General features: G+C 32.2%; 16 protein-coding genes and 1 non-coding gene across 40 annotated transcripts in view; 8 read left to right on the plus strand and 9 right to left on the minus strand.

Moving 5' to 3' along the window:
• The window catches only part of LOC103497906 (probable protein phosphatase 2C 35), a 3,919-nt gene extending 3,591 nt beyond the window's left edge, over positions 1–328 (plus strand). For all 4 annotated transcript variants that reach the window (XR_007824903.1, XR_007824902.1, XR_539503.3 and 1 more), the window contains one exon: positions 1–328. This exon is cut by the window's left edge and continues 163 nt beyond it. The gene's annotated coding sequence lies outside the window, so the exon portion shown is untranslated.
• LOC103497907 (uncharacterized) overlaps positions 1–4,288 on the minus strand; it is a 5,353-nt gene extending 1,065 nt beyond the window's left edge. For 3 of the 8 annotated variants that reach the window (XM_051091840.1, XM_051091839.1, XM_051091838.1), the window contains exons 1-5: positions 3,329–4,288; positions 3,112–3,236; positions 1,219–1,405; positions 1,068–1,113; positions 745–819 (exon numbers count right to left, since the gene is read on the minus strand). In XM_051091840.1, the coding sequence (XP_050947797.1) occupies positions 761–819; positions 1,068–1,113; positions 1,219–1,338 (225 nt within the window). In that variant the 5' untranslated portion in view covers positions 1,339–1,405; positions 3,112–3,236; positions 3,329–4,288 and the 3' untranslated portion in view covers positions 745–760. Of the gene's footprint in view, positions 1–559; positions 820–1,067; positions 1,114–1,218; positions 1,406–3,111; positions 3,237–3,328 lie in introns of those variants that run through there. The other 5 variants (XM_008460308.3, XM_051091842.1, XM_051091841.1 and 2 more) reach the window with 4 other exon arrangements.
• Positions 4,289–5,181: 893 nt separating this feature from the next.
• Positions 5,182–6,787, minus strand: LOC103497904 (uncharacterized). The gene has a single exon (XM_008460300.3). The coding sequence runs from the start codon at positions 6,322–6,324 to the stop codon at positions 5,731–5,733; it is 594 nt and encodes a 197-aa protein (XP_008458522.2). The 5' UTR covers positions 6,325–6,787; the 3' UTR covers positions 5,182–5,730.
• Positions 6,788–20,071: 13,284 nt separating this feature from the next.
• Positions 20,072–23,954, plus strand: LOC103497903 (uncharacterized protein At4g15545). 2 transcript variants are annotated; one of them, XM_008460299.2, is made up of 9 exons: positions 20,072–20,440; positions 20,513–20,581; positions 20,825–20,878; positions 21,273–21,348; positions 21,559–21,651; positions 21,843–22,097; positions 23,090–23,132; positions 23,567–23,645; positions 23,737–23,954. In XM_008460299.2, exons 1-9 carry the CDS (start codon positions 20,162–20,164, stop codon positions 23,827–23,829), a joined length of 1,041 nt encoding a protein of 346 aa, XP_008458521.1. In that variant the 5' UTR covers positions 20,072–20,161; the 3' UTR covers positions 23,830–23,954. The 2 variants fall into 2 exon arrangements, with proteins under 2 accessions (XP_008458521.1, XP_050947800.1); XM_051091843.1 differs by having other exon boundaries at positions 20,096–20,440; positions 21,559–21,666.
• A 3,339-nt stretch (positions 23,955–27,293) lies between these two features.
• Positions 27,294–32,020, plus strand: LOC103497902 (receptor-like cytosolic serine/threonine-protein kinase RBK2). Of its 2 annotated transcripts, none has more exons than XM_008460297.3 (10): positions 27,294–27,523; positions 28,272–28,400; positions 28,585–28,709; positions 28,785–29,183; positions 29,296–29,547; positions 29,621–29,775; positions 30,077–30,156; positions 30,247–30,382; positions 30,469–30,618; positions 31,550–32,020. In XM_008460297.3, exons 1-10 carry the CDS (start codon positions 27,486–27,488, stop codon positions 31,733–31,735), a joined length of 1,650 nt encoding a protein of 549 aa, XP_008458519.1. In that variant the 5' UTR covers positions 27,294–27,485; the 3' UTR covers positions 31,736–32,020. The 2 variants fall into 2 exon arrangements, with proteins under 2 accessions (XP_008458519.1, XP_050947801.1); XM_051091844.1 differs by having other exon boundaries at positions 28,275–28,400.
• Positions 32,021–35,807: 3,787 nt separating this feature from the next.
• On the plus strand, positions 35,808–39,854 carry LOC103497901 (probable prolyl 4-hydroxylase 4). 2 transcript variants are annotated; one of them, XM_008460295.3, is made up of 8 exons: positions 35,808–36,091; positions 36,309–36,366; positions 36,471–36,575; positions 37,094–37,151; positions 37,328–37,503; positions 38,201–38,270; positions 38,390–38,727; positions 39,515–39,854. In XM_008460295.3, the coding sequence occupies exons 1-7, from the start codon at positions 35,952–35,954 to the stop codon at positions 38,683–38,685; spliced, it is 903 nt and encodes a 300-aa protein (XP_008458517.1). In that variant the 5' UTR covers positions 35,808–35,951; the 3' UTR covers positions 38,686–38,727; positions 39,515–39,854. The 2 variants fall into 2 exon arrangements, with proteins under 2 accessions (XP_008458517.1, XP_008458518.1); XM_008460296.3 differs by having other exon boundaries at positions 35,846–36,091; positions 39,511–39,854.
• A 973-nt stretch (positions 39,855–40,827) lies between these two features.
• On the minus strand, positions 40,828–50,231 carry LOC103497900 (uncharacterized). 2 transcript variants are annotated; one of them, XM_008460294.3, is made up of 3 exons: positions 49,940–50,231; positions 49,719–49,849; positions 40,828–41,061 (listed from the first exon to the last, which is right to left on the minus strand). In XM_008460294.3, the coding sequence occupies exons 1-3, from the start codon at positions 50,085–50,087 to the stop codon at positions 41,053–41,055; spliced, it is 288 nt and encodes a 95-aa protein (XP_008458516.1). In that variant the 5' UTR covers positions 50,088–50,231; the 3' UTR covers positions 40,828–41,052. The 2 variants fall into 2 exon arrangements, with proteins under 2 accessions (XP_008458516.1, XP_050947802.1); XM_051091845.1 differs by lacking the exon at positions 40,828–41,061 and adding an exon at positions 42,725–43,293.
• On the plus strand, positions 44,874–47,404 carry LOC103497899 (histidine-containing phosphotransfer protein 1). Of its 3 annotated transcripts, XM_008460288.3 has the most exons (7): positions 44,877–45,274; positions 45,403–45,469; positions 45,785–45,915; positions 46,025–46,093; positions 46,448–46,519; positions 46,873–46,945; positions 47,028–47,404. In XM_008460288.3, the coding sequence occupies exons 2-7, from the start codon at positions 45,410–45,412 to the stop codon at positions 47,085–47,087; spliced, it is 465 nt and encodes a 154-aa protein (XP_008458510.1). In that variant the 5' UTR covers positions 44,877–45,274; positions 45,403–45,409; the 3' UTR covers positions 47,088–47,404. The 3 variants fall into 3 exon arrangements, with proteins under 3 accessions (XP_008458512.1, XP_008458511.1, XP_008458510.1); XM_008460290.3 differs by lacking the exon at positions 46,873–46,945 and having other exon boundaries at positions 44,874–45,274; XM_008460289.3 differs by lacking the exon at positions 46,448–46,519 and having other exon boundaries at positions 44,875–45,274.
• Positions 50,232–51,270: 1,039 nt separating the features above from the next.
• Positions 51,271–61,334, minus strand: LOC103497897 (sugar transporter ERD6-like 16). 2 transcript variants are annotated; one of them, XM_008460286.3, is made up of 20 exons: positions 61,189–61,334; positions 60,712–60,856; positions 57,032–57,249; positions 56,375–56,437; positions 56,201–56,290; positions 56,061–56,120; positions 55,888–55,953; positions 55,738–55,803; positions 55,541–55,616; positions 55,129–55,193; positions 54,910–55,002; positions 54,749–54,829; positions 54,394–54,478; positions 54,262–54,308; positions 53,569–53,631; positions 53,400–53,459; positions 53,245–53,298; positions 52,518–52,577; positions 52,000–52,114; positions 51,271–51,452 (listed from the first exon to the last, which is right to left on the minus strand). In XM_008460286.3, exons 3-20 carry the CDS (start codon positions 57,227–57,229, stop codon positions 51,310–51,312), a joined length of 1,485 nt encoding a protein of 494 aa, XP_008458508.2. In that variant the 5' UTR covers positions 57,230–57,249; positions 60,712–60,856; positions 61,189–61,334; the 3' UTR covers positions 51,271–51,309. The 2 variants fall into 2 exon arrangements, with proteins under 2 accessions (XP_008458508.2, XP_050947803.1); XM_051091846.1 differs by lacking the exons at positions 60,712–60,856; positions 61,189–61,334 and having other exon boundaries at positions 56,375–56,433; positions 57,032–57,170.
• Positions 61,335–65,449: 4,115 nt separating this feature from the next.
• Positions 65,450–69,721, plus strand: LOC103497896 (probable 1-deoxy-D-xylulose-5-phosphate synthase, chloroplastic). The gene is made up of 10 exons (XM_008460284.3): positions 65,450–65,954; positions 66,262–66,390; positions 66,691–66,855; positions 66,972–67,122; positions 67,504–67,775; positions 67,871–68,144; positions 68,249–68,556; positions 68,664–68,945; positions 69,028–69,312; positions 69,403–69,721. The coding sequence occupies exons 1-10, from the start codon at positions 65,814–65,816 to the stop codon at positions 69,550–69,552; spliced, it is 2,157 nt and encodes a 718-aa protein (XP_008458506.1). The 5' UTR covers positions 65,450–65,813; the 3' UTR covers positions 69,553–69,721.
• A 3,045-nt stretch (positions 69,722–72,766) lies between these two features.
• Positions 72,767–75,213, minus strand: LOC103497894 (peroxidase 24). Its single transcript, XM_008460281.3, has 4 exons — positions 74,939–75,213; positions 74,560–74,751; positions 74,241–74,409; positions 72,767–73,451 (listed from the first exon to the last, which is right to left on the minus strand). The coding sequence occupies exons 1-4, from the start codon at positions 75,152–75,154 to the stop codon at positions 73,045–73,047; spliced, it is 984 nt and encodes a 327-aa protein (XP_008458503.2). The 5' UTR covers positions 75,155–75,213; the 3' UTR covers positions 72,767–73,044.
• Positions 75,214–84,768: 9,555 nt separating this feature from the next.
• Positions 84,769–90,828, minus strand: LOC127151740 (uncharacterized). The gene is made up of 2 exons (XM_051091848.1): positions 90,690–90,828; positions 84,769–85,179 (listed from the first exon to the last, which is right to left on the minus strand). The coding sequence occupies exons 1-2, from the start codon at positions 90,732–90,734 to the stop codon at positions 84,889–84,891; spliced, it is 336 nt and encodes a 111-aa protein (XP_050947805.1). The 5' UTR covers positions 90,735–90,828; the 3' UTR covers positions 84,769–84,888.
• On the minus strand, positions 90,665–95,612 carry LOC127143977 (uncharacterized). Its single transcript, XM_051079291.1, has 5 exons — positions 95,568–95,612; positions 95,403–95,469; positions 95,168–95,263; positions 93,281–93,450; positions 90,665–90,839 (listed from the first exon to the last, which is right to left on the minus strand). The coding sequence occupies exons 1-4, from the start codon at positions 95,610–95,612 to the stop codon at positions 93,320–93,322; spliced, it is 339 nt and encodes a 112-aa protein (XP_050935248.1). The 3' UTR covers positions 90,665–90,839; positions 93,281–93,319.
• A 2,555-nt stretch (positions 95,613–98,167) lies between these two features.
• Positions 98,168–103,814, plus strand: LOC103497891 (uncharacterized). 4 transcript variants are annotated; one of them, XM_008460279.3, is made up of 9 exons: positions 98,168–98,197; positions 98,328–98,417; positions 99,734–100,144; positions 100,382–100,499; positions 101,339–101,651; positions 101,813–101,885; positions 102,058–102,148; positions 102,504–102,583; positions 103,265–103,814. In XM_008460279.3, exons 2-9 carry the CDS (start codon positions 98,367–98,369, stop codon positions 103,397–103,399), a joined length of 1,272 nt encoding a protein of 423 aa, XP_008458501.2. In that variant the 5' UTR covers positions 98,168–98,197; positions 98,328–98,366; the 3' UTR covers positions 103,400–103,814. The 4 variants fall into 4 exon arrangements, with proteins under 4 accessions (XP_008458501.2, XP_008458500.2, XP_008458502.2 ...); XM_008460280.3 differs by lacking the exon at positions 98,168–98,197 and adding an exon at positions 99,004–99,644 and having other exon boundaries at positions 98,251–98,417; XM_051091849.1 differs by lacking the exon at positions 98,168–98,197 and adding an exon at positions 99,004–99,152 and having other exon boundaries at positions 98,251–98,417.
• Positions 99,306–99,408, plus strand: LOC127144103 (U6 spliceosomal RNA). Its single transcript, XR_007815725.1, has one exon. It is a non-coding gene; the product is annotated as a U6 spliceosomal RNA (small nuclear RNA).
• Positions 103,815–104,019: 205 nt separating the features above from the next.
• Positions 104,020–111,468, minus strand: LOC103497890 (uncharacterized). Of its 2 annotated transcripts, XM_051091850.1 has the most exons (9): positions 111,219–111,448; positions 110,697–110,756; positions 110,025–110,558; positions 106,444–108,635; positions 106,083–106,352; positions 105,921–106,001; positions 105,518–105,629; positions 104,813–104,879; positions 104,020–104,433 (listed from the first exon to the last, which is right to left on the minus strand). In XM_051091850.1, exons 3-9 carry the CDS (start codon positions 110,269–110,271, stop codon positions 104,337–104,339), a joined length of 3,066 nt encoding a protein of 1,021 aa, XP_050947807.1. In that variant the 5' UTR covers positions 110,272–110,558; positions 110,697–110,756; positions 111,219–111,448; the 3' UTR covers positions 104,020–104,336. The 2 variants fall into 2 exon arrangements, with proteins under 2 accessions (XP_050947807.1, XP_008458498.2); XM_008460276.3 differs by lacking the exon at positions 110,697–110,756 and having other exon boundaries at positions 111,219–111,468.
• A 1,656-nt stretch (positions 111,469–113,124) lies between these two features.
• On the minus strand, positions 113,125–120,587 carry LOC103498020 (uncharacterized). Of its 3 annotated transcripts, none has more exons than XM_017046786.2 (3): positions 120,356–120,587; positions 119,947–120,059; positions 113,125–116,536 (listed from the first exon to the last, which is right to left on the minus strand). In XM_017046786.2, the coding sequence occupies exon 3, from the start codon at positions 116,359–116,361 to the stop codon at positions 113,536–113,538; it is 2,826 nt and encodes a 941-aa protein (XP_016902275.2). In that variant the 5' UTR covers positions 116,362–116,536; positions 119,947–120,059; positions 120,356–120,587; the 3' UTR covers positions 113,125–113,535. The 3 variants fall into 3 exon arrangements, with proteins under 3 accessions (XP_016902275.2, XP_016902274.2, XP_016902276.2); XM_017046785.2 differs by having other exon boundaries at positions 119,942–120,059; XM_017046787.2 differs by lacking the exon at positions 119,947–120,059.
• Between the last annotated feature and the right edge of the window lie 19,786 nt (positions 120,588–140,373).

Here is a 140,373-nt window from a genome sequence, read left to right on the forward strand (position 1 = left end):
ACAAAGAAAGGGAATTTAATGAGGTGGGTTAACTTCAAAGCTCAATGATAAACAAGTTTCAGACCCCACTTTGTTACCTTGTCTCTTCATTTCTTGCTGGCATGCTAAGGTAGAAGATGTTGTAAATAGCAAAAAAAAAAAAAAAAAAAAAAAAAAAACTAATATATCCTCTTTCTTTTTCTGTTTGCTTAAGATAGATCCCATTGCTTGGAAAGTGTCATGTCAATGGTTTAGCTTGTTGTGAAGTAAACTTGTGGATGATTGTCTCAAACTCCTGGTCAGATGGACCCTGAAATTTTTCTATAATTTCAATGTTTTATGAGTCAAATTCTCTGATCCAGTTCACCAACACGAATACCTCGCGGTTACTATAACCGATAGAGTTAGTTCAGTGGAAATTAACATACAATCTTTTTGTTAAGATGAGATTTTCAAATTTTCATATGCTAAATTTTAAGATGCAAGGTTTGTCAAATTTTTGGGATTTTCATAGGAGTGACCTGTTGATTGGTTTTAGTAAATTCACTGAGGTCAAAACATAATTTTAAAAACTTGGTAGTTAAGCGGTAATTGACATACTTTTTCATTCTTGAAGCAGCAGAAGGTTCGATCCACTCTTCCTACTATTAGAAAAATCTCTACATAATGGGAAGACTTCAAGAACAGTCAAGCTTCTAGAGGTCACAAAATACATCTAAACAAGATAAAACAAAATCTTAGATATTATTTGTTACATATGTGCACCTTTGCAGAATAATCTTCACTTGCGTTGGCCAGATTTCCTTCTCTCACTGCAAGACTTCAAAGCTTGAACTTCTGCTAGACATACCATTAGCGAGTACATGAATTAGAAGAACAGTCATTTTAGATGAAAAACTAAAGAATTGCACAATATAGCCATTAACATTTCAAATTGGTAAGAACCAGAAAGAGATCTTGGCAAATGGCCATAACCAATCCAGATTCAATCTAAGTGACAAATCTATACAATTCAAATATGAACCTATGAACAAGAAGAAATGATCGAATTGGTGAAAACGATGGTCAGTTAGAGATGGGCAGTATACCAGCCTGGCAAGATTTCCAGTTCCTGTTAGTTTTGATAAGACAATCCTGAAAATTATAGCGATCAAGTTAATAGACATCAATTTGCATTTTAGGGCTTAGGGTTTTAGCAGAAAGTAGAAGATGACGAACAGAACCGCCAAGAAGAGGAACCTGTAACGATAAGTAGAAGGATGAGCATTCATTGAGCTGCTTGACGTTCTCGTCTTCGTCGTCGGCATCGCTCCGGTGAAGAGGCGGCCGATTCTCCGGCGAAATCGGCGGTTTCCCCATTTTTCTTTGTTCAGGTTCGACGCAAATTTTATAGGAAATTCAAACTTCTTACCGTACTAGGTTTCAACTGCTCAAAGTTAGCGATTTATTATAGAATTTCTTCTCTCATTTTTCATATTAAAATTTGTGACACTTCAAGTACCAAAATAATAAAATTATTTTTAACATAAAGCAAAATTCATCAAATTCTCATGACCTCAGTAATTCACAGATTTGAATTTTCTTCCATCTATTTTGTTGAACCTTAAATTGCATTCATATTTCTTCACTGCTACAATTGTTGAACTTTGGAAAGAAAAAAAATTAAATGAGCAAGCATAAATATGAAGGAAAAAAAAAACAATTTTTAGGTTAAAAATAACTTTTGGTTCTTAAATTTCGATGGATTTTGAAGTTAGTAAAATTTAGTGGGGTGAACTTCTATTAGATTCTAGTATATTTTGCTTGTAACTTTTTTATATATATATTAATATTTTATAATGGAGTAATTATAATAGGCAGTAACTTTTAGAATTATTACTAAGTATGTAGCAATATTTTCAAAAAATTGCAAATATAACAAAGTCCAAGTTTCTATCATCGATAGACTCTTATGGTTTATAAGTGATAGAACCCTATTTTCGATAGATTTTGACATATTTTACCATATTTGTAATTGCCACGTATTTTGAGACACTGCCCAAACTGGCCTCTCAGCTAATGGATCCTAATATTATGTCCAGCCCATTTGCAATCCAGAGTTGAATTCTCTAAGGCCCAATGTTCCAAATTGTAAATGAAACTGGATGTGGTTGGAAGTATGAGGATTTTTTTTTAGTATTATCAAGCAAAAACTTCTTGGTCTTTGATACATAGAAGTTACAAGTTGTACTTTTACTCTCCTAATTATACCATGCATATGTATATTATTCATACTCGAAATATGTGTAAATCTTGATTAATAAATCTATTTTTTCAACTGTTCAAAAATTGTATATTTATATTTGGAATATTTCTTTATTTTTAAGATTGGGGTCGACCCAAGAATCGAGTCAATCAACGTCGAAAGTTTTGAAGAAAAATCAATCTCATCCAACTCAATTGCACTCATAATTCATTTCATTATATTTTCAATAAAAAAGATCATACGTTGAGTATTTTATATGGTCATAAAATTAAAAGAAAATTTAAACTGATCAATCTCCACTTGTAAACATCTTTGACAATATTTAATATTTAATGTGCACTTATAAAGCAGAAGCTCATAGTTGATTGTATAAAATGGTCTAAAGATTGAATTCTTTTTTTAAATAAATATTGACTTTTGACTTAGCCAACTTCCAATTTCTCCCAACTTAATGATTATGTTATTATTATGGTGAGGTAATACAAATGCAAACAACTAAAAAATTAATCTAACAATGTAATATCTTTTTAAGTTGAATTGGTTTGAGGCCACTCATTTTTAAACTTTTAAAAGAAACCATGAATTTTAAATTATTTCCCTAGAAAAATATCCGTTTGTGCTATTTTAAAAAACTAAGATGTTATATTATTCAAATCTACAAATCCCTAGAAACCATGTATAAGATTTCTTTTTTAACTCTACCGATAGTATTAGTAGTAGTGTCTTATTGATATCAGTAATCTTGTTTCTTCCCTATAGATCAAGAATCTTATTTTTATCAAGAAACTAGAAAAAAATCTATTATTTTCATCAAGTGAGACTAGCTTATGTTTAGTGCAACATCTTTTAGCTAATTAGGGAGGAAAGTGGAGAGTGGGTAATCGTACCACTATTGATATTTATATGTAGATCGATCAATGGGTTCCTCTAGAGCTTGTTCAAAATTCTCTTTTGTCCAGGATCTTGATTAAACCAAGTTGTCGACCATTATTTGATTGGAAATGGCTATACTCTGTTAAATAAAAATGGATACAAGTTAGTTTAAGATCTTACTTGCAAGGCTTCTAAGTCATAAGAGCATATCGTAGTAGAGAAATGGGTCACCTATATATTGTGAAATATAAGCATCTCCTCAAAGATGAAAAACTTATTGTAGCTCATGCTAGTGTTGGAGTCATTCGTACAAGCTGAGCAAATCTTTTATCACAGAAAAATTTGTGATTCATGTAATTCTCTTGAAACAGAGCTTCGTGTTATTTGGTACTGAAAACAAATGAGAAAGTTTTAGAGAAGATTGGTTCCCTCTATGTTATCGTTTATATGAACACGAACTATTCTACTTTGCTTTTCCTTTCGTAGATTCTCTAATGCTCTAAATTTGTTGTTGTCATTTAGAACCACTGTTACTCGATGATGTTTGATATTCCAAAGAAGATGCAATTTGACCTTATCCTTTGAGGTTGGGAGTTTGTTGAGGAGATGGCTATATCTGCCCCTTAGTGAAGATCGAGTTTGTCACTTCCCCTAAGTCCCTTCTCTTTCAACTATCAAATATGTAAATAGGACTTAAACATGAATTTATAGAATGTAATACTATTTTAAATCCCAATTAAACAAAAAGTTTAAACTGATGAATAAAGTTTAATTTAATCATATATCTAACAAAAAATTAAACAACGATCGACTTTCAAACTTTGTATCAATTAAATTTACTTCAATTTTAAAAATGAAGAAATGCGTCCATAACTAATTAAATAATAAACTTAATTTTATTTAAATAACGTTTTTTCATCTCAATAGAAGTTTAAAAACTCAAAAAACACAATTGGAAAGTTAGAAATCCATTTAAAACAATAACGCCTATGCCTTCTTTGAGTTAAAGACCATCTCAATGCTTATTCCTTCTTTTGATATCGAAAGTTCCACTAAAAAACATCTTCCTTTCATGTCAAAAGTTAGATAAAAGAATCGAATAAACCTTATTTTATAATTTAATCCATTTTCTAACAAGCAATTGCATTTCATAACACTTAATGATAATAATTTAATTTATTAAAAAATGAGTAATCCCAAATGACAAGGTCTAAAAATAATAATTAAATATATATAAAAGATTTCAAACCTAACAAAATTGATTATGATTATCTACGACAATAGATTCACCAATCGACTTAGTATAGATCCATAGACACGAACTCCTTCAACTTTATGCTCTACTATATAAAAAAAACTAGCCAAATATCAATATTATTAACTAGCTCAATGATAAATCATGATACGTTTTTAAATATAGTAAAATAAACTAAAATATTTACGATATATAATAAAATTTAAAATTCTCTACCGTTGCTTTACTATTATTTTTTATATTTATCTATATGTGGGCATGCCCTTACAATATGCATTCCTACCACAAAAATCATGTCAAACTTGCTTCACAAATTAGGTAAGAATTTGTAAGTTAAAACCAACCTGCTAGACTTTTTTCTTTACCAATACTTTAATACTAATTTAAAAATTAAATATAATCAATATGTACGAATTATTCTTACGATCGTGCAGCCAGCTCAGCTTTTTTAATTATTATTTTATAAAAGAGAAGAAAACAAAGAAATATCTTTCCCGATGACCCTCCACCTACCAATCTCACATTAAACAAAAGCCCTAACCTTCTCCTCCTTCATGTCTCCCATGTGCCGCTTTTTTCCTGTTTAGAAAGCAAAATCAATGGCGGAGGCTATAATTTCAACCACGATTTACAATCAAAATCATCTCTTTCTTTCATTTCTGTATTTTGATTGATTGAATATTTCTTTGAGTTTTGAGTTTAGGAACTGATATGGATGAAAGGTGTTCGTTAATGGCGGAAATGAAAGAAGAATTAAAGAGAAGGGGTAAGGGGTAAGGGGAAGAGCTGCAAGAACCATGGCTATGTCTATGGCTATGGCGACCAGATCTACAAAATCTTCATCAGATTCGTTTTCTTATTATTATATTAAGCTTCATAATATCATACAGAAAGAGAAAGAAAAAGAAAAAGAAAAAAACTAACAAAGCCCTTGACTCAAATGAAATTCACAACAGAGCAGAAATTTAATCATTCAAAGCGCAAACTAATTTTTTTTTCCTCCCAATATTTGCAGAAATCAAACCCATACCCACCCAAATAACTGTTCTTCCGGCCTAGATTTTTAGCTAAAAACTTACAATACACAGAATTTCTTCCCCGTTAAACAAACCTGGATCATCATAAATACACGATATTATATATATATATATATATATATATATATATGATATACTTCTTGATTTTAATCTGATTTACCTGTCTCGTTGGCTCGATTTTCCGATCTACCACCGTTTAAAAAAATCACGGCGGTTCAGATCTGGACGGATCGAGGGAGACGTTAGAAAAGATGAGAGATGAGAGAAATGGATGAGAGATTAATTTTTGTTTCGAATTTTTTGATGGATTTCAGATCCAAATTCAAGATCTGGTGAAGAACTCATGCGTCGAGCCGAAGCAAACGCCTCAGATCTCTGGTAGCCGAGTCGTCAACGATGGTGGATACGTGTTTCTTCTTCGAAAACGATGGTAATGGAAGAGAACTAGGAGACGGCGACATCGAAAACGCCGATCCGGCGTACACATCGGCTTTTCCGGCTATCGGACACCTCACGTCGACGATCCGGATTTGTTTCGCAACCGTTTCCGGCGCCGGTCCCAACCTATCGGTTCCACACACGACAATATTATCACCTTCCTTCTTCAGTGCTTCGCTCTTGATCTTCGAATCAAGAGATTCACCTCGCCTCAAGATCGTAACCTTTTCCATCACCAAACTATTTTTCATCGCCTTCAAATCGTCGGAACTCGATCTCTTTGAGACCGACGGCTCTGAATGATTCGGAAAAAATCTCTTCCGCTGCTCCGGCCGCTCCGAACGAGCCACCGACTTCCTGTTAGATCTAGGATTATAGTTGTTACAAATATTGGAATCATAGTTTCCATAAGAACTCCTCCGACGACAAAACGCTGCCGGTGGAACTCTGATCCTTTCGATCAAACAATCCTGAGGTCTTAAAATCTCAGTCCCCATGAATGAAAGAAGACAAAATCCCTAAGAAATCTTCCAAAAAATACAAACAAAAAAGAAAAAAAAATGGTTTCAAAAACCAAAAGATCAAACGCTACGGGGCTGATGAGTTCCTTTTCTCTGAAACTAAGAGCTTTAACCCTCGCTTCTTCTCCACACAGAGGAACAACAGCAACAACAAGACGTGAAAGATGAAGAAGAAGGGTATTAGCGTCTTTTCAACTTTTCCTTTTCTCTATTTTTTTTTTCCCCGGATTCCCTCTTTGTATTTCTGCTCTGCAAGGCTTTGTTTGGTCTTCAGATTGCATGAGGAGAGATATATAGCGAAGGAAAATAGAAATGAGGATAGACTATACGGTGTCGTTTCGCGGAAGGTGAAATATTAAACTAAAATTTATTTATTGGAGAAAAAAATAATAAAAAGAAAAGAAAAGAGCGTTGGTCTAATCTTAATCTCACCGACCCCTCGCAAAATGACGCGTGAAGACAGAAAGTGATTGGCCGCCTTGTTTGAGCGAGAAGAGAGAGTGTGTGTTGGATACGTGGCAGAATATGACTCGGTCTTGGAAGGTGGGGCCAACTCACACGTACCCTGTTTTAACGGGAACCGTCAAGTAGAAGTTACGGAGTTTAGAATTCACGTCGTCGCTGGCTTGAACTATTTCTTGGATGACGCCGTTGGTGGTGGGGGTTACGAAGAGTGTTAGTTGTCGTTTTGTGATGTCTTACGTGGAAATTATATACATGGGACCAACGTGGGTGTGGTTTTGCTGGCCAAGACGTTAACCCTCGTTTCGGTTCGTTTCATTATTGTTTCGGTTCGGATTGGGAGAGACTGTATGTATTGTATTACTTTCTATTTCTTTTCAATTACTCGGCCAATTCATCGTCCCCGATTTCAATCATTCCCCAACCTTTTTTTTTTTGTTTTTTATTAAGAAAATTAAGAAGAAACAAAGAAATACAATTTTTATTTAATTGATTATTGTGTAGATATGAACGTAATTGGCGTGGACATAACCAACTTGCCTTACTAAAAAAATAGATTAATTTTCATTTGATTTGACCTTCCAAGCAAGTTATTAAAAATAATTAAATGGATATATGGATATTTTAAAGTGAACGTCTTTAAATTATTGTAATGAACTCAAACATTTATAACATATACAAACTTTCAGATTCTATCGACGATACATTTTTATCGGTGCATTTAATAAAAATAGATAAACTTCTATAAGTTATGTTTTATAAATATTTTAGTAATTTTTTCGTTTTAATTTTATTAATTTTTCTATTTTAAACCTGACTATTAAAATATGATGTTTTTATTTATTGGTTTAAGTTTTTTGGTTTTTAATTTTTTGAAAATAATCTATTGACATCTGAATTTAGTTTCTACAAGACAGAGTATGATTTTTTTTCATATGGTCAGTTTGAGAGGTTGCATTACAAACGATGAAAAGAAAAAAAAAAAGACTTTGACCGTGTTTTGTTAAAATATATATTTATTTTTCAAGGTTGTTATATTGAATTTATCTTTTTAGGTTGTTTTCAAAAACTATTACCAAAGTATAATTAAGTTAGAATGTTGAATAAAAATTAGCAAAGAGGGAGTGGTTGTGCCATGTAAAATAGTGATATAGTCCTAGTTAATTATGTGTAAGATTAATGTTTTATGTGGAAGGTCTTGGTTTCTATTCAACATGCTCTCAAATTGCCAAATGAATGAAATCGAACAGTTTACAACAAGCTAGGTAAGTATAGAAAATACGTTTTAAGTTTATTATGAAAGTTTTTATCTCCAGGATTAAGATAAAAGATTGAAAGGTTCTAATATATTAAATAGAGTAAATTGTAAATCCAACTCAACGATTCTATTCATTTGGTAAAAAAAAGTTGGTGATTGGAATATTCACTGTTTTGTTGTTTAATTATGTCTTCGCCAACTTCTACTAAAAATCAAAATCTTGAATCTTATTTTTAAATTTCAGAGGAACTCGAAAAATAAATAAATATGTGTACAATTGTAAATTTAAAAAATTACTTTTGATTGTGGATAGATTCTCAAATCCTGTTTAAAGAAACCATAGAAGAGTAAGAAGAACATTGAATGAATTGATTGAGTAAGAGACTGATCGGTCTCGGTCGAAAGATGATTTGTCCAATATAAGATCTAAGACAAACAAGGAATGAGAATGGGCTTAATAAAAAAAAGTAATGAAACTCAAAATTATATTTTTAATCATTCAAAAGTTCACTTTAAATGGTACGAAAAAATGCATTTAAATGAAATACTAATTGAATTTTAAGTTATTAAAAATATAGGTGAAAATGATTATATTCATTTCAAAATCACTCAAACATGTACTAAAAAAAATTATTTTTTTATTTAAAAATTTACTTCAATTTTAAAACATTGGTAGAAAGTAGACGACCAACTTAAAATTTTTATGAGTCGGAAGCTCACATCTCAAAAATCAAATACTGTAGAATAGGATTTTGAGATCAACCATTAAATTTTCTATCAAAATTAGGTGTTTTTTTAAAATTATGTAACTTATTATCTATAGACACATACATACAAGAAAGTTCATTAAATCTTAGTAATACTTTTTTACTAAATAAATGTTCCGTTTTTTAAAAAGTTCATGAACACAAGAATGCCTAGAAATAATGAGTTAGCTATTGTAGTCGTGACTTGTAGTGGTATTATAATAATTTAAGTATAAATTATTTTAGTTTAAATCATGATAATATATATTCGAGTCGTAAATTATTTTAGTTTAAACAATAAATAATATAAAAATAATAAACGTAATAAAAAGATTTATATATATTATATTAATTTTATAACGACGAACATAACTAAACTGCCATGAAAATTAGGGCAGCGATTCTAGATATGATAGCAAGAATGAGGTATATGGTTGAAAAGGTATATCCTAATATTCTAATATCCAAAGAAAATGTATGGGTTCTTTTGACGTGACCCAACCCAATGCAATATTCAACTATTTGTCTCACATTCTCCTTCCACTATTAAACAATATATATCATTTAAGCTTCTTCTTTTCTCTCTCTCTTTTTTTACCATCCGACTTGGTTTAGGTGGTTTGAAATATTCCAACCTTCATTTTGGACCAAATTTGAAAAGGATTAGGTTTCCTACCAATACCATCTATGATGATTTAACATATACACCCTTTGTTGGGCAATGGATGAAACCACCTAAAGTTTTTTATTATACACTCTTTGATTTCGAGGTTTATGATATAGTTATTGTGTAGTTAGTACTATGTTCATTTTAATTTATATGTATTTTTTTTATTTGAGATATAAAATTTAATTATGATATCTACTAATTTACTATATATCAATGTTATTTTGTCTAAAATTATATTTGATTTATAACTAGTCAACTATGTTCTAATTGCTAATATGAAAAAAGTAATTTGAATAGTTTAATGTATATGACATCCTTTAAAAGGTTTGCATTTTAATCCATCACTTCCGAAATGAAAAATAAATACAAATCACAAAATTGCTCTTAAAATGTGTTATTTATTTAGAATATATATAATAAAAGTTACAATATTACTTTCGACTTTTCACAGACGTTTTATTATTTGAGTCGATTGATTGTTGTAATGACATGAAACAAAAACTAAATTTTAACATGTTCTGAATGGTTACAAATCACTTCACATTGTTGCAAATCTCAATTTTCATTCAACATTTATATGTACTTACGTTTATTATTTTTTTTTCGCATTTAAAAAATTGTTACGTGTATTGCAACTTTTAAAAATAATGTTTTTTTTTTTGTTTTGAAAAAGGGTCCAAGTTGAATAAAATTGTATATTTAGTTTGGAAAAGCTAAACTTCAAATAGACGCTATTAAATGAGAAAATCAAGTTGATGGGAAAACCAAGTTGATTGATGATATTTGTGTTTATATTTAAAGACTTGTGGATTTGCATAATCTCTCTTTAATAAATTATTGAGTGAGGAAAAAAGTGATTAACAAGGCAATTGAAAAGAAGAAAAGGAAAGAGAGAGGAAAAATAAATAAAGTTGGAGAAAAAAAAAAGCAAAAGTTGGGTGGACCTTGAGGTTTTGTGTTTCCACAAAAAGAAAAAGGAGGAATAAAATAAAATATTATTTTGGAAAGAGTATTGTGACCCCATATATTTTGAATTATCGAATTTTGGAATCGATATTTTCAATAAATCCTAAATTTTAATATTTTAAATTAAAATAATAATCAAGTATAAATAATATTAGTTAGTTAACAAGTAATAAAGTAAATTCAATATTCACCAAATACAATATTATCGAGAATTTCACATTCAAAAAATAAAAGAAATCCTTATAAGATTGATTATCTATTCATCTCTCTATCGTTAGATTTAGTATGGATAAGGAGGTTTGAGCCCCTTTTAACGGGCATAAAGTATATAGAAAAAAATCAATAAAATATAAATAACTATAGTTAACTCTAATGGTAAATATATGCAAGAGACTAATATTACTTTTAAATTTAGGTTAAAATCTTTTATCATTGTCAATTAGTTTTGAAACGAAACTCATACTATCAAATATAGTATTATAACTCATAAACGCGGATATTCGATCCAATAAAAATTTGAGATTCAATAAAAAATCGTGAATCCGAAAGACATACATCTTGAAAGGCACGTTGAGGATCATACAACGGAAAAACCAATAAATTTCTTATAACATAAATGAGCTTTTTTTTAGAAAAAGACAAATGAATTATTTCTTGCGTTATTAATTGATTATAAGACGAAAGCTTATATTATATAATTAATCTACATCTCTTTTAAAAAAAATTATCAAAATAGTAAAATACACCAAATATTTATATTTTATAAGAAAATGGTAAATTTTTTATTTTTAGTGGTTTTTTTTTTCAGGTAAGAGTAAAATTTTTTTTTTAAAAAAAAAAAACTTCTTTATTTTAATGAAAAAGAAAAATGGATTAGGGAGAGATGGATGATTATGAAAGAATAAAGAGGGAACAAATCTATGAAGCTTTTAAGGGCAGTGGGGACAAGTTCAGAAGTGAAATGCAAGCAAGCAATAATGCTCTCTTCTCTTGTCTCCTATGTACCTTTTTTTTATTTGTTTGTTTATTTTTCTTTTTCTCTCTCTCTCATATTTTATTGAAAGTACAAATAAAATAAAATAAATGGTCTCATTGGGAGTTGAGTCCAAAGGGAACATTTCCTCTTCACAAATTGGATTTGGAACAGAGACATTGAACTTATGAAGGAGAGAGAAAATTTAAAACGAAATTATTATAAATTACTTTATCCTCTTTTTTCTTTTTTTTCTTTTTTTCAAATATAATTTTATTAGTCTACATAAAGTTTTATTCTTTGAGTACTTTTAATGTAATTCTTTAAATTAGTCCTTAATTTTAGTTTTTTGTTGGTGAATTCTTTTCAACAAAATGATTGAAATTTTTGTCATTTTGTTATTATTATTATTATTTCTTTTTTACTTTTTATTAAGTTTGAAAATATTTTAAAATTTTATCATTTTAAACTATCTCTACTTTAACCTATCCTTTTAAAGAAAAATATAAAGTTGTATTTTTTAATTTAGTTTTTGTAGTAATTAAAAAATAAAATAATTAAAAATATTAATTTAAACTAGTTTATAATCTAGACTATCAAACAATCATTTGTACATCTCGTTTAAAATAACCATGTAAAAATACAAGAATAAAACAAATAAAAGTGTTCATATACATAAAAAAAATTCTTACCAAAGAATCGATTACAAAAACTTAATTCAAGTGATTAATATCGTTACTTAGAAGACATAAAGGTGTGAAAGGAATGCCGGAAAATATTTTAAAATACACATCCTCCAAAATGTATAAATTGATTTCATTTTAATATTTATGATTTTTTTTTTGTTGATGCAGTTATTAATTTGAATAGTTTAAAGTGATACAAATTCAATCTTCTTCCTGTAACTAATATTAACGAGTAATAAAAAATTTTGAATTAAATTTTGATTGATTAAAATACTTTAATATATTTTGTAGTAAATTGGATGAAATAAACCAGCATTTTGACTAAAAAATAAAACTATTTAAAGTTGATATTTTGTAAGAGAGCATGTAACAACATATCAAATGCTAGTTGAACTATATTATTTTTTACGATAACAATTGTATCGGATTTAAATATATTTTATATTTGATTTCATCTTAAACAAATAATGTAATTACCATGAATAATCAATCTTCGCTTTAAGACTTTGAAGTCAAGAGAAACGAGTATGTTTGAAGGTACTAAAAAATAAGAAGAATAAAGCTTCAATCAATGGGCAACGAACACAATAGGTCAACAAAAAAAAAAAATTGCACACTCAATTGGGAAAATGGATCAATATCCCAAAATTTTCTACGATCTTTCAAATTGGAAGAAACAAAAGTATAAAAAACATTAAAGAAACCAACGCCATAACGAGCTATCATATGAATCACTTGATTCCTTTAAGAGGGGTATAAAGAAGAGGAAAAAAAAAAGACATTAAACGCCTCACCATTATATTGATCCCCACCGACTACGTTTTTCACCTTGGTATACGTAAATTCGACGAGCAATTGTTTATCAGGTTCATGTCCTTCTCCGCATCAAATTCGACCGCAATAGAATGGAAAGAGGAATATATAGATAAGTAACATTTGAGGATACTTGTATTTAAAAAATAGTCACAATATTATTTTTCAAGAGTATTGTTTGATTCCTAAAACTCTTTGAAAACAATAATTTAGGATGCGTTTGACGACCGAAATTATTTTTTACATACTTAAAATCATTTTCTTTCTTCCTCAACTTATGATGTTTAGCAACAATGAGAAAGTGATTACATATTAATCACTCGAAATTGATTTCAAGCGATTTTATTAGGTAATTGTAAGTAGTTTTCTTTTTATAAAAACTACTATTTGACATTAAAGGAAAAAAAGAAAAAAAGAAAAAACACATTCTTCTACTGTTACATTGATATCCTAAACATGGAGTGAATTCTAAATATGGCTCATTTTATCTACTTTAAGTTGAGGTCTAAATTCTTCTAAATGTTTGAATACAAAATTTAGTTTGAACTATAACAATGTAAGTTTGAGATTCAAACTATTTAAATAAATGATAAACACTATAGAAAACAAGGGAGAAAAAAGAACGAGTTGGAAACATAAAACACTGAGAGACTTGAAATATAATTACTCGGGTTAATCGTAAGTTAAATAGTTTTAAAAAATAAGAATCACAACTTTATTTTCTTTTATTTTTAAAATTTAAGCCAACCAAAATTATATTTAAAATCAGCTATGAATGAAGTACTTTCACCTTACCATTGATTCCTAAGTTTTAATGATTTTCATTTAACATTCCTTACAAAGTGATCAAAACTACTACACACAACATGTGGAGTTCTTTCATTTATGACATGAGTTATATCATACAAATGAAACGTCAAGTGAAACTGATTATTTATTCTTCTATATATACACATTAGGGATGTTCAAATAACTTGACAATCCGGATTATCTAATACAAATTATAAGGGTTCAACTGTTAATATATTGGATTGAGTTGGATAGAACTATTTATGTTCTTTTAGGTCAGATTGGGTTTAGGTTACAATCTTAAAAATTCAGGATGACCCAATCCAACCATTTTGTACATATTATCATGAAGTTTTTTTAAAAAAAAATTTGTAATAAATAATATGCTTAAGAAAATAAAATAAAATAAATAACCTGACAACTTAACCCAAATTTTGAAGATAAGTTGAAAATTTTATTTGGATTGGCGATTGGACCAAAAAAATCTCGACCCAATATTTAGGATCTAATAATGAATATAAAACATGTAAGTCAACATTCCAAGTCAAGGTCAACGTCTATCTCTCTAGAGGTTCCATTCATGTGAGAGAAATCAAATGCTTTTATGATGCAATTTTAATTTAAAAAATAAATAAAAGAAAGAGAGAGAGAGAAAAAATCTCCTTCGATGAAGTTTCCATCCACAAATGGAAAAGGAGTGGAGATATGAAATGAATTTATTTAATTCAATTGTAGTAATTTTATAAAAAAAAAAAAAAAAAAACTTTTAATAATTGAGAAATAAAATACAAACATAGAAATAAAATAATAAAGGAGAGAGGAAGGTGAGTGTGATGTGTGGGAAAGATGCCTTAAAAAAGAAGTCGGATGAGAAAGTCACAAAGCATCCTCCTTTGTCCGGCAACCACGTGTCTTCCAATCAGAGGCCGCTGCGAAGCTTCTATTATTTAACCAAATTATTGCTATTATTGTTTTTCTAAAATAAGATTATTTATGATTATGGCCAACTACCCCGAGATATTCCAATTAATCAACGAAAATCAAATCCACTAGCTTATGTTTAATAATCATTTTATCTTTATTATTATTATTATTATTATTATTATTATTATTATTATTATTATTATTATAATTATTATTTTAGTACAACAATTGCATCATAAAAATGGAATCTTTTACTTTTAGAATAAAAGATTATGTTAATTAGAAGTGATTATCAATTGGTATGAGTCGAGTTTCTTACTAAATTGTCATTGATTCGACTATGGTTCGTTTGACTCTTTCGAATTTTTCAAACAGTCACCAATCGATTCCCTATCGCTTTCTAATCGATTGACTTTGGTTCAATCAGTTAGGTCGATTTTTTCAGTCTATTATGCTCATCCTAATGCCAATTAAATTGAACTAAGCTCACTTTTTTGCTTCTTTTTATTGTGTTGATGGTTGAAATTTGTGTTTTTTCTTAATTGTTTTTCTAACACTACATCAAGTTTAGATTGTTCGCTCATGTCAAATTTATTTAAGGGTATGTTTGGGAGTTATTATGTAAGGGTTAGATGCATTTTGTTGTTTTTAAAATCACTTCAAAATATGTTAATCATTCAAAACCAATTTTAATAATATTGAAATTGCAATTATAAGTGTAAAATTAATTATGAAGTTGATATTGAGTAGTTATAAAAGCATGTTTAATAATAATTTTGAGTATGATAAAAGTTATCTCAAACCTCTTCCAAACATGTACTTATAACTTATATTTTGGTCGGGTATATATTTTAGTAGATAAAGTACCAATTAACCTTATAAAAAGTTGAATATGATTGCAATCTCTCGTGGTTTTGCTGGACTGAAAAATGTAATATTTGACTTCTCACACACTACAAAAAATCGAGGTTCTCCCGACGCAGAAAAAGGCGTCAGAAGAACAAACGTCAAGAAAGACACATTATCCCGACACCACTTTTCACATGTCGGGCGAATAACCTTTTTCCAACGCCGTGATAAAGTCGTCGAGAAAGAGGACAACATTTTCGACGTCTGGGTGTAGGGCATTGGGAATAATAACTTATCCCGACGCGGCATGCAAGCGTCGAAAACTATCAGTCGAAAATTTTCAAACATTGATTATGTTAGATAGATATTCCCGACGCATCCTGCATGACGTCGGGGATGTCGTCGGGAGTAAGGGGAGCTCCCGATGCTATTTTGGTTCGTCGAAAATTGCGTCGGGAGTTCCCCTATAAAATAGATGTTTCAGTTATGTGAAACACATAATCGAAACGAAAGAGAAAAAAGAAAAGAGATCGATTCTACCAGCGAAGCGAAGAGAAAAGAAACGCCCAGCCCTCATCGTCGTTGCCCTCGCCGCCATGGCCTACCGTCGTCCCTCTCCCGCCGTTTGCCACCGCACATCCCTATTTGAGATAAGTTTAAAATCCTAAATCTTAAAAAATGTTAGTTTAGGATAGGTTTATTTAAATAGTTTAGGTTTTTGTTTTTAAAAAATAATTTTAGGTTTTTAATGATGAATTAGTTTTAGGATATTGTTTAGAAATAGATTTTGGTTTTTGAAATGGGAATTTTGAATGTGGGTTGAATGAGGTTTATTTGAAAATTTGATTTGGATAATTGAAAATTTGAATGCGTGGGTTGAATTTGATCAAGAGGGGGAGTGTGGTTAAATTGAATATTCGAAGAGGGTGAGTTGAAAATTAGATGGGAGATAGGAGGGTTGAATTGAAATTACGTATATATGTTTCCATTATTCTTAAGTTTTTGAAATGACAGTATACAGTGATGATATGCATATATATGTACTAAACTTATCCACTTTTGTATCATTGTAGGATTGCGGTGTAGAATGACGTACAGGGCTCGTTAAGAGACGTACGACTTTTTTTGCGCTTTTTTTTTAATAAGGAATATTTTTTATTTGTATTATGAATGCTGTTACATTTTTTTAACTTCTTTGTATTACGAACATTAATTTTTTTTTTGTTGAATTTGATTTGTATTTCGTAATTTACTAATTTATTGTAAATTTTCTTTAATTGAATTGAAAACGAATGTGAATATTTTAGGAAATAGAGACTCGATTGAAAAACATTACAGAAAAATATTTCAGAAAAAAATAAAAATTACATATTTAAAATGTAAAAATTACATATTAAAATATTTTCCAACGCAGTACGAACGTCGGGAATATGCTGCAAACGTCATGTTAGGGATAGTTATTCCCGACACATGGACAGCGTCGGATATAAACATATTGGGAGTAGTTATTCCCGACGCATAGATGACGTCGGAACTGTGGACGTTAGGGATTAATTATTGCCGACGCATTAAAGACGTCGGGAGAAGGTTGTTCTCGATGCCTTGTTGGTGACGCGTCGAGAATTTGTCTCCCAACGCGTTTTTTTCGACAGTCTTTCTGATGTTCCTTTCTGCATCGGGAATTCTTTTTCCGATGTCTTTACCACTTCTGCCAATATATTTTATGCATTGGGAGTCTCCCCCACTTCTTGTAGTACTGACGTTGTTTATAATACAAGTCATTCTATATATATATATGAGAAAAAAGTAATAATATCTCATTGACCAAATTTACTTTTCCTCTCACTCTCACAAATGTTTAGTTATTAGTAAACCAACAATTCAATAGAAATTGAGTTCAAGAGAATTATGGTGTACGTGTGTGGTGGATTGATCTTCCCTACATAGCCTCCAAATGCCATAGATTGGACTGGTGGCTTCCGATTGATGGGATCTCAGCCATACATTCAGAAACCAATCTCTTGCCTCGAATTTAGGTCACACCCTCTCTCCCTTTCACCCCATTTATCTTCTTTCTTTTTCACTGTATAATCTTTTAATGTACGTGTCAACAATTTAATCGAAGCAAATGTTGAGGTGGATATATGATCATATTTTATGATATTTTGAAACGTGCGTTACAGTATTTAAATTTAATTTAACCTTTGATTTATCATAAAGGTGTAAGTTCTTTTGGTTTGGATTATAATAACATATGTTTGGTGGACAAACTATTTTAATTTGATAATGAAATAGTAAACGTCGTAAAAAAACCTCCAAAGTAAAATAGTAAAAACGATAATAGATAAAGAATTTTAAAATAATATTTACCGTAATTAATTATAAATTTTAAAATATATTTATCGTAACAAGGTCCTAATTTGTCGCAGGGAGAAGATAGCACGTGAGTGGTTTTAAAGCCCATTAACTTGGGCCTGTCAATATCAAATATGAGGCCCACAAAGAAAGTAGGCGAAGCCCATTTAATACATAAATGGGCCTGAAAGTGGAAATGAGAGGGTCCCACGGCCCCATCCTTGGAAAACTCGTACGTTTGTGATAGACAATGAAAACTGAGGATGACCACAAGAAGAATTTTGTCCTCTTTAAAAGGCCCTATCCATTCACCTTCTTTTATCCAAAACCACACATATTTTGTTTTTAATATACCTAAAATTTCAACTAGATAAGAACTTTATGGTAACCAATAAAAATAAAAATAAAATCCTCAACTTAACTAAAATAAAAATTAAACTTCAAACTAATAATATATACTATTAAAAATTAATCTTAGTATATTAACTTAGTTTAGACGTTTTAAAACATAATAATTGTGATAAAAAGTAATAAATTCACGAGTGTTTGGTATTAATAAATTCTAAAATTTTATTATATTTTTGAATAGTTTTATCTTATCATTTGAAATATTTTTTTATTATTATATTTTAATATTGATGAAAAAAGTTCAAAGGAGTAAATTTAATATCTATTGAAAATATAACTACTAAAATTGAATAAATTATAAAGTATATGACTAAAATGGTGTTTTAACCTAACTAAGATTAAAATGTTTTTTCATTGAGATTGAGTTTGGTTCTCATTTAGTTGTATGTTTCAAAATGTTATAATTTTATATTTAAAATTTGTTTTGTTTGATTTTTAGGTTTCAAGGTTTAGACTATAACCTTTTATCGATACTAACTTTCTATTGCTAATATTTAGATTTATTAATGTTTTTTTTAAATAATAAAAAAATACAAACTATTTATATTTTATAACAAAAAAAAAAGAAAAACAATAATTTACTCATTATACTTAATTTTAGCCGAAAGTATAAACATTTTGTCAATTTTAACATTTTTTACAAATTTCTAAGCTTTCTTGATTTTATTTTATTGCTATATTTGAAATTATTCCCATCTTCTCGTTTAAGACAAAATCTCTAACAAAAAAAAATTATTTTAAAGTTTTATATCCCCATTAACATTAAAATCTAAAATTAAATTCTAGTATCTTAAATCAATTAATAGAGACTACCAAAATAACGGCATGTTTATTTTTTTTTTTAAAAAAAGAGGTCTAAAATATAAATATTGAAACGGACAATTAAATTAAAACAAAAACTCGGATTTAAAGAAAAAAAGATCAAACACTTCATTTCAAATTCTCAAGCTTATTAATATAATTGGTAGTTTATCGTAATGAGTTATAATAATCATTGCATCATAACAATTAATGCATAAGTATATATTATTTTAGTCTAAATTATAATCATTTATGGTATGAAGTTCTGGATAAAAAAATAGCAAGCATCGTAATAATGCACAGAAGGAAGGATGGAGAAAAAAAAAAAATGAATTTTATAGAAAAAATAGTAAAATACTATTTGATAAATATTGTAGCAAATAAGGTATTGAAATAACATTTACCATACTTAATGATACATTATAATTACATACATCAAATTATAGTTTGTATTCCAAACATGGAGTGTACTGTAGTATTAAAGCACCTTGTCAACTTATAATTGGTGCTCTAAACGATTTTGTCGAGACCAAATCAAAATGAAAGTCAAAATTTAAAAACAATCTTTTGAAACCTTCACAAAACATTGAAAATATTTGTTTTAAAATCAAGAGAAACTATTATAAATGACACAACAGTTGAGAATACTTATAAAATATAGTCATATATTTAAGAAATTCTTTTTTGGATTTTTAAAAAAATAATAAAAATTACAAACTATTTATGCTTAAAGACAAAAAAAAAAATCATTACATTCGTTTTTGTCATAAAATGTAAATAGTTTGTCCATTTCGACAATTATTCAAATATTTTTTTCATATATTTGAAAATGTTAATTAAGAACGTTTTCAAATATAATAAAAAAATTCTAATCCACCAAATCTCAGTTTTTTTTTGGGTTATATTTTTTGTTAACAGTTTCATTTTTTTTCTTCTAAATTCCTTCCTTACTATTATTTTTTTTATTGAAAACGAAAGCAAAGGTTATTAATGACAATAACCGCTGTTCACACAAAGCACCAATCAATAAAAAGAAAAGAAAAAAGAAAAAAAAAAAGAAAAAAGAAAAAGAAAAGAAGAGAGAGAGAGAGAGAAAAAGGAGGAGAGAGAGAAATGAGGGAGGAAGAATCCGGTGTTGCCAATTTCGGTCTGCCCGATGAAGTACTACAAGTTCTACCATCGGATCCATTCGATCAGCTCGATGTAGCTCGGAAAATCACTTCCATTGCTCTTTCTACTCGTGTTTCTGCTCTCGAATCCGAATCCTCCGCTCTCCTTGCCCAAATTTCCGAGAAGGATGCTCTCATTGCAGAGCTGCAATCCCATATCGAATCCCTCGATGCCGCCTTATCCGAGAAATCCGAAATTCTCACTCGCGCCGAGCAGGAAAAGGTCTGTCTGATTCAGTTTGCTTTTTGGTTGCTGTTTATAATTTGTTTTGATTTTGCTCATTGTAATTCGTAGGAGACGTTGTTGCAAGAGAACGCTTCGCTTTCTAACACCGTGAAGAAGCTCACTCGAGATGTCTCGAAGGTATAGTATAGCCGTAGTTTTCAACATATATGGTCATGGACTTCCAATTTTTATGTTAAGTAACTTGAAATAATTGAAGTCGGAATATAGAAATTCACCAGTTTATTTTCATATGATAGAAGGAAATTGGTGGAATGTTTGGAAGTTAACCAGCAAAAGTAGAGGGGATATTACTATTAATGTATGCAAAATTTGTTTATCTTATTTTTGAAATAAGAACATTGATTCTTGCATTGTTTGCAGTTGGAGGTCTTCAGAAAGACGCTTATGCAGTCCCTAAACGAGGAAGAGAACTCCGTAAGTTGTCTCTATCCAACACCAATGTTGGCCAAGTGATTCGATAACGTTTTTTAGCCCACAAAAAAAGAAGTTCAAATATTATTTCAACTTTGGTTCATCTCAGGCGCTTCTTATATTTTCAATTTTGGTTTTTAACTTTTCACTGTGTTCATTCGCTTCCCTTTTACTATCAAAATGTATATTTTGGTCGGTGTAGTTCTATAAAGTTACTTTCAATCCATTTTCTTTCATTCGTTTTTTTTATTTTGCATAATGCTAACATAAATTTAATACCAACAAAATATCCTTGAATCCGAAGTTATGGCTTCATCGTTTCAAAAAAATTATTGCCAGTAGTTTAAAACCCATCAACTTCGTGATTTTGATTTCAACCTTCTTTTTGCTACTATAGACAGTCACTGGAGGTTCAGAGGCTTCAGTTAAAATAGAGAGCCAGGAAAGTTTGCCCTCTGCCTCGGCCGTTGAAGGTAATACAAGTTTATCGAAATCAATTTCTGTGTTCGCACTATATCATTGTTCATAGATTAAGTTGTCATATTCTTCTTGTTGCTGTGATTGTGAAGCACATAAATGGTTCTTTGTGATAACCCAATTGATTGCTTTTGTACGGAGTTTTCTAACTTCCCTTAACGTCGGTATTCTGACTTGGACATTTTCTTTTTCATATGTGTTGGTAGATGATCTGGCATTGCCACCATCTAAATACTCATCAATCCAGAGTAACACTTCTGAAACAGTGAATTCTGTAAAAGAAGAGCATGAGGCAGATGGTAAGGACCCTACATGTAATGCACAAACTGATAACTGTAGCAAATTGCTAATGTATGAAATCCCAAATACCAACGGAACAGATTTAACGTTTAAAGTATACTCATTTCTAATTAACAAAAAATTTAAAACAAATTTATATCTGTCGCAGTGGATATATTGTTTTTCACTTTTCTTTATCCCTCTGGTGCAGTGGCGACTTCAAGGCCTCGTATATCAAACAGCCTTCTGTTAGCATCACAGACTAGCACTCCTCGGCTGACGCCTCCTGGTTCTCCTCCCATTTCTTCTGCATCCGTGTCTCCCACGAGAACATCTAAACCTGTTTCCCCTAAGCGTCATTCGATGTCATTCTCTGTCTCAAGGGGGATGTTTGATAGGACCTCAATGTATTCGTCCGCAGGAAATCACAGTTCAGTTTCAAGTCCTCATGGAGGAACTCATACTGGTTTGTTCCTAAAACTCTCTCCCTTGGAAGGGCCGTTTGGAATTCTATTGCTTGTACATTCCAAGATATCTCTAGGAGTTGGTGTGTGTATTTGGTTTGCCAAATGTGAATTTGGAAAAAGAAAAAGAAAAAAAAAACTCTGGTTTCTTATACCGCAATGCTCACTGCGGAATGTTTCAGTGTTTTCTTTTATTTTCTCATCTTTCTTATCTGAATGGTTTTCAGGTCTCTTTTCCATATTTGGTGTGGTATGGAAGGGGTTGATTCCCAGATAATCCCAATTCTAAAGGGAAATCTTTTTTTTAGAGAGACAAATTCATTCCATCCTTTCTTAACAAACAAGTTTGCATAAAATAGTCCATTGATTAACATTAATCTTCTTGGAGTAAAACACCTTGTTTCTGTTAAAATTCGAGACACTATCATTTTATAAAGTACATTCAATATAACAAAAAATCATGATTTTCATGTGCTGAAAATAGTGTTCTGTGCTGAAATTTCATTTTAGCGAATCTTTACGTTTATTATGTTAATGAGGTTTTGCTTTGAGTAGTTTTACTGGATATCAAGCATTGATGATTGAACTAAGTAAGAGACTTAAATAATGTGATGCGTAATATTTCCATAATTACAATAGTTGAAGCATTGTTTTCTGAGCAGTTGGTGAAAGTATTACTCTAAATCTGTTTGGATATAAGGAGCTTTATGAATCGTTTTGTTCCATGGAGCCAGTTATAGTTCCTTTTTTAAGTGGAGATGAACCCATCTAAATTTCATTTCTAATCAGATCATACAATGCATCACGCCTATCATTCTCTAAACATGGTGGCTAGGCTTAATAACACTTATATTAAATGTAAGTCAGTCAAATAGCATACCTTCTGTGATTGTGTACCTACCAACACATATAGTTCGTTGCATTTGAAGAATGTACCTGATTGTTGCTTACTGAATGTTTTAACCACGTTTATATTTATTATTAATTGTTTCAGGACGAACTCGAGTTGATGGGAAAGAGTTCTTCCGCCAAGTGAGGTAAGAGCTGGTAGCAGCATAGATCTTGAGCACATACAGTTGAAAGTGATCTTCAATAACTAAAAGCATATTTCAAGTGATTTTGAACATCATAAAAAGGATTTAAACAATTTTCAAATCACTCCCAAGTATGTTCTAAGAGGAAAAAAGAAATATTCAATGCGGCGGACGGTTCTTTATGTTAGATATAAAGTGAGAAGTACACAATACCCATTGTTTATACAATGGTTGTTATAAGACAACCACATTGTGGTCACTTCGTTGAATAATTTTTTTTTTTTTGACTTTGTGCCATTTTTTGAAACCAACTACAATTTATCACTCAAAAAAGGAAAAATCCAATTTCTTTTAAGATGTTTCCCCTATTTTGCACTTGCTTTGCTATTTCTGCATTTGGTCATTATTAATGTTTCTACCTTTCCCCTCTGCTGCAGGAGCCGGTTGTCTTATGAGCAGTTCAGTTCATTCTTAACCAATGTTAAAGAGTTGAATGCCCACAAGCAAACAAAAGAGGTATTTTCCTCTCTCCCTTTGCACACACGCACGCACGCACACACGAACACGTCACGGTTAAACATTTATGAATTGTCTTTTGATATTTTAGGAGACTCTTCGGAAGGCTGACGAGATCTTTGGCCCAGAGAACAAGGACCTGTTTACTATATTTGAAGGTTTGATTACTCGTAATGTACACTGAAAACGCCATGGATATAGTGTATGTAAGCACCAGTTTCGTACGCTGTCGACTACTATTTCATCTTTGTATCTATACATATATTCATTTTGACTTCAATGAAATAAACGTTCAAACTTCTAGCATTATCCTAGAGACCTTAGTCATGAGAAATAATCGTTCCTAAGATTTGGAATGAATTAGGACAAAAAAGAAGTAAATGTGCCATTGTTTTAGCAAGTTGAAAACTGAGAAGTCTGAATTCATGTACTCTATATTTTGAATGTTTGTGCAAATAGATGAGCTATGATGAGTTGTATAACTATCTGATTATGCAATGTGTTTTGAGTTTATTATTTGGATAATTAGGTTTTACAAGTTCAAATTTACACAGCTAGCTAGGTAGTTAAATAGTATGGGTCGGTGATTTTGGAAAATGAGACTTACTTACGATTAATTTTGTAAAATTGGATCTTTTAACAATCAAATTTATGATTAGTATCAATCTCTTAAAAAATAATTTTTATATATTTAGAATTGATTTTCATTTATTATGTTTTGTTTCGAAAGTTAATTTAGAGTTTTCCAATTAGTAATTGCATTTTTTATTTAAAAAATAATTATTTAATTAAATAACTTTTTTGAAAGACGTAATTAAATAATTATGGTAAAGATCTATTTTTATTTATTTTATTGTTAAATTCTTATTTAAATGGTTGATATTTTGGGTAAGGAGAATGTTTAAAATAAATATCGACAGAAAATTTAAAAAATATATAATTGTTTGTTTTGTCAACGATTTAATAACATACAATGTTTGTTATCTTTTGTTTCAATATTTTAAATATTACACAAAAACTGAATTAGATAATATTTTTGGTTCAATTTTTTCTAAAATCAATTTTAGTTCATACAAAACACCATCATTTTGATTTTGGTGAAAGAAAAAATGATTTTAACTATCTCAAAATCACTTTCCAAGGGGCTGTTGTCAACTTGTTCTCATCTCAAGTTGCAAATAGGAGTCCAATTGATTAATCTTTGTTGGGCCTAAAGTTTGCCGTTTGTTGAAAACAAAGCATATTTGTCTCTTCAAAAGTTGCAACATTGTTTTCGACCTTTTATACAAGGAGAAGTGGGCCAAAGGTATGGAGTTCTTGGCTCTAATTCCTACGACGATTCTTTGGATCAAAGACCCCCACATTTCAAATGAAAATTAGAGTATGGAATGATGTGACTATGATTTAAAATGATGGGACCCAAGTTTTCGTTTTTAGTCACTGCAACACTACTCATATCTCAATTTTCACTCGAAATCTTAAAGAATTTCTATTTTAAAAGGCAAAAGAAAAAGGAATATAAGAATATTTCTCGAAACAAACAACGAACTTATAATTTACCTAAAAAAAAAGGAGAATAAGAGTGGATAAGTAGATTGATGATTGAGACTGACGACCAATTCCTTTCTTACATAATTTAAATGATAATTGTGCCATGTGATTTTTACATGCTTAATTTAAAGATTTGTTTGAAGAATTTGATGTCATAAGGTTGTTACTTAGGAAATGGATAATTTTTTTTATGCATCCCATAGGGATTCGGCCAGATTGTTGGATCTTGTTTGTGAGATACTATCTTTTAAAGGAAGCAAATTTCATCCAATGGTAGGCCTTTTCACATCTTTAAGAAAGGCTTTTAGATGAAACCCACCGCTTTTGGTGCATTAGAGAGTGCTCATAATTATATACCATGGATGTGTATAATTAATCACGGTCGGGCTAAAATATTATTTTGGTTTCATATTTTGAGGTTTGTTCAGTTGTCTGGTTTTAGTCGTCTATTTTTAATAAATTATGCGTTTAGTTTCTCAATGTTAATTTTTATCGAAAGTGACTAAATAACACAATAACTTCCATGCAAGAAAATATAATATGTGAATACCTTTTCAAAATTCAGTGTAAAAATGCTAATAAATAATAATAAATTTTGAAATAAATTAACAATAAATAAGTAGTAGGGACTATATTTAGTACATATGTAGAGTAAATATTAAAAGTATAGAGATTAATAATTGAACAAACTCCAAAGTATAGGAACCAAAACAATATTTTAACTTATTATTTTGAGTTAAATGTTTGGGGATGAGAATTTGAAACCTCAAACTTACATCAAATGAAAAAAAAGCTCAAAGACGAATGAAATCGTAACGAACAGCATGATCCACCCATAAAATGTTTTTCTAGCACACAGCAGGAAGACAATGAATAAAATGCAACCTCAAGCTTTGGTTCATATACTTTGAGTTATAACTAGGGGGAGAGTTTTAAGCATTTAGTAATGAATACGTAATGACATTTGAAATTGAAAAAGTACAGGATCAAAAATGATATTTTAACGTACACAAACATAGATAAACGTGATGCAAGTTACATAAACTTGCTATCAATCTTGAGGTCCAAAAATCCAATATTAAATTTTGATTCCAATAAGATTGGTGGTTAAGAATATTTTGGCCATGAGGGTGCAATAGGAGACTCATTTTAGGCATATTCAAAGATATGAAAAGTAGCTTAGAGTTTAGCAGGTTGAATAGAGCAGATCGATCCCAATCCCATTTCTGGTGGGATGATTCAATCTTCCATGACACATATTGTATTATACAAATTTGCATGTGTTATCAGGGAAGAATTCATAACTCATCATTTTTTCGTTACTTTTTCAATAAATCTCTTTTTATCCCTTAAAAAAGAAACACATAAGGTATGACTCTTCAAATATATTTGTCCATCGAACCCAATAAATACCCAACCTTAAACGAAAAAAATTCAACTGAACCTAAAAAAAAAAAAAAAAAAAAAAAATCTAATCAAACTCAATCCTTTTGATTTAAATTGACAACAATCTAGACAAATCATCTTATAACTTTCCAAAACATTTGAACATCTTAAATAAAACTAAATAAAAGCAAGAGAAATTAAAAAGTTAGCTTATATTGATAAATAAAATCAACTTATTCTTATATCTATACTATTTTATTTTTCTTATCACTATATATCTTCTTTATGTTTCACATCAATTATAAATATATTGGACATTCAGGAGATTACGATAGTTATTACATGATAGTCTTTCTAATATTAGAGACACTAACCATCCATAGAATTTGATATATTTTTTATATATTTTATAAATATTTTTGATAACTAAATATGGTTAAGTTTAAAATAAAATTTGTACATTTTAAGGTAATGTGTTTAGAGAGGGGTTGGAATGAGGAGAAGCTAAACAGAAATTTGAAAATCCCTAACGTGTTAGAAATTTCAAAAGACAAAAACCGATTTTCCCGGGAAAATTACAACTCCTCAACGTGCTTTGCATTCTTAACATATTCTCCATTCCCAGTTAAGCCCATGTTTATATGTGTGTGTGTATATATATATATATATATAACCGTATTTCGATTGCTGTTCTTCATTACAGAATGACGTACAACTTTGATGGAATATGCAAATTTAATTCCGATTTTTGAGCATCAAGTTTCGGAGATCAATCAAAAATAGCAACAATGTTGAAATGGTGATTTGAATTCATGTCGACCACTACTCTCCCTCTCCCTCTCTTTCTACGCTCAAAATTCCTTTCCGAATCCCTCTCTCTGTTCATTGATTCCAATAAGCTTCATGGAAAATGATCAAGAATCCCCTGCTTCTTCTACCAGGTAACTTTTCTTTTTATTTTTATTTTTTACGTTTGATTGTGCTTGTCATGTTTGGAATTTTGATTTTGTAATGGCTTCAGCTGCCGCTTTCTCGTACCCCGACCGCTCTTTATTCCATGAAAGAGTTTTTCAGTCAAAAACTAGAAATCTCGTTGAGATCTTCAATCCCATAGATCATAAATCTACTCTGCACACTAATCGGCTTTTCTTCCAACGCCTTTAATTGCATTCGCACTCTTTTAAAAGCTCAAACTAGGCTCAATTCGGAAAAGGAAGAAATTCCAACTTGATCCATTCGCTAGAATCATCGGATACGGCAAATTCTTCTGGGCGGGAGATCATTCCTCGACTCTAAACTACCCTGTGCCTATTTGGAGCCTGTATCGGCATGCATAAGAAAGCCCACCGCTACGTGGGCTACCCATAATCGATCTCCTTACGGGGTTGCATTCAATAGTCAAGAAACTCCTAGCCATATGATTGTTAATTAGGTCTAGAATTAGGGATTGAAGCGATTGAGTGTGCTAGAGATTGATAAGTTGTTGTTTTCGGTATGAGATCATTTGGCTGATTTTAACCTGCGGAATTTTGAGTTCGTGATGGATTGTTAGGTTTCTGTTTGCAATTTTTGAATGTATCTTCGGACTTCGAGAGCTGCGGGATAATTAATCAAATTTTAGAAGTACGGATTGAAACGATTTGAGTGTGCTTGAGCTTGACGAGTTGTTGTTGATTTTGTTTTTCTTAGTAGTAAGACAAACGAGCGAACGTTGCAACGATCGAAGATGTTGGAAGTTTCAATTGTAGAGAAATTGGATCGGCAAGACTCTGCGGATATGGCTACATATGGTCCTATTGAGATTGAAACGTCCGGAAGGTTGTTTCCCTGTCTACTTTGATTACATCGCATTTATTGTTTGTATATTTGTTTCTTCAATTTCTTATAGTTCCTGTACTTGGCAAGATGATTGTGTGAAGCTATTCTTTTAGAGATTTTTCCATGGAGCTTATAGGCTATTTGTGCTGTTAATTAGTTGCTTACGTAGGAATTTGTTGAACAGCAATGATTCAGGCGATATTGATAGTCAAAATCAATCAAAAGATCAGACAAATCAAGCTGCGGGGACTCCCAGTATAGGGAGCAGATCAAGACCGCGTGGATTCTCCGACTCTTTTGCTTCTCATGGTAAGTAAATCTCTAAGCTACTGCAAGTATTTTATCATTGATCATGTACTAACGTTATGGTTGTATATTTTGTAGAGTTGAGATTATTAGATTTGGAAGATGAAACCAAAGATGTGGCATCTCCAAGAGGGGTGCTCGAGGATTGCTCGAGAAGCTTAGATTCTGAAACAACTACTTCTCGGGCCAGCACTTCCGATTGGGAAGGTCATCCGGACTCGAGAAATCCAAGTCATTGGAGAGGGTTCTTTCGTTTACTGAAGAAAGGACCTCAAATGCGATTTCAGACCTTTCCTCCTCTTAAAGCTGTTCCAAAACTCACCAGAAGAAAGAGCAAAAGAATTAGAGAGGATATGATTCCAGTAGTATCACCAGTGATGGACTCTTCTATAGAAACCGAGTTTTGCTATTTCAGATCTTCTTGGAAAAATTTCACCCTTTCAGAGCTTGAAGCTGCATGCAATAACTTCAGCCAAGGTTTATTTCTAGAAACCAAATTATCTTTGTTGATGTGAATTTTCTATAATGCTGTTTCTTTTTATGATAATAGTTAGTTGAGGCAAGTATATCTTTCTTTTTTTTTCCAAAGAAAACTTGATTGGCGAGGGTGGTTATTCTGAAGTTTACAAGGGTCAGTTGGAAGATGGACAACTTGTCGCGATCAAGCGGCTTAATAGAGGTAGCCAAGAGGAGATGACTGCAGACTTCTTGTCTGAGCTTGGAATTATTGTTCATGTTGATCATCCTAATATCGCGAGCGTAATTGGATACGGCGTTGAAGGTGGAATGCACCTTATACTTCATTTATCACCCCATGGGAGCCTGGCATCCATACTTTACGGTTTGTTATTTATTGTCAGTTTCTTGCATTCCTAACCGTTTAATTTACTGCTAATTCGGCCTGTGTAATCTAGGGCCAAAGGAGAGACTGGATTGGTCGACCAGGTATAAGATTGCTCTTGGAACCGCTGAAGGTCTCCTTTATCTTCATGAAGGCTGCCAAAGAAGAATAATCCACAGAGACATTAAGGCCGCTAATATATTGCTTAGGGATGATTTTGAGCCTCAGGTATGCTTTATGCTTTGACAGTTATCCAAGTGTTGTAGCTGGCTAGATAAACTGGAAAGTTGAATTCAATGAGGAAACATAAATGACTTTCCTTTGTTCTGCATTCATACATTTCAATTGGCTTGTAAAGTTAGCTCAATGAAAGTGATAACATCAAGTAAAAATATCCTCAATAATATCAGGATATTCAACATAAAAATGCAGTTTCAAAAAATCTTTCATACTGCTAGCAACAAAAGATCAGTACACTACATGTTTCCAATTTAATTTTTGTTTGGTGAATACTTAAAAATGAACCCAGATATCTGACTTCGGGCTTGCAAAGTGGCTCCCAGATCAATGGACTCACCATACTGTGTCAAAATTTGAAGGCACATTCGGGTTCGTCGATCAAAACTTCTTGTTAGGAATTTTAAAAATCCTACTCCTCCAAACCTGATCCTCCTCTTCTGTCTCTTCTGATGATTATAGGTACCTTCCTCCCGAGTTCTTTATGCATGGCATTGTTGATGAGAAAACGGACGTCTATGCCTATGGAGTACTTTTATTGGAACTCATTACCGGACGACGAGCACTGGATAGCTTACAGCAAAGCCTTGTGATGTGGGTGCGTCCGCTACTGCAACCTCAGTTTTTGTGATCTTGGGGACAATTTTGTGTACTAACGCTAATCTGTTTCAAAACTATTTGCAGGCTAAACCCCTACTTTCTAAACAGAATCTCAAGGAACTTGTTGATTTATCTCTTGTCGACGCATTTGACTCCGAACAAATGAAACGAATGATATCAATAGCTTCAATGTGCATAAATCAATCTTCAATTCTACGGCCGGAAATGAGTGAGGTATGCACTTTTACCTAGAAGTTTCGTAGTCGCTCTTTGAATAAACTGTTAATATAGATATATAACCATGAGTACTATATGACCAATCTATCTCATGTAATTAGTTCGTTTTCATCCTCATTTCTATTGAAACTTCAAAAAAATACCTCTTGTTTCTTCTCCTGATCCTTGATCCAATTCAAAAGATTGAAATGAGGTAAAATATGGTTATTGTAGAGCCAATTTGAGGATATAGCTCAACTTATTAGGACGTATATTTTCGTCTAAAAGGTAATCATTAGTAGCATAGTTTCTTTGATTGCCATTAACCGATCCATGGGATGTTTGGAAATCTTTGGCATATAGTTGTTGTCCAATAGGCCATATTATATTTTTATCGTATTGAAACTTAAAAAGATGCATTTTCTTTTCCTTGCCCTCGTCTTCGATCCCAAACAAGGTCCAAACAAAGATAACAAAGCCCCCATACTATAGAATTGGATTTAGTAATCAACTTGGAAATAATTCAGCTGGTACTTAAGGTATATAATTCTTGACTAAGAAGTCAGACTTAAACTTCACCACCATATGCCATTGAACTAAAAAAAAAGACTAATATATCTACGACCCTCCCCTACCTCGAGGTCATTCCTACATCTTGGGAGAAGATTGCCTTTTGTTTCTAAATATTAAGTTATCTACTTTTCTAGAGTAAAAAATGATATCTCATTTGATAACAATGTTGTTTATAGTTTTAGTTTTTGAAATTTTTACCCGACAGAATAAAGAAACTCAAATGTGAAAGAAGTAGTAATCATTCTAATTTAAAAAACCAAATAGCTACCAAACGAGATATAAAATTTTTGTTCTTTGTTGATTTGATAGGTTGTAAATTAAAAATAAAATGATTAAAAATGATTGATATTCCGACGCATATACACATTGTATGCAGATTGTTCAAATTCTGAAAGGGGATGGAGTTTATAATTTGGAGCTTGTAAAACGACAGAAGTCTAAACTTCAAAGGACATACTCCGAAGAGCTTTTGGATGCAGAAGAATACAATTCTACCAAATATTTAAGTGATATTGATCGACATTTGGAGATTGTTTTAGGTACTTGTCATATTGATGTTTAGATTATTTATTTTTACCTTGACAAGTACTTTTACTTTCAAAAATAAAAATAAAAAAAGAAAAAAAGAAAGAAAGAAAAATGAAAGATAAAAAAAAAAAAACACTTACATGATATAATTTATATATGATATTTTGCATTTATATTCGATCATAATATACGATCTTGATGTTTCAATTTTTTTTTTTTTTTTATTCTTATTCTTTTCTGTTTGTAGATATTGAACTCATTTGTGAAAACAGTGTTAATTAGTTAATTAAACCAACAAAATATAGTATGGATGTTTTTATTTGTGTTAATATATTTATTGATTTTTTTATCGTTATCAATTTATCACTATCATATATAAAAGAAATATATGGTTATTATATTTATCCATATTATAAATTCTTGTCAACATGGAAAATTTTTCAATAGCTTGATACCAATGTGAGAGATGAATTGACGTGTTCGTTGTATGTGTTCTAGTGAAGAATACTTTGATCTAGAATTAGAGATGTTCGCCTCGACTAAGAAACATAAATAAAAAATTTTAAGAAGTAAAGATATAGATGACCTTGAATCGATTAAATTAAGATTTTTATTTAATTTTGTGATTTTATTATATTTTAAGTTATTAAAATTTCACTTAACGGAGTATAGTTCAAAACAACACGCAATCAATTGTTACTAATTCTTATTTCAAAAGTTGACTGTGTTCCATTTCTACCATCACAATTATTCTAAAAAGGTAAATAAAATCGAAAACCAATTACAAAATAACAAGGTAGTAACATCAACCCAATTTAGGTGGCTTCAAAACCGAAGTCTAATAGTTTTGAATCTTTGAGCACAACCAGCTAAATTGTTCGTTATTGTATTGTTTTGATGGTCGAACAAAAATTCTAATAATTAATCGACTTCTAAAATACATCATGACAACAATTTCATTGCCTTTATAACAATTAATTTTCTTAAAGAATCAACCTCCACTTAAAATAGAGTCACCTCGTAATAAGACATCGTCTCTACAAACTCAATGAAACTTGTTACATTCGATAAAATTTTCAATCAACTTGGTTGAAGAAATAAATAAATAAAGAAAACTCGTGTGAAGTTTTCGAAGACTATGGAAATGTGAAATTTTTTCTATATTCTATTTATTTATTGTATGCTACGTCAATATGTTTTTTTAAAATAGAGTGAAACTAGTTAGCATTATGTAAAGCTAACTGAAACTTACAAGGAGACATTTATAATAGGAATGTTATAAAATGATATTTTGAAGAGAAATTAAAGATGAATAGTTTTATTTTATATTTTGAAATTTGTTGAGTTCAATCAATACTTCATGTTATAACAAATACTATTTCAAAATTCTCATTGCTATGATATTTATAATTTTTCACTCATTCTCTATTTTCTATTTACTAAATTGTTTGCTATTTTGTTTCCAAACAAAAATAGTTTTACCTAAATACAGATTATTACAAATTATACTAAAATAATTTTGCATCTCAAACAATTATATAGAATTCTTGAAATGAATAAATAATTTATTGAATGACCTCTCAAACAATCAAATGATAGGTAAATTATTAAAAATATCAATTTTGACAAAATATTTATGAAATATAGTAAAATTTCAAATTATATCAATAATAGGTATTGATAGACAATGATAAAAGTTTATCAATTTTTATCATGGATAGAACTTAAAATTTTGCTATATATCGTAAATGTAGCCATCTAATTTTGTCTTACATTATTTAAAATTAATTCAATTGCTAGATTAAAATTTTACCTTAATTTGGCTATTTTATAATTTTGTGATTAATCAACTTTTGTTAAAAAAAAAAGTTAATTACTTTCTTTGTAGGTAGTTGGATTAGAGTAACTAAATCAATTACTTAGTCTAGGTGGAGAAATACAAGTATGGTAACATTTTTTAATTTGATTTTGGTTATTAAAGGCTCGATGCCATTTTGATATGAATTGTAAAAAAAAAAACTAGCCATTTTGATATTTTAGCCAAAGCATTTTTTTTTTGTTATAAATAATCTCTTATTCTTCCTCCACAACACAATATAAAGAAAATACCACACAGACAAAAAAAAAAAAAAAAAAAATCCTATAAATTTTTACGGTCTTCCCGGCCTCTTTTCTCCATCTAAATCTCTAACCTCTATAGCTTCTATTTCTTTTAATCTTGTTATCTTCTTAGAAAAAAAAAAAACTACAAACCTCCTAAATCTTCATCTTTCTCCTTGTAGTACAAAGAATCCAACACATAAAAAACTCTAATTTAGTTGGAGGTCTTTGACAAGGCTTTGGTCCCAAATGATCCACACCAAGTAAGTTTAGTGTGTTGGGATTTCAACATTTTTTTTCCTTCTTCCTTTTATTTTGTTTATTTTCCTCCAAAGTTCTTTATTTTTTCTTATTTTTAATATTTTTATTTATCTTTCCTCAAGCTTCCATAAAAAAAAGTAGAAAAAGAAAAAAAAAAAAATTAAATGATTAAATTTTTGCTTATTATTTCTCTACTTTTCTCTCTTATAATTGTTTATTCATCATATTGTGAGTTTCTCTATTATATTTTTTTTATTTATTATATATTTATTTATACTTGATTATTTATCTCTTTTTTATTTATTATTATGTATTTCTTTTGTTAATTTATTTTAAGTTTTATTTTCTATATATTGTATATTTACTTTTTTAATATATATTTAATATTTTTATTTATTTAATTCTTCTTTTATTTTTATAGCATTGATTATTGCTTCTTTAATATTTTTCACATCTTGATTATTATTGATTTTTTAATACGTCCTTGTCTTTTATATGTTATTTTATTTTTCCCCATCTTTTGTGGTTAATTTAATATGTTATTGCTAATAATTATTTAAGTTTATTAACATTTTAAATTATTTTTTATTAAAAAAAGACATACGACAATGGAATTTAGAAAATTTGGGAGAAATTAAAAAAGACATACGACAATGGAATTTAGAAAATTTGGGAGTCCAATTTCTTAGAATTATTGAAGTGAGAAAATCGATTATTTAAAAGTCTGACATGAGTCTCCAATATGTTTTTATTAAAATCTTAATATGTTCTTTCATCTTGTTTCTACTTATCTAATTTTTCTATTAAACTTCATTTTATTTTCAATTTAAAATTTTCTAAACTCTTTTTAATTTAAACGTTGGATGTTTTAAAATCTTTCTAATTTAGAATTCTAGCTTTAAAATCTTTCACAAAACTCTTTCTTTTTTAAATCATTTAGAAATTCTTTTTAAAATCATTTAGAAATTCTTTTTAAGTTATATTTTTTTAATATTTTTTAAAGGTTCAAATATTTAATCTATGATTTAGGTTTCTAAATCAATATTTTCTAATAACTTATATCATTTTTCTTAGACAAAATCCTACCACGAAATGTAAGAAATTTGGGAGTCCGATTTTCTAAAATTCTTGAGATGCGAGATCACGTCTTTTGGAGTCAAAGATTTCATCCTAATAAAAAATGATTTTAATTAATGTTTGAAAAAAAACTCTTTATTAAAAAAAAAACTATGACAGATTTTGAGAAATTTGACTAATTTCTCACTTTTTTTGAGGTGGGAAGATTTTCTTCAATATTGTACAATTGATAGAATGTCTTCCACTTATTTTATGAGATAATTGCTCCAAATATTGGAATAATGGAAGATAAAATAAGACATTTGTTTTAAACGAAATCAAAGAATATTTTTAATTCAATATTTGAAAGTTGGCCACTGTTTTGTTGTGAGGTGCTAATACATTTCTCGTACACAAATGACTATCGAACTCGACTCAAGTTTTCGCAGACCGTTTTTTTAATAATTTTATTTAAAAAGTGTTTACATCGTAAAAATAATTGGTGACGACTTTTAAAAACTAAACCCATTTTAAGGATGTGGACCGCTTGTCTCCAACGCCGTAATAAATATTTTAGTTTATTTTATTGTTTTTGAAATAACACTGTTTAGTCCTCTAAATTTCGTATTCTGACGTGGCATATTGGCAACGATATGGTGCTGTTTTGTTCCACGTTGACTAATTGACTTTCTATGAGAGGAAAGTAACTAAACCCTCCTCTCTATGAAATTTGGAACTTCCATTCAATTTCCATCGAATTTCCTCCGATAACTCTCTCTCTCTCCCTCTCCCTCTCGCGCGCGCGCTCTTTCTAGTTTGATCCGATCGAGACTATGTTCAAATTTCGTAATCTGTTATTCTTCTTCTTGATTTTGATCTCATCGTTTGTTCGGGAATCAACTTGTTCTTATGCTGGTTCGGCTAGCGCAACCGTAGATCCTAGTAGAGTGAAGCAGATTTCATGGAAACCGAGGTGTTTATCTCCAGCATTTTCAAATGCACGGATCTTCTTTTTGTCTTTTTCTTCGTTCTATTGTGTTTGTTTTCTGAGAAAGTTGTGGAGCGGAAATTATTGAACTCTAACTTGTTTTAGCTTCTAACTTCCGGTCGTTTAGGTTTAGTTCAGTGGCTATTGATAGTAATTTATGCTTTTCAAATTCTTGATAAGGCGATATCACTGAATGTTGCAGAGCTTTTGTATATGAAGGTTTTCTAACGGACCTAGAATGCGATCATCTGGTTTCTATAGTAAGTTTAGATTTAGTGATATTCATTGTTCAGTTTGATATGGAAGTCATTTCGTTTCGTCAATGCAAATCTATTATTGGAGGATTGTTTTTCTTCTGTGACAGGCGAGATCCGAGCTAAAGAGATCTGAAGTTGCTGATAATGATTCAGGAAAGAGCAAGCTCAGTACTGTACGAACGAGTTCAGGAATGTTCATTTCTAAAAACAAGGTTAGGTTGAATCTCCACAATAACAATCTTCTAAGTTTTCTGGATGTTTTCTCTATTTCTATTTCGATTTTTGTTTTTGATCGGAATCAAGCTTCTGTTACTAGTCGTCACCGAAGCTATTTATTGAATTAAACTAAATGGAAGAATCTTATCCGTTTCGACGAAACATATTGCCTTCTCAAAGAGGTTAAACAATCAAATTACGGCAGGAATGTTCCTGACAGCATGGATGCAATAATCAACATTACGTTCATACAAAATTAGAGAGAACAATCTTTCAGGAATAATAACTTAAAACCTCCTCCTCTTCTATCTTGTTGAATTAGGTCTAGATTAACAAGTTTGAGCGGTTAGGTTTCGATACATCTAATATACAGTGTACTTTGTGCCGTTCCCTGTATCTTAAAATTGATGTATATGGTAGGACTATAATTATTTCCTTTGGTTTTATTGAGTATCAGTTAAGATCTTTACTCCCATGTTTGTATCGAATATTTACATTTTTATTTGATATTTAGGATCCTATTGTTTCTGGCATAGAGGACAAAATTTCTGCATGGACTTTTCTTCCAAAAGGTACACGATTTGTTTCACTGTCAGATCACATATTTTATCAATTGATGTGTTATGTCATATGCATTTGCATTACTACAGCTGATTGCCATTAGTAACATTCGTGGTTTCTTTATAATGAAATGGTTGTCAATGTTGAGTATCCCTGCTAAATGCCACGTGTATTTCTCGCTTTTCAGAAAATGGGGAGGACATTCAGGTATTGAGATATGAGCATGGGCAGAAATATGAGTCGCATTATGATTACTTTGTTGACAAGGTGAATATTGCCTGGGGTGGACATCGTTTAGCTACTGTCCTTATGTATCTCTCTAATGTGACCAAAGGCGGTGAAACAGTTTTCCCTTTGGCAGAGGTTAGTTCATGCGTTAATTCACAATCTACTTTACTAGAACTACACTTTATATTCCTCATTGTAAGACTACCTCTTCTTAGATCTCACTACTCTCTAAATAATAATTATACAACTCTGTCTTCTGATGGAGAAGATCCCTTTATAAGACTCTGATGCGTGGAAATATTGAAATGAGACACGAGAAAGACTTGATGTTGGATAATCCAGAGGATGTTGCCATTATTTTATAGGAATTACGACTGGAAATGACCTGATTTTTGTTCAGGTTGATGATACTGAACCCTTTTACCTGATCTGAACCTTTTTTTTTTGTTTATTCTTCTTATTTTTTGGATTTTGTTTCTCGATCTAAATGTTTATCAATTAATCTATACTCATTATGGATGCAATACAATCCAGCTTAGAGGGATTTAGCACTTTTTACTACCATCTTTTTATGTAATTCAGTTGGGACAAATGTTATTGCAGTCATTTCAAAGGACCGAAATTCACCAATTATCTAAGATTTGAACCAAGCTATTGGCGAATTGGATTAGACATGAAAATCTGAGATTATGTTGTTCCTTGCTGAGAAGCCAACTTGTAACAAATTTCTATAATTAGTTATGAAGTTGCATATAGATTGGAAGTGACTTTGATTAAAAAATTTACCATAATCAATAGCAAACCCGTTTAACCTCGTTGATCCTCCAAGCAGAAATCTTCCCACCGGAGAGCTTATGAAACAGACGAGGACCTCTCAGAGTGCGCAAAGAAAGGAATTGCAGGTGAGTCACCAAACAAACTATAAATGCTTATTTTTCAATACTTATAAAAAAAACTATAGAACTTTCATGTCATTGATGTGCTTTGTTATTTAACATGATTACCACTTGGAATGATGTAGTGAAACCAAAGAAAGGCGATGCCCTTCTTTTCTTTAGCCTTGAACCAAATGCTATACCAGACACAAACAGTCTCCATGGAGGTTGCCCTGTCCTTGAAGGAGAAAAATGGTCAGCAACAAAGTGGATTCACGTAGATTCTTTCAGCAAAAACTTAGGAGACATTGGGAATTGTACTGATCTAAATGAAAGTTGTGAGAGATGGGCCGCCTTAGGGGAATGCACCAAAAACCCAGAATATATGGTTGGATCTCCAGAAATGCCCGGCTACTGTCGGAGGAGTTGCAGGATCTGCTGATTTCATCTCAACATTACACTCGAAATTTCGATACCTTCTGCGGTAAACTTCTTACTCTTTGGTTGGATATTAGTAATTAACTTGTTGCTAACGTCCATTTAATAACCAATTTGGTTTTTAGTTTTTGAAAATTAAGCCTATAAATACTTCTTTACCTTCTAAATTTCTTGTTTTGTATCGACTATTTAACCATGTTTTAAAAAACCAAGTTAAATTTTAGAATCTAAAAGGAGTAGATTTTTTTTTTATAAATGAGTATTTTAAAAAAATAGCAAAATATAGCAAAATTCTTCGATCTCTATATTTAAGAATGATACATACTATTGTTTTTCATTTTTGGAATTTGGCTAATATTTCAACTTTTGTACTTAAGGATGATTCATACTATTGTAAGATTAAAAATGATTCATGCTATTGTAAGAATATTAGTGGAAATAGACTTAATTTGAAATAAAAAACAAATTGTTTAATAGAAGAGACCAAAATTATTGGCTTAAGTTTGGGAATTTCTTTCCTTTTGCGTGGCTATTTGATTTGTTTAAACTTTCCCATACTCAAAAAAAAAAAAAAAAAGAATTATTAAATTACAAATTTGGGCCTCATAGTTTAAAGCTTGAATTTAGTTCATGGTTTATAATTTAAATTTAGTTTGAACGGTAGGACTAATTATGAGAATTTAGTCTTAACTTTTAAAATTATAAAGATTAAATTCAGAAATATAGGGATCAAATTACTAAAAGATATGATTACTTAGATGAAGCTTTGTCCCTCATGAATTTCTTGACTTTTTTTTCTTTTGTCTTGGTTTTGATGTCATTTGGAAAGTCAGTCATTTGTGGAATGGAAAGCGGTACACCGATTGTAAAAAGCTATCGTGGAAGCAGGGATGGATGGGATGAAACAGTAGCCGTTGGGTAATTATGACCTTTCCTTTTTTAATTGATGATTATGTATTACTTTATTGTCATTATTTTTCTTATTTGTTTTTTTTTTATATGATTTTCTTATAAGAAAGAATATTGTTGTTTTAAAAGCTAAAAGTTTATACACATTACAGAAGAAAAGAAAATCGAGTAATATTGCTGATGTGACAGTGAAGTGATTAGAGAGTCTAACCAACCTTTCATTGTTTATAATATGAAAAATACAATCCTTCTCTTTTTTCTTAATGCTTTCACTATTTTTTCTCCCTCAATTTCTCTATAGTTCATTTTAGTTTTTTTTTTCCCTATAGGAAAAAATAGTTTCAAATCCTTTTTATTCATATCAATTTCTTTAGTTTTCTATTCCTCTATTATCAGGGAAACAGTGTTCATGAATGGGTCAATAATCATTTGCATGCCAAAGTCAATTTACTCTTTCAAATCTTGAAAACTTCTTTCTTTATTTTTTTTTTCTTGATGTGATTATCATATTTCACTCCATATTATGTATTAGCTGTTTTACTATGAATTTTTTTATAATAGATTCACACATTGTTTTTTTACTGCATAAAAGTAAATGATTTTGTACGTAGTAAAATAAACCAACTTATTTTTACTTTCAATATTGGCAGACTACAATAGGTTCTTTCTTTAAATGCTAATAGATATCATGGATTGAAATGATAATCAGATCAAGAAAGAAAAAACAATAAAGGAACTTTTAAGATTTGAGAGGGAATGAAATATGAGTAAAATTGAAGACTCATGTACGCCAACTCAAATGTGAGTATTGTATAGAAAGTAAATTTTACTATATTTATAAACATTTTTAACATTTTTGCCATTAAAACAATTTTCTTAAAAGTAACGATAGAATTATTTAATCAAATTTCTGAAAATTTCACATGGAAGGCCTAAATTTAAGATTTTATGGAAGATATTTTGACTAAGATTTAACAAAATTGATCCTTTGAAAGTAAATAGACTAAAATCTAAGAAACTCTAAATAAAATTCACGGCCTAAAATGACATTTTAACCCATAACTTCTATTCCCTCTAGTAACCATGATTAGTTGAAAAAAGAAGAAAAAAACTTATCCTCTCTATGGTTGGTGTTGAAAAAAGAAGAAAAAAACTTATCCTCTCTATGGTTGGTGATTTGTATACGGGTACAAATTCAAGTTTCGTTTATATGAATTTACTCGTGATATAAATTAACTTTAAATCAAAAATACTATCTCAATGTCTTTTATATATATATATGTGTTTCAAAACTTCGACATTATGCCAAAAATAAAAAGGAAAAAAAGAACCTTGGTAGATGGTTGTTGGCCTTTTTGCGTTGGTTATCCTCATCTTTTTGGCAGTGTGTGTTATGTATGGGTGTTGGTAAATAATTGAGACGTGACGAGTTCAGCAAATTAAAGAAACCACCAAGATTTCATCAATCCATCTGTTAATTGAAAGACAAAAGGAAAGAGAAGAGAAAGGTCAAAATCAAAATCATTGTAATCCCCACTCACGTTTTCTTTCACTAAATTATCCATTTAATAATTAAACCATAAAGACTCGCAGTTTTTTGGCGATTTATTAGAAAGAAAGATTCCGTAAGCCATTAGTGGGAAGTAAAAAGTAAAGGAGAGTCTACAAAAGTGGGAATATTCAAATGTTAAAGGGCATATCAGTAAAGCAATGTGCAACTTTACCAAGCATTCTATTATGTATTCTCTCGTTATCTGTCTAAACATTTTCGTTGATATTTATGTGTATCATATACGAAAAAGAAAAGAAAAATGGATTTAAAGCTTGGTTCGTAAATTTTAAAATTTACCTTCTTACTCTCCGTCTCTTAAGCTTTGGATCTTTTTACTCTTAAGTCTCTTAAGCTTTGGATGAAATCTCAATCTAGTACTTAAGTTTTATAAGGTTACATAATTTCTTGTTCCAGTATTTAAATGTAATAACATTTTGAAACATACAAATCAAATATAAATCACATTCAAAACATATTTTTTTAGAAAATCTGTCATTACCAAGAATATAATATAATATAAATTACCGTCATTCCAACTCGTTTAAAGGAAGCAAAACATTTGTTTATTAATCTACACATTTTGGTTTTTAATTTTTTTTAATCTTTTCTAACATTTTTCTAAGATTGAGGTGTGACAACTCTCTTTCCAACAAAAGATATTTTAAAGTCTGCATTGCCTAAGATAACGAACAAGATGCTAATCATTATGGATTGGTCCCAATGATAAAGAGGAGAGCATGACCTCAATAACTAATATGAGGTTATGATTTTATTCGATGGTGGTCCCACATGAGATTAGTCGAAATGAACGTAAGCTGATCCGAATACTCACAACTATATATATAAAAAAAAAGTAATAATGAACAAGATGCCAACTCAACAAGCACCTCGAAGAAAGTGGCCACGGTGATTCTTCCTTCCATCACCTCAATAACACAATCTCGAGTATAAACTTTTTTTCTTCCTCCTCTTCTAGAAGATGGAGCCTTGTTCGACAAGAAAAATGATAAATTGCTTTTAACATCAATGGCCAAACTAAGTGCTTGAAAACTATAGTCAACCCATTATCTAGGTGGAGTTGATGCCTGATGAAAAGCCTTCAGCTACTACAATAATGAATATGGAATTCGGAATATTGAAAACTTTCTTTATAGTGTAAGAAGAGGATAAGACTTCATTCCTATACCCAGAATACTAATACTGTTACCCATCTATCCTATCATTAGATAAAAATCTACAGGGATGATTACAAATATAGTAATTAAATCTAAAGTATTATCATATACAACAACAATTTAAAAAAATTACAAATATATCAGAATCTGTCATAATCTACCGTTAATAAACCATAAGAGTCTAAGTCTATCGATGACTTTGTTATAACTTCAATTTTTTTAAATTGTTGTTATACATCTGACTAATATCTATAAAATTGGTACATGTTATAATTACCTAAATCTATCTATAGTAATAGAAAGGGTGTTGAACCTTCCATGATCAACATTTTGTATACAAAATGAAGATTAAACCTATTTGATTAATCAAATTGTAACGGGTAGATTATGGGTTATGCTACATAAGATACGACAAACATAGAACTGTAGTTAAATCCAAAGGTAGTAAAAGAAAAGGGTATAGTTTCATGTGGGTTAAATCCAATCCAAAATCGCACTGTAGTTCTAACTTCTATCCTCTTTGAAGCCAAACAGAACATTTTACTTTTTACTATTAACGATGAGAATGTGGTTCCTATCCAACCCATCATTACCTGAATTCTCATATATATATATATATATACGTGTATATATCTCGGAGGACTAAGGGGTCATCTCATTCCCATATCATTCTCCCAAAGAAATATATAAAAAAAAATGGAAATGAAAAGAAAAAAAGAGATAAGGATTCCCCATCCACGTCCTTAATGTCTCAAAGAAACAAATGGCAGCCGACCAAAATGCTAAGGCACCATTTTTTTTCTTTTGGTACCTCTCAAAGAAAAAGAGGTTTCCAATGGCATAATTTTGGTCCAACTTTCTGTCCCTTCTTTGGTTAATCAAAACCGACTAAAACAAATCAAACAACAGCTGTCCGATTTGCTCAATCAGATTCCTTCTGGCTTCACAATAACTTCATATTAAAATATTGATTTCACTGAGAATAACTTCATATTAAAATATTGATTTCATTGAGAAAAAGATGTAATATATCCTAATAAAACTAACATGAGTATAACTTAACTTGTCAAGATATATATGTCTTAAATGAGAGGATTGAAGTCTCAAAGTTTCCACTTCCAAATATTGTGTCAGAACTTTATAAATATATATTACACAATATGAAAAGACAAGATTATCTTTAGATGATAGATCAATATGTCAATTTATAGTCTAATTGTTGGAATGGAGGATTGAACCTTCCATTTTTTAGATTAAATGTTATGCCAATTACAAGTGAGTTGAGTTCATTTAGTCTGTCTTTGAAGTTTTAATTTAGTTAAAGTCTTAGTTCGCATCTTCTAATCTTTACCATAAATGTTCTATTCTAAATTATTCATAAAATGATTTTATTGAGAAGAAAGATGAAAGAATACAAGTAGTGGCAGATCTAAAAACTTTGTTCAAGAGGGAGAAGCTTGAACCTAGATCTAGAGGGACCTGGATAACAATTTTACCACGAGCTAGCTACTAATATTGGTATTATTTTAGTTATATATATATATATAAAGTTGTGAGAACTCAAGCCCTTGAGTCTATACTAAATCAATCGGTGAGTACAAACCCACTAAAACACCCCTATTAAAAAAATGAGTTCCAACTAAGTAAAATGTTATTGAGAGAATAGTTGCAAAAAAAGCTTCAAAACCAAAGCCCAAAGGACACATGAAATCTCACTAAAGATCAGACCTCACAAATTGAATAACAACTTTTGCTATCTATCATACCAAGACGATCATGTTATAACGTCATTTGATTTATGAATATAGATATTAAATAATTAAAATTTAAATGTTTGGGTTTGTTTGACCAAATTTATAGATGGAAATTGGTATTAAATAATAACATATAATATAAGAAGATAGTACAATTAATGGTTTAATACTTTTAATATAATATATGCATGTTTTACAACTTGTTTATGAAAATTATAGTACGAAAATTATAACAAACGAATTAAATGTACGAGAGTTGCTTGAAATAATTAATTAAAAGTAATTAGTAATTATTAATTAACGAGTTTATATTTCATCGTTAATCTCTTCGGTATTGAAATTCCACGTTCCCACCGTAAGGAGAATACTAAAAATCCACATTTGATTTATTATCAAGTTTTCAAAACAATAATATACTGCACATCAAAAAGTGAAATCCGATAAAACAAAGCAAGGTATCAAAAGTCTACCGAGAAATTCCTGTCAAAACCCATCAAACAAAAAAGCTCTATGAGCTTAATTGGTATCGGTATATATTACCATATTAATCAACACGAGGTTTATGGTTAAAATACTTGATTCCTTTTGTATTTAAAATAATTAAAAGTTGAAGAATCAAAGTCCAAAAGACCAAAATAGAATATGGTAATAGATGGACCAATAGAAGTGGCGCATGGCAAGACCAACTTTGCTTTGCTAAAAGTTTCACTAAGATACCTTCTATTCCAAATTCATTGAAAGAGAATCCTAAAATAATTTATTATACACACACCATCAAGCTTAACTTCAAAGATTAACCACAACCAATAATTTCTCAGGAGAAAAAAAATAAAAAAGAGCAAAAAAGAAAGGGAATATTATAAACTAGTACAGAGAGAGAGAGAGAGGAAAATAAAACACTAAAGAGGAGACCAAATGGTAAACGAAGGGATACTTTCAGAGTTGAGGAGTTCATAAAAATGAATAAATGACACAAAGCCCGAAAGGGGAAAGAGAGAGAGAGCGAACTGTGGTTTGGGGACACAAATTATCAGTAGTGCACAAATCCAGAGAAGATGAAAAGTTGTTGTGTTGTGTTGGTCTGCTAGTTTAAGTACAACCAAAAAATACCTAAAAATAAGGAAAAAGCTTTGCATTGCTTTGTTGCTAGTGCTACTACGATCATTAAGAATCATCATCTCTCACCAATAATTTTTTCTAAAGGTTTTCTGGCACTCTAACCCTTTGTGTGATGCAATTATTGCTCATGTTCTGCAATTTAAGGTAGGTGGCTTTGTTGGGTTGTAGTTGTAATTACAAAGTTTTTTCTTTTTGTGTGCGTGTGTGTGTAGTGTAAGCATGGAGGTGGGGTTGATGCAGAGACAATGGGTTGATTACACGAAGTCTCTATTCTTGGAGGTATGAACATAAACTAAGATCAAACTAGAGATGGTTTTGTTTTTCTCGTTCTGTAATCTTGATTCTTGCGTTTGGCTTTTGGTGTTGAGTGATTGGGATTTCTTCTTTTGCAGTTTTCTTAGATAAGAAACATATGATATATTTTTGTATCGAGGAGAGAAAACCAAAAAAAAAAAAACAAAAAAAAGTTTTTGGGTTGTTTCATGGAAAGGTTGCAGTTACAAAAGAATTTAGGTTGACACTTCTATTTTTGTAGCCTCAGTTTCTTAATTCTTGAATTTGGTTTCTGGTGCTCTCTTTGTTGGGGAGGGCTAGGATTTCTTGGACAGTCAGTTTATAGAGCTGCAGAAACTGCAAGATGAGGGCAATCCAGATTTCATTGTTGAAGTGGTGTCTCTTTTCTTCGAGGATTCCGAGAGGCTTCTCAATGATCTCACAGCAGCGTTGTGAGGCTTCTCTATCTATGGGTTTCTTTGTTTTGATACGAGTTTTTCCTGAAATTCACAAGGGTTTTTTTTCTTTTTTTTTTCCCCGTCTTCCCTTGCCTTTTTACAGTGATCAACCTGATGTGGACTTTCAAAAGGTTGACGGCCATGTTCACCAGCTTAAAGGAAGCAGTTCAAGGTATAGGAATGAAATTTATTAAGAAAGCCTCTCCCTCTAGTACCTGATTTTCCTTGTATGCTTGTGTTGGGAGCTAACAGTTAGTTTTATGGATTTGTTTGCAAAGTTATGATATTTGGGGAAACACTTAAACATGGTTTAAACTAAATTAAAGAGGAGGGCTATCTTGCATTAGTAGCTGCCAAACAACCAGTTTTTCTTTCCTTAATTTTAAAACGTAGAGGATTAAAGTTCTCATTTGGTAACTTGTGATGATCTCTCTCAGAGCCATTTTCAAATTCTAAATGAGAAATAAATATTGTTATACAAAAAGCTCAATTGAATGAAGGATTTTGTAACTTTTGTGATTAACAGCATAGGTGCACAGAGAGTTAAAAATGTCTGTATAGCCATGCGAAGCTTCTGTGAGGAACAGAACATTGATGGGTGAGTTCTTATTTATTGAAGACTAAGCAGGGTTATATATGATGCTGAAGCTCAAGTTTTGGTTCTGGAATTTTATCTAGGCCCTTAAATTTCTTGAAGTTCGTTTATGGAACTAGAACTTTTATCTACCTTTTACATAGGTTCTAAACATTTGAAACTTCAAATTTTTACCATAAAATACTTCATCATTATCAAAGTTTTTCTCATCATTATTTTAGCCTGTTAGCAACCAAAAAAAAAAAAAAAAACCTGATGTAATTACTTTAGAACTTTTTCTTGTTGAACTCCTTCAACATGTGTGGAATTATTAAATAAAATCAGCTTATAGAAGCTACGAAACATTTTTGATTCAGATGCCTAAGATGTCTGCAACAATTAAAGCAAGAGACCTGCCTCGTGAAAAACAAGCTTGAGAATTTATTCAGGGTCAGTACATAAGACTTGTTTTGAAGAACAAGCAAATCTTTCTTAATTTTAACGGAATTACACATTAAATTGTTAATTGCAGATGGAGCAACAAATTATGGCTGCTGGCGGGTCAATTCCTTCGACAGAATTGATATTCTAAGTTGAACCCAAGAGCTAAGAGAATACTTCTTAAGAGTCGCAGTTGATGGGAATGTAGTTTTTCCATTTTCTTGGGGGTCCTTGTGAAGTTATTGTTATTCTGTTTGATGAGATCTGTATGAAAGTTTTCAATGTGTGAGGAAGTATTTTCTAAAACATGTCACTTTCCTGTGTGACGTCAATGCTAAAAGAAGGTTGTATTTAAGATTCCGAAGGAGTTCCACATTGTGAACAAGATTAGGATTGGTGCGTGTTTATAAATATTTGAGGACTCTTAATTTTCGAGTTGATTTTAAAAGTAGATAAAAGTTTTACCAATTGTGTCTGAGTGCACCTTTTTTGCATTGACAAAACTTCAGAAGAGGATTTCTATGGCTTGATTTTGAGGGTGATACCAAATGTGTGCATACATATATAATTTCAACTATGTAATCCCGATAGTTAACATCAATACTAGATCAGAGGCTAACCTAAGCAAGTCGACGTGTCACTAGCATAATAAAAAGCTATACCTTGAAGATAAAGAGAGGACGCATTTTCCCTGACCCTATTTGGAGAAAGATTTTGATCATTTATTTGAAAGAAGGATCTTTAGTCTAGGAGAGTGTAACCTTTCTCTTAAGGAGGAAGGTGAAGTTCTTGGATGGTTGAGCATTTCAATGGATACTTGTAAGTCATATGGCACCTCTGTGTCAGATATATTTGTTGATTTACGTGAATATTTGAGAATTGTCGATGAATTTGGATAAAAATAAACACCAAGTGTCCAAGTCTGTGAATGGATACATAGCATGTATTATTTATGAATGACATTAAACACCTCGTAGCGAGCTTTTCAAAGAAATACTTCTTGCATATCCACTTAGCTTGACCTAATTTAGCATAAGTTATAAAAACTTGAGTAAAACGAAACAAAATGGTATCTCAGTTACATAGAAAATATTTTATTGAGGGTGATGTTTGAGTACCAGATAATAACATCAACAAAGACTGCTAAATTCAATATTTCTTCTTAATCTTGTTTCCCCAGAATATTGATCAACTAGGAAAGACTTTGTTCCAAGTTTTTCATAAGACGACGAACAATCAAGTTGCTAACCCATGATGTATGTTACTGTTTTAAGGTATTTTGTGTTATTAGTTAGCACGATGAATTGCCCAAACTGAAATAGTTCCAAGTCTCCTCTGGTTTGAAATTTTTCAGAAGAGTGGAGATTCATGAGCTTCAATTATCCGGTGCTATGATATTTTTTATGTATAATATAAAGTTAAAATTTAGAAATCCATCATATTCTAGCGGCAGTTCTTTCATAGAGATCCACGAGATTTAGTCATCTTAGTGGGGAACAATACTATGCAACGATTCTAAGTTGTTCAGCTCAACCAATTCGGACTTTAGACTACTAAGAAGAGTCAAAATATTTATAGTTCCCTTAGAAACCAAGATATAGCTCGCTCAATCATTCAAAATCCCAATTCTGAAATTTATTAGTCACCCTTATCATAAGATGAATCGATCATTCAAAATCCTAATTCTGAAACTTATTAATCACCCTATAGTACAGGGTTGATTAACTAAGAAAGATCATAAGATGAATAAATTTTAGGTCAGTCTCCTTCTACCTTGATTCGGAATAAGAGTCTAGAGTCTGTAAAATGAATTTTAGCATGTACGTTCCTATGGAAAACCACGTTACATCAGACTGTCACATATGCAGACACGATTATCATATCTATGTGTAAACATTCTGCACTTTCTCATCTCCCTTCTCATGTTTATGAGGACGACAAAGGCAACTACTAATTTCACCATTAGGACTTAGGAGTTACCACAAGTGAAACAACAGGGACAAAGTCTTTGCACACGGACAGTAACTTACTGCCAAGTAAGATTTGTCATGGTTGCTGCATTTGAGCTTATGAATAAAAAGCACAAGGAATCATGATTAAACAGCAAGGCAATCTGGCTATGTTTTTATGGTTAACTACAGCTCCACCAAGTCTTAGTTCTATCTAGAAAGGTCCAGAGGCATCCATCATTATGCTATACAATTTTTTTTTATTGAAGCCTTCTCCATTAGACTTCAATTAGTTGATTTTGTTTCAAATCGCTCCTTCAGCACCAGAATGCCCCATTTGCTCGTCACAGACTCACAGTAACAAAAACAATTACAAAAGACCATTGTCATCTTTTAGTTCATCATCCTATGTACGCATTTCCACCTTTACCAAACATTCAGTCTTAAACTACAAAATTCTCATTCACATTATCAGCCAAGTCCGCTCGATACAGACTAACAACATCTTCTTGTTTTTTTTTTTTTTGTGTCAAAATGAGTTTTCGTAAGCAGTAGGTCACTACATCTAAGGTGCAAATATCACTATCCACACATTCGAGTGACTAACAATGCATAAAGGAAACAGTGAAGACTGAACGCCGAAGCATTACGATTTCTTTATCTTCTTTTGCTTTCTTTTAACTAAGTAGATTCAGGTGCTAATTCAGTCATTATAGCACGTTATTAAGGGCAAAAAAAATCCAGATCTGCTAATTGAACTTTACTAATGCATATCAAACCATTCAATTCTCCAGGACTAATCACAATTCAAATAACTGAGATTTTCACAAAACCTGATGAAGCAGCCTCCGAATAGCAACCGATCCGGCTTTCTTTCCATCATTTCCATCTTGGACGCCCGAGTCCGACTCATCATGGTACCATCCCACCGATTTCTGAGCTTCCAGAACGATCTGAGAGAGGCCTGAAATGCAGGTCCAGAACGAAGAATTCAAACTCTAAGTCAGAACTCAGACAAGCATAAACATACAGAATTAGAATTCAATTAACGCACCTTCTTTGACGGTCTGTTTGTTCTGACGAATATCATGTACAGTAGCGGAAATCTTCCAGTACAGAGGACGACCGACATAGAACAAGACGAGGAGGAGGATCACCACCATGATAACACGAAACGTAATCTTAGCCGTCGACGACGCCATTGTTTCCGGTGGCTATGTCTGGAAGAGAGAGAGAGAGAGAAAGAGAGAGAGCTCAGAGATTCCCGCGATGGAGTTGAAATGGTTAGATCAGGCAAGAAGAAGAGAAGCTGGGCGTTTTCTCATTTGTATTTATGGCTGTTTCTATTTCACATTTTTGTCTCTTATGGGCAGTGCTATATCGTAGTTTAAATTTAGGTAATATTTTTATTTTTCCTAAAAAATATAATTTGTATTTTTATTAAAAGAGGAATTAACTTTGCATACGTGGCAATAGGACTCGATTACTTTTTCATTACGAGAGATATTTTTGAAGAATAATTAAAAAAACAAACCATTTATACTTAAAAATTCGTGAATATTTCGCTAATTTGGTCATTTTTTACAATTCTTCGGTAAGGCTAGTGGTTACTACGAATTTTATTATATATTCCTTTAACTTTTTAGTTTACAAATGTTGATGGATACGTGTGATTGGTGTTGTGTTTTTAAAATGTATATTTTTAGTATCAAGTATTCGATTCAATTGAGATGATAGTATTTTCATTTTTATATTTTTTACCTTTTATTTGTTGTAAATATTAGGGGTAAACAGCGGGCGGTCGGGATCGGTTTTTCGACCAAACGGCTCCCGAACCGACAACAAGTAGGTACATATGTTGCAAAATTTAAATTGACAGACGGTTTTAAAAATGAAGAATTGCATTATTTTGTTTTATTTCTCTTTTTGAGTTTTTAGAATCGAAATCCAACCGCCGATTGTACTATTCCGACCACCCGATTTCGGTTCGTTTGGTTTCGGTTGTTCGGTCCATCATACTTATCCCTAGTAAATATTAGGTTAAATTGTACCATTGGACATAGACTTAATTACTATTTTACGTTCCTATAAGTTTTAAAACGTCTATTTTAAAGGTCAAAATCAGTTTAAATTTTAAAACAGAAAGTAAAACTTGAAACAATGGGACAATGACCCATAACTAAATTTGAAACTCAATACTTTATTTTAAGTTGTTAAAGTTTTAACATTTAATGGTTAAATTTTTTTGAAACATATATGAAAAGTGAAAAGAATAAAACAAGGGAAAAAAAGGGATAAAACTAATGATTTCATCCTACAACATTTGAACTCTCTAATCAGTGAATACTATGAAAAAAATGAAATAAAAAATGAAAAATTGATGAATTTAATACACTAAAAATATAATTCAAGATAAATAAGGTTTCAATACAAAGTTTCAAGCCCTTTTCTTGTTGGGTTGATGGTGGCTTGGATTTCTTCCAATGTTTTCCCTTTGGTTTCTGGGACTAACTTTGCCACAAACACAATAGTCAACAAAGAAAAACCAGAATAAACAAAAAATGTCCCTGCAAAAAAGAAAAAAAAATATTAATAATTGTTAATTTTATTTTGGAAGTTAAAGAGATTGTTGGGTGATGACCCTTTCCTTTCTTAAAATTAAATCTATAAAAATGGATTCAATCTCTAAATTTCTTGTTTTGTTATTTACATTTTACATGTATTTTAAAAAATCAAACCAAAATTTAAAATTTAAAAAAGACTAGTTTTTAAAAATAAGAGAGACTGCAGAGAAATATGTTTAATTTTTAGAAAATAAAAATAAAAGAGAATATATATACGTATATATTTGAAAGTTTCTTAATGTGCTTTTGAATCTTGGTTAGTAAAAATAATGAGCTTTTAGCCAAATCTCAAAACCAATTGCAAGCCTTTAAAAACTTTTTTTTTAGTTTTTAAAGTTTGGTTTGATTATTAAAAATATTTCGTGAAAAATATTAAATACATTAGTAAAATGTAAATAACAATTTTGCTTTAGAGTAAAACAGAGTATTTATAAAGTTAATTTTTAAAAATGAAAATAAAAAACAAAAAATTTAGCCTAAACAATTTGACCTGAAGGACTCCAACTCATAAGGAAGTTGAAGGTATAGGAAACTGCCCAAGCACCTAACCAATTCACCAAAACCACCAAACTCCCAGCAGCTCCTTTCACATGAATTGGGAATATCTGTATATATAAAATTAAAAAAAAAAAAAACTTTAGATTCGACCTTTCGAAGTTTCGAGAGTAATGAAAGTTGAATCCTAAACTCTGATCTATAGATACTCAAAAGATAGTTTCGAGAATAATATTGAATCCTAAATCCTACATCCTTACATATATATTCAAATGATAAATGTGAGATTGATATCACTTTTTTTTTTCGCTAAAAAATTAGATCATCTAATTTGATATAATTGCAAATAGATACGCTACGGTTTGATGCTGTATCGTAAATAGAGGCAAATTTACAATTCCATAAAACTGAGGGGGTTTAATTTGAATTTGTATATATGTATTGGCATGTATGTAAGAAAAGTACAAAAGCTATTAGAAGAAGTAATTAGGAGTAGGAGATGATAAAAGTTACCTCAGACATTATTACCCATGGAACAGCTCCCATTCCTATTGAGAAGGATGCTATGTATGTCTGAATTTGAAGTTGAAGAAGTGTAAGTTATCCATCGCGAATAGTATAAAAAAAACAAAACAAAAATCGTTTGGTAACAATTTATGTCTCGTTTTATAACGGTTTGGTTTTTGTTTTTGAAAATTAAGTCCATTTCCTTTCCATTTCTTGCCACGATGTTTATCATTCCTAGGTTAAAAGAGTTGAGTTCTTAGCTACATTCTAAAACAAAAAGATTTTCTTTAAAAACTACTTTTTTTTAGTTTTTAAAATTTGACATGATTTTCAATAACATTGATAAAAAGTAAATAACAAGGTAAAAAAATTAAATGTGTGAGAGAGTGCTTATATACTTGATCTTAAAAAACTAAAAGCTTAAAACTTAAAACTAAAAACCAACCGTCTTTTAGTTTTAATTTTAGGAGTTTATGCATATTATTTTCTAGCAATTTTCTTTTTATGGTCTTTCTAGTAGTTTTCATCTTTACTAAAGATTAGAATTCTTAAACAAACTCCAAAAACAAGTCTGCAGTTTTGAGAAGTTCACTTTGATTTTTGATAATACTTATAGGAAGTATGTAACAAAATAAAGAAATTCGTAGGTTATAAACGTAATTTCCAAAAACTAAACAGTCCTCCAAGAAATCTAAACGATATTTAATGTTCATATCTTTGAAAAATTACTTACCAAAACTCCTAAAATAGCAAGGATTGGGATCCACTCGAGCAACAAGCCATGACCCTATATTAAAAAAGAAAAAGAGTCGTGGATGAAGTTAAAAGACAAAATCGAACCAAACCGAAACGATTAGTTTTCTAATAAAGATGGATTGAGGGGTTTACCTTGAGAAAGAAGGAAATTCCTGCTAGAAAGCAACCTAGAAATGTCCCACCAGCAGATACCTTCAAAAGGCACACAAATCATTTTAAAAGGCTTTCAAACTTTGTTCTTCTTTCTCCCGAATCAAATATTACTTTGCATTTCAAGGAGAAGGATGCAAGAGATGTTTACCATTATAAGCGGCTTACGTCCCGATTTATCCATTAGCATCGCACCAACTACCGTTATCGGGATCTATTAACAGTCAAAACTTGTTTGTTTAGATCTTGTTTGACAATCATTGATTTTAAATTTTAAGTTTTTGAAGATCAAACTTATCAATCTTATGAGTTTTTTTTTTGTCACGTTATCTACTTTCTATAAACGTTTTATAAAACTAAGCTAAAATTTGAAAACTTAAAAAAGTAAGACTCAATTTTGTACTCATTTGGTTGTTAAAAATTAAGTCTATTTTCTCTCTGTTTCTTACAACGGTTTGCATATTTTTAAAGTAAATGAATGGAATTCTTATCGAAATTAAGTTTTTTAAAAACTACCTTCTTAGTTTTTCAAAACTTGACTTAATTTTTAAAAGCATCAACAACAAAAAGTAAATAGCAAAACAAGAGATTTATGGTAATTTGTACACGTTAGTTATAAAAAAAACTAAAAAGTAAAAACCAAAGAGTTATCCAACACACTGTAGTCTTCAAAAACTTGGTTTTGTTGTAAGAATTTAACTAAAACTTTTAAGCGTTTTTTCAAAAGATGTGTAAACTAGCATGAAAATTAGTAGAAAACAAAGTTAAATTTCAAAGACACAACCGAAAAGAAAAAACTAGGCCTTAATGACTAAATTAGACAATGGAAAAACCTAAATAGTACCTGAAGACAAGCATAAGAAATAGTTCCAGTTTTTCTTGATGAGGGGCCTGCAATTTCATATCATAAGAAACAATGAGGAGATAAAAGAAGCAAGAGAAATCAAGAACAATCCAATGTTTCTTCAAATTATACCAGCTAATGCAAACGTTTCGCTCGCGTAGAAACCGATTCCATTGATGCCTCCAAATTGTTGGAATACCATTAGTCCGACACCGATCTAGTTAACCATAATCATCAAAGTTAATAAGGTCTCATGTGTTAACAATTCTGTTTGCTTTCTTCTTAAACTCTATATCATGGTTTTCATATTTCTTGAAGAAATCTTGGAATTCTCAGTTGAATTCTAAAAAAAAAAAAAAGCTATTTTTTCAGTTTTATAGTAAAAGGTGAATAACGAAATATAGAAAAGTTACAGATGGAAGTAATATTTATAAGCATGGGAATATTTTAAGATAAAAGAAAGTTTTAGAATACAAAAGAAGCTTACGATAACAGGACGAATATATTTGCTTTGGAACAAATCCACGAGTTTGGCTTTTGGAAGACTTTGCATAGTTTCATTGTACTCCTGTTGAAGAGTTTAATTATTTTTGGAAAAAAACAAGTCAGTCTGTCGTAGCCTTGACGACAAAAAATTAGTAGAATTACTCTGATTTCAGTAGCCTCATCGGAGATATCAGCATCTTTTCCACGAAGCTGCTGCAATGCAACTAGGAAGCCTCTCTCATTGCCGACCTTAGCCTACAAACAAGTAGTCATATTGTTCAGTATTAAGAAAATCAATCCAAATACGCTCTTCCTTTCCATTTTTCCGTTAGGAAAACACAAAGTAAAAAGGGGTGTGGATTAAAGGGAATGCTATGTTACCAGCCATCGAGGAGACTCCGGAACGAACCACAGACCAACAATCAGAAAAACACATGGAATGATTCCTGCAGATCAATGCCAATCATTCAACAATAGCTAGTATATTAAAGTTGTTGGGTTTTAACAAAATATTAGAAATGTAACTGTCCCACGTGATTGAACTCCAAGGACCGTAAAAGGAGCTTGCGGCTTTGGTCTCAGAGAGAATTTTAAGTGATTGCAATAATTTTTTCAATAGCGAAAATTTATTGGTCCCTAAATTTTTTTTTGGGTTTGGAGTTTTTCCACAAGGATGGTTTCTTTTAACTTCTCTGTTATTTTTCGGTTTAATTTTGCCGCAGTAGAGAGAGGTTTTTCTAACAAAGCTTACGAGTTAAATAAGAATGTATCTAAAAGATCAAATAGAACTTACCAGTTAAAGCAAGATTTCTCCATGTTATCACTGTTCCTAGTAAGAAGGAAATGGATGCCCCTGTAACAATCATAAGCTGCATCACAAATAAGGATAGAAATGAGAGATTGATATTCAAAGTTTGATAACCATCTTGTTTAAACTTTTTTACTGATTTTACAAAAGCTAAGGGAGTCTATGTTTAATATTCTCCTCACCTGATTGAGTGTTGTGAGGCCTCCTCGTAGATTCTTTGGTGCAATTTCTGCTATGAATACAGGAACCTGTTATCAAACAAGTTTTTCACAATTTTAACACATGAAAGAATTCACATACAAGAATCAAAATGCTTAGTGGTTAAACTTTACCACATAGGAGAAAACTCCAATTCCATAACCCGTGAGCACTCTTCCAGAATCTAGGGATAAAGCTCCCTTTGGTAGAACCATCATATAGAAAACCAAACAAGCAATGTCAGTAAGAAAATATTGTTTGTTCTTAATCAAGGATAAAATATTCCATAAATGCATATTGCTCGTACCGTTGACAAATAAACCGCTAGCCAACCCGTAATGCAAAAAGTAGCTGAAACTCTCATGGCCTACACATGTAACCAAACTTATCCATATAAGTTGTTGTTTCACGTACTTAGAAAGTCAATTCAAACTAATTCTAGTTTACCCCTTTTCGACCGATGAAGTCGGCGATTGGACCGCTTGTTACTGCACCAACCATTGCTCCAATTGTTAGTATTGATCCAAACATGGAGTACTGTCATAATTTATAAAACTTAATTAAGTTAGAATTCACTTGCAAAATAATTGAGAAAGATTTTGTGAAAAGAGAGAAATGAACCTGAGGCAGGGAGAGATGAAGTTCTTCCCTTATCACAGATTGAGTTGGTGCTGAATAGCCTACCTGTCAAAAGTACAACATAAGCTCAATAAACCTTTACTGTTCATTCTTTTCTTTGTCGGTAAGAGCATGTTTAAATGTGATTTTGATTTCGAATTTATTCAGGTTTAAAGTAGGTTTTATGGTGATTTTGAAAAATGACGAGTGGTAATCTTAGGTCCCATTTAGTAACAATCTGTTGTGTTTTAAGTTTCTGAAAATTAATGCATGAACACTCCCTCCACCTCAAAAATTTTTACTTTGTTATCTACCTTTTTCCAATTTTTTAAAAAAAGTCAAGTTCTAGATACTAGAAAAATAGTTTTTATAAACTTGTTTTTAGTTTTGAAATTTGATGGAAAATTTAACTCGTTTAATAGAGAAACCAGAAAACTATCCTTATAAGAAATTGAGAAAAAATAAGCTGACTTTCTAAAACGAAAAACAAAACACCAAATGGAAGCTTATATGTCAATTTCAAAATCACTCTCAAACATGTTCTCACTAACACTAAGACAATGACAATGACATTTGTGTAAAGCAATCTAACTTCAAAATCAATCTGAAACATGTCATAACTAACACTATAACAGTAGCGTTCATACAAATGAAACTTACGCACGATCCAAATTCAAAAGAGCCACAAACTGCAACCAATGTACAGATCAGAACCATCCACAAGGAGGACTCTGACTTTTTCACAGCTTTTTCACAACCTTCACAATCTGAAGAACTAACAAGAAGAGACTCTTCCAAAGCTTGTAAGCCATTATTTTCACCATTTTCAAAATTTTTGTGCTGCTCAATGATGGCCATGGAAATCTCTCACTAAAGAACTAAGAACAAAGAACAATATAATTCAGCAAAGCTTAATGTGAAGAGTTAATTAAGTAGCTACAAAAATTGTACCTTAAATAGAAACTTAATGAAAATGGAAAGTAGATATTTATAAAATTTATCCACTTGTGAAGAAACATTAGACATTTCCCACGAGGACAGATCTGGATTTACATATGAGTAAAGCTGTCACTGATGTGGAGATTGTTTACAGCTAGCTAAAGCTGCTGCTGTTTTTGTTCTTGACATAAGAAAGACATTCACTTGCAAATGCATTAAAAAAACATGTAATGATTGAATGTCTTTTTCTGCTTATCTTCTTATGAGCTATGAGTCTATGACAAGGATTTTTTTGAAGATATTGATAAGTACTGTTTATAAGAACAGTGAATTTATTGATTTTAAAATTGTAAATATCTTTGTAGATTTATATTTAATTTAGACGTTGGAAATCAAAATGTACCAAAGTTGTAAAACGACTACAAACGTACCAAAGTAGGATTTAAGCTTAATTTAAATGTTCCTTAGTTCAACGAGAATGCCGACAGAAACGTGTGATCACTTTCTTTGATAAATAGAGTAATGGTAGAGATTAATTATGCAGTTTTTTTCATGAGTGTTCTTAGGACCATATTTGTAGATCCGATCACTCCTAATTGATTCTGTTTAGAGATATTTTAAATAAAATATTCTAATAGATATTATTTTTCATTTAATTTCTTATATTAAAAGGTTTAAAATATTTAAATCATAATTAGATATTTTATTTTAAACAATTAAATTATTGTGCCGATATATGAGAATAGTAATCTTCAACTTATTAACTCTAAGTAGAGTAGTTGTAGAGATAATTATGCAGTGTTTTTCACGAAGGAAATTTAAACATTCAATAATATTTAATAGAAAGTACTTTTTATTTCATATCTCATATTAAAAGATTTAAATTATTTAAATCACAATTAAGTAGTTTATTTTATGCAGATTCATTTTAAATTTGAATTTAAACCAAATTAATCAATTATCTCTCTATCTATTAATTATTCAAATCTAATTTAAATTAAATAATTTACTATTTAAATCAAATTATAAAGATAATTTAAAATTTTAGACCATTTAAAATTGTACTAAAATTATCTTTTTACCTAAGTATGCCTTCTTAGATAATCCTTCAATTATTTATCTAAATATATTTAAATAAGGGATAGTTGCAAATGTAGCAATTATATTCAAAGTAATTAAGTATATAACAACATTTTAAAAAAATTCCAAATATAGCAAAATTTGTCAAAATCTATCAATGATAGGAGTCTATCACCGATAGACCATTTAGCAAATGTTGGTCTATTACTGATAAACCATAGGAGTCTATCAACGATAAAAGTCTATCACCGATAAATTTTGCTATATTTACAATTTTTTTAAAATGTTGCTACATAGTTAATAATTATTCTAACAATAGCTATCCATTCTAATTATCCTTTAAATAAAGAGAATCTTCAAGCGTCTAATTCAAATTAAAAATTATATTAATAATTCAATATAATAATTATATTAACAATTCACCATAACAATTATATTTAAATTACAAGAGAATCCCTAAGTGAATATAATAAGAAGTACCACTTAAGAAACTCTATATGCATCTACTTTTTTTTTTTTTTTTTTTCCTTTTGAGATACTCTATAAGCATCTAATTATCCTAACAATGTAATGTGATATTATATTTAAAATATGCATGATATGCTAACCTAAGTAGGATTTTAATGTAAATGATATATTTTATACCATATTCAAAATTAACTTAATAATTAAATTAAAATAACAAAACTGAACCCATATCCCAGAAAGTATAAATTAAAGATAAAATTCAAAATTATAATAATTTGAATTTCTAAGACATATCTTGGTCTTCAATCTCTTCCATGGCCATTACCTAAATTTAATCATGTGAAGTTTCAACCACACATAATCATTGCTGCTAGACGTTTTAATGACGCGCAATAAATGACGTAAAGCAAAATTACCATTTTTTAATTTTCCAGTTTTTTTAATTCTAAAAATACAATTTTTTTCAAGATTATTAAGTGTAGATTACTATGTGAAGTGTAGAGTCTGTTGTATGGGCACCCTATGCAAAGATATTTTAAATTAAATATTTAGCAATAAACAAATATAGGGACCGTCGTAGAAATATAGGGAACCTCAGCTTCATGTAGAGTTTCCACACATCACGTCGAAAGCAAATCTCTTGGACGCTTCCAGCTTTGAATTCAACAAACTTACAGAACATTAGTGTCAAACCATGAGCTGCATTTTTTAGCAACCTTTAGGCTGAGGGGATCATTCATCCTGGAGGCCCTTCACCATAAATTCTGCTAGTCACTTTCCTCCAAAGGGCCTTCCTTTATATTGAGAATTTGCACAGCCATTTTGAGAGGAGCAAGAATTTTGTTTCTATGAGACCCTATCCCGAAACCACCATTGCAAGGGGTAGAGAGGTGATTTTCCACTTAACCAAATAACTACACTGTCCTTGCCGTAATCACCATCACTCCGAAAAAGAGAAAGAGAACAAAAAAAGAAGAAGAAAGAAAGATCTGCCCAACTTCCCCATACTATTTATAATGCCCACCAGATTTTTTAGGAGAGAAACAACAATGGGAGCCTTTTTTTTCCTCCTTTTGAATACATGACAATTCTACTGAGTTAAGCTCACTTTAGCATACAACAGCAGCCTATTAAGCACAAACTGCATCAAGGCTAGGCATCCCTCTTGAAAGCAAGGAGCTTTTCCACTGGGAAATTAAATCTTTGCTTTTAAACTTGTCAACTAACATTACCCATGAGGCGAGGGAGTGGTGGTTACCATCAAAGGAAAAAACAAGGTAATTTATGGGAAGATGCACTTTACAGCCCAACTCCACGACCAAATCCATTATTTCCACCATCCTTTCTGAATGTGGAAGACCTCCAAGGTCCATTAACTAATTATTTTATGTCAAACCTAAGAAATACCCATTATTCTCTTTCCAATTTTCTGGTCCTCAGTTTCCTAACGGAACAGGAGACGATGATATGATTACTGAAGCAATGTATTTTCCTAACCCCATATTTGCTAGAAGATGATCATATGATTACTAAAGAAGTGTAGTGAGTTTGATTCCGTGATATTGATATGATATTCATCCTTAGAGGTTAGAGTTCAACCCAAAAGTTTAAGGTGGTGAGCAAAGTTAAATTTAATTAGTTATCCAAGAAAAAAAGCAATATATTTCCTAACACTCTATTTGCTTGAAGACTCATATGATAACCGAAGAAGATCATATGATTAATAAGGCAATGTATTTCCGAACCCCCTCATTCACTAGAAGACAATCATATGATAACTAAAGTAAAATTCCAGAGAAATGCGAATCCATACCATACTTCGCTAAGAAAATAACAAAATGTTATTGGCTTACAGGGAGAGAACGCATCGATTGACTTGATGGCCTTTGTCCAGGCATTTCTCCGGGTTCGGATCCTTCCGTCTGCACTGAAGGTATGCCACGTTCTTCGACAGACAATCGTTCGCAATGCGCTTGCCATCTCTAATTCGATCAATTCCTAATTTCACCAAGACGAAAAAACAGCAGAGAAAATAGAACACTTAGGTTGGTATCATGGCAAACAAGAAATTGCTTGCAGATCACGGCAGAAAATGAACTGCAATCATGTTTCATTCTCTACTTACCAATTAAACGAATTGGCTCTGGTTATAGAAAAAGAAGAATCGAAAAAAACAGAAGAAAAAAAATCGTTTCTCAATTTTCAAACCTTTCAATCCTCTAAATCGGATTCTGTAAACTAAGAGTGAGAATCTGACGATTTCAGTGTTAAGGCAGAAACTTAGAAATGCTAGCTTAGAGGAAACGGCGGGAAAATTGCGCCAAACTAACCTCCTTGAGCTTTTTGTCCGGATGACCCGGCGATATAACTACTTTTACTTACGCCATGGGGCGATTTTGGCCTTCAAAGGGTATCACGTTCATGTTGAACTTCCCAAGCTGACGATGGATGATCCCTCATCTGATGACATGCCCCAAAATTTTGAACGATTTTGAAGTTTGAATTTAAAATTAATCTGTGTTTAGTTGTAAATTTGAAAATACAATGGTGTATCTTATGTTTACAATTTTTTGAAAATAAGATTTAAAAACAAAGAAAACGTGGATTTATTATTTTCGGAAATGGGCTATTTCACGCGTTATTTTTGTAAATGGTTTTTTTTAAAAAAAATGACAAACTATTTATATTTCGTAGAAGAAACACTAAATGTTTAACAAATTACCTTAATAAAATAAAATAAAATATTAGTAAAAGCTAAAAATTGTGGTTGTTGGAATAATATCAATTTCAGAAGTTAGTTATAAAATTATCTCTTAGTTCCTTCTAGACTTAAATTTAAGTCTCATATCCTACGTTTTTTTATGAGATTATTTGGATCCGTCACTTTTTTTTTTGGTATAAGTGACTCAAGATGATATCACTTTACGTTTGTTGAATTTTTTTTTTTTTTTTACCAAATAAGATTGCTTCAAGATGTTTGGAGTTCAAGCCACTGCATGGTTGTTTCCTCTTCAATTGGTATTAGTTTCCACTTCTAGTCTTTTTTCCTATAAAAAGACTTTTGGATTGAGTTAATAATTTAAGATAGTACCCTATTAGGTGGAAGGTCTTGTGTCTATACATAACACCTGTTTCTTTTAATTTAATATTAATTTATATTGATCATATCTTTCTTCCTATTTCAAGCTTAGAGAAAAAGACAATATTGAATTTGAAGTAAATATATATGGGATGAAAATGAGTGAAATTAAAGAAAAAAAGGAATAGATATATGCATGGATATATGAACGAAGATGACGTATTAATTTGAAATTTGAACGCAAAATATGACCTCACCTGAATATAATATATATTTTTCAAAGGATAAGAGTATTTCAGTTCTCATTATTCATTATTGACATGGGTGCTTATTTATCTATTTATTTATTTATTTATTTATCTATTAATAGCCATAGAATTTTAATATAAAAGTTGGTATAGTTCATTTTCCAAATCAAATTTCTTTTATGAGTCAAGTTTGAAATTGACACGTAGACATTTAAAATGATCTACAAGGAAATATAAGTTTCTCTTTTATCCCTTACTTTTAGAGAAGGATAATATGGGGTGGATGATTTGAAATTTTGACTTTAACGGTTGATGAGGTGCAATTTATATTAATTCATCAGTTAGAAAACTTTTTTTCAACCCAACCCAACCCGAATTAATAATATATATATATATATATATATATATATATATATATATATATATGTTATACTTATATATATATTTGAAACTTCAACAATTTTGAACTTTTTTTAGAAAATGAACAATTTTAAACTTTACAAACACTAGAATTTAGAAAAAAAAAAAAAATACAACCCAACAATCCAACTCAACTCAATCTATATTTTTCAGGTTAGGTTGGGTTGGAAACTTGGTTCGGGTTATTTTGGATTGTCAACCCAACTAACCCGAAAATATGAGTTGGGTTGAGAATGTCTTCCAACCCAACTCGTTTACCCCCTAGTCAAAAGAATCCAAAGGACATTATACTATCGGTTAAGAAAAGTTTAAGTAAATTAAAAGTCACTACTCTATACCAACGAAGTGCATTCTTTTTTCGATGGCTCAATCATAGGAATTTAAAAATTAAGCATGTTTAGGTTTTAAGTAACTTTATGTTGGGTGACCTATAACTTTTCTTAGAATGCATCTGAATGACACAAAGCAGCTAAAATGACATGTGTTAGTTTGTGAAGACAATTACTTTCACACTTAGAAACCTTTAAGACAAGGCAAATATGACAAGGTTGGCTCGTAGGAGAATGCCGAGGCCGTCAATTGGTAAATCTAGATTATGAATCCTGTTACTAGGGTGTTACATATACATAGTCTATATAATAAAACAATATATCATTTTTAGTATAAGAACAGTGGGAATTGAAGATCGAACCTTCTACTTCAATAAGATAAGGCATGCTAATTAATGTTGAACTAATATGATTTTGACAAAGGGAACATATCATTTAGGTTATTGCAAGGGGTAGAAGAAATTTACGTTTAAATTAAGCTTCATACTAACTTTTGCAATTTTCCTACAAATTAATTTGTCATCTTCTCATGAAAATTAGAAATTTCAAAATTTGTGATCCCACATGTAATAATTGTCTTTTTCAAAGATGGTAAGTCATACTAGTTAACGATAAACGACTAACTTGACTTTGACAAAAGCAATGTATTGTTTAGATCATTGTTGGGGTCGAGAGAACTTTACATTAAAATAAGGTTCATACTAATTTTTGTAATTTTTCTAAAAATTAATCTATCATCTTCTCACGATCTTTAGAGATTTTCAAAATGGTCTTTACATGTCTCGTCTTTTTCATGTAAATTTGGATTTTCTTTTATCAATTTTTATAACAAGTCGTTGTTGTTTTTGATAAAATATTTTAGGTTAAACAAAATTGTTTTTAATTTAAATATTTTTAAAAATTATTTTATATTAAATTTAATGATCAGTTTATTTTAAAAAACAAACCTATTAAAAATATTTACAAATATAATATAAGTTTGTTTACTATCCATCATAATAGACCCATATGCAATTAAACATTCAGATTTAATTTGTATTTTCCATAAATCTTAAATTCAGTACATATCGTTAGTCTAGTTTTGTTTTTATATAAAAGAAATAATTATCAACATTTTTTATATTTAAAAGTCTCCCCATTTTCTATGTGATAGCAATCTTAATTTAAGCTAGAATAAATGTTGCAATTTTTACTTTTACGTGTGAATTTAATAAATATAAGACATATTTTTCAAAAGAAATTAGTGAGGCTTCAAAGAAAATGATAAACTACGGTTGAAATATGTATTTAAGTGTAAATAAAATTATATTGACATTATTTTAATTACGAGGGTTTTTGTTGAAAATGAAGCAATAATTTAATCTCTCTAAACTCCCTAATATAGAAAAGTCAATTTTTATTAGATAAAGGATTCAAACTTACGAAATTGAGTTTTAACCAACTTTTTACTTGAAACAAAGTTTTTCAATCAATTTAAATTTAATGTCTCTACCCATCAACGTATTATACCCAAAAAGATTAGAGGTTTGAGTTTTTTTTTTAACCATAAATTTACTTTAAATTGTTTTAATGTCGTACGTGTCAATGATGATTTATACTTACACAAGTGTTTTTAACCAATGATTTAATCGAACAACTAAAGTCAAAGCTTTTTAAGCCACTCTAGCTTAACTCATCAAATGAAAACACTATATCAAAGAAGGAAAAAGGTGAAAGTTCGAATTTTTTTTCTTCATAAATTCGAAATTACTTTTATAAAGTAGGAAATGCTATTCTTTTTATCCGAATACAATATTCGAAAGTGTTCAAGGTGTAGAGTTGGTATTATGGCCGGTGGTTATTATTTTGATCTATGAGTTATAATAATAATAGTTTATATTTGGAGCGTAAACTATTTTTATTTAAGTACAAAATAATTAAAAAAGAGATTTGAAAATAAATGATAGATAAGAAATAAACATTGAAACAAATAAAAAACACTACAACAAATAGAGATTTAGAATGGTAAATCGTGGGATTGTAATGATAATAGTTGAAAATACAGATCTTTTTAACATGAAGTGAACGATAATAATCCATCCATGAAATTAGAGGTTCGAACAACTATTGAAAAATATTTTTTCAACCAAAAATTAGATACCATAAGAACTCAAATCAAAAATTTTTAAGCAACTTTGATCTAACTTAAAAAATGCAAAATACCCATATAATCAATCAAGAGGTTTGATGTTCGACTCCATTCTCTACATACTATTATCTTAAATACTTTTCTAATATAAAATAAGACAAATTTACATATACCCTCGACCAAGAGTTCAGAATCTCGAACCTCACAAAACTCCTAGGAAAAGGAAAAAAGGATTAGTCTTTCGAAATTCCAACTTTAGGCTTAAAAAATTAGGGATGGAAGGGAAGAATAATTTACAAAGGGAGTTGGGGAGGTGTTTTTTTTATCCACATATATCCATTTTGTGATTTCTGTCGACGTGGACCAATAGGAAGACGATGCTGCCATTTCCATGGCGCACTGTAAGAACAAAGCGACACCCAGCGAATGCGGCTTCAATTTGTTCCCTCACTGCCCATCCACATTCAATTCAACCCACGCTTCGTTTTTTCATTGGAATTCTTTTGTTAATTTAATTCTTTTCACTCACTTTCAAATTACCACTTTCTTAGTGGCAAAAACAGTTCGTTCAATTTCTTCTACTGTGTCTCTCTCTATAAGACACGTAGAAAGTGGGTACGGAAACAGAGAGAAAGAGAAGAGAAGATCAAAGCATTGCTTCTCTTTTTTTTTCTTTTTCATTTTTCTTGGATTTCTTCACTTGGGTTTTGATTTTTGCGATTGAAGTAACTTGATTTTGAGAGTTCTACTAATGGCGCTCTGTATGCTAACTTTTCCTGCTCATGTTAGCCGAGTTGGATTGAAAGAGCATGATGGTTCAAGTGTTGCTGTTTCTTCTCGGTTCTTATGGGGAACGGATCTGGTTTTCCGATTTCAGAAAAGGGTTAATCAGGTATTGTTTAGAAAAATAAGATGGGAATTATGCGCACCAACTGTTTGATCAAAAACCCAAGTGAGAGGAAAGGAATCTTTCTGATCTTTTTGCAATTGAAAATTGGAAATTGTGGCTTTTCTTCACCTTTTCAATTGACGTTGTTCCGAGGAGGAGAGTTACAACTAAAATGTTCCTTTCACTTTTTTTAAAATTTTCGTTATCGTTGTTTGAATTTTGACCTTCTATTTTGATTATTTTAAATTCAGAAACAAGATAAATAAATAAATTTGAAAGGTGTGGCTGTTTGCTTTTTGTTTCGAGGCAGGTCAAGAAAAGGCCAGGTGGGATCTGTGCATCACTTTCAGAGACGGGAGAGTATCCTTCACAGAGGCCACCAACTCCTCTTTTGGATACAATAAACTATCCAATTCATATGAAAAATCTATCCGTCAAGGTGAAAACTAAAAACCCAAATCACAAATATCAAATCAAGCTTTCCACTTTATTTGTAAAAAACCAAAAGAGCTTTGTATCTCAACTTTTGACTTGAAACCCTTGTACTTTGTGATAGTCGAATAAAATGGTACTAAAGTAAAAAAAATGAATTATGAAAGCTTCTGTGTTCAACCTACTGTATCGTCTGCCCCATTAATATGGACAATCACGTATAGTGTCTGGAACTAATTTTTTGAACTCTTGAATCCGTTTGATACTCTTTGAATGTTGATTCCTTGGTGGGGTATTGCTGATTTAGGAGCTTTATCAACTAGCTGATGAAGTAAGATCCGATGTCATCTTCAACGTTTCTAAAACTGGTGGTCACTTGGGTTCCAGCCTTGGCGTGGTGGAGCTCACGGTGGCTCTTCACTACGTCTTCAATGCTCCACAGGACAGAATTTTGTGGGATGTTGGTCATCAGGTGCTGTTCATCTTGCATTCTCTCTTGCTTGGGAAATATTTATATTTGACTTGGTGAGATGAGAGATGTCATTGGCCTTTTATTTTAATACGTTCTGAAATGTGTGGTGATTGTAGTCTTATCCACACAAAATTCTAACTGGAAGGAGGGACAAAATGTCAACTATTAGACAGACGAACGGGTTGTCGGGATTCACGAAACGCTCAGAGAGTGAGTTTGATTGCTTTGGTGCAGGGCACAGCTCCACCACCATCTCAGCAGGCTTAGGTAATTGGCTTTTTACTCCAACTGAAAACTGAGGAAGATAGTTGTATGAGATTGGTTGATAAGATGAGAACATAATCTGATCCATTGTCTGAGATTTTATCATTATCCTATTGAAATTGGAGTCGTAGAAAGTTGTCTAAATGTCTGAAAACGATTTTTATTTTTGTTTTTTATCAGTTTAAAAAACTTATTTTCTTTGTTTTGTTATCCAGTGTCTAGAAAACAAAATATTAATACAAACAAAATTATAGACAAACTGAAAAAGAATTTTTTGAAATTTGCCCTAGACTTTTAATAATTTTGAGTTTTGACTGACTGCTCGCAAACAATTTACTTCATTGAGAGGTTTCTCTGCAATTTCAATGTTGTGTAACTCAACAGGAATGGCTGTGGGAAGGGATCTTAAGGGAAGAAAGAATAATGTGATTGCAGTAATAGGTGATGGTGCCATGACTGCAGGGCAAGCTTATGAAGCCATGAACAATGCTGGGTACCTTGACTCGGACATGATTGTTATTCTTAATGACAACAAACAAGTCTCTTTACCAACTGCAACCCTCGACGGGCCTGTACCACCTGTGGGAGCTTTGAGCAGTGCTCTCAGCAGGCTGCAGTCAAACAGGCCTCTCAGAGAACTGAGAGAGGTAGCCAAGGTAAGAAGTAGTGAACCAAAGCAAAATATCACGCCTTCATCCTTCAATCCGAATGATTTTGAGTTCAATTGTCCTAAATACCAATCACATTCCAGGGTGTCACAAAACAAATTGGTGGTCCTATGCATGAATTGGCTGCAAAAGTTGATGAATATGCTCGTGGGATGATTAGTGGTTCTGGATCAACATTATTTGAGGAGCTCGGACTCTATTATATCGGCCCTGTCGATGGTCATAACGTGGATGATCTTGTCTCCATTCTTAAGGAAGTTAAGAGTACAAAAACCACTGGTCCAGTCCTCATCCATGTTGTCACCGAGAAAGGACGAGGCTATCCGTATGCTGAAAAAGCTGCTGACAAGTACCATGGTAAACAAAAGATTCTGGAAAGATCATTTTTTTCAGAACGAAGTGTTATCATTTGCATTGTTTCAGAAATTAGGTTACAACTTACAATTATGGCTTATATACAGGAGTCACAAAGTTTGACCCTGCTACTGGGAAACAACAGAAATCCAAGGCTCCAACGCAGTCGTACACGACATACTTCGCAGAGGCATTGATTGCAGAAGCTGAAAGGGACAAAGATATTATTGCAATCCATGCTGCAATGGGAGGAGGCACAGGCTTAAATCTCTTTCAAAGACGTTTTCCAACAAGATGCTTTGATGTTGGCATAGCTGAACAGCATGCTGTTACATTTGCTGCTGGTTTGGCTTGTGAAGGCCTTAAACCATTTTGTGCGATATATTCATCATTCATGCAAAGGGCGTATGATCAGGCAAGAATTGGCTTCGTGCCTATCCTTGATGCTCCATTAGCAAAGGGAATGAAATTTATCTGTTTTCTCAAAAAATTCCAATTAAATTTATTGTGTTCGAATTGCAGGTAGTTCATGATGTTGATTTGCAAAAGTTGCCCGTGAGGTTTGCAATGGATAGAGCAGGCTTAGTTGGAGCAGATGGCCCCACTCATTGTGGTTCTTTCGATGTTACGTTTATGGCATGCCTGCCTAACATGGTGGTCATGGCTCCGTCTGATGAGGCCGAACTCTTTAACATGGTCGCTACAGCTGCAGCTATAGATGACCGACCCAGTTGCTTCCGGTATCCACGAGGTAATGGTATCGGCGTAGAGCTGCCACCAGGGAATAAAGGCATTCCTATCGAGGTGCTCACTCACAACATCCTAAGGTTGCATCTTTTCACAGTTTTTTGTCACACCAACAATCTAATTAGCAATTCTTTAACAGGTTGGGAAAGGGAGGATTTTACTTGAAGGGGAAAGAGTTGCCCTGTTGGGCTATGGAACGGCAGTTCAAAACTGTTTGGCTGCTGCATCTATGGTCGAACGCCATGGCTTACGAATAACCGTTGCAGATGGACGTTTCTGCAAGCCACTCGACCGTGCCCTCATCCGAAGTCTAGCTAAATCGCACGAGATTTTAATCACAGTGGAAGAAGGATCGATTGGAGGATTTGGGTCTCATGTCATCCAGTTTCTGGCTCTTGATGGCCTTCTTGACGGCACCTTGAAGGTATAAATCTCCTACAAACCATGTTAAATCTCTGCTTTAAAATTGTTAAATGAAATTCACTAATCTCGCCACTTCATATAACACTTGCAGTGGAGACCATTAGTCCTTCCCGACCGATACATCGACCACGGATCACCAGCAGACCAACTGGCTGAAGCAGGTCTTACTCCGTCACATATTGCTGCTACAGTATTCAATATGCTAGGACAAACCAGGGAAGCTCTTGAGATCATGACATAGAAGAGAACTTTATGAGTCGCAGCGTTCCACTTTAATGTAATGTACAAATTTGAAAATCGCTTATCTAGTTTCGTCATACTTATGTATACTTACCACTACACATTATCAGTCTAGGCTGTATAAACAAATACTTCTCGTATAATTCTAGTAAGCATATGATTTAATGCAAGATTTTTATTTTCTTCGTGACCTAACTGACACCCTTACCATTCTAAGGATTCAATCCCCCATATTTTCTCGCAGCATTTTATTAAGATATCTAAATTATGTTGTCCTCAAAAGTACGGTCAATTTCTAAAGAGTGATTTTTCGTCTTGCTTCCTTAACTCTTTGGTTATTTCAATAACACGAAAGTTAGCGATAAATTTGATCTTATAAATGAACTCTTAGTTTATTACTGTTGTTCAAAGCCTCTCTTTTACATAATGTAACATGCATTTGGATTCTCATCACTGAACAAAACCAACAACTGAGCACTTTCCTTGCAACAATTTAACATCATCAATTGATTGGCGTTATTCAGGTTTGTTCGTTCCGAATCATTGGCAACGGCTGCATCTTTCACCGTTGTCCCTTTGTCGACCACCATCTCGACGGCTTTTCCCGTCTTTTTCCTTAGTTTCTTCATAACTTTTTGGGGATCAAACTTACCTATTACTACAACTTTGTGCTTTCCCATGTCTGTCATAAACTTCTCCACCCCTTATTCAACATTATCGTACACCATCAAAATCAAACAAAATAAATGGAATTTAAAATGATTAATAATAATAATAATAATAATAATAATAATAATAAGTTTTATAATTATTATTTTGGAGGGAATTCACCTTTGAATTTGGAAATGGCTTTGGCCACCTTTCTTTCGCATGCTTTACAATGCATTGAGACTTTGAATTCTGCAGTTAATGGCTAAATTCAAGAAGACGGTGTTTTACCACATCAGAAAAAGCGATGCCGTTTTAAGGGGAAAAAAAAGGAAGAAAGAAACTACAAAGACGGCATTGACTTACTTTGATTTCCTCTGTTTTCTTCTTCTTCTTCCCCATTGAGTTTCGAAGAAAACAAAACCATTAAAAATAGGGAGAAAAAACTTAATTTGTAAAGGTACTTTATTATTATTATTATTATTATTGATATATATATATTCTTTTTTATTCCGATCGTTGAAGGACATAAAAATATTAGTGGCGATTCGGCGATTACTTAAGACTCACATAATTAATAACAGTAAATAATTTATTTATTAAAAAAACGAAAAAGAAAAAAAAGATTAAGACGCCACAACCCATCGTGGATTTTGAAAAGGAACGAGTTCTAACGGCCAAATTTGGTTTCCCCGACCCAATTTTCAATTGGTCTCTTGCATTTAATTAAACTAGCTCATCACACGTCCGGAGAAGACGGGAAGTTTGTGGAATGCTCATCAATTATAATTCTTCATTTAATCTTTGTAAAGTTACTATTCTTCCCCTCTTTATTTGGTAAATATCATTATTTCTCGCTATTCTTGATATAAAATTTAAACCAAATACTCCCCTATATAAATCCTCGACGACACAATACATCCACATAAATGCAAAAACTTTAATTATTTCATTCTCATATATCTACTTTACAAATCAAATTTTGCAAAGTTTCTTATTCTTATTTTTCTTTTAGTTATAGCTTTCTCAACCACAATATAAGCAAGTCAAGATAATCTGAAAGTGAGCCTAACAATACAACTTAAGTTGGATGACACAAACATTCGAGAATGTTGGGGATCTATATCTCAAATTAATACATGTATCAATGATATTTGGCTCAAATGAAAATTAAGTTTAAATTGTTACAATGCAATTAAGACCATAGAACGTGAGTATGGCCAAAATTGTTGAATCTCATAGGCTTCACACCAAAAGAAGTCAAGATTATTGATGTCCATTGCAATATTAGAACCAATATCAACTAAGTTTCGTAACGTCGCTCCTTAGGAACCAAAGTTATCTTTTTAAATAAAATAATATTTGTAGATTTTTTTGTTATTATATGTTGCATCCTATATGTATGTTGAGTGTTTGAAGTGCTAAGAAGGAGAATGATACTTGTATTTTATTTTGTGTCAAATTTAAATCATATTAATGCACTCAATACTTCAGGGATTTGAGCTATGTTTATGATTATATTTGTGATGGGTGTTTAAATTCTGTAATTGGCTCATGCAATCTCTATTATATTAACGCCTTTTTACATATTGTGCATACTTTAATTCCACTAAACTTAAGTAAAATTAATTTAAAAGGTAGTGGGAAAAAGTGTGCCTCTTATAATTACATATATTACAAAAATAAAATAAAATTAAAAATAAATTTACCATAAAACCAAAAAGTAATTTGAAACATAGAATTAAGCTCAAAGGTATAATGGAGAGAAAAATGTTCCTCCACGTTGCGTCTTTTATATATATATACTACTTAATTTTAGTTTCAAGATAAATTATATGTATATTTAATTACTAGGGTTAGTTATTTTGTATATTCGAACACAAACATCGATTATCCGAAACATTTGAATATGATATATTTGTTATCTATACATGTGGAATAATATTTACATTTGGATGACTAGTGCTACTAGTGCTACAAGTTGCTACAAGTTGAAAGGAGATTATAGGACTAGAAGCTAATGTTAAAAACAAATTATATTTTGATTAACTTTTAAAATGTAATACTTTATATTCTTTTTAATTCAAAAAAAAAAAAAACAATTATTTTGGTGCTTTATTTATTTTGATTATAATACGAAAATGAAATACTTATAAGTATATATACTCCATCTTTTGTGTTAATTAATGTTAATTAAATTTTAAACAATATGAAGTGGAAATTTAATTGTATTGAAACGATATTCTTTTGTTCTTATAAAATTAGTTAATAAATAAAAAAAAATGTATTTTAGTGAGAAATCAAAATTGAAAATCTAAATCTTAGATTGACCAGATAGCTAGAGTGTAATATTTTGAAACATACGAGTCGACATATAAGGGTTAAAAATATATTTTCTTCTTATTTTTTATTTGTTTTTTCTTAATGTTCTCTATTTTTCTCTTGACACAATTATACTACAATTATGAGGTTAGAAAGAAAAAAAGTCATAACAATGTTCTGCCCAACATTTTAAAATAATCTTATAAATTAGAAAATGATAGAAAATTAGATCGAATTGTTATATTTAGATGGACAAGGGATTGAAAAATAGAAAGAGACGAATACAGTGGTGTTATATATTTGTATCATATATTAAGCAACACTTTTTCATGCACATATAAATAAAAATAAATAGGTAGCTTCTTCACTACCAAGTACAAATTACATATAAAACCAAAATATACAAATTAAACAAATCAGCAAATCAAGTTTAATTATCACAAAACACAAAACACACATATAATTAAGTTAATTAATTAAAATGCCATGCATTCACCATGCATATACTAAAATACAATTATTTTTAATTAACAAAACGGCATCGTTTCCTAATTTCACCATTATTATTTCCAGTGAGGACTTCAATGGCTGCCATCTTCAACATGGATCTAGCAAAGCTAGAAGAGAAAAACCTTGGATTCTGCAACGACCTGACGAGTCGGGACGAAGAAGTGTTGTTGAGAAGTGCGGCGTCGGATTGAAACAAACCCTTATTTTGTGTGAGAATTTTGAAATAGTTGGAGTCGAAAGAAGCAGAACTTCTTGGATCCATTTCAACTGTGATGGAAGGATCAGCTGGATTTGGACATTTTGTTCTAAGAAAATTTGCATATTTTGGATCTAAGGAAGGATCTGCATCTCCTTTGCCTGTGAAGTTGTATAACCTCCTTGAGAAAGTGCCACAATGAGCTACTCCAATTGTGTGACCACCTAATAAAGCCAAAAACAGAGATTAGAATTATTTGAAATCTTAGTTCTCGAACGTTTAGGATTACATGTGTTTCGTAGGTGACGTGTTTAATTATTTGTTCAAGATCGTGACCATTTATTTTGGAAAAAATATGAATTATTTGGACATGAGTTTAATTGAAATGTGATAGATTTTGAAATTCAGATTATCGGAATTGTAAATAAAAAGTTTGAATTTTCTTGACATTCAAATATACTATAGTATAGTAAAGTGAATTCTCTTTGTAAAATTAGTCGTCGAATTATAGATAAACTAAACTCAAACGATGCTCCCTCTTGAATTCATGTTTTATTCTTGCACAAACACACAAATATATTCACGCCTATTTTGATCTCTTGTAATTTGGATGGTTTCAGATTTTCGTAACAATTATTTTTCTTGAATCTTTATTAAACGAAAATTTTCAAAATTAATTAGATTCAAATTATATTCAATTATCATATAAATTTTTAAATGATTATATAATAAATTAAACAAATTCATAATTTGATAGAAAATAATTGAATCAATTATGAAATAAATCACAAATACTTAGATTCAGACATATTCTTCATGCATGCACTATACTTTCTTTTTATACGTACGTGCGACAATATGCATAATTGTTTTTTTTTTTTTTTTAATCTTCTAAATATTCTCTCAATCTATAAATTTATATAAAATAACAACAACAACAAGAATAATAATAATAATAATTATTATTATTATTATTTATATGAATTTTGAATTCTGGTGTTTTAATTATTTACCTGATAAAATCACCAGATCGCTAACGGTTAGCCCTTTCTTCTCGAAGATTTGCTTAAGAGTGTCAAAGCCGGAGAACGGCGATGGGATATTGCCGGTAACATCTGATGATCGTGAAATTGTCCCGTCTCTTCTTCCTGTTAAGACTGGCCAGCGGGGTCGATTTTTGAACTGCATGTGTTATGAATTAATAAAGAAACTAATGAGCAAATTTAATAATATAGATATAGATATAGATATTTGAGATCTCGATCTCTGGGACGATTATTTTAATCCGTTATCAGAGATGAATAGGATTGAGGGAGAGTGAAAGTGACTCACAGGAAAGGAAACTGCATCGCGGGTAGCAAGAGCAAGAATATCAGCACATGAAACAACTCCACTACATACTCTCTCAACCTCGGACTTGATTTGGTCAATGGCGTCAAACCCTAATAGTGATAGGTTCGGCCTTGCTTCCTTTTCCGATGGGTTTGTTCCAACCGTATCTAATAGAATTGATGCATCACACCCCTATAGTACAAAAAAACACCTCAAATCGATTAGTTATGATATTTTATTTTAATGTCATGTTTGAATTAAGAGTTGTGATCCTGAAAATATATAATGATCAAAATCACTTCCGTCAGTTTTACAATGACGACTTGAAAAATGTATTTTTATGTACTGTTTACAATAAAAGATGCTATTTCTTTCATACCCGAACGAAACAATCATGAAATTGAAGTCTAAGGAGCTGTGCACCGAGGCCAGGATTCGATCGAACGAGACGGAAGGTAACGTCTTGAATGATTCTCTCAGCTAAAGGGCAGGTTCTCCTATAGAAATTATTGACCAAAGCTCCATTGACAACCTGAAGAGCAAGAAGAGTACTGAAAAGCAGTACAGAAATAACGATGGGATTTGAAGCTCTCATTTTAGAGATTGTTCACAAAGAAAAAGAAATATATAAATATACTATATATTAAAATAGAGGAAGAGATGGTTTTGGTGAAGAAAACAAAGGAAATGAGAAGCTTTTTATAGGCAAGGAATTGGAGAGAGCTGAAGAGAAATAAATAAATGAAAAAATAAAAGTAAAAATAAATCATGCAATTTGGAATAATTGGTGTAAAGTCAAAGACTTATCCCATAATTAAAGAGCTTTGTGGCTATGGAGTATGAATATGGGATTATTCTACTTTAAAATAATAAAAGTTTTTTTAAAATTTCTTATTTGAATTATTGTTGTTATTATTATTATTATTATTATTATTATTATTATTGATCATGATTCTTCTTCTTCTTCTTCTTCTTCTTCTTCTTCTTCTTCTTCCAATGAAGGCAAGCGACAATTTGACCCTTTAAATTATTTAATAATCATTTGAATGTCGGACGTTTGTGTTAATAATATGGTAAGTTATATTGCAAATCAAAATATATATTTCTTCTTCCTTATATTCATTTTTTTTTTATAATGGGAGTGGCAAAATTGAGGAATATAAATAAAGGATTTTTTCCTAAAAAAAAAAAAAAAGTTTCAGTGAGCGTTTTAATTATTGAAATTAAGGTGTTCACACCTAAAATCATGCTTCTTAGTAATCGTTGGATATGTAGGTTCAACAATAACCTTTACATCTTCTAATGACTATTAGATATTAATTTGAGATACTCTAATCTTGTTCTTTGTTCTTCGGTTAAAGTTTATCAATCATATTATCATACAGTCCTTTTGAATTATTTCCTTAAACAACATCTTTTCTTTTTATTCTTATTTTTATAATATAACAAGTATATATTGAGTCAAATTAAACCTCTCATCTTAAAGATAAAAAGTCATGTCAATTAATTTAATAACTATTAGATGCTTATTTGAAATATACTCTACTAGCTACATCGCTCACATTATCGTGGTATTTTCATGATACTATTTTAATTAATGTTTCAATCATAGGTTCTAAACATGGTTATTCTAAATGTTAGACTTTTTTTTTTCCTTCCAAAAAGGATTCTTGATGCTTATGTTTGAGTGAGATTAATGCAATAGTGTTGAAATTTGACATAATGTGTTTAAGTTATCTCTATTAGATATATATGTTTTTTTCTTAATTAAGAAACATTAATTTGGAAATGTCAAATAAATTTTAATCATCACATATATTTTTTTTCTTCATCTTAAAGAAAGAATTTCCAAAATATATGTGTGCGATCTTTTTCTTTGATCAAAAGAAAATAACTTTGTTGTATAACATGATTGTGTTGGGTATATATCTTAGCTTTAATTATTTGAACAAATCTTGAAAGTACAACGTATAAAACGTATATGTGTAACTATGTATAAAGCGTAATTTTGCATGTAAATATGTTGCCAATGATCCATGGTACATTTCTAAGTATATTTACAATTTAATTTGCTCAAAATATATTTTATAGTAAAATTGTTTTTAAGTAGAAAACCGCTTAAAATGTTTGCAAATATAATAAAAATTTTATTTTCTATCCGTAATAGACATATTGATTTCATCTCTTTATCAATTGATTTTGAGATAAACCTGACATATAATCAAATATGATATCAGAGATAGTGATACAAAAGAGATAGTGATACAAAAGAGAGGCATATCTTGAGTAGATGTGTTAACTCCTCTCTTTGTTAATTAATTTTGAGATGAAACTTTAAATTATTTAAGTCTATCATCCAGGTAGAAGTAAAACTTTACTATATTTGTAAATATTTTCTGCTTTTTTCTATTTTTGGGGGTTTTGCAAATATAAAATTTTTTGCAAACTATTTACACTCTATAGAACAAAACCACTAAAACACAGAATTCATTACACTAAATTTTTTTATAAAGTGTAAATATTTTGTCAAATGTTCTATTTTTTACCATTTTTCTATTTTTTTTAGATTTTATTTTTTATATTTATCTTAAATTCTAAAAAATATATATTCATTCTAAAAGCAAACCAAAAAAATGGAAAATGTTATATTTTATTTTTTTAATAAATGGAGAAGATTCGTCAATATTTTCCTTCATCAAAAAATTCTTTTGAACACTCTCACAAAATTAATATAAATATCCATCAAGACTTTTAAATTATCCCTTGGGAAACTATATAATATATATATATTTACATGATAAAATTCAAACTATCCTCATTATTTTAATATGGTTGACCTCATCCCTTTATTATCATTGTCGTTATTATTATTTATTATTTAAAAACGATTAAAACTCTCCCTTCCTTTTTTATATATTATTTTTTTTTTGTATGTATATTCATGGAAGCAACTCAAAAGCCATTAAAATTAGTTTATAGTTTTACCAAAATAAAATAAATTAAAACCGACACAAATTTTTTTTGACTTTGTTCAAGTCAAAAAAGCTTTATAATTCTATCCAATCCATGCTATGCTTATTTTTAAATAACTTTATAGCTTTAATTTGGTTCACGAGAACTAACACAATGCATAAGTTGAATATATCAGTTTGTCAAATCTCAACTTGTATAGAAAAGAGCAGTTAGACCCATTCAACACACTCAAAAATAATAATAATAAACTAACCTGAGTTTAGTTTAATTAGCCTGAACGTATTATCGAGAACAAGAAGTCTCAAGTTCAATTCTCTCAATTCAAGTTGTACTTAAAAGATTTTCTTAAATAATAATAATAATAAATAAATAAATATTTTCGTATGATTCAATTGACATGAAATCTATACTCTCGATTGAAAAATTCAAGGTAAAATAATTAAACTTAAACACTACTCTAGAAAAAATGTGGTTATTGTTATTTTTCTTAGTAATCTTATAGACATGGTTGGCTTTTATTTCACAGTTTTCTTTCTTTTGTTATTTATTTTCATAAATAGTTTTGGGAAACCTAATCTAAAGTTTGAAAACTAAAACAAAAAACTTGTTTGTTGTTTTTGAATTTAAGGAAGAATTTTGGAAAAATCGCAATCAAAGTTTAACTTGGTCATATATAAAGAAATATCATAATGCCTTTACGAGCAAAATGGATAATATCATTTGTTATTATTGTAGAGAAAACAGAGATAGAGTACGATCGTATTTAGTATTTTTAACCAAATGGTGTCAAAGTCATTCTTCTCTTAATTGTGTTAATAAAATCCTCAAGTAACGGAAGAAAGAAAGACACTAAAACAAATGGAATATATATGATCTATAGTTCAATCAAATGGACAATATAGTGTGATCCATACAAGAAAAGGTGACATAGACAAATAACTATTTGAGGGAAAATAATCGACGTGAGGATTTTTGTTAGAATAGTATTCAAAATCTTGTACAAGCTTAAACAAAGGAAGATCTTCCTTATATATAAGAACAATCATTTCTATTCAAATGAAGCAATTGTAAGTGAAAAAAAATAAAGGTAGATATCCATTGTCTCTAATAAATTTAATTTTGTCCTTTAAAACAAGTAAAACAGATCAAATTAAAATAATAATAAATACAATAAAAAAGAATTAACCTATAACAAATCTACTGAAAATACTTACAAAATATCGCAAAATTTCATATTTTATCAATAGTACACATTGAAAAAAGTTTATCGATACAGTCCATCACGATAGATCTAACATTTTGCTATATTTTGTAAATATTTTGATTCATTTTACTATATTTGACGATATCAAAAGAAAATAAATTAAAAGTTACATAATTTTTCATAATAATTTGTAAATTAAAATTTTCACCTTGTATATATATATATATATATAAATATTTTATGAACAAGTTATGTTGTGTGTAATATTATAATAATAAGCCTCTATTTATTAATTGGTATTATGATCCAATATGTAAACCATACTTCAAAGGAACAGTGAACCAGTCTGTGAAATAGGAAATGGAATGATATGATATAGATATATATATATTATATTATGTGTGGGTGTGACATAAGACAAGAAATAGTTATAAAGAATAATTCAAAGTGCTAGCTGTTTTACTTATTGAATTTAACAAAATTAGAGACAAAAATTTAAGAAATTGTTAAAAGCTAATCATAAAATGATTAATTTTCTAACAAATCTTGACTAAAAGGGAGAGAGAGCATTGACATATGGAGAGGAGGAAGATCGGCCGAAGCCTACTATCATACTATATGATTGAGAAAACGATAATTATTGTTACCTAGTAAGTAATATAATTAATTAGTTTTTTCTTGTTTGACTATACAAAGAAAAAAAAAAAATATCCTGCTTTTAACTTGGAAGGCTTATTTTTATAGTTTTGATTAACGTTCCATTAAACAAATCATTTTTATTTCAACATAGATATATATAGCTTAACCGATATCAATATGTATTATTAACTTTGAGATTAGAGCTGGTTTGAAACTCTTACCACACATATCTTTTAAAAAAGAAAAAAGGAGATCATTTTTATATAAATCATATTGTATTCTACTATTGATCAAAGTGTAAAGTTTTTTGGGATAAATAGAAGAATAATCCGAACTGCAAAAACGTTTTTACCGATAAAACATATTGTCTCCCCCTTCAAAAAAGTTGTAGAGTTAATAACCAATGACATAATGGACTAAAGGCTAGAAGTAGCATACTGAAAAGAAAAAAAAACTATTGAAAAAAAAAAGGTAATAGTGGATAAGCAACGAGCCAAAAGAGCGAAGGGTCCATTGAATTTTGAATTCAAGAAGTTTGATTGATCTCAACATTGACCAAGGATAAAGCCAAGGCCAACTCTCTCTATTTGATGAATAGGGTGTATTGTGGTCAATTTGGCCTTAGAGAAGAGGATGGTTTGGGTTGAAATCCCCGATCAATTTGCTCCTCGAGCTCGGTCTTGACAAGGATGAGATTGAGGTTGAACCTTTGAATTTAAAGGACGGTCTATGTGTCAAATGCACACACTAACCCATTTAGCTCGAGATGAGACGATAGATAACCTAATATGACTAAATTATGATAAGAACGCACTAGGACATGATTCCACCATAAATACACCATTGTGACCTCAAAGAAAGTAAGTCCCACTCTAATACTCAAACTCTCTACTTGCTACACACACGCTTTCAGCTAACTTAGCCTTGGAGTCTATATGGTGAGCACTACACTGATGTACAAAATCTTTTCATCTCACGGTTTCTCAAACTACAAATTTGCTATTGTTATCACATGAAGGTCATATGTATTTTTTTTTTTTTTTTTTTTTTTTTTGCTAAAATTTGGCATCAACAAAAATATAAGATATGATTGAACATTTGAGATCATGCTTAGCTTGTAATTTTGAATTTTAATTTATATGAACTTTATTTTTTAATATAGAATTATACAAATTTGCATTCTTATTTGCACCAAAATCATTGTCATATTAGAAACTTAATGAACAAAATAACCCTCGAAAGCTTAAAGAAAAAAGTCACATAAAGATGTACAAATTCTTTTTTTTCAAAATTTGTTCAACTAGAATAGCTTAAAATGTATGACTAAAAGTGTTTTGTATCAAAAACAAAATTTTGTGATAAGTGAAAATACTCTTTGAACTATCATTTATACTTCAAATAATAGGTTAATTTGGGGATTAATTCCTTTTTCTAAAGGAAGTCGTGTAATTTAGTCAAACCATTGACCCAGTCTTCAGCCTACGAAGCCACGTAGGCTGTGACTTCCTTCCGTGCAAAAAAAAAAAAAAAAAAACTATCTTATTTTTGCCCATAGTTTTAGCTTCACCCTCATTTATGTTCTATCTCTTTTAGGTACAATAATATATCTTTTTACAATAGTTTTAAAGAAATATATATTAATATTGAACTTTGTCCAAATAGATTTGTCAAAGTTTGACAATTGCTTCCGTCAACTCTTATTTGGAGACTTTCTCATATCATGCCAGCTGTATTTAAGCTGTCTTACGCGGCGCAAGGGACCAAATCTCTCCCGCTCCTTCAAGGTTGAGTTTTGGTCTTGTTCTTTAATTTGGGCCTCATTCACTATCATTATCAGGCCCAGTTAATTGGCCCAATTATACTCACAAAGGGATATCAAGGAGTAATTGCAATAAGCAGACATTACCGGTGATAAACGGATAGATTTGTATTGATGTTAAATTATATAAACTATGTTTCTACGAAAATCTTTTATGATAAGAACTTTATCAAGTCAATTGAAACTATTTATAAGTTTTTATCAAAATATTACGACAAAATTCTTTCTCTAACATATAATAACAAAATTCTAAACTTTGGATCAAATTTGTAATGTGATTATTAGGTAAAATGAAAAATATTTAATGCAAAGTTAACTGATTATATTGACTTGATCAAATAGTTTGTGACGTAGACACATAATATTATTTAGAATTTTCGTGATTTTATTTGATAGTTTTGTCACTAATTTAAAAATAAGGATGTAAAAATTTGTGGTAAGTAAAAAGTTTCATTCTTTTTAAAAATTTTGGTAAAATTGAAACAATAAATTAAGATTTCAAAGAATTGGGTGCAATTTCAGCCTCATGGTTTGGAAGTAATTTGACATTTTTGCTTCACCAACCCACATCCCAATGGGAAACCTTTTTCTTTCTTTCTTTTTCTCATTTTCTAATCCTAAAATTTTTAAAATATTCATTTTATTTTCTATTCTTCTTTTTTATGGAATATTGTTTCTACCATATTAGAAGAATTAAAATATTTACAAACATATGACAAAAAATTACTCAATAGACTATAATATGTACTATCATTCTATAGATAAACAAACGCATGCTACTACCTATTGCATATAGATTATTGTGATATTTTGTAATATTTATTATAATTTTAATAATTTTGTTATTTAAAATAATTTTTCTATATAATATTTTTTAATAATTTTAATAATTTTGTTATTTAAAATGATTTTTCTATGTTAGAACATATAATTGCACCCTATATTGTTACTGGTAATTAGTGGGAAACAAAATTTTATAAACTACAAAAGAAACAAAAGAAAGAGAAAAGTGAGAGGAAGTAGATAGAAACCACTCCTCCTAAACTGAAATTGCATTGAACAAGAAATAAGATGGGATACTATTGAAGAAAATACTTATTGACCCTTTTTTTAAAGGAAAACGTGACGATATATATATTATTCAAACATTACCAAAAAGGAACCATTTTCCTCTTCTAACCCATTTGCTATTTAGCGTTTAGATCAAAATGTAAAACGTCATTCCAATGTGTTAAGTGAGAGAGAAGTAGGAGAGAGAGGGAACTTTTAATTTTTAATTATTTACTTTAAGAAGTAAATAATACTATAACTGCATTTTGATTAGGGTTAATATAACGATCGGTCGGGATCAGTTTTTCGATCAAACTGTCATCAAAATCATCACTAAATCGATTGGTAAATGTAGAAATCAACGTTAATCGTTGAAGAGGTAAAAGTCAGTTGATTTTATTCTTAATTATATATATATTTAAAAAATATGATTTTGAGCTTTCCTAATTATGTGAATACAAAGTTTGATCTTTATTTTGATTTTGATCATAAACAAGAGGTTTCTTTATGTGAATGTTCATAGAAAATTTTTGAAGTTTTAATTTTATGAGAAATATTAATAAGAATTCGAAGTTGGAACAATCAAAGAGTATAATGATTTTTGTTGAAGTTTGATCCTAAATAAGTCAAATAAAAATTTTCTTCTAATATTTTTATAATCGTTTTCTCTCTTAGGTTTAAATATGGTTTTAAAAATATTATTTTAACTTTAATTTATTTTAGTTTATTATTTTCAAAATGTTTATTTTGGTTAAACTTTTAAGAGTTGGTTATATTTATCGGTTAAAAGAGAAATAAAAATGTAATTGAATAGATTGGGAAATCGTTTTAAATAGTAAAACTATCGAAAATACTTTTAAATATAGTAAAATTTTTCACAGTCAATCAATATCTATGGGTAATAGAAAGTACCTTATTTTAATTCGAAAATTTTCATAAATATAACAAACTGCTAAATATTTACAGCTCGGGTAACCAAGCACAAGAAGTTATAGCCCTTCCCTTCTATCATTTCTTTTTCTCTTTGGCTGCTATTTGAATTTTTTTTCTTTTTATGCCTTTCTTCCATTTCTTCTTTTTTCCTTTCCATCATCTTTCTTCCCTTTCTTTTTTTTTCTTCCAAATTGTTATTTGCTTCAATATCAAACTATTATTTAGTTGTTCAACATCGTATACTAAATACAAAAAATCTTGAAAAAAAACGTCGTTTAAATTTGGGTAGTCAAATCTAAACGATCGTGTACAAAAAAAATAGTCAAATCTATCGTGTATAAAAAAAATAAACGTGTGCCAAATCTAAACTATTGGTGTAGTTTACCATCGTTTAGCCAAATGTAAATGATCGTGTATTAACGAATCTTCAAATCTAAATGATCAATCAATCGTAAAAAAAAAAAAAAAACAAATATGGTCGCGTACTAATCAATCTTGAAAAAATAAGCCAAATCTAAATGAACAATAAATCTTGAAAAAAGAATTAAGTCAAAGTAGCATAGTCAATGATCGTGTAACCAAATTAAATTACAATCTTGAAAAAAAAATTGTTTAGATTTCAAACAATCGTGTAACCAAATTTATTATCCGCGTTGTAGACACCGTGGTTGACGAAACATTTTTTGCATTTTTCATAGTGACTCTGTGGGTTTTTTTTAATAAAATAACTTTTTTTATCCATTCAAATTAATATCCAAAATGGCAAAACGTATAAATAAAATATATTATTATAGTTTCTAAAATAATGTATCTTAAATATATTTTTGACATACACTCCAATCTAAGAGGTTGGAAGTTCAATCTGAACCAAAAGAAACACTAATCTATATGTTTTTAATTGGATAATAAAACATGATATTCTCTCAAAAATAAAATGAAAATTATATATCACTACTCAAATTTTTAGTTAAAAACTTGACTTAAAAAATAATGATATAAAGATTACAGTTTTCAAATTTAATTTTTTTAAAAATAGTAATATAAAAGAATCAAACTGCAAACATTCAGACTAAATCGTATTTTTGGGCAGAAAAATTTTAACAACTAAACCTTACGTTAAATTAGTTTATTATCTATTTATTCATACGAAAAAAACTCATTAAAAGTTTTACACTAATTTTCTCAATAAAAAATTTTAGGTAGAAAAATTAAATTGTTATATAATGAAAAGTTCATTAACGATTAAAAATTGTTATAAAATTAAAAGTGACTAATTTCATACAAACAAAAAATTCATACACTCATGTTTGTATCACTCAAGATTCAAATAATTAATTTATCTCAAACGATCTACGTACAACCCGAATACATACCCAAAAACCTCTCATACACAATAAAACACACATAATTAAATAGATAACATATGAAAAATTGTTAGTTGGTCGATCTTTTTGAAAGATTTAAAAATTTTAATTAGTAAAATAGAATGAATTAGTAAACAAAAGCTTAGTTCGATTTACACAAATAATAAATTTCAAGATCAAATTCTTTAAATTTGTAATAAAAAATTAAACTTGGATCCGTCTAGAGATAAAAGAACAAACAAATTTAGAAATTCAAATCTCAATGGATCCAAATAGAATAATCATAAAAATGGTTTTGTAACTAAAATGAGATATAGGGTTTATGACAGAACAACAAATTTAAAGGTTCAGGGGTACCCTCCCGCCATGCAAGTGTCCCAAAAGAGCTTATCTTCCATTTCATTCATATTCCGAATCACACCCACATCATCACTCGACTCTTCTTCTTCTTCCTCCTCCTCTTCTTCGTAACCATACTTCAGCGCTGCCCCGCTCCGCCGCCTTCCGCCGTCACCAATCAAACAAATGTCTTGATCAAGATCTCTATCACCATTATCCCCATCGTCTTGGAAATCAAGGGCTCTCAAATCATCAATAGAAAAATCATTATTATTGCAACTGCAGGAGCAAGCATCCTCCTGATCATCATCATCCACAGCAGACTCTAATTCATGAGGATGAGACAATAATTTATCAACCTCAGAATCTGCACTATCTTCCCATAGGAAAAATGAAGAAGCATCTTTGATTTGGTCCATATATGATGGGATATTGATTATTATTATTATAAATAAATAAAAATCAATTTTGGTGGTTTATTATAAGGAATAAACAAAGAAAAAGAATTGGGTCTTTTTTTTCTAGCTTTTGGTTTTTGGGAGGTGGGGTTAGTTGAGTTGTGATTGTGGGGAAAATTTTAAATTATTGTGCATGTTTTTATAGTGTGTTTTTGCATAAATGGAAGGGATTTAAATGTAAATGTGGGTGACAAGAACTACATTAATTATAGTTTTATATATAATTTTTAAATTTTATTTTATATGTGTATGTATATATATATATATATATTTGGTTATGGAGATTTGTGGGTTTTGAAAAAAGGTGGTAGGTTGGGATATATTGCTTCACATTTTAATTTGATGGTGGGTTTCATGTCACCTATCCACTCCATTTGTCTTTTCAGCACAGGGGGAGGGTTTTTTTCTTTTAAATCCTATCGTTAATTAGAGTTTTTTGCCCTTCTAAAAATAAAATCCGAGAGAGCTTTGGAAGCAACCAAAAAAAAATCGGTTATTATAATCCTAAGTTGTCGTGATTGAATTATAATTTATTAGTTTACCTTTAGGGTATAGATTATTTTAGTTTAAATTATAATTGTATCTGTTTGAGGGATAAACTATTTTAATTTTAAAAAAATATAGTTGCAAATAGCAAATAATTATTGATTGTAGTTAATTAGAGATTATAAAATAGTCCTTGTCCCAAACATTCCCTAAGATACTAAGGTGTGGTGTTTGATTTCCATTTTGTTTTAAGGGTTTTGTTTCTTGAAAATTAGTAGGTTTATTTTCTCTCAATTTATTTTATTGATTTGCATCGTTTTTAATTACAAGAATTAGGGTGTGTTTGGATGGACTTTTTAAGTGTTTAGATAATTGTGTATGTAAGTGCAAACAAATACTTAGAAGATCAATCTAAACGGTTCCTTAGATCTTTATCCAAGTTTCAAAAACAAAAACAATATTAATTTTTGTTTTCAAATTTTCAAATCGATCTTGGTTTCTTAAACTATTAGAGTAGATAATAAGTAGAATTAGAAGTGGAATCAGTGTTTATAAACTTAATTTTCAAAGGTAAAAATAAATAAATTGATAAGACTAAATGATTGTCAAATAGGTCCAATATTACATATATAGTAGTCTTTTTATGTAGCTCTTATCAGTTCCACACTACTTAGAAGCACATGAGTAAGTTCGAATATGGCTTTATTACTATCATTTGTTAGACCGATCTACATATAAAATTATACTCTCAACTTCGAACATAAACTCCTATGACTTTGGTTTTATCCAAAACATATCATATCAATAATACTTATTTATATACTTAATCCTTCTCCTACATATGTTGCAATCTGGTCACATTCTCAACCTAAGGCATTTATTACCTATTGATTAGGTCTATAGGTTATATCCCAATTCCTATCTAATAGAGATGGAAGGTAGAGGCTAACTCTTCAAAACATAAATTAAAAAAATATCAATAATTAAAATTCTAATATGGATAGTAGAGTTCATATTATTGTTTTGGGAATCCTAACCCATTGGAACTTTCACCTCTTTAATATGGTAGAGGGAGCTAGATTGTTGAAAGTCTTTCGTTATAAAACATAAATGCATACTTCTCTTTCTTTTTACCAATTCAAAAGTTAACATGATATTAAAATACTAATCATTTATCATCGTTAATTATCAACTTAATTATAGTTCAATTCATTAAATTAATTAGTATATTTAAAATCAAGATATTAGAAAATTAGTTCATCGAACGGTTGAACTTTCACAAAATTAAATTAATTAATTAATTAAATTTATATCTTAATTTTCCAACATCAATAACTTCTACTTAAATGGTTGATGTTGACTTTATCATCGATGGAACTCAAATTTTCCTAATTCATCATAAAACCTAATGAGAAATTAAGCTAATAAATGATTAGCCTCATGAGTTGTTTGTTTGATGTCAAATCAAAGAAAAGTATATATATACTTAGGTGTTATATGCGTCTGTTTTTGTGCAATTTAAAAAATTGGTATCTTAAAATAGCCACACCGGCAAGATTTTGATTTTTTTTTTTAAATTAACTTTTTAATTGTATTATATTAGTATTATTTTGTTACACGAGATAAAGCATGAGATTAGGTGCGGCCAAAATGGAGAAAATAAGATAATAGAGTAATTTTACGAATAATAATTAAATATATAGCAACGTTTTTAAAAAAATTACGAATATGATAAAATCTATCATCAGAAAGATTTCTATCACTAGTAGACTCTTGTTGTCTATCTATGATAGATCAATATCAACAATATAATCTATCCAATATTGATTTATCAATTGATAAGACTCTACAAATTTTGCTAATCGTTTTTTAAAATTTTTTACTATATATGTTAATATTTTGAATCTAATAATTATATTTGCACTCGTCTGAAACTAAATTTTTCAAAACCAGAACGGTGTAAACTCATCTAAAAAACTAAAAGGAAAAAATGTTTTTAAAAAGAAAAAATAAAGTCAAGAAATGGACATTTGATCTCTAAAATCTCCCAAGTTCTTTATTTGTTAAAAAAGATTCTTTTGGTTAATTATTAAATGGTTACAAATTTCAAACAAACATCTTAGGTTTGCCGACGATGACACTTCCATAGAGTCGTTGCACTCTCGATTTCTTTCCATTCAATAACTTTGAATTTTCTTCTCTTTTTTTTTTTTTCTTTTTAACTTAAAAGCTTCTATTACAATTAAATTAAAATAAAATAAAAAGTGTTTTGTTTCGAATCTAATTTTTATTGTATTGGTCTCTAAATTTCAAAAACATTATCTTTTTACCACTTAAAAGTTATTGAGTTTAACATTTTGACCCTTTTTTTTGTTGTCATTTTTTATTCATTCTAAAATTGTGAGTTTTTTTTTTCTTTCTCCCTCTACTTTTTTGTTCTTTTATAATGTAATTTCATAATATAACTATTTGTATATTTAATTAATATTATTTGTTCTACTAAACAAATAACAATCTACTAAAATATTTACTTCATTTATTTTTACTATTGAAAATTTATTAACTATCAGTTATTTATACAAATTATTTATTAATTAGCTAATGATATCTTAATATTTGATTAGTAAATGTAAATGGAAATTTTATTTTCAATAATTTTAATTGATTATTTCTTTCTTTTTTATAATCGAATAATTATTTAATGGAATTAGTTTTATTCTATCCTTCATTATCGACCTATTTTATTTTAAAATATGTTTCTGATTTTTCTTGTTAGCATATATAGTATCTTATTCTCTTTTTTTTTTTCTTAAATTAATTTTTGCATGTTATTTGTTGAAATATAATTAAAGTCAATTTAACTCCACTTGATGGGCAAAAGTGTCCATTTTTCTATTTTTTACGATTTTCTATCAATCAATTTCATGCAAATAAGATTTATAATTAATAATAATAAACTCTGCTTACTAAAATTGAATAGTTGGACGTAATAAAATAATTATTATGTACTTTGCTTCATTCATTTTAGTGATAAAAATTTACTAAATTAATATAATCAAAAAATACTAATTTTAAAAAAGATTTTTTCAAAAATAGAAAAAATTGACGGGCTATTCACACTCTACATAACAAAACCGCTAAAAGACAAATTTTATTACATTTTATCTTTTCTATGAAGTGTACATATTTCATCTGACGTTCTATTTTTTACAATCTCCTTTTTGAAATACTAATTAAATAATGTTAGTATTAGTTTTAAATTTATTTTAGTATTTGTTAGCTTAAATTAGTATAAAAACAATAATTTTAGGATTAGTTATTCTAATGAAAATTATTTTAAATAACAAAATTTATTGAAAATATTTACAAATACAGTAAAATTTTAATTTCTAATATCGTGATAAATCTAGATAGTCGTCTATTAAAGTCTATAAACAAGGTGATAATTATTTAATGTGATAATATTTGAAAATATTTGTATTCATCTTGTTACTTAAAAATATCTTTTGTTTTTTTAATTAGTATATGTATTAATTTTTAATAGCACTCATCGTTTGATTATCCCATTAAAGTTACTCTTTCATTGATTAACTAATCAATTAAAAGTTATTTGTGGTTACCGTAATTAATTTTACAAAATAAATACATACCCTCCAATTTTGATAACACTCTAATGTATAACAAAACACAACAATTTTCTATTTCCAAACAATCTTATTTTTTATTATATCTATTTTGAATTTTGAGTTTAATTCTCATATGATCCACAAATTTCAGTATTTTACTTTCCCTAGATCTTTTTTTCTAATACAAACTTTGATATTACAATGTGAAATCTTTAAATTATTAATAGTGATGTAGAATTAGTAAAAACTAATTAATTATAATTATCAATTGTTTTTTTGTTATTCAATACAACATTAAAACAACTTTAATATACATATTTAATTTCAATTATTCCAATTCCACTTGAAAACATCCTTTTTTTATAGTAATAATGAAACTATGTCAACCAACCCATAGGCCTACCACAATCAAAATCCACAATCCACACCCAATTGTCCTTAAAAAGCAATATCATTACTAATGACAACAATTCAATCAAAACCTAATCGAAACGATTTTATGTTGGGATCATTTTTTTGGTTGAATATAAATTATCCTCTTGAACCATTTTTGTTCGTTGATTAGTAATTGAGTGAATACCAAACTCTAACCAACTTCTAGAATCAACAAAGGCCTCAAATTGGGTGACAAAATTCACACTTTGACCTTTTAAATTCCCTCTTGGTGAACTAATTTCTCAAACTCTACTTTTCTTTCAAATTCCCTAAAATTGATAAAAATCCCCACAATCCTAGGATTGTTTTTAAGCACTTGAAAAAAAAGTTGATCCAAACAAACTTAGAATATAATATAGCAATTATTTAGTCTAAGACTCGAATCCACTTGGTATCACATAGGATTTCTGTTAATAATTGCATTACAAAGACCAAAAGTGAGATTTCATAATAAATTCAAGATTGAAGACAAAATGTTTGAAAGTACCCACAAAAAAAAGTAGATTTGGATTAGTGTGAAAGGTTGACTAAATTAAGATTCAGAAGCATTATTAGAACACGAACTTTCTTTTTTCTTTCACCTAAGAAATATTTTCAACTATGGTGTACTGATCAACATAGTCAAAATCATTGGTAGTTTTGAGTCAAAAGTAGAACAACCAAAGGACTATCGTCCAAGAGGCATGATGAGTTCAAGAGAATAAGAATGACAGTCCTAAATATGGGATTATGATTCTCTAATATGGTTTCGAACTATATGGAAAAGAGAGAGAGAGAGATTGCTAATGAATTGAATTATCATACCTTCAGCTCGGTGATATCATTCAATTTTAAAATGGAAACAATCATAAGTAAACTTCCAATGTCATAAAGAAACTAGCTTATTAGTTGAAACTTTAAAACCTGTGCTTGCTTATCGCTCAATCTGATTCCCCCGTAATCATTTTTCTCTACCTGCAAAACCGATCAGAAGAAACCGCTAAATAGTTTGGTCTCAAAGCTTTGGTAAGAAGAGAATTCTTGCCTACCGATGTAACAAACATAGTTGATTGCCGTGTTACAAAACGCCTGTTGAGTTATGTTTTACTTTGGCACACTTATGAACGTTCAGGCTTTAAATTGATACACGTATGAAAATTTAGGTTTTAAATTAATACAATTTTTAGTTTAAGGTTCAAATTCATACGACCCCAAAAGTTCAAAAGTATAAATTGATATTTTCCGAAAAAGTTTAAATGGGTTAGAGCCACCAAACTACTATGTCCATTTATAAGCAACCACTTAACCTCACAATATTTTTTAATAAAAAAACTTGTCAATTTGTGATATCTTAAGAGAGTCCAAGGAACAAAATCCTGATAACGCTATTACGGATGTACCAATAAAATATAGATACCGAAGATATTTTTGTAAATCAAATATTTATAAAAATTATTTAAATCAAGAACCAAGTTGTTTTTACTTCCACACAAAGTTATTGATCTTCTTTAGTGTATTGAATATTTTCATATTGTGATAATAGAGACTTCTCTTTTATGTTTTCTGGGAACTCTTATCTAAAATTTTAGAGATATCAATCTTAATCTTTAATATTGATATTGATATCAAACTTTCTTAATTATGAATATGTCTATCATCGTATCCTTGTGTAGGTCTATGGGTTTTGACCTCATTTTTCAATACTCTCTTTGTTTCTCTTACGACATTGACCACTAGGTCAACCCCAATATTTTCTGTATAGAGTATTGGATATACACGGGACGCCGATTTGTATATCCAATACTCTTGGTGCTCTAAAGTTTGGGGGTTCAGTCATACGACACTGCCATGCTTTTTTGTTAATCCTCCAGGGTATTATTTGGTTCATGTAGATTCCCTCCTCTTTACCTAATTTTACTAAGACATAGTTGAGGTTTAAGTTGAGTGACATGTCCAAGATGATTAATTTTGAGACTAATAAGATGTCAATTCCCGTTTTCACAAGTCAAAACTATTAAATAAGCCTATACTAAACTAAAGAGAGATAATTATAGTAAATTGTGTAGTAGTTGGTTAATAACGGTGAACAAGACATTAGAGGGTTATCCAAGAGCTGAGCACATTGATGGCTTGGATGAGTAACGGCTTTAATGTTAGCTTAGCTTGAATAGGTAACAGCTGATCACAAGTTTGATAGTCCCTTGGAAGTACAAAGGTCGTCTAAGTTCCAATTTCGAAATGGTCAACATATATAACTGTTAAGCTACAGCTGAAGAAAGGTACAAACTTGATCCTACCTTAAGCATCAAAGTGTAATTGGCTTGACACCACATCAGTATCCATTTTTGCAAGGTTTTGGGGCCATTTCTCCTTCAAAATACAAGTCTACTGTTGGTATGATTTTTGGCATCTACACAAATTATTTTCCTAATAAATTTGCAATGAACTTTTAACACATCCCTCCGATTCCTAAACTCAAACCTCGACCGATATATTTTGATTTTCTTGCTACAAGACTGACACTGTTAGTTTTGTTTAAATTTTTTTGTAGTTTTCTGTATATGACAGGCAATCCAAGAAATATCACCCAAGCACCTAAAATCCATTGTCTAAGCAGTGTTGGCCGACGTTTGGTTTCCTAAGGTATAAAGTAGGTGTGTAAGTGGCTCGGTTTGGATTCGTTTCTTAGAAATTCAAAACCAAACCAATTAATTTGTTAAGGATCTGTGGAAAACCAGAATCCAACCGGGCAAATGAGAAATTGTGCGACCCAAACCACTCAGATGGCAATTTGGTCTGGCTTGATTCTCTAGAGGGAGGCACAAAGGTAGCGTGACAAGAGGTACCGTGCATATGCAGAAAAGAGGGGAAATGGAACAGGCACGAGAAAGGAGGGGGGAGGAGGAGAACTCCGTAAATACAATAAAATCCTGTGCTATCCTGATATCAAACTCACTTCTTCAAGCATGCAGGCACGCCTACACGTACACCTAGCTGCAATATTTTTTGTTCAAACTATTGACATTTATTATATATAGCATATATTGGTAGGTTGGATTTACCAACTTGTTTTTAAGGTCTAAACCAAATCCGACCGAAATTTTTCAGCTTTATATATTTCCAACCCAAAACCATTAAATCAACTGGTTTCAACCCAAACAGACGAGCAAGTTTGGTTGGTTTAGACAATTTTTCCGTGCACCCCTAGTATAAAGTGAAAAACTAATTTGTACAATTTCGATAGATTTTTCTTAGTCTCTATGCATGCTGCTTGATTTCTACTGTTTTTGTCAAGTGGCCGATTTAAAACATGATATAATTATGTCAAAGCATGGACATAGGCGCCTATTTACCTTTCTATATGATCAGTTCTATGTTGTATTATGCTGATTATGAAGATGGAATGATGATGTTACCTTGCAAATCTCAGCTACTCCAGTTTAGCAGTTGAAGCATTAGTTGTCTTGCCTGGCCTCGGCAGCAGCATCGCCGTTCCTCCAAGGATTGAGGGCTTCTCTAATTGCTTGAGCCTCAGGCGAGTTTTCCCAAGCCAGCCTCTCTGATTCTATAACTGTTACTTTATCATCTGTACCAAAGCCAAAATAGAGTGAAAATCGTTTACCAAACAACAGACCACCAAATAAAGAAACTGACTTAAATAGAGCAATTGAATCAATACTTGAACTTTTTTGGGGTTAAGAAACAAAATTTATTTTCATTAACAAAGTAGAGAATACAAAATACGGGGAAATGCTCCACTGGGTTACAAAAAAGAGGCCCAACTAGTGTAGATCTGACTTAGGCTATAATTCAGAAAGAAAAAAAAGGACCAAGTAGAACAATCCCAAAAAATAACTCTTCAAAACCAAGGCCTCCAAAGATCCAAAGAAGAGCAAAAACGCCATTGAACCAGAAGATATTCACCTAGGTCATAAGCTAAGGATAAGATAGGCCTCTGATAATTCTTTCTTTTTTTTTTTTTCCTTTTCAACGAGAATCATAACTTTCAATAAATTAATCCGGGAATAGGATGAAGAGGAACACAGTATTTTCATCTATCCTCCTCTTGGATCATTATGTGTGCTGTTTTATAAAGCCGTAGCCCTCCTAGGCGCACCTCGCATAGAAAGGCAAGGCTCCAAAATAATGATTACCTTTTGTGAAGCCCCAAGGCTCAAAAGTCAAACCCATGGGCCTTGAGGCTTTTTTATTGTTTTTTGAATAGTTGCAAATGTAACAATTATATTCAAAATAATTAAGTATATAGCAACATTTTAAAAAAATTGCAAATATAGCAAAATTTGTCAAAATCTATCCATGATAGGAGTCTAATAAACCATGTAACAAATGTTGGTCTATCACTGATAACCCATAAGAGTCTATCAACGATAGAAGTATCACTGATAGACTTTGTTATATTTGCAATTTTTTTAAAATTTTGCTACATACTTAATAATTATTCTAAAAATGACTACCTATTCTAATTACCCTAAAAACTAATAATAATTAGGGGGTTTCTTCTTTATTAACTATAAAAATCAAAGTCACTAAGTCTAAATGCAAAATTCCTTATGTTTAAAGATTTTTTTCATATTTCTACTCCAACCATGTTTTCTCATCTTTATGTAAAGAAGGCGCACTTTTCATTGCGCCTTAAGCTTCAGAAAACATTGCAGGTGTGAATATAGTGCCGAATATCAAGGTCATTTACTTTATATTCATTTATTTTTACATTGTCACTCTGCATCCCTATTTTGGCTAATTACACTGGAGGCTTATTGTTGATCTTTAATGTTCCTTAACAACGTTTTGCACATAAAACACAACAACTTGCACTCAACTCAACTTATTTACTTCTTGATATCTATCTAACACCAAAATCAAACGTTAGTTCAGATTTATTGGAAGCAATAATTCTTCAAACTACTTGAACATAAAAGTTGTAAGAATCTACCCAACCTCAAAACACCGATAGACCCAAAAGCTTAATCTAATGTACGTGAACACTGTACCAGTCATTATAATACCATCTTAAATAACTAGCCGACCCAAAAACTTGAAGATGGTGGACGATGACAAATTTAATATTACCTAACACTCAAAACCCTAAACCCTAAAAAATAACTATTGACAAACCTCCAATTCTCGTAGGGAATCAATTTGCTACGATTTATTGAAAGACAGATAAAAATAAATTAAGACGAAGAAGCCAATATCAAAAGTAATTCAATTAAATACAGGAAACAAAATGAATTAACAATGATGAACTGAGGAATAGAGAGGAAAAAGGATGGTTCTCACACAGAAGCCCGTTTTAATCATGAACAATTCCATGGAAGCTCCAATCAAAGCCGAAACTGTCCCAATCTTCACATACCAACCTAGAAACTTCATTTCAACTGAAAATCCAAACCAAAAAAAAAAAAAGAGAATGATATTAAAATAATTACGAATTCATTAATCTTTTCCAAAAGAACAAAGATGGTTTCAGCTTTGAAGTTTCAGAGCTACTTACGAAGCTCAAGCTGTGGAACTTACCTTCAACGTCCTGCGGCTTCAGGGGAAAAAAAATGTTAATTCTCCGTTCTCGGACATCATTTTGATCCTATGATTTATAAGCTAAAGCGGCGGCGTTTGGAACAGGCCCAACTAATCTGGCCCATTAGCCCAATACGTATCAAGGCCTGATATCATTTTAATTACAATCAACGCCACATCTTCATCCTTCACCTTTCCCCTCACCTTCATAGTTCTAGGATTAGTCGACCCCACCATCTAATTAATGGATAGCTCTATGTTCAAATTCTCCGCTACTCCTACTTTAATAGCATTCTCATCTACCACTTCTTCTCCTCCATCTTTCAGAATGATCTCAAACTCTTCTCCATTCTCCCGTACTACCAACATTCTTAACTCCTTGTATTCTTTAGCTTTACAACGATGGTCAGCATGATATTTCTCTTCACACTTAAAACACAACCCTTTTTTCCTCCTAGCCTGAAATTCAGAAGGTCCTTCTCTTCGATTATCCGGCGTCATGTCATGACTCCTCTAAATGTGATTGTTCTCATTGGAGTATTTTCGTCCCTTCCTTTGTGGTTCCAGAACATCAACTTCGGTCTTCAACCATGGGCTGAACTCATTCATGAAAGTCTCCTCAAGCACCATCATTTGTAAGAATTCTCCTCAAGCACCACCATTTGTAAGAATGCTACCAAATCTATTCTGATACTCCTCCACCATGGGCTGAACTCATTCATGAAAGTCTCCTCAAGCACCATCATTTGTAAGAATTCTCCTCAAGCACCACCATTTGTAAGAATGCTACCAAATCTATTCCGATACTCCTCCACGTGGCTTATTTGATCGTCAAAAACCTGCTTACCAATGCCTACCAACATACCATCCCTGATCGTTTGAAACCTTGTTAGCATCTTTTGCTTCAAATCATCCCAGCTCTTGAAAGCTAATAATAGCCAGAGTTAGATTCTGTTCCATTGAAGATCGGCATTTCCACCTTCTTAAACTTGCTCCTATTAAATGCCTTATCATCCTCATTCTTCTATTCTCCCTTCGAGATCCTTCCAATTCAATCGTTGTAACTGCCTTCTCTCGAATGATTCCTTCGATGTATTTCAGGATCTGTTGTGTTTGCTGTTTCTCCATCTGCGCATTTATATTTTTAATACTCTTCGAAATCAAGGACATATTCTCCTCCATTGTGAGTAGCTTCTTCACTTTTCTTGGTCATCTTCTTACACTTTCCCAGATTCTGAGCAATTCTGATGCTCTGATACCAAATTACAATATTTGATGTAAATAGAAAGCAAAAATAGCACTACTAGGATCTCTATCCTTCCCTAACTGAAGCAAAGATACAATAATCAAATTTAAAACAAAATAAAAGACAGAACAATGTAACAAGAAAACAAGAAAAATTCATAACCAGTGTACTACTCCTAGTGTCTCTCAAGGAGTGAGATAGTCCTTTTGACTTCACCAAAATTTTGCACCAACTGTTTGTGCTATCTCCCGGCCTAAATCTCTCTCCAATCTCAACTAACTGCTGGGCCCACCACTATAGTTTCCTCCTTCAGAATTCTCCTCCAAATCTCTAGCTAACATATCATGTGCCAACTTCCCCTTATTTCTCCTATTGTATGTGAATAATATTGGTGGTTTAACATTTACCCACTTTGTTGTTCACTCTTATTATCATCTGGTCGTCCAAATTGTATTCACACCAAATGTCATTACTATTTTAATTAACAAAAGAAAAACTATTCTATGACTTGTCTCTAGAAAATATAATTTTTTTTTAAAAAAAGTCAAATTTATAGTCAACAAATACAAAAAGGACGAGAGATTGAAAATCTAGTTCATACCAACTAAGCATTATCATTAAACTATTATTCATTAACAAAACTCCAAAAAAAAAAAGAAAAGAAAAGAAAAGAAAGCTTAGACTAATCTCTCTCTCTTTGGAAAATAACTGTCCACACCACGTAATATTCTTTAATCTTTTTCAAAATTTAATTTCACACAATGGAATGTTGGCCCTATATTATGTATGTATGTATGTATATATATAAGTAAAAATATCAATTTTGACCTAAACTTATCATGTATAAATCTTGGATTACAAGCTTCCAATTTTACCAAATTTGTCCCTAAACTTATCTAAGTTTTGCAATTTTAGCATTAGGTTTAATTTTTTAGTTAATTCACCTACTAATTTAAGTTTTAACCACGTAAAATTCTTCATAAATTCATCCATTTCAATAAAATAAAGCTGTTCACACAAAAGAAAATTGACAAACATAGAAATTAACCATTGAATGACATTTTCAAGATTCATAATTTTTTTTAAAAAAATACATTGTTTATAATTCATTAAACAATAACTTATACTTATAGAGGGTTAAAACTGTAGCATATTTTAAATTTCAAGGATAAAATAGCAACACATGTCGAAATAAACACAGCATCGATCCTGAAATTCGAGGTTCGATCTCCTTATCCCATATATTATAAAAAAAAGATTAAAATTAAAATTGCAAAATGCAGTTAATTTTATTTTAGGGTAATTCTGCCTCTCCATATATATACAATTGAATGGTACGTAAAAGGGTGTTAAAAAGACATCATGTGAGCGTGTGGAGCCCCATGCATAGAAAACGAGTACAACTTTTTGGGCTTATTATGGAGAGGTGGGCCCATCATAATTGCTTTCAATTGTACCGTAAAATGGGCCTTTAAGCCCACTTTCCTAGTAAGGTTCCAAGCGAACCAAGCACATCAGACATTCAATCTTCCCAAAAATTCTGTCTCAGGTTACACTTATAATATTCTCATTAAATTTCTCTCTTTTTCAAACATAATAATTAATTAAGAAAAATCCACAAATTTTCCTACTCATTTCACTCTCTTTCTCCTTCTACTCTTGTCTCTATAAAATTTCAGGTTCTTCTTTTGCTATAAGCGTTAGTGGCTTCAACAGAAATGGCAACAGTTCAGCCACTTTCAAATGGGGTTTCTGAGATTACTCAAGAGGTGGGGTTTTTATTAATTTGCTAAATTTTGATTTCTTCTTCTTCTTCTTCTTCTTTGTTTTTTGCATGTGACTTTTGATCCATTTTTGCATTGATTTTTTTGATTAGATTTTCAGCTGTTTTAGAGCTCAGCGATTAACAATGTCGTGTTCTTTCGAGTTCTGTCAGATTGTTGTTTACAATTATTATGAGGAATTAATTATAGTTCATTTTGATTCATTTGAGTGCTAAGGTTTCTTCTAAACAGTTAAATTTTATATTTCCTGAGCTTAATTGAGCTGAGTTGTTGTTGTTATCCTAAACAGGATGTTACGGTTGTCCCATTTTGGGGGAATTTTCTTTATCTTTCTACTGTTGGTACTTTGTAGATCTTGAACAGTGTATCAAGCTCTCTCTCTCTCTCTCTCTCTATTTATATATATATATATACCAAAAAGAATAAAGCTCATGTATATCAACTATAGATCTAGATTGTCTAGATTTTTTGCACAATGTTTAATCGCTAAGCATGGCAAGTCTATCTAATAATCTTGGATACTCTCTTATTTTCATCTTATTTGAATAATTATAAATCTAAACTGAAATAGGGTCTGAATGAATGGATGTTTGGGAAATTTTCAATATGATGCTTCGGCACGTGGGCTTATTCTCGTTCCTGGGCGGGTGACAAAGTGGTGGGATGCCTTTGCCATGGATTGACTCACTTAGGCCTCCCCTCCACAAGAGATTAGTTGAGGTGGCCGCCAGAATATGGCTTGTACTATTGTATTTATGAGAGAGAAATTGTAAAAGTACCTCGAATTTATATTTCGTGATGCTCAGAGGAGTTTGAGTTTGTTGTGCTTGACTTCCTATATAAAACATTAGAAGAATAATGTTACTTTTGCAAGTCCCTTCAGGGGCATCTGATAAAATTGGAACATTACATAGAAGATTAGCATGGCCCCTGCTCAAGGATGGCACGCACAAATCAAGAAATAATGTTATTTTTGCAAACAGCTAGCCAAACATTGAGGTCTTGTTGTCAGGAGTTGATTGGCAGGCATTCGTAGAGTTACTTGGCTGCATTTTTTTTTGGTAAAATAACAAATTTATATTAACATTCCTTGAGGTGAACTTGGGAGTGGATCCATTGACAAATGAAGAACTGGATTACTAAAGATAAGTGAAATATGAAATGCTTTATCTGAGATGTCATTCATATCCTTTCTCTAAAGACTTTTCCTTTGTGAGTTTTTTTTCTCTGTATATTATTGAACTGCTTAGATCGTCAATGCATTTAACTTGAATTTGTATCTGATTGTTTGTTATAAGCAGGAAGACACCGAGATTGTAAAATCTGTAAATGAACAAACTTCAGATACTGGACATAGTAGTAGACGGCCTGATATTTCACTTCAAATACCCCCGAGATCGACAGGCTTTGGTAAAAGCCGTAGTGGAAAAGGTTTACTGCAATCTCAAGGTTCCAACAAAGGTGGTTTATCTCCAGGAAGCTTCTTAAGGGCTTTAAGCTTTAAGAGGAAAGGCATTGCTCCTGAAGGTGAGAAAAGTTCACTCCTAAGTTCAGACCCAAAGACAACTGCTGAAAGTTCGATATCGACAATTGCTTCAGCCTTTTCGTGGAAAAAGTCCACCTCTCTCCCAGTAACTCCTGCATCAAACTTGTCCCCCTTGATTCCCCTCCCCGCCACAACTAGTACGGTCGTTGAAAAGCCAATCCCACATGTGAGTTATCTCTGTTACAAAGTTCCATTGAGTTTCGTCATACAAAAACCCATTAAGTTTTTAATTACATAACTCGTTGGATAAGGCCGCAATTGTACGACCTATAAAACAAATCTCGTTCATTCAAGTAAGGTCGTTACTTGTTACTTAACTCCTTTCAACCACAGTGAAAAATGTTTACTACAATGCTACTTTACAAGATCTGTAACTTTGTCTTTCTTTTCTTATCTCCAACAGAAAGAAGCAGTGCGTGCAGTTTCGAGATCTCTATCTGTGCCCGTAAGAAATATCGTTATAGTACGATCTACATCTTTTGCTACCCCTAGGGCAATTTCTGAGGCCAGTGCCAGTTCTGGTATAAGTCCAAAAACCCTACTATTAGTTCACTTTACCCTTTTTGCTTTGCATCCCATAGAATCTGAGGCATGGTTTTATTACATATTACAGTTTTTTTGTATAGTATATATTAGATCCTTTAAGTTTTTAATAATTATAGTATTGGTCATGTGAGTGATTTTCATATTTAATCTTTTGAATCAAGTATTTATTTTCACCATAAAAGGGTGATGCATGAATTTTGAAAAGATATTTCATATTTTTCTTTTATGAGGCTGTCACTAGAATTTTTAATTAGTTCATTTTCTAATCCCAACCAAAATAGTATGGTCAAGTCATGTAAAATGGGTAAGTTTTCAATTTTACCGGCGAACATTGTCTATTTCATAAAAATAAAAATAGAGGATATATTTAAATTAACAAAATGTGCTTTAATGTCACATCATTATTTAGTTAGATAAGGATTTGAATAGAAAAGAAGGTTAAATACGAGTTTAGTCTTGAACTACAAGGTTTGTGTCTATTTGATCCCAGACTTTCAAAGTGTGGAATAGGTCCCTAAATGTTTAATTTTTATGTCTAATGGAACCTTCTGCAATCAATTTTGAATATGATAAATTCGTGAATTTCAAAATTTTCAAAAGTTCACGGGTTAAATCAATAATTTGAAAGTTCAATGACCAAATAGATACAAACTTCAAAGGTCATGGACTAAATTTGTAAGTTAACCAAAAAAGAAATTGATGTCGAAAATAATGAGACCAAAACTTTTGAAAGATTAGAGCCTAATTCTGAAGTTTACACGAACATTAGGGATGATTATATATTGAACCTTATGCAAATTTTTACATGTGACAGATCAGGCTGGTTCTGTTACCTTAGAAAATGATGATGAAGAAATTCCTGAAGAGGAAGCAGTTTGTAGAATCTGTCTCGATCCATGTGAAGAAGAAAACACTCTTAAAATGGAATGCAGTTGCAAAGGAGCCCTTAGGCTTGTACATAAAGATTGTGCAATAGAATGGTTTAGTATAAGAGGAAGCAAGGTGTGTGAAGTTTGTAGGCAGGAAGTACAGAATTTACCCGTCACACTACTCCGCATTCCAACCACTGCTCAACAGGACGGAAGACAGTTGCAAAATCAACTGACGTTTCGTTCACGGACAATAAGGTATTACAGCAGCTTGTCATGATTTGGCTTTTTAATGAAGGATTCTGTTATTCAACCAAACCATTTCTGATTTTAACGACGTTTGAAAACTTCCCTCTCGTTTACCATTTTTCATCTATCATACTTGGCCGAAACTGTACTAATTTCTGTGTATGTTGCAGTGTTTGGCAAGACTTTGTGGTGCTCGTTTTAATCAGCACAATATGCTATTTCTTCTTCCTTGAGCAGCTCCTGGTATGCCATTTGCTACGGAAGAGGAAATTGTTTGAATTTCTTTCAACTTGAACTTCTTTAGGATTTATATGGATTCTTTTTTGCTTGATATTCTCCACATCGTGTTTGGTTTTCAATATTGTTCAATTGAACTAATAATATTGTGTTTTTGCCTTCTGATTGTTTGTTTTAGATTCACGACTTGAAGACTCAAGCTATTGTTTATGCTGCACCTTTTGCACTGGTGTTTGGTCTCACGTCATCGATATTCTCTGTCATCCTCGGTATAGATTTCTGTAAAACTTTAGGCTTCGCTTGAGAACTGTATTTTTAAATTGATAAACACGACTCTTTCTTATAGTTTCTCTAGTCTTATTACCTAATATTTGAAAATGTTCTAGAAAAAAAAAGCCAAATTTTGAAAACTAGAAAGTATTTTTTTCTTTTTGAAATTTGACTTAGAATTCAAATGTGTCTTTTAAGTTTGATGAAAAAACTTACCACAAAATTATGAGGAAATCGACATAATTTTTTAGAACAGAGAACCAAAACCAGCTGGTTATTAAACTGAACCTTAAACATTTTCTTTCTTTAATCATTTATGAATCTCAGTATTTGCCTATTTGCATAACTTTGCAGCAATCAGGGAGTACATATGGACTTATGCTGCTCTTGAGTTTGCACTTGTAGCTATTATTCTTCACCTTTTCTATACTTTGGTGAGTAAAATTTTCATGCATTAGACAGCACAATTTTATTCTGATTACTATGAAAAGAAATCCAATCTCAAAGACCAACCCTTTTTTATGAAGGGTTACGCCCATACTCTACGGTAACCGTTAGGCCCCTCATTAAGAAAACATTTGGATAATCGGACATTAGTTTGATTGGTAGCAAGGGGTATTTGAGTAATTAGACATTAAGTTTGTTAGGTATTTTGAGTTATAAAACAGCAGGAGAGCATGGCTAGAGGCGTAGGTATAGAGAATTTGAGTGAGCTTCAGCTCTTTGGGAGAGGATCCTCGGCCCAACCAGCGGATTAGTTCATTTTTCTTGGTGTTCGTATTGTTTTCTCTGTGCTTCATCTTGTGATTGTTGTGGTTTCCTGCGAGACTTGCTCTGTGAGTTATGGATATTTAGTACTTTTTGGGATTTTTTTGTTTGTAGAAAGAAGAATCCTAACAGCTTCTTTGTATGTGCTCCAAAGCATCAAAGCTAACTCACTAATAAACAAAAACTATTTTAAATCGACCCGAAAAGTTTAGGGCCTATTTTAGGGTTTACATCAGCTCGGTTTGTCAAAACTAAAGAGGAAAAATTCAAATGTGGTTGACTCAAGAAAAGTATTAAGCTTTCTTGTTTTCTAAATTATGTTGACAAACTTTTGGCCTTGTTTGCAGCTGAAACTGAAGGCCATATATGCCATTTTGCTGTCTGCAATCTTGGGTTTTGGTGTGGCTATGAGCTTGAATGCTGTATACATTCATTACTACATTTGGCGAATTCGAATCGCTCAGAATCCCAACCAAGTATGACCGTGTTCCAACCACGATGAGCCCATCTTCTGAAGCTTCGTTATGAAACTTCTAAATTAACAAACACAATCTGATGAGTGAGGAGAAAGATGTTGGTAGATCCCACAAAACATGACAATTTTCAGGCATCTAATGAGCAAATCTAAACATCGTCATCGCTCGGGTTGCAAGTTGCAACTGATGAAGATGAAGGTAGATTACATGTATCAATGAAAAATGTATTCCTACAGGCGCAATATAAATTGCACATTTCTTGTTATTTCTTGTTTCTTTGCAATGTCGTGTAAGAAAAAAGATTAGTGCGTGTAAGAAAAAAAATTAGGACGTGCGAAAGTGATCTTGAAAATAATGATTACAAGTGATTTGTTAAATGCTAAATTCTGAAATTGGATTAATTTTCAATTATGTTTCTAAATTTTGAGAATTTTCCCCTGTATCCTTGGACTTTGAAATTTGTTTGGTTGAAATAAGTTGGATGGATATTAACACGAGCCAACAACTAATGGTAATAATTAAAAGGTACATAATATTATTCATAACATATCTATATAAATTAACGTCTTTTCATTATATAAATTAACGTCTTTTGAAATGAAATTGATGGCAAAACAATATTAATCTTCTCTATAATTGTAAATAATCACATTATGAACTAAAAAAGTATGAATTCCAAACTTAAAGTCACATAAGTTATTATGTAGTCGCATTATTTAGACTAAATGACTCAATCTAAAATATGGTGCTCTTGCAAAACCTTATGACAAGAATAAACAAAAAATGTAACATGTGCATCACCTTCTCTAATAGCCTAAACATTTACATGAAACTATGAAATCTAAAAGATAGGACGCATCAAAACTTATATAATATTACACAGCAACCAACATCTACAAGAAAGAGCATACCCTGACAGAAAATCAATTATTACGGATTGAAGTCATTGACGTTTGGTAATAGGTTGAAACTTATTGCCATCTTTCTTGAGCCATATCGTCGAACGAGTTCTCTTGACGTGATCTACGAAAAGACGATGCCTAATGAATAAGAGAATTCGGTTATATTAGCACACAATCATCAAATGCTTCATTGCTTTTAGGATATTCATCCGATCATTAATACAGATCATTTGGAACAACCTTTTAAGTACTTAAAAAATACTTTTTTGTTAAGTACTTAAAAAAAAACTTTTTTAAACATTTGAAAAAGGTGCTAAATGTTCTGTTTCAAAAGATGTTGAGTAACCAAGATCCATTCAAACTTGTTGAAGCCTAGTTTGAACTAATTCATAACTTCAATGATAAAACTACACTTTAATGGCTAAGAAACAAATTTATGAAGTTTCTAAAACAGAAATTTATAGCGGAAAATTTTTCTTATGCAATTGGCAATTTACCATAGGATAGAGAACCTGACCTTTCAAACTCAAGCTTCTGCGTTACGATCCCATTAAGTAGCAGCTCAGAACTATACACTGCAGCGCCTGCACAAGCGAAGGGGAAGCTTTTCAAATAGGGGGAAAATGCCATAATTTTGATTCCTTGATAGTGATTTCTTTTAAATAAAACTAAACTAAACTAAAATTATTTAAGTTAAAATACTACTTTAGTTCTTGGTTCATTTTAGACTCTATTAACTCAATTTTGGATCATTTTGGTCATTAGGTTCACTTACTTTTAAAAAGTGACTTTGAATCTCTTTTTACAAAGTTTTAAAATAAATTTTGTACTCAATGAAAACCTTTCAGTACAAATTTATGGTTACACTTCAAAATAAGCAAGTAATACTATGCTATGATTTAGATATAAAAAATGAGATAAAAATGAAAATTATGACCAAAATAGTCATTTTTCAAAAGTACATGTCAAAAATGACATTTAAAAGTATAGAGATTCAAATAAACCAAAATCAAACGTATTAAAGTCAAAGTAGTATCCAAACTTATTATTTATTCTTTACCAGTCCTCGTTCATAAATAATCTTTTTAAAAAAATAACAATAAAACGTCTTTGAAATGTAACCCAAATTTAAAAAATACATAGCAGATTTATAGAACTAATTTTTATATTATCATTTTACTATGCTTTCAGGGAAAATCTTGAGAGAAATATTTGAACCAACCTTTTTCAAGAAAAGGCAAGCACGTATTGTAATCTTCTTCACACGACAAAACTAACAAATCATCTGGAATTTGATCATCTTTCAGCATAGACCTCCCGATCCTCTCTACTGCCTGATAACAACAGCCAATCTTAGCAAAAGAATGTGTGAACACGTGCAAGTAGATGAATGCCACGTGAAGCGTCGAAGGAACTCAATGACTTAGCAAGTATACAAAGATATCATCCAACTATACAGATTCGATGATGTGTGTTTGAGATGCCTTAAGCACTTTGGTAATTCTTAGGGACTTTAAAGGATATGCTAAACACATACATGTTGTCATACAAAATAAAAGTTGGAGTGCAATCCCAACAAACGGCAGAAAAAAAAAGCAAATGAATAATAAAAAGCAAAAACATACTTGACCCTTTACCGCCTTGACCAAGCTTGAAATGATGGCTATCCCGGGCTTTGTATTTGGCGTGATCAACACTCGTCGACCCTGTAGCACTAACGATTGTGAAAACTACAGAGGAAAAAATGACAGAAACAGCACATGGTTGAACATTGAAATTGAAATCACCTCTAGAAGAGGACGCTGGCGAGCACACGCCAATGAACCTGGCATGCTAAAGCCAAGTTCCTTCTCCTTTTTGGTGTCTCGTAGGATGTGACTTTTTTCGTCGATGAAGCAGCTTGCCTGTCCACAACTATCAATCCATAGATGTGTCACCACAAGCTTGCCCAGAGCAATGGCTTCTAACATATTCCTCGTACGTACAAATTTATCCGCTATGAAATGTGTTGCCTCAGCCATGGAGGATACCACAGTAACCCCTAGGCGAGTTAACGTCTGAAAGAACATCAATGAGAATAATGAGAATGAGTTATAAGTTGAAATAATCACCTTGCAGCAGGTAAAAGGGTATGAAATCTGAAACTACCTTCTTTTGCTGTTTGATTATGCCCTCATCAAGGTGTTGGCTATACAAGACTCGAACATCATTCATATCTTTTCTCTTTCTTGATTCAGTTGGACAAGATCTCGATACAAGACCCGAAGCAGTTAAATCACGAAGTTCTTTCAAAAGACTTGATTTTGAGAGGTTCTTTTTGCATGATTGTTTGTAATATTCACTGCCCATACAAACAGGTGATACAGCATTTGTAGGTGTCATTAAGTTATCAGGTGTTGTACAAACCGTGACAGATGGTTTGTGCCTTTTACTAGGAGATTCATCTGTCGTAGTCTTTACAACAGAAGAAACTGAACATCCATTGTTCTTTTTATTTAACTGCTGAATGGAATTTGGCCGATAGGAACCTTCAGTGGATAATTGACCATTTATATCAGCGGTAACAGTTCCACTATGAGCTTTTTCTGCACCTGTTCTGCCGACAGTTGGTCTTTTCAAGTTTTTATTTAAAGGAGGTGAAAGAAGACATAATGACGCTCGTGTTTTCTTCACATTACGTGACCTCTTGCGCCTATTCATAGTTTGTCCAAGTAGATCACCAGGCAGACTTGCCTCACCAGCTAACATATCACACAACCCTCGTTCTCCCATGGACTTTTTTGCATTGTTTTTGGCACCTTTTGACTTCATCTTGAGAGTCTTGGATGCTGCCTCTAGAGATGTTCTCCTTGCTTCAAAATCCCTAGTGCCCTGATCACCACTACTTTTCTTGATTAACGAACCTACCTTTGCAACTGACCGGTCACGTCCACTAGATGCAATTTCATCCTTTTTTGATTGATTTACGATCATTGAATGCCTAGTTCGGCATGCAACAGGTGAAAACTCAACAACTTCTCCACGTAAAAGCCGCTTCTGAATCATGTTACATGCATTGTTGAAGTCACAGCCAATGTTTTCATTCCCATTGATTGCATCAGCATCTCTTTTCTTACTTCTGTTTGACAATTTTACAATCTCATTTCCACATGCTTTCATGATAACTCCAGAAAACTTCTGGTTTCTTATCTTGGATTGCATAGGAGCAACCTCGGAACTAGAGCCATGTCCCCTCGAGGATCGTCTCAATTTCAAGCTTGAGTATGACTTTCTAGAAGGAGAACCTCTGAAAGAATCCATTGAACTATTTTCCAAATGTTGATTTGTTTCATTATCAACTAACTTATGGATATTCTCATCATTGAATAATGCTTCCATTGCCTCTGCTGCCATCTGAGTATCAAAACCTACATTAGCGTCTTCTTGTTGATCAGGCTGGATGCCGTTGCCTTGCAACTCTCCCCCACATGGATCACCATCTTTCTCCTTATCCAACGTATAGGATAGATTCTTTTTGCATTCAATATTGGCTTCTCGAGATGGCTCATTATTCCCTTTTCCTTTTCTCAACTCTAGACGAGAATCAGAACAAAATAACCTTGATTTCATATTTTGGGTACTCATAGATGCTTCCTTATCAACGCTCAAGTCTAATTTTCTCCCTTTTGGTTTTCGAGGTTCGGTCAAAAACTCTTCTTTCCTTCTGCGGAAAATATCACCACCTCCTTCATCTTCCCGATTATCATCCCAGTCAAAAACTCTTGATTCTCCAACTACTCTTACACAGTTAACAATGTTAGCCAGATTATACTGTCCTCTTGGATTAGAAACCGACTTTGGTTGCACCATAGCATCCCGTTTATGCATACCTTTACCTAGACCAAATTCCATAGAATTATCTTTAAGAAACTTTTCAACAAAATCAAGAGCGTCGTCTTGTGTTAAATCCCCAGGTTCTTGAGAGTCAACATAGCTTAACCCAGCCAACTGATCACCATCGCCATCACAGGCAGTCAACTGATGTAGGTCAACGTCACTAGCATCAAGCTTTGTGTGAAGATCTCCAAAATCCCCCACAGGGGTATAATCATCTGTAAAAAGCTTTCTCACTGCTGAACTCCCAACCCTGCACTTAACGTTACCTGAATCTCCATCATTCAAATTGGATTGCCCAATACCGTTATGCCGGTCAACAGGATTATCTTTTAAGGATGATTTTTCTTTATCCTTGTCAATTGTAACAGAAGGCCCAGCATCTCCAGTCTTCATGGCAGAACAACGGGCTGCTAAACCAGAGGCACGCAAAGAGGCTGCTCGCAATGAAGAAAGTCGTGTGGGACCTGTAAAGGTGAAAGAAAAGAAAACTGATTTTAGGAATATGTTAGAGAATTGAAAAGAAAACTCAAATGTGATGATTTTTCTCTTTTTTTTGGAAAAGGAAACGAGTTTCTCCATTAATATAATGAAATGAGACTAATGCTCAAAGTACATTAGTATTATACAAAGAGCTTAAATCTCCAAGGGTCAAAGAATCCGGAAACCAAATACACGGACAAACAAAACAAGGGCCAAGAGGTTAACAAATTCCAAAACAGGGCAGAAAAGAAATCAAAACAGCAACTGAAAAAAAAACAATCAATACAAATGAAATGTTGGAAAAGGAAATAAAAGTGCTCCAAAGAACCATAACCATGAGAGAAGTAATCTTTGAAGAGCTTGAAGAAGATGCATCTCAAGAGGACAAGAATGAAAAAACTGAGCTATCTCGAAACCAACCAAAGAACATCTGAACCATAAAAAATCCATTAACTACATGAGCTGACAAGCTGCTGCCATGACTTCTGAAACACAACTAAAGAGCCGCTCTTGAGGGGAATATATCCAAGCCCCAGATGAAAGGCAGGCCATTTGAGGTAACATCTTCTGATGACAGAACTTTCATGAACAGATTACCAAATTCTCGCTCAAGGGTGACTAGTGGAACAGCTTCTTCTTGTTAAAAAAAGCCCCTAAAGCACACCGTCTTCTATCATTTCAATACTTACACTAATAGAAAGCACTTCCATCATGTTTTTCTTTTTAATTCTAATTCCAAAATATCTTCCTTCCAAATAATAAGCTTCTCCAAACACTTCCCAATCTTATTGCTGAAGCTGAAAACTGAAAATTGCCATCAAATCAGGACAACTCTAACAAAGAATGCTGCTGGATATTGCCCCAGAATCAGATAGCAAGCGGCTACCAATGACTTCAGATGGGCTGGAACTTCGCAAAGCTGAGCTTGAGATAAACAATCCAGATTTTGTTGTTCAACTGCCGGTTCTTTTTCACACTGAAACAGAGCATTCAAATCAACTTCTATTGGTTCCTTTGATCTCTGCTTTTCTATTTCATCTGATGATAGAATGAAACAATAATCATTTCCTTCTTCTTTCCTCATTGCACTTGCATCATTCAATTAAGTCTAAAGCTCGCACTCTCATCAATATGATCAATGATGTAAAGTCGCAATAGGAAGATACAGTAGAGATGAGGAAAATAGGAAACTACTGCAGTAATATAGACATAATATTCTGAAAACATAAAATTACTGCAGTAATAACAGAAACCACATAACGAGCACAAAACAAACAAACCAAATTACAGCTTGTTCAAATTCTGATCCAACTGAAAACTTGAAAGCCACAAAAAATACTCATATTTAATACAAATGATCAAAAGAATAATACCTGAGTTACAAAATTTTTCAGGCAATGTATTTGGTAGCACTTCTAAATCTTTCCTCGCATCATATCCAAGAGGAGAGGTCAATTGGCCCTTCTCCTCCACTGATTGATCAAAACTTTGGGCTGATTCATCATCATGTAGATTGTCATCAACATTAATTTCAGTTGTCACTGTTCCTTGATCATCATAAAAATCATCACCAGCCATTTCATCATCAAAATCATTCAATATTTGAGTGTCAAAGTCCATATTCTTTACGCAATCAGGAATGGGATCATCAAGTAGCTGGGTTTCATCACAGACACTCAATATTTGGGTTTCACATGCAATATCAAGAACTTGAGTTTCTTCAAGGGGATTCACTAATTGAGTTTCAAAATCGTCATTTATAGGCTCCACTACTTGAGTTTCAAAATCATCATTTATAGGCTCCACTACTTGAGTTTCTCCAGCAAGATTCACTACTTGAGTTTCAAACTCGTCATCATAAAAATCAACTGTTCCTGAAGAATATGAAGTTTTATCCGTTTCCTCACCTGTGTTACCCAAACCACACGATTAATCAGGTGAAATTATAATAGAGTTTCCATTCGCAGAACAAGATCACTCTACATTACAAGAAACAGTTTGTATTTGATTAAGATAAAAGCTTAAGGGTAAACCCTATCCCATACATGATAATCAAGTGAGTCGATTTCAACCTATCACAATATCGAATCCTTAACTGCAATAAGCTGTGAAACAACAAGTAATCAATAAATCATGAAAAACCAACCAACAAAAGACTCATAATCAAGCCACAGAAATCTAGCAACAATATCCAAATAAAACACTCATTACTAATTGGATCAAATCAAAAGTATATATGGACAAAATTCACAAACGAAGTGAAGTATATAGTATCAAAACAAATCAAAATTTAAATAATCACAACTTCACCACTCAGCATTACTAAAAGACCAGAACTGTAACACGATTCTTTAAAAAATCGAATCCAAAAACTCCATGAACTCAGTCAATCCCAAACCAAAATCATTCAGAATACGAACCTCCGTAAATCACAACAAAAATGCACGGAAACCGAAATCCAACAATCTCAGAAACTCAATGTGTAGAACATCGAAACCAATCTTTCACAAAATCAATCACTTTAAAATGAAGAAAATACAAAATAAATAAATAAACTAATCGATTACCTGAACACGTAGGCAGTGAAAGATAGCCGTCAAATACTTCGGTATCCGTACGATCAATGTCGACGCGATCACTCCGAAAGGGAGCCATTTTCAAAATCTTCTCCGCCGGAAACAGTTTGCCGTCACCGGAGAAGGGAATTCAAAAAAGAGCTTATGGAGAAGGGTCGGAATGTGGCGGGAAGATGAGAGAGACTGCGAGGGTTTTGGAGGGAAAAATAAAGTATGCTTATAGAATGAGGAATCTGATCGTAGCGGTGGGATTTTCACCGAAGAGAAATACGTTAAAAATTTTAAAAAAAAAAAAAAAAAAAATTAAAGTTAAAGTACCCCAAAAAATAAGTAGACAATGTGTTTTTTATTATTATTAAAAATTTGAAAAAGGTACATTGAAAGCCTATTCAGTGAGCCGTTAATCATTGCCATAAAGGTAGCCGGCAGCTCTCAAATTTTAAATGTAATTAATTTAAGTATTTTTAATAATTTTGTAATTTGGGGTTAAATTAAAATGTTATCTTTCCAATTTGGTTGATATACTTTTGATCGTCTCATTTTAGTTGCTTTCAATAAATTTTAAAATTAATTTGTACAGCGAGCTTTTCATTTTAAAAAGAAAATCGGTTTTTATAACAAATTTGAAATATTTACTGACTAACCAAATTTTATCAATTTTTTAAATATTTCAGGTTTATATTTTTATTTTTTTCTCCAAATTTTTTCTATCGTCTTCCTCTCTACTCTAGCTATTTATTCATCTTTCTTTTTTTTTTAGATTTGAGTAACTAAATCTATTCTTTTCTGTTGTTTTTGTTGTTTTTCTCACGCTTTCTTCCTCTTTCTTCTTTTTCCTCTTTTTCCATTCACTACATACATAGTATTGTCTTTTCTACGTTAAGAATATTGAAAAAAATCGCTTATACCAAAATTTTGAAAAAAAAAGTTCAGATTTGAAATCGTGTAGCCAAATTTAAACTGTGTAACCCAATTAATTAAACGATCATCTAACCAAATTAAACAATAGAATTGAAAAAACAAATCTAAATAATCATGTACCAAACTAGTCAAACTACCAAATTGCATTACATTTGGCATTGTTGACGGGACATTTTTTTTTTATTTTACACGAGACCTTCAAGTTTTTTCCATTTTCGAAATTGTTAAATAATTTGTCGTTTTTTTATATTTTTGAGAAAAAACCTTTCTATAATCGTCCTTTTATTTAAAAGATATATCTAAGTAGGATAGAATCATTAGATTTTAGATTTATTAAAAATAATATTAAATTTAAGATTTATTTAGGAAAATTTGACCTAAAATGAAATATAAAGTTTTATAGAGGGTATTTTCAAACATCAATTATATATATATTGAATAAATCTCGAAGGAGTAAATTAAGTCATGAAACTACCTACCAAAGTTTTAATATCATGTATAATTTTTCCTAATAACCAAATGTGAAACTTTAAGAAATTATCATATCAAAATAATTGAATTATGAACAAATTCCTAACACATATATCAAAATAAAATTTCTTATAATTAAGTCAAAGTGTTTATGGAAAATATGAACACTTCACTACATATACTAATTTTATCGACGTTCCTAATACAACAATTAAAAATGTCAATCTTATCTTATAAAGTGACCATTTGAAAAAAAAAAAAAGCATTGTTAAAACGTTTAGATATTTTCTTAATTTCAAATGTGTCCATTAATAGCACTGAAAGAAAAAAAAACAAACATTTAAAGATAATAAGATTAATACTTAGCACACAATTAAAATTATTATAGTATGTACATTAATATTTTCTAGATCTTCTAAACAGACAATTCTGGCTTACAATATGCAGTTGTTTTTAAGGTTCTCTTTGTATGACAATCCGCAAGGGCAAGAATGGAAGGTTAAAGTAAACATAAAATATGAAGATATCATTTTGATAAGTGAAGAAATTCATCATCTTTTCCTTGGCAAATGAGTCCAGCTACAAAGCAAAATTACGGGTGATTATCTCACAATGATAATTGAAACTTTGTGCACAAACCCAATATTATGAGTTGAGAAACCTCTCTCTCTTTTCTCCCAAAGCCAGAAACCTTTTGAACTTTTTCACCTTAAAAGTGAAAGTAAAACATAAACGAACTTGGTTCTCATTGTAGATCCAAACCAGCAGAGACTTCTCATGAAAATAAGCTGTGGTTTGCCAAGGCTTCTCCAAAAAAGGGTTCAGTTTTCAGCGTAAAGGCGCAGTTCGAGCTATTAGATACAGAGGTATACATTGGCAACACTGTCTATGGTGTTTATCGCCCTGCCTAGTTGAGTCAAGAAAAATAATATACTGGTAAAGCGGCAGGATCAAGTTCCAAGCAGCCTCTCAAGCTACCACCCCGTTCGTCTGTCAACCGAAAAGCAGGTATCTGATGGGAGAATCGAAGAATTTCGGCATCGGTAATTAACATAGTGAGTGTGGAACCATCATTTTTGGTTTGAGCCTTAAAGACTGAGTTATATCCATCGACGCGTTTCAAGAACATAACTTCTTTTTGTAAATCGTCATCATCGATGACTTCTGCTATATCGTATTCACATTTATCCAAATCCGAACACCTGATTTCGGGAGTCCAGTTCTTGTATAATGCCCAAACTTCACCAATTCTAGGAGAGATTGAGAAGGCATTATTAGGAGCAGGATCAGCTCTAAGCAGATGCGAAAAGGAGTCGATTGAAGTGTAGCGGTGCATAGCAGTCCGCCTTTGAGTTGTAAATCTCCCACAAGAAATCGGCATGCGTTTATCGTGCCATTTGACTGTGTCACTTGGCAGTGTAGAGGACACCAGCCAAGTCAACTTCACTTCGAATGGTTCACGAGTTACTTTCTTGATCAGACCATAGTACCTCGGTAAGGCATCCTCGTCACTGTACAGTGACCAGACTTGACCAATCCTAAACTTCTCAATAGATTTCTCAAGATCAAAGTTGTGAAATTCAGGATCTGGAATCTCATAAGCCTCACTCGGCGAAGCTACAGCTGCAATACCATCATCACCCTCAGACCGGAGATTGCTGTTAGTATCACCAGCAGCTTCATGGGTGCCGGCATCTCCATTAGAGCCCATCATGGGCAATGTGCTACCACGAATATCAGAAGCCACCTCTTTTATATGCTCAGGAAGGATGATCTCTGGAAGATTGGGGGGAAGAGCAGCTGGATCCAGTTCAAAAGAACCTCTTGGGACATCCTCTCTTTCATCACCAGTGAGTGGAAACGAAGGAACCCGATGCGAAAATCTAAACAATTCAGCGGCAGGGACTTGATATGATTTTTCTCCTACCTTGACCATTCGACAAAAGAGACTAGAAAAACCTTTCACCTTAGCTAAGAGTGCAACATCAATACCAGCTTCTTCAGTAAATTCCGACAATATCTCAACAAACTCATACTCATATTGACCATTGGAATCGCACTCACGGTTCTTATCCCAATTCTTGAAGAGAGCCCAAATTTCCCCTTTCCTTGGGTAAATCTTGAAACTGTCTTTATGGCAGCCTTTGACCCATGAAACAGCATGAGAAAACATCGAATCACAATCTGTCATGGTTTCAGTTGCTCCAAACACAAACTCACCGCAAGAAACTGGCATTTCTTTATCAACACATTTTCTTCTGCCATCAACGGATGCTTCTGGCTCTAGCCAAGTGATTTGAACTTTGAATCCAGAAGGAAACACCTTTTTTATCCAAGCATAGAATCTAGGCATAGTATCAATATCATCATACATAGCCCAGATCTGCCCAAGAGCAAAACATTCTCGGTTCCGCAGCTGATCAAAATCATGGAAATCAGGATCAGAACATGAAAGCAGATTAGACTCAGGATCACCAGCTGACTCCATGCTTCCCTGAGAAACATCCTGATCTGTCGTTTCTTTATGGTTTTCCTTCTTACTTCCCTTGCTTCTCCGTGATAAATCCTCTTCAGAGCAATGATTTTCTGGCTTATTCGTATCCGTCTGATCATCATCCACAGCAACAGATACTTCCTCAATATCATCATCTGAAACGATAGATGATTTTCTTCTCTTTGATCTTTTGTGAGTGACCTCAATGTCGTCATTGTCATCATCGCTTCCATTCTCATTGTAAGAAATCTTCTGCCTTCGTCGACTAGATCTTCTTGGACGGTGGTCTCCAGAGTGTCCAACATCCTTTCTGCTGCTATCATCATCAGTAACACCATTTTCGTCTGTTTCTAAGCTGCTTTCTGTATCACAACTCTCACTAGATTCAGAAGTCTGCTTCCTTCTTTTTTTACCATTGATCTTTTCTGAAGCAGTAACTGAGGTGTTGCGTTTTCCTTGACGCTTCTCAGACTGAGAGTTTCCCGGGCGTCCCATCTCAGGCCTGTGATTGAAGGAATTCTGCTGCTGAAAAAATGATGTCTGGTTCAAGTTAGACATAGGCTGAGGGTGAGCCCCTTGTAGTTCCATATCATATGCAACAAAGGGCTTCTTGCAATTCTGACAGCAAAGTGATCTATTAACCACTTCTTTATAGTACTGGTACCTTACTGAACAAAATGGACAGACAGTCCAAAAAGTTGAACGATTATGACTGAACCCTGAATGTCCTTGCGGTTGAGGAGGCGGTTGATGTTGAGGAATGAAGGTTGTAAAGTTGCTTCTGTAATTAGCTTGAACTCCAACATTAAAGGTTGAAGCAGCTCTATGGGGAGGTCGATATGGTATAGCTGGCTTGCGTCTCATATCATGCATTCGACGTTTCTCATGGTCCAACAGCACTCTCTGAGCTTCACCAACCAACTTGAAAGCAGCTTCTGCACCAATAAATTTGTTTTTATCAGGATGAAGTAGAAGAGCATACTTCCGGTATTGCTTCCTGATTGTCGCCTCATTCGCCGTTTGCTCAATCTGAAGGATGCCATACCAATCCATCTCATTACCAAACAATTTCTTCTCTGCCGCACAATGCACGTCACAAACCATAAGCATTTGTGAAATATACTCTGCATCAGGATTTAGCTGTTGAGCCTTGAGAACAAGTTTACGAGCCCCTATGAAATCTTTGCCTGCCATCTTCTTCTCAGCAATTTCCCTTGCTTTAATGGCTTCATCTTTGTTACAATCCATAACTCATGCAATGATCAACCTCACTCGAATACAGAATATGCAGTGTAAATTAATTTTTACATAACAGCACACCGCTAGTATTATTCTCCTAACTAAGTCACACTGCAACTATGGACAAACCACCTGTACTTCCAAACCATGCCCCAACTACACGGACCTCAAATCAAGTAGGTTGCTGCAGTTTGAAACGAGTTAATTCAGTTAAAATAAATTTTAAGCACATGGAAGAACAGTATATTAAACAGATAATGCCTGGTGAGCAGACAGATTTTCAAATCTTTATAAGCATGCAAACCAATTTGAGGCACAAGTTATTCCGAGTATTCATCAAACCGTCAACAAAAATTGCACCTTCAATTTCTAAAAGGAAGTTATAAGATCATAATGGTAGTCTGACAAAAAAAGAAGGTACAAAATAATTTAAAAAATAATATGAAATTAAAAAAGAGGGGAGAAGATCAAAGCCTCAAGTCATATAAGAATACAAAAGCCAAAAAGGCTCTTCCAAAAGAAGAAAAATGTAACTACATCAAGACGGTGTTACAAAAGAAAGCGAATCTAAGAAACGATTATAGGATTTCTCCTCGTTAATGATTTGTTCCTTTCGAGCACAAGCTGTTCAAAAACTACACAGGAGCGCTCAAATAAATCAAGATGTACATAGTTGCTCAAGCCACCTATCAGACCAATGAGGCCAATACTAAATGGAGTGGCTTGGAGTCATGTATTGTACATAGGTTGAAGGTAGATTTCAACAATCAAGTTCAATGATGACCCCACTTTTCCATCACTCTCTCCAACATTTTCTTTCACCTGGCCATTGTCCTTGAGCTGTTTTCAACCGATTCAAGAAGCTTTATCCCATCATTTCATATGAGAGATCGTGTAGGGGAGACGACACCACTATTTCAAATGATTCATAATATCTCTTTACACCACTCTCCTATCTCAATGTGAATAACCTTTCAACGGGCTCATCATAGAGATCTATGGATATGATCAAGAAGTTTCTCATCCACCATTTAGGCAGCAGGGTTGGTTCATGTGGTAAGCTAGGGTGTGTGCATTATAATGAGATACATGGCAAAAGAGGAACAATAGAGTGTTAAGAGATTTGGACAAGGACCAAAGTGATGAGTGGTCCCAAACTAGATTTCATGTTTCTCTATGAGCTTCGGTTACGAAGTTTTTATTTTAATCATTCAATAAGTGTTATTTTGTAGAATTGGAGTCCCTTTCTTTAAAGGCTTTTTCTTTTTTGGTGGGCTGGTTTTTTTGGTGCCCTATGCGTTTTTCATTTTAATTTCAGTACCAGGTTGTCACTAATCAAAAGAATGGCTTTAAATACAAGGTACCTTATCATGACATTGCAAATGCCTTACCAGAGAAACTTTTTAATAACCAACAAAAAAAATGAATGTGCATTAAGAGAAAAGAAAACTATAAAAATTTAAATTTTAAAAAATAAAAAAAAAACCACGAGAGAGAGAGAGAGAGAGCAGGAGCTACAAAATAGGACTCACTTACCTGATGATTACAAAAAGGTATTTCTCCTCCCCAACCTCTCTACACTAAAATTTTCTATTATCTCTTAATCCAGGTAAAGGAAAAGGCAAACTTTGCCATGACTAACCTCATCAAGGATAGCCCTACCATCTTTGTTACAACCACCATAGAAACTCTAAAAGACTTCAATATGAGACCAAATTGATTGAGTTGGGAAAACTAACAACTCAAAATAATATGGTCAATATCTTATGGCATTCATCAACAAATGATGCACCATTATAACCTTAAAGAGAAAAAAAAAAAAAAAAAAAAAAAGGTGTTAGTGCATGCAATGTAAGGTATTAGCTTACCCATGCAAGAAATGGTGAACAAAGAGATTGATCTTCTTTAAAATTTTAACCTTCTAGTGCGAGGAAAATAAGTTAGAATCAAGAAGAAATGAGGAGGCACAAAGATGTGGAAAATATAACAGCAAGAAAAACTTAAGGGCTACGGTCCATGCATGAACTGAAGTCCCCCTCCCTTGCAAATGTGGGAATCCCTTAACAACAAAAGTAACATTGAAACCTTGGACAACTACCATTCAGAGTTGTGTCTGAAAATCTCTTTCCACGTGAATATTCCTCCTGATGGTTCTCACGCACAATCTCTCTCTTTCTCTACCTTTCTCATTTCTATAGCTCGCTTCTTTGTAATTTCGAATCTTCAATCTCCAATGTTCCTCTCTGCCACACCACTCTAGACTTATATCTTCTCAACATTTTAGTTTCAAATCTTCCATAGTTGATATGGGTGTCTTGACTTTACTCTCCAAATCTCTCTTTGTTGTGAACTCTCCAATATTTGCATTTGGTGTCTATGTTAGGCATTCGGTGACTTCATTGTCTCCTAAATGTTGCAAATCTACATCTATGACACTCAGTATCTCTTTTTTGCACCTCCATTCCTGTTCATTTGGTCATCCTGTTTCATGTTTGATTTATCAAAATTTTAGATACTTGACAACCCAATCTGAACATATAATGGTTGCTTTGGGTTGGATTGGGTGTTAGAATCCTAAAGCGAACATCATGCAATTTCAGGTTCGTCCATAAAATGCTTTCAACCCAACCCAACTCACCCCTAGCTCCTCCCTCATTCAACTCACTTGATGCACCTGCTTTGTCTTCCAGTGTTCACTCCAATGTCTTATTTCCATTCTCTCAAGAAGGCAAACAATTCTACTCCCATCCTAGTCCTCTATCAAGTCTGGCCATTTCCACTACTGAGCCATCCCTTTCAATAACACACAATCTTCTGTGTCATGCTGGTATTTTCTAGACTTCCTTTGCCACTACACACTTTCATGTACATATACTCCTTTTTATTATCAACTTTCTTTTCCATTGGCATGCCTAGGGACGTACTTGGTACTTTTACACCAACTGAGTTCAACAAGGGAAGGAACGGTTTTTTCCATAAACTAATTAAGAAACAATTTTATCATTCTTGTGAAATTACAGAAAAAAAAAACCATTCAGAGAGAAACTGAATGGAGATTTAAAACTAAGACCTTCCAAGTCATGCTTCATTAGTAAGGTGGACATCAATAAAAAGCTTTGTTTCCGTTTCAAAAAAAAAGGATACAAGTATAAAACTCCTTCTATTGGGACCATTGCTACTTACTAGTAATGTGTATACGTAGATAAAAATTTGTCAAACTTTCAAGAGGTTGATCCTCTCCAAAACCAAGTTACAAAATAGCATGCCCGACTCTTAGAATATTAAAATCTTAAGAGTTTCCTACTAAACAAATGTAGTGGGGTTAGGCAACCATCCATAAAATTAGTTGTGGAGGTGGAAATACAAACACCTTATGTGTTTTCAAGAAATCTAATGTGCTAGTTCCATAGCATTTGAAAAATAAAAAAATTTACCATAAAAAATTACAAAATTAAATGCAGATTGCTGGAAGGGATGATGTCCGTTATCAAGAGTTGGACGTTCAGTAAATACACATTCATTCCCACAATCCGTTTCACAAAAACAAACCATCACTCCAGTAGAGTTAAAAAGTAATGCATGGAACCACCTTACAGTTCTACACTCTCGATATGGTGAGCAAACACAATAAACACTTTTGCCCCTTCATCGCAAAATCCGTCAACGGTTCCAAATTCCACTTCGGCTTCGATTCTCAGATTTCAGAACTTCACAAAAAAAAATAGTAAAGAGCTGATGAGACTCTGAGCAAACCCAAAGCAGTAAAACCCTAACTCAGCCCAAATTAGGTAAGACCCACGTTTAAGAAACAAATAAACTTCAAAAACGCCATTGAATTCATTTATGTCAAAGTAAAAGCCCAAACAGAACATAACATCAAAATCTAAAGAAGTTTAGAACGACGATTTGGTGATGGGATTCAAACAAAACCCCCCCAAACATGTTCATACATAGAAATTTCAAGGAGGAAGAAAAATAACATAAAAATAAAAATTGTACTTACTTGTGCTTTATTGTCAGTTGAAGAGCAACAAAAACTCAGAGTTGAAGAAGAAGAAAAGATTGAGAGGAACAGGAAGTTGGGGCATCGGAAGAAAATCAAAGGGATTTTTGCAGTGAATGAATTTCTGTGGTGAATTTTTGAAAATTGTCAATGTAATAACGTTTAAAGTGAGGGTTCTTCGCCTGAGAGATTCGATGCAAATTCTACGGCATCGATTGCTTGCATTCGCGATTCTTCTCTTTCTTTGCCCGCTGATTAAATGAAAATAAATGATTATTTCACAGGTGAAATTACAAGAACGTCCTTTGTCATTGTGTTAAACTACAATTTTGGGATTTAGAAAACAACCTTAAACTTTGTACTATATTTCAATATTATCCTTTGTTGCTTTTCTTTGTTTTCACACACTCAAATTAATTAATTTTAGTTAATTCATTGATCTTATTTCTTTTTACCTTTTGTCACATGCTTGGAATACATTGATTTTGGAGGATTACATGAGTAGTAAAGATTTGAATTCATTTAAGATTTCAAATCTGGTAGTGTTCGCACGAGATTTCAGGAGAAATTTAATTCGTGGAATCGAACTTTGTATTGATTTATGTATTTAGGATACAATCTCTAATATTTACTCCTTTGATTCTTTCTCTCGGATACAAAAAAGTAAAATTTAGAACTTCGTGGTCTTTGATCTTCAAGAAGTCGTAACTACAAGTCAATTCAAGCTTCAATCTTCTGGAATTCAAGGAAAGTTTGATCTTCCAAGTCTTCGATCTTTCAGAAGGTTGATTTTGAGGTTGATGATAACTTGCGCGTCTTGAGAGTCTTCAGAAGTTTTTGTCTTCAATTCTTCAGAGCTTCGATTCTTCTCTTCAATCAAAGGTCCCCTCAAATGAATGGTAGATGTCTCTATTTATAGAGAAATTTTATGGGCTTTAAGTGGGCTTGGGCCTGTTTGTTTGTTAGGCTTGGGCCTATTTGTCTGTTGGACTTAGGCTTAGCCCATTTGCTTATTGGGCTTGGGCTTGAGCCCACCTGACACTCTGGGCTTGGGCCCATTTGCTTGTTGGGTTCGTGTCCGGGCCCAATTGTTTGACGGGCTTGGTCCATTATTTCTTACCCTAATTTATATTTAGGGCTTAATTAGATCAGGTACAAGAAAGCTTCATTATCCAAACCCAATCAAATTATGATTATCACAATATTTATTGTGATGACGTGGCATAATTTAATTGGCCAAAATTTATTGCTCAACAAATGCCCCCTTTTCGAGATTCGTACACCTGCATGAGTGGATGAATTTCGAAAACAATAATCTGAGATCAAAAATACAAGCGATTTGTTCTTGATTTTGGCTCCCATAAAAAATGTCAAATTAATCACTATGCATTTGGATATGAGTGATTAAAACACTACGTGAAATTTAATTAATTAATTTATTATTATCATTATTTTTAAATTGTAATTGGAAAATTGACGCTTAAAAGTAATAAAATTGGAATATTGTCAATTTATGGATGTAAGTTGTTTATTATTATTATTGACTCTAATGTTATTTTTTTTTTTTTTTGTGTAAAAGAGAAATGGGATGGTAAAATTAGTACTTATTTATTTATTTATTTTATTATATTTTCTACATATTTAGAAGAAAAGAGAAGAAAGAAAAATAATAATAATAATAATAATAAAAATAAGAAAGATAAAAATGTGTATATGAATGACAATCTTTCTTCTTTTTTTTTTTTTTTTTAATTTAATATATATATGTATATATCTTCCTCTTTTGAATTATTATTATTTGTATAGAATATATAGATACATATTTTCCAGAAAACGGAAGAGAAAAAAAAAGAAAAAGATAAATAAATAAATAAAATCTCAAACTTCTCCAAGATTTAAAAGAAAACTTTTTTTTTTAAGATTTAGATAAAGATCTCAACAATTTAAATGTTTTAGATGAAGATCTCAACCATTTAAATGTTAAATCTCACCAATTTAAATATTAAATCTCAACAATTTAAATGTTAAATCTCAACAATCCTAGATATGATTTATTTTTAGTCCCTATAAATACGTGAGGCTATGGTGCAAAGAGGCACAACATTCACATCATTTATTGTCAAAGAGGGAGGAAGAAGAAAAAGGTTTTTCTTTGTTTCATTTTTTTTTTATTGTTGATTTTTTTTTTTTGGTTTTTTTTTTTTTTTTTTTTTTTTAATTCCGCCGGCTGTCCTCTGTTAGTCAGCGGCGAAAGAAAGAAGAAGAAAAAAAAAAAGAGAAAGGAAGAAGAAGAAGAGGTGCAGAGACGTAGAGGAGAAGGAAGAAAAAAAAAAAAGAAAAATGGAAAAGGGGAAAGAAAGAGAGAAAAAAAAAGAAGAAGAAGAAAAAGGGAGAAGTGGCAGAGAAAAGAGAAGGAGAAAAGAAAGAGAAAAGGGGGGGGGGGGGGCGCGGCAGACTAGGTGTTTCTTTCTTCTTTTTTTTTTTTTTTTTTTTTTTTTTATTTTAATTTTATTTTATTTTAATAAGTATCTATTTATAATTTTCTTTTTCTTTTTCTTTTTGTACGTATTTTTTTTCTTTCTTTTTTTTTTTTATAATTTCTAAAAGAAAAATTCCCCCCTTTTTTTTTTTTTCAACCCTTTTTTTTTAATCTCTTTCTTCTCTCTCTCTCTCTTTTTTTTTTTTTTTTTTTACTTTTTATTTTTCATAAATGTTTATTGCTATTATTATCATTATTGTTTTAAAATTAGTTTCTTCCCTTTTTGTTAACTTTCCATTTTGTTCGGCATTTTTTTTTTAGTCTATTATTTATTTACTTATAATTCTTTTTATTTTTTTTTTATCTTTTTTTTTTCTTTGTTTTCTATATATATATATATATATATATATATTTACCCTTTTCTAAAAGAAAGACTTTTCATTTATTTATTTGTTTGTTTGTTAATCCCTTCTTTTTCTTTCTCTTTTTTTTTTTTTTCAACTTACCTATATTTTTTTTTTTTTCAGGTTTGCACCAACCAGAAGCTCTATCAAAGGTTGGTTCCATTTTTTTTGTTTACTATTAACGAATTTTTTTTTTTTAAAGAAAAAAGAAAAAAAAAATGGAGATCCCATGCAAGTATATATGAAGTTAGATCTCCTGATGCGCTGCTTCTATGAATGTCAACTTTTGGGGTTTGTTCATGATAGACGATGCAACTCTATCATGACGCCCTACTGATTCCTCGACGCCTGGGGTTTGTTTGTGATAGACGATGCAACTCTATCATGACGCCCTACTGATCCCTTGACGCCTAGGGTTTGTTTGTGATAGACGATGCAACTCTATCATGACGTCCTGCTGCTTCCTCGACGCTTGGGGTTTGTTCGTGATAGACGATGCAACTCTATCATGACGCCCTACTGATTCCTCGACGCTTGGGGTTTGTTCGTGATAGACGATGCAACTCTATCATGACGCCCTGCTGTTTCCTCGATGCGTAGGGTTTGTTCGTGATAGACGATGCAACTCTATCATGACGCCCTACTGATCCCTCGACGCCTGGGGTTTGTTCGTGATAGACGATGCAACTCTATCATGACGCCCTGCTGCTTCCTCGACGCTTGGGGTTTGTTCGTGATAGACGATGCAACTCTATCATGACGCCCTACTGATTCCTCGACGCTTGGGGTTTGTTCGTGATAGACGATGCAACTCTATCATGACGCCCTGCTGTTTCCTCGATGCGTAGGGTTTGTTCGTGATAGACGATGCAACTCTATCATGACGCCCTACTGATCCCTCGACGCCTGGGGTTTGTTCGTGATAGACGATGCAACTCTATCATGACGCCCTACTGTTTCCTCGATGCCTAGGGTTTGTTCGTGATAGACGATGCAACTCTATCATGACGCCCTACTGATTCCTTGACGCTTGGGGTTTGTTCGTGATAGACGATGCAACTCTATCATGACGCCCTACTGATTCCTCGACGCTTGGGGTTTGTTCGTGATAGACGATGCAACTCTATCATGACGCCCTGGTGCTTCTTCGACGCCTAGGGTTTGTTCGTGATAGACGATGCAACTCTATCATGACGCCCTACTGATTCTTCGACGCTTGGGGTTTGTTCATGGTAGACGATGCAACTCTATCATGACGCCCTGCTGTTTTCTTGACGCCTAGGGTTTGTTTGTGATAGACGATGCAACTCTATCATGACGCCCTATTGATTCGTCGACTTTGTTTTCATATACTCTTTGTTCCAAGACAATGTCATCGACACTAACTTGCTTGTGATGATTTTCTTTTACAGACGATGGTTTACTTCACGGAACGATTCTTGTCTGGAGTTCGACATCTCGTAATACTTTCTGACAGAAATCAACCCAGAGAAGATGGACTTAGTCTCATTGTGGAGAAGCCGTGGGCTGGCGCTTTTGCAGATCATTGGCCACGCTTAGACAACAACTCAGTTCTTCCCAGGTTATCCGTGGAGGTACCCTTGTCCGAGGGAAAAAGCGCATGGGTCTTGCAATCTTCTATCCACAATGAGGCTCCTAATTCTGGTAGAGCTCTCACTCTTGGACAACGTTTAATTGAAGGCCAAACACGTTGGGGTACTGTGACCAAGGTCCCTGGAGAGTTTTGCTTTACTGACTGTTATTGGGAGTGGTTGGAGCTTGTAGTTGGTCGAAATACACGACTTCTTTACAGTACTCGTTTATATGGCGCCGTAACAGCTTCTTTATACACTTATGACCGCAACAGTGATGTTGTTCGAGCATTTTGTGAAGCATGGTGTCCTTCGACTAATACTCTTCATACTATGGCAGGCGAGTTATCCATTTCTTTGTGGGACTTATGGTCCTTTGGGGGTCTTCCCATTAAGGGAGATTTCTACGAGGAAAGGATCCCTTCTTTTAAAGAATTGACCTCCACATCGCGGGATAAGACGAAGTGTCTTCCGACGACCTGTCAATATCTTTTCCAGGCGTATTACTCAATAGTTTGTACGCAGAGGAATGATCGCTCGGCCTCTTCTAAGAATGACTCTCAAGTAACTATTGGCTCTTGGATTTCATTCTGGTATCTTGGATCTAAGAGCTATGATAAGCCAACAACGCGAAAGCAAAAGAAGGCGTCGCGCTCCAAATCTACTCAAAACCCTGATGGTTCGAAGATCCAAGCTCGTGAGTGGTCTTCTAGGGAGAGCATGTTATTCGCAGAACTTGGGATCAGAGATGATTTGAAGGATGAAACGTATTTAGCTGCCTTCTTATCTTGTTGGTTATGCCTTTTTGTATTTCCTCAGAAAGGATCGTTTCTTCGTCCTGGAGTGTTTAGGGTTGCAAGCCTAATGGCCGCTGGCACTATTTATAGTCTTGCAGTTCCAGTTTTGGCGAACATATACCATGGGCTAGGTTTGATAACCAAAGCCTCCAATCCGATAGGGCGCATGGACTTTCACTTTCCCATGCATTACGTCCATGGCTGGTTAGCTCATTATTTTGGCACACATTATCCACTTCCCACGGAAGTTCGAGGGCCCAAGATGACTAACTTTTCAGGCGAAGGCGGGTCTATTTATTTTGGCGAATATGAGGCACGCGAATTGATCCATAATGGTGCGAGAATTCAGTGGCACGCTAGCCTTCAGAACAGAAGTAAACATGAACGCATGGTTGATACCCATGATTCATCGTTTCTGCAAACGTCATATTTCGTAAGCATGCGTTCTTGCTACTTGTCCTCTCGTTGCGAAAATACCTGGATCATAACATCATACAGTCCATATCGATTTGGACGACAGTTTGGTTTTTACCAGGACCTTCCTAATGATATAGGGGGTATGTCACCTGCGATCACGCTGGATAATATATTATATCACTGGAGAATATGTACGAGGCGTAACACTTTATCCGAGCTATACTTGCCCGCCCGTTCATTAGAGCCTTGCAAGCATGTGACTCAGCGATTTACAGACTGGTGGACTACGAAGCACGGGACCTATTTTGAGGATAACAGACACCATTTGGTGAGTAGTGCCATTCCTCCCCCTTCACAACCTAGACTACCGAAGAACCGAGGGAGCAACCTAGGTGGTAAAGAAATTCGATTGGTTGAGGCGATGGCTCCTAATCTTGAGGAGGAGGTAAAGGAGCGTAAAGATGAGAGTGATAGCAGCAAAAGTGATCGTCATTGGAAGAGACCTTTGAAGAAAGCGAAGGTATCAGGTGATCATCCCGACGGAAGGGGTTTAAGTGCTTTGGAAGTTCCCGATGTTCCACCACTGGTTTGCACGTTTTCCCTTCTAACGTTTTTATTTGTTTTGTTCATCTTCTTCCTAAGTGACTTATTAATTGTTTACTTTTGCAGTCACCATTAAACGATCATCTTGAAGGACTTATAGAGCCAGACAGTGATGAATCTTTGACGGGACCTCACGCAGTTGATTCAGCATTTGAGGAAGTTGGTACCTCGAGAACTCCCGTCAATAAACCGACTGAACAATCCTTACGCCCATCTGCTCTTCTCGAGGAGATTCGTCGAGGCAAGATGACAGTGGGGGGAAAAGACCTTGAGAACCCTTCATCCAAAGAAGGTGCCTGTCCTAAAGCATCTTTACAAAAAGTTAGCTCAGCACATGCTCCCCTTAAGTTTTCTGAATTACCATTAGACGTTTCTAATAAACAGACTATGAGAAACCCTGAACCTTCTCAGTGGGTTGGTGAAAAGGTGGTTTCAAATTTCTTTCAGAAAACAGCCTTATGTATGTGGGAGGATATCCAAGATAAGATCATGCGAACTCCTTTTGAATATATCCCTAGACTTAGGCCAGAAATAGCGACGGTTCTCTCCGGGATTGAGAAGATTCATGCGGATGGCCTGACTTCTCTTGAAGAGTATCTAAATAGTTACCTTAAGAGGGTAGACAATTTTAACGATGTGCAATCTTCATATTCTGCACAGTTGTCGTCGACGGACAAAGCTCGTCAATTAAATGAGAAGACATCTGCCATCAAGGAAGCTTTGACTTTGGTGAAACAATTACGAGGAGATGCCAAAGTTATTCAGGAAAGAACCGTAGAGTTATCTTTAGAAAGGAAAGAACTGGAGAAGAGACTTCAGAGCATAAATGCTGAATCTGAACAGCTGTCGATCTTATCTTGTGAAAAAGCGGAGGCCATAGACCAACAAGAACTAGAAGTTGCCAAGCTCCAGGATGAAGTCAATACCCTTGAAAGCACCCCTGCTATTACTGAGGAAGCGATTGAGGCACTAGCTACTGTCCGCCAGAGCATGGAAGCTGCACGAGAAGAATTCAAGAACTTCAAGTGGAGGCTTTGATTTATGCCCCCCTTTGCCCCCTTTTTCTTTTGCTGCAAACCTTGTAGATGTGATTTTTTTTTTTTTTTGAATTATAATGCAGACGGAATTTTTTTTTTATTTTATACATATATATATATACACACATTTACATTTGTTTTGCCGTGTTTTCATATGAGCAGACAATGAAACATGACTCTTTTTTTTTTTTAATACATGTGACTGAACTTAAAGTGAACTTTAAGCTGCCTACGTACCCTTTTTATACTATAGGGATCAAGTCATGACGTAGTTCAAAATTTATTTATTTACTTATTATTATAATAAATTTTTTTTTTTGTTTACATAACTGGATTAAGCATAAAACTTCTTGAGAAATCTGCCGTTGATTGGGCCAATTCGTAATCCGTCTTGATCAATGATTTTGTATGCTCCATTCGTGAAAACTTCTTTGACAATGTAGGGTCCGTCCCATTTAGGTGTGAACTTATTTCCCGTATGCCTTGTCGTGATAATAGGTCTTCTTACTGCGAGCACTAAGTCACCAACTTGAAATGATCGGGGCCTTACCTGTTTGTCAAAGGCTTTTGACATTCGTGCTTGATAACATTCGAGTGCTTGTTGAGCTTCCAGTCTCTTTTCGTCAAGTGCTTCCAACTCTTCAAGGCGTAATCTAGCATTGTCTTCAGTAGTTAGCCCTTCTTGAATAGCCATTCTTAAGGAAGGAATTTCTCTTTCTAGTGGGAGTACTGCTTCAACGCCATAAACTAAGGAATAGGGTGTAACACCCGTAGGAGTACGATGGGTAGTTCTGTAGGCCCACAATGCTTCCCCAATCTTTTCTTGCCAATCTCTTTTTGTCTTAGAGACCACCTTTTTAAGCAGACTGCACAAAGTTTTGTTGAATGCTTCTGCCAATCCATTTGCTGCAGCATTGTACATAGAAGACTTGAACTGTTTGAAGTTAAATTTTTCGCATAGCTTGTCCATCAAAGTGTTAGCGAATTGTCTTCCATTATCAGTTACGATGCGATGAGGAATACCATATCTGTAAATGATGTGTGTCTGAACGAAATTTACAATGTTTTCCTTCTTTGCTTCTCTTAATGGCACGGCTTCAGCCCATTTAGAAAAATAATCAGTTCCTGCAAGGATGTAAGAATGACCAGCCGTTGATTTAGGCGTGATAGGTCCAACCAGGTCGAGTCCCCAAGCTTCAAAAGACCATGAAGCTATTGTTGGATGGAGCGGTTCTGGTGGCTGATGTATAAAATTTGCATGGAATTGACAAGCCTCACAATGCTTCGCAAAATGCATCGAATCGTGGATCATGGTAGGCCAATAGTAACCCATTCTTTTCAACTGATATTGGAGCTTTGGACCAGACTGGTGGGCACCACAAATACCTGAATGAGCTTCCTCTAAGGCCTTTGTCGATTCCTCTTTTCCTAGGCATCGCAGTAGAAGTCCCTCATATGAGCGTCTGTAAAGTGTGTCTTTGTAATAAATAAATCGCGCAGCTCTTCTACGTATTTCAGCTCTATGTCGAGGATCGGTGGGAAGTTTTCCATGCTCCAAATAGTCTATAATGGGTTGGCGCCAATCTTCTTCATCAATTGCATATACAGATATCACATCAGCTTCTTCGTATTGACTTTCAATTGAAGGCACAATCCATTTTTGGCAAAGGGAAATGTTTATTGGTATATCTTCCGAGACTGTTAAAGCAGTGGCTAGATTTGCAAGTGCATCAGCTTTCTTGTTTTCTGATCTCGGTATATGCTCCAATATTATGCTGTCGAATCTGTCCATCAATCTTCTAGCATAACTAAAGTAAGGCTTCAAGTCTTGATGTTTTACCTCATACTGATAAGAGAGCTGATTTATGATTAACTTCGAATCGCCGAATATTTCTATGCACTTTATCCCAAATTCTGAAGCCATTTGGAGACCGATAATGAAGGCTTGGTACTCGGCAACATTATTTGAACACAATTCACCGAGTGTGAAGCTATATGGCAACATATGTTTCTCAGGAGAAATGAAGACAATGCCAACACCAGCTCCACTTCTTCGTGCCGCACCATCAAAGAACATGAGCCAAGGCTCCATGCTTTCAACAAACAATACTTCCTCATCGGGTAAGTCGTCACATAACTTCCAATTTGATGGAACTGGATGATCAGCCAGGAAATCTGCTAATGCTTGGCCCTTTACTGCTTTTTGGGGGATATATACAATGTCGTATTGTTGGAGTATAATAGCCCACTTCGCGAGGCGTCCCGAGATGACTGGCCTCGATAATATATATTTGACAGGATCAGCTTTTGCCACCAAGTGTATAGTGAAGGCTTGCATATAATGTCTCAGTTTATCTATTGCAAAGAAGAGGGCGAGACACATTTTTTCAATTGGAGAATAATTTAATTCAGCTCCTGTCAGAGTTCTACTTAGATAGTAGAGTGCGCATTCCTTACCCTTATCATTTTCTTGTGCAAGTAATGCCCCGAGTGAAGTCTCTTGAGCCGCAATATACAATATTAATGGTTTTCCAGTTGCAGGCGCACTTAAGACCGGAGGGTTGAGCAGATACTTCTTTATGCTATCAAATGCATTTTGGCATGACTGGTCCCAATCAAAGACTGCATCCTTCCTCATTAGTCTCTGGAACGGTTGACATCGACCTGCAAGATTAGATATAAACCTTCTAATGTAAGCCAAGCGACCTTGCAATCGTCTCAATTCGTGCAGGTTCTTCGGACTTGGCATCTTCTGGATAGCATCAATTTTTGAGTGATCAACTTCGATGCCGCGATGTCTCACTATAAATCCCAAAAACTTCCCTGAAGTTACACCAAATGCACACTTGAGAGGGTTCATTCTTAGTTGATATTTTCTGAGGCGATCAAGTACCAGTTTTAGGTCTTTCAAGTGATCGCATTTCTTCTTGGACTTGACTACGAGATCGTCAACATAACATTCAACGTGTTTATGCAACATATCATCAAAGATCCTTTGCATAGCGCGCTGATATGTAGCACCTGCATTTTTCAATCCGAAAGGCATTACCTTATAACAGTATATACCTTTTGGAGTTCGGAATGCTGTTTTCTCCTCGTCCTCTAGAGCCATTCTAATCTGATTATATCCTGACGACCCATCCATGAAAGATAAAGCTTCATGCCCTGCAGTTGCATCTATCATGATTTCCATGATAGGCAAAGGAAAGTCATCTTTTGGGCATGCGTTATTTAGGTCGCGAAAATCGACACAAACACGTAGTTGGCCATTCTTCTTCCTTACGGGAACAATATTAGCTATCCATGTCGGGTACTTGACTTCACGAATAAATCCAGCCTCAATGAGCTTATTTACCTCTTCCTCGATTTGAGAAATGAGTTCTGGTCGAAATCGTCGTTGGGCTTGCTTGACCGGCCGATGCTCTGGTTTGATTGCTAAGCGATGAACGGCCACCTTTGGATCGAGCCCAGGCATTTCCTTGTATGACCATGCAAAGACATCTTTATATGCTTTGAGTAAGTTTACATACTCATTTTCATCATTGTCAGAAAGTTGGGTGCTTATGAAGGTTGGACGAGGTTCTTCTTTCGTACCAAGATTGACTTCTTTTAACTCGTCAATCGTTGATTGACCCCCATCCTCAAGTGATAACGGAGCTGCTTCGGCATCCTCTTCAAATATATCATGATCAGATGTCTCTTCTATTGTAACATGGTAACAACCTGCCACATCTGGTTCATCTTCTGGTTCATTATCTTCAGGTCGAGTAAAAACAACATCATGTCGCTTTACTTTCAATGAACCCTCTGTATTTACTGAGACGAACATCTTTCTTTTCATTCTTGATGGAAATGCACTACGAATTTCCTCGTCTCCTGTCACTAGGCTAGATTTGTTTGAGACGGACATGGAGGCTTTCTTTTGGTCTCTTGTTACTGATACGCTTAACCTTTTGAAGGCAGATTTTCTTGTGGTCGGAGTTGGGCTGATAGATCGTACTTTCTTTGCACTTGTGTTTAGCCTTTGAAAGGCAGAAAGTCGAGTGGAGCTGCAGGTTGAAACTTGATTACTGTCTTTCGCTATCGATGTACTCACCCTCTGGAAGACTGAAGGACGTATAGCAGAAAAAGCAATGCGATCGAAAACTGAACTTCTTTGACTTCTAACTTTTTTGCCCTCTTCAGAATCTTTGCTTTCTTCAACCGTAATGTGGCATGTATTAGCAACTTTTGCTTTTCCTTTACCAGTTATTCGGACTGGTTCAGAAGACTGATATCCAATTCCAGCTCTGGAATTAGGTATAGAATATCCTTGTTTCTGAAGCTTCTTTTGAGTAGGGGAAAGCTCAGGCCTTTCATCAAATATTTTCACGCTTTTAAGCTCAGTACGAGTTGTAAAGTCATAACCCGCCTTTGCCATCAACTTATATGCCTTTGGGTCGAATCCCTCCACTGTTCGTCTTTCTGGAAGGTATGCTTGTAAGTCCTTTTTCTCAATTTTTTTCGCTTCTCCTTTCTCTATCTTGGTAAGCGGCGCGGTGAAATTTTCCTTTAATATCTCGGTATTTTTGACCGTCAGGTTTTTCGAACATTCTGTAAATGGTGATTCTCCCTTCTTACGTCGGGACAAAGGAATATAACGTAAAACAGGGGGATTTGAGACTTCCTTTTGTAAGGTTGCTATCTTTTCAGCTTCTGGCGCCCTTAACTTAGTTTCGGTCGTCAATTCACCGTTTTGTTGACTATTAAGTGCATCCTCTTTACTTGATTTCTTGCTTGTGATCATTTCTTGCTCGTTCTTAAAAGTGCCCTTAGTCACTGGAACTTCAGTTGATATGATTTCACTCACGTCTTCACTTTTTGTGTAAAATTTTGCATCAGCAAAGTGAGACTCAGCTTTTGTAAATGGCCTAGAGTCAGCATCAACCTTCTTAATTCCCTGTTTATAAAATTTGAAGCATTGATGAAGCGTGGAGGTTACTATTCCATTTTCATGTATCCATGGACGTCCCAATAACATTTTATAAGTAGTCCTCGAATCGATCACATGGAATATTGTGCTTGCCTGCAAATCCCCTATGACGACCTCCAAACGAACAGTGCCTATTGCCCGTTGTGCTCCTTGATTAAAGCCTTGAATCACCAGTTTACTACTTGATAACTCTTCTACTGAGATACCTAATTGATTCATTGTTGACTTGGGTAGAATGTTGACGGCGGAACCGTTATCTATGAGAATTTGATTGAGCTTTTGCTCCCGAACAAACCCTGACACATATAAAGGTCTATTATGGAGCTTTGACCCAAGTAGCAAATCTTCATCACTGAATGATATCGACATACAAGAGGAATCATACGTCATCGCTGGTGATGTAACAATAGTCGAGACATCATCATTTTTTAATATCTCGATGATTGTATCCTTAACTTCTCGCGATAGTGTTAACAAATCATTTATGCCTAAAGGAAGTAAATCCTCTGGCTTGGGTGTCTCCTCCATCGCATTTGATGGACAAGCGTCCTCCTCCGTCGTACTAGTAGTATGACACGAGACTATTTCCATTGGAAAGTTTTTAGGGAAGAAGTCCTTTAGAATTATCGGTCGTCGTGGTCGAGAAAGCCCCTCACTTTCTTCAATAATCGGTAGAAACTTTCTCGGGTTCTTTCTTGTGTTTCTTCTCTGGGACTTACCCTTGCTCCTGTACGTTCGGTACGCGCCAGATTCTTTTTGGGAAAAACTTTGCTTGCGCTTCTTTCAACGCGTTACCAGCGTCCATCCCTCCTCAACATTATCTACTTGTTTTTCTTCTTCCTTAGGACCATCAGCCCGGAAGTCGTTATTTTGTAAATCCTCCGGTGAAGAATATATAACAACAGGCTCCAACGATCCAAATTGGATTAGACTCCCTATAGCAGACAATCTACTATCTGACTGTATGATTACTGCGGCGTGATTTGTTTGTGCCACATCATCAAGTTCTAGCTCGATTTTTTTGTCTAGAGCTAACTTTAGAATCAACTCCTTCAACACAAAACATTTTTCAACGGGATGGCTGATGACCCGATGATATTTGCAGTAATTGGGATCGTTTACTCTCCCCATTTCTGCAGGTCGTTTACATTCGGGGAGTTGAATGAGTTGTTTTTCCAGTAGTTGGTCTAACATGTCAGGTAAATCAGAGTCTGGAAAAGGATAAGCTTTTTCTTGCCTTTCTTTTAATGTTGGACGTCTTTTTTCGCCTTCGTCTTGGCGTTTTTCCATTTTCTTTTCCTTTGAGACAAGCTTCAAAGGGGTCGTACTGACGACCATAGCCTCCTTGGTAACACCCTTCAATGCCTTCTGGGTGCTCTTCACTTCTTTCTTTTCTTTTCTAACTTCTGGGACTAAAAGATCATTGTTTCCTCTATTAGCAATACTTAGCTCCATATCATGAGCTCTGGTTGCTAACTCTTCAAAGGTACGGGGTTTTATTCCCTGCAAGATGTACAGGAGTCCCCAATGCATTCCTTGAGTGCACATTTCAACAGCTGATAGTTCGGTTAATCTATCTTTGCAGTCGAGGCTTAATGCTCTCCAGCGATTAATATAGTCAATGACTGGCTCACCTTTTCGCTGCTTGGTTGCAGTTAACTCTATCATGCTAACAATACGTCGGGTACTGTAGAAACGGTTGAGAAAGTCTCTTTCAAGCTGCTCCCAACTATCAATGGATTCAGGCTCCAAGTCGGTGTACCAGTCGAAGGCGTTTCCTTTGAGGGTTCGAACAAACTGCTTGACTAACAAATCTCCTCGTGTACCAGCAGTTTCACAAGTTTCGATGAAATGAGCAACATGTTGTTTTGGATTGCCCTTTCCATCGAACTGTTGAAACTTGGGTGGCTGGTATCCATGTGGCATTCTCATATTGTCAATCCTTTTTGTATATGGCTTAGAATATAAAGAGAATGTTTGAGCAGGTCCACCGTATTGAGTTTTGATGGAGTTTGCAATCATCTCTTGCAGCTGTTGGACAGACAATGATGCGATCGAGGTGGAATTTTGTGGTTGACTTTCTTGCATGATCGCTTTCCCTTTGTTAGCATTTTTTATAGTGTGTGTGTGACTTGATTCAGCAGCGTCACGACTTTCAATGTGATTCTTCAACAATGCGATCTCAAAATCCCTTTCTTCAACCGCCTTCATGAGCATATTAACCTTTTTTTCGAGCTCTGCCATCCTGTCTTCGCTTGTATCCACATCAGTTACCATAACTGACATTATATTTGGCTGTGGAACCTCCTCGTTTGAGCGCTCAGACAACGAGTTGTGTTCGTCCATCGCAGGATTCTCTTTGATTACAATTCCACCTTTTGGTGGCTTAGAGATTTGCTCCCAAATATTCTTTGCAACGTCAAAAGGAGGCATATCTTCAGATGACTGAATCTCCCTTGAGCGGCTACGAGTGTTTGGCCGTTTGCCGATGTCACTGAGAGCTTTGGAAGTGTTGCCTTGAGATGTCATGATTTTCTTTGGATGTTCTTCGAAAAGAGAAAGAGATGAAAGGTAGAGAATGTCCCACTGGGCGTGCCAAATTGTTCGCACGAGATTTCAGGAGAAATTTAATTCGTGGAATCGAACTTTGTATTGATTTATGTATTTAGGATACAATCTCTAATATTTACTCCTTTGATTCTTTCTCTCGGATACAAAAAAGTAAAATTTAGAACTTCGTGGTCTTTGATCTTCAAGAAGTCGTAACTACAAGTCAATTCAAGCTTCAATCTTCTGGAATTCAAGGAAAGTTTGATCTTCCAAGTCTTCGATCTTTCAGAAGGTTGATTTTGAGGTTGATGATAACTTGCGCGTCTTGAGAGTCTTCAGAAGTTTTTGTCTTCAATTCTTCAGAGCTTCGATTCTTCTCTTCAATCAAAGGTCCCCTCAAATGAATGGTAGATGTCTCTATTTATAGAGAAATTTTATGGGCTTTAAGTGGGCTTGGGCCTGTTTGTTTGTTAGGCTTGGGCCTATTTGTCTGTTGGACTTAGGCTTAGCCCATTTGCTTATTGGGCTTGGGCTTGAGTCCACCTGACACTCTGGGCTTGGGCCCATTTGCTTGTTGGGTTCGTGTCCGGGCCCAATTGTTTGACGGGCTTGGTCCATTATTTCTTACCCTAATTTATATTTAGGGCTTAATTAGATCAGGTACAAGAAAGCTTCATTATCCAAACCCAATCAAATTATGATTATCACAATATTTATTGTGATGACGTGGCATAATTTAATTGGCCAAAATTTATTGCTCAACAGGTAGTTTATAGAAAAAAAAATCAAAATCTATCGAAAGATTTTAAACTTTCAAAACATAAGTTTCTAATTCTATTAATTCGAGATTTTGTTAACAAACCTAATTGATTATGATGGCTACAAATGTTATTCCCTCGTATCATCACTATCACTTTTTTTCTTCATCTACGTTAATAAACAGTCTTTTTCTATTTGATTTTCTACTTATTAATCGCTTGTTTTTCGTTTTTCTTTTATCGTAAAATATTTTAAATCTTTTCGATGTAGTTTGTTTTTTTGTTTTTTTGGTTGATTTTTCATTTGACTATGGATATGACATTTTTATTTTTTATTCAATCAAAAATTGAAATTAACATACATTAATATCTAATTATGTGAAATTAGGGTAAACAAAAACGTATCTTCTAAGTTTTCTTGATCCTCATAATCTCCTCAAAAACACGAACTCGAGGCCAACACTGGAGTTGACCTGCTATTCTGCATACTTAAAACTAGGTTGTGGGACCCGATAAATGAATGGTTGAGAGAGATGGAAATCGGAGGAAGAACCAACCTTTGGTTACGAGAGATTTGTGAAAACTTATGCGAAAATAAAACTGAGTGATTTCAAAATCATCAAAAGATTTTTTTAAATAGTTTTTCAAAATATTTTATAAAAAACTGAGCATGTAAAAACTTCATATTTGATTGACACCCCACATTCTACTCGTTGTTAGTAGGCTAAGTATTTACATCTCATGCAAACATTTGTCCCACTAAGTGTTATTGAGATTATCCAGTGTATCTAACAAGATGTTGAATTTTCCCACATATTCTAGTCAAAGGGCAACATGGTCATTTGACCATTCAAGTCAAAAGTCAACATTTTGATTTTTACCAATTTGTCCATCTTGACTAATTTCGACCTCCCGGGTATGAATTCGCGTTCATTTTTTGAAAATTTAAATTACATCTGAATATAAAACTGGTCAAAGTTTGATTTTCAAAATCAAAAGTCAATATTTTGATTTTCAAAATCAAAAGTCAATATTTTGATTTTTTACAACTTTTACTAATTTCATATGTTTTGAACTTCTAAATATGAATTTTCATTAATATTTAAATCATATTTAAACCCAAAGCTTTATATCAAATTAATAATCAATATTATATCACATATATTTGTCGATTTCTCTTCTCTTTACCTAATTCGAACAATTCGAATTATTCCAACATATTATTCAAAATCAATTCTATATGAGCTAGCAATGTAACCTAATTGACCTATAGATCATGACTTACAATGATATGAGATTAGCTGACTAAACCCTTCTAAACCGAGCTAATCAACATTTGTTAACTAACGAATCATTCCAAGTCCCGTAGTTACACTCTTTTCGCTATAGATATTTTGTTTCAATCTGATATAACCACGATCAGTATGTTAATCACTCACATGTTGTTTGTAACCTTGGTTGGGTCAAAATATCGTTTTACCCTAAGTCCTACTAATCCATTATTAAACAATTGGTTTAAGGTTCAACTTATAAACTTAATCTCTCTCAAACCGATGAGAGGTAAAATCCCTTGGTTTTAGTATTGTGTAAACACTTTACATAGAATGCCCTCGCTTCCATGTTTTTGTACGAACGATTCATAACCATATCGTTTGTACTAACTACAAAGTAGGTGTTGTCCATAGTCTACCCATAATAGGGTGCCCAACCTTATTCATAGACCGTTTAGACTATATATTCGAGCTTGATTCACGTTTATGTCTATACCTAAAATATTTAGTTTATTTAATTTAATATTATAATGTTTTATTTTTACTAATAAGTCGTAACAAACAAATTTATTGAATATTATATAATTTAAACTCTAAATTACGAGTTTTAGGACATAAATTCAAACAAAAAATTATTTTAATTAAATAATACATTCTTCAAATTACATGCAACCAATATCGTTAGTCGATACGAAAGTAATTTATAACTATTAACATAATTTTTCTGCAACAGATAAAAGCAAAACAATAAAATATCATACTTTCTTCTCATTTCATGTGGCTAGTCAAAGGTTTTAATTTAAATAATTTTAAATTACTTTGGTTCCAAACGCACATACGAATTTGAATTCATTTTATGCATAAAATCATGGCATTTAAAATCATTTCTATTTAAACTGTAAGGCCAAATGAGGCATTAGCTTTTGAAGTGCCCATTGCATAGAACTTGGAACAAATCATAGCTTTGATAAGGTTGTTGTCAAAACAAATTTAACCGAAAAATACCGTGTGTATGATGACGCGGCCAAATCATCAAATTATACCTTTTAGATGTTGACACAGTTGGAGCCTTCAGAGCATTACAGGTTAACTTTAATGGTTATAAGATTTAAACTTGGATTAATTTTGAATATTTATGGTTTTAAAATTTAGGATAATTATAACATGTAGCAATTTTTAGAATAATTATAAATTATGTAGCAATATTTTTAAAAAATTGCAAATATAGCAAAATCTATCAACATTTGCTACATAGTCTATCGGTTATAGATTTGGACAGATTTTGCTATATTTGCAATTTTTTTAAAATGTTGCTATATACTTAATTATTTTGAATAAAATTGCTAAATTTGCAACTATCCCTTTAATTTAAAATTAATATTGAGTTTGAATTTTTGTATGATTTAAACAATGTTATTTTGACTATATTTGCAAGTTTTTTTAAAAAAAATTGGAAAATTCTCGCTTAATTTTCATAAATATAACGAATCGCAACCATTTTTCTTAAATTTATTCCCTATAATTATTTTCTTTCCATTGTATATTTATCTTATTCAATTTTTCTAAACATTCATGTCTGCCATCTTATTTCTTATGCAATTTTTCTTTTCATTGTCTTTTTTTCTTCTTGTGCCATTTTTTAAAAATGTTATTGGATTAAAAATCGTATACCAAATATAAAAGCTGTTTAAGATAGTGGCTTAATAATAGCGATAGTAAAAAAATCCCATTTGATGATAGATAAAAAATAGCAAAATTTAAATGATCGTAATCTTAAAAAAAAAATATTTAGATTCATAGAACATAAGTCTAAACAATCGTCTATCATAAAATCTTAAAAAAAAAAAAAATTGGATTCATAGAATTAAAAAAAAACTGTGTAGGTTTGGTCCAATCAAATATAATCTAGATGTAACAAATATAAACATCTAAACAAACAAAATCTTAAAAAGATTGTTTAGATTCGATAAAAAAAAATTAAAAATATCGTTTATATTTGACTATCCAAATCGATCATAGTAGCAAATAGCCAAAATGTATATGCAATCGATAGTTAACCAAATATATTACCACTTATAAATATTTTGTAAAGATCCCAAAATTTGATTGTTTGTTATATTTTGTAAATAGCTCCATTTTTTTAAATAATTAATCTCATAACCATTTTATTTTCTAATAGTTGTTTTTTCAATTATTAATGACATATTTTAGTTATAAGATATTCTAAAAAATAATAAAATATATTTTACAAAATATAGGGAAATTAATCAAATTCTCTCAAGTCAACTTGAAAATTTTGTTATATTGAAAATTTTGTTATATTTCGTAAATAGTTTCATTTTCGTGTATCTATTCATAATAACTCCCTTTTAGTTATTAAATTAATTAAAATATTATTAGTAAATTAATTAGATTAAAATTACAGTGCAGGAACATAATATATTAGCAATTAAATAGTAATATATTACCTGATGGGAATACTTTTTAAAATAAATTTAGGGAAATTAAAAAAGAAACAAAATAATTAAACTATTTATAAAATATAACGTTTTTTTTTTATATATATCGTAAATAGTTTTAATATTTTTTTATATTGATTTTTATTATTTAAAGAAATATCATTTTGATTGTTTAAAAATGAAAGCACACGTCAATAGTCATATAAAAGGCAAAATCCTTAGGAAACCGCCATTGAATTCATAATTTCAATCCTCGCTTTTCTTTTCCCGCCCTCCAATTCGTTCTTCAGTTATTCGTCCTCCAATTCACACCCAATCGCCGGCTTTCTATCTCGTTAAACTCTAATAACAATTCATGCAAATTTTCATTATTCCTCTTACATCGCTTTCTGTTTATCCGAATCACAATTTGTGAAGTGTTTCACTCTTCTTCCTTTTAACGCTCCAATTTGAACCTTGGAATGGCGAACGGAGGTAATGTTAGGCGTGTATCACATCTCCGGCAGTTTCATTGGCGGAGGAAATTTATCGTAGCCATTTGAGCTTCATTTCAAGTCAATCCGCAAATTTCTCTGTTGTACTCTGCTACTAGTGTAGCCAATGCCGGCTGTAGGTTTGATATTGTAAACTGTGCTTTTATCGACTATATATAATGGAAGGAAGAAGCAATCAAGGAATC

This window comes from Cucumis melo, chromosome 11 (assembly GCF_025177605.1).
Source record: "Cucumis melo cultivar AY chromosome 11, USDA_Cmelo_AY_1.0, whole genome shotgun sequence".
NCBI classification, from domain to species: domain Eukaryota; kingdom Viridiplantae; phylum Streptophyta; class Magnoliopsida; order Cucurbitales; family Cucurbitaceae; genus Cucumis; species Cucumis melo.

Coding starts and splice junctions, on each gene's coding strand:
- LOC103497904 (XM_008460300.3), bottom strand. CDS start 6,324: ATGGGGACTGAGATTTTAAGACCTCAGGATTGTTTGATCGAAAGGATC.
- LOC103497903 (XM_051091843.1), top strand. CDS start 20,162: ATGAGGGAGGAAGAATCCGGTGTTGCCAATTTCGGTCTGCCCGATGAA. Junction 20,582..20,824: donor TCACTCGAGATGTCTCGAAG/GTATAGTATAGC, acceptor CATTGTTTGCAG/TTGGAGGTCTTCAGAAAGAC. Junction 21,667..21,842: donor AGATGGTAAGGACCCTACAT/GTAATGCACAAA, acceptor CCTCTGGTGCAG/TGGCGACTTCAAGGCCTCGT.
- LOC103497902 (XM_008460297.3), top strand. CDS start 27,486: ATGGAAAATGATCAAGAATCCCCTGCTTCTTCTACCAG. Junction 28,401..28,584: donor GAGATTGAAACGTCCGGAAG/GTTGTTTCCCTG, acceptor TTTGTTGAACAG/CAATGATTCAGGCGATATTG. Junction 29,548..29,620: donor CCTGGCATCCATACTTTACG/GTTTGTTATTTA, acceptor TGTGTAATCTAG/GGCCAAAGGAGAGACTGGAT.
- LOC103497901 (XM_008460295.3), top strand. CDS start 35,952: ATGTTCAAATTTCGTAATCTGTTATTCTTCTTCTTGATTTTGATCTCA. Junction 36,576..37,093: donor TGTTCATTTCTAAAAACAAG/GTTAGGTTGAAT, acceptor TTTGATATTTAG/GATCCTATTGTTTCTGGCAT. Junction 38,271..38,389: donor CGCAAAGAAAGGAATTGCAG/GTGAGTCACCAA, acceptor GGAATGATGTAG/TGAAACCAAAGAAAGGCGAT.
- LOC103497899 (XM_008460288.3), top strand. CDS start 45,410: ATGGAGGTGGGGTTGATGCAGAGACAATGGGTTGATTACACGAAGTCT. Junction 46,094..46,447: donor CTTAAAGGAAGCAGTTCAAG/GTATAGGAATGA, acceptor TGTGATTAACAG/CATAGGTGCACAGAGAGTTA. Junction 46,520..46,872: donor GAGGAACAGAACATTGATGG/GTGAGTTCTTAT, acceptor TTTTTGATTCAG/ATGCCTAAGATGTCTGCAAC.
- LOC103497900 (XM_008460294.3), bottom strand. CDS start 50,087: ATGGCGTCGTCGACGGCTAAGATTACGTTTCGTGTTATCATGGTGGTG. Junction 49,850..49,939: donor CAAACAGACCGTCAAAGAAG/GTGCGTTAATTG, acceptor CCTGCATTTCAG/GCCTCTCTCAGATCGTTCTG.
- LOC103497897 (XM_008460286.3), bottom strand. CDS start 57,229: ATGGCCATCATTGAGCAGCACAAAAATTTTGAAAATGGTGAAAATAAT. Junction 56,438..57,031: donor CTTTTGAATTTGGATCGTGC/GTAAGTTTCATT, acceptor TACTTTTGACAG/GTAGGCTATTCAGCACCAAC. Junction 53,632..54,261: donor TTTCTTATGCTTGTCTTCAG/GTACTATTTAGG, acceptor GACTGTTAATAG/ATCCCGATAACGGTAGTTGG.
- LOC103497896 (XM_008460284.3), top strand. CDS start 65,814: ATGGCGCTCTGTATGCTAACTTTTCCTGCTCATGTTAGCCGAGTTGGA. Junction 67,123..67,503: donor CACCATCTCAGCAGGCTTAG/GTAATTGGCTTT, acceptor GTAACTCAACAG/GAATGGCTGTGGGAAGGGAT. Junction 67,776..67,870: donor AACTGAGAGAGGTAGCCAAG/GTAAGAAGTAGT, acceptor ATCACATTCCAG/GGTGTCACAAAACAAATTGG.
- LOC103497894 (XM_008460281.3), bottom strand. CDS start 75,154: ATGAGAGCTTCAAATCCCATCGTTATTTCTGTACTGCTTTTCAGTACT. Junction 74,410..74,559: donor GCGATGCAGTTTCCTTTCCT/GTGAGTCACTTT, acceptor TAACACATGCAG/TTCAAAAATCGACCCCGCTG. Junction 73,452..74,240: donor CGATCTGGTGATTTTATCAG/GTAAATAATTAA, acceptor TGGCTTTATTAG/GTGGTCACACAATTGGAGTA.
- LOC127151740 (XM_051091848.1), bottom strand. CDS start 90,734: ATGATTGTTTCCATTTTAAAATTGAATGATATCACCGAGCTGAAG. Junction 85,180..90,689: donor ATGATATCACCGAGCTGAAG/GTATGATAATTC, acceptor GATGATGATCAG/GAGGATGCTTGCTCCTGCAG.
- LOC127143977 (XM_051079291.1), bottom strand. CDS start 95,612: ATGAAGGTGAGGGGAAAGGTGAAGGATGAAGATGTGGCGTTGATT. Junction 95,470..95,567: donor ATGAAGATGTGGCGTTGATT/GTAATTAAAATG, acceptor TATAAATCATAG/GATCAAAATGATGTCCGAGA. Junction 95,264..95,402: donor GAAGCCGCAGGACGTTGAAG/GTAAGTTCCACA, acceptor TTGGATTTTCAG/TTGAAATGAAGTTTCTAGGT.
- LOC103497891 (XM_051091849.1), top strand. CDS start 99,096: ATGCCTTTGCCATGGATTGACTCACTTAGGCCTCCCCTCCACAAGAGA. Junction 100,145..100,381: donor TTGAAAAGCCAATCCCACAT/GTGAGTTATCTC, acceptor TATCTCCAACAG/AAAGAAGCAGTGCGTGCAGT. Junction 102,149..102,503: donor GATATTCTCTGTCATCCTCG/GTATAGATTTCT, acceptor ATAACTTTGCAG/CAATCAGGGAGTACATATGG.
- LOC103497890 (XM_008460276.3), bottom strand. CDS start 111,306: ATGGCTCCCTTTCGGAGTGATCGCGTCGACATTGATCGTACGGATACC. Junction 110,559..111,218: donor TTCACTGCCTACGTGTTCAG/GTAATCGATTAG, acceptor TGGGTAACACAG/GTGAGGAAACGGATAAAACT. Junction 106,353..106,443: donor TAATCAAACAGCAAAAGAAG/GTAGTTTCAGAT, acceptor ATGTTCTTTCAG/ACGTTAACTCGCCTAGGGGT.
- LOC103498020 (XM_017046787.2), bottom strand. CDS start 116,361: ATGGATTGTAACAAAGATGAAGCCATTAAAGCAAGGGAAATTGCTGAG.